The sequence below is a fragment of the Lampetra planeri genome, chromosome 17, assembly GCF_965212315.1.
Source record: "Lampetra planeri chromosome 17, kcLamPlan1.2.h2, whole genome shotgun sequence".
NCBI lineage: Eukaryota > Metazoa > Chordata > Hyperoartia > Petromyzontiformes > Petromyzontidae > Lampetra > Lampetra planeri.
In genome coordinates, this window is record NC_136123.1 from 3,381,994 (window position 1) to 3,526,172 (window position 144,179).

Consider the following 144,179-nt stretch of genomic DNA (forward strand, 5'->3'; position numbering starts at 1 on the left):
AACATGTTTTTATCATGGTGATACAGATTGTTGGGAGTGGTGCAGTGGTTGGCACACTGCGCTGTGAACCTGGCGACTTGAGTTTGATTGCTGGCCACGGTTAACATAAATGGCTAAGAGTGATATCTCGACTGATCCCTGAAGGACCTCCAATTCCCGTCGTCCCACGCTCACCTCAAGTTTTCAAGTTTTATTTATTAGGTATAGCCCTGTGAGCCATTCGGCTCTTGAATTGGGTGCAACCGCAACAAACAAATAAGTATAACCCGTAAAAACAAAGTTTTTCTCTATAAATCCTTTATATGCGTGGCAGCGAACTTAATATAAAGGATTTAAAAATATATTCGCCTGTGGAGGACGCGGGGATCGATCCCGCGACCTTTGGCATGGGAAGCGAGGGTGTTACCAACTGCGCTACTCCGCCACGGCCTGTGGAGGGGTTACGCTCTGGGCTCTTATACTGTGACGTTCAGCCAAAGCCATGAATGAGTTCTATTTGAATATATGTAAAATATTTTTTTTTGCCTAAAAAGTGTAAAATTTTGGGAATTTTTTTTCACGAACATTAATTGTCTAGCACAACGAGTCTGTGTGGAAAATGTCAGCTCGATTGGATCACGGGAAGTGGGTTAAAAAACGACCGAAAGATTTGCACGGTCGTAAGCAAGCAAGCACGCAAGCAAGCACGCAAGCAAGCAAGCACGCACGCACGCAAGCAAGCAAGTGAACTTAATATAAAGGATTTAAAAAACAAAAACATGAACAAGAAAACATCTTAAAGTGACTATGTGCAAACAGAAAATCCAAGAAAAGACAGCAAAATATTGCATAAAAAGCACCGTACACCAACGCTGTGTGCAAAAATCCCAGTGGGATGCAAGTCAAACAACAACCACAAGACAACTTAGATTAAGGCCATCAGTCTAACTCTGTACTACAACAAACAAACATGGCCAAACCGAAAAACTTTTCAAAAATCACCAATATAAAGCCATAAAAGCAATGAAACAGTAATATGAAGCATGGTCAAACAACCTCCATGACTCACGCTGCTTGGTCAATCCAGCAGTGGATTGTCAAAAGGGCCGCATATTTTTTAATGCACAGCTTGATTCCACTGTTTCAGTGCTGTGAAATAACTCCATGCCAAAGATGTCTGCGTTGTATAAACGCTGGCGATGGTGATTACATTTTCTGGTTGCTAAAGTATGCAAGCCATGAAATACCAAAAAGTTTGTGTAAAACTGAACTTTAATCAACATTGATTTGAGCATAGATGTTTGCCTTCAAAATATGTGTTCTGTTTGCAGATCAAGGCAGTAAATACAAGACTCGTATTTTTTATCTAGATGCATTAATCTCGTACTTGTATATGCAAGCAGTCATTGTGTTCAAGCGCATGGTCCATCTGTTCATGTGTATCAGCTGTCTTCAGAAGTGACACATTTGTAACACGTGTTGGGATCGTCAACTTGTAGAGGCTTGAGGGCCATAATGTTACCTGGACCCACGCTGTGCGATGTGCTCTGGGAGACTGTTTGTGAAGATGCCAAGAATTCCACTTCTCCAAAGTTGTGTTCAACCCTCCCTCATGGGCATGCAAAGAGAAAGCCACAAGCTGAGAAGTGTACAACGATGCACAGAGATGTACGTGCTCTTCTTGTTGCGCATTTACTAGCAACGCCGATCACAACATGGACCTGTTTACAGGCATCGTTGACTTAAAAAAGTAAGTGTACTTGGGCAGAAACATTGCATCAACGGATGATAGCCGGCTGGTTGAAACTTAGCAGTGTCAATCTTGATTTGAAGCTTTCGTGACTGCAGGAATCCATACTCTGGGTCTTTCGGTAAAGTCACGTGGGTATAAAAAATAATAGATCACGACGTGATGAGCAGTGGCAGCCAAAGGGTAGAGCATATTGTACCAGAGAGGGCATCCATGAATTAAAACTGCGAGCTAGTTGCATTTCAAGACCGAGAGAGATGGGAGACCTAATCCAGCAGTGGATACATCATGGCTGATGAGGGAATACATTTGCTGCAGTTCAGTGTGTCTACGTTAAACGACGTCGTATAGAAACGTCACATGACATGCATGGCAGGGCTGTGTTCTGGTATGAACTCTTCCCGACTGGCTGTGACCAAGCCGTACCGGTTCTAGACCAGGGGGCCGTTTGCGAGCCGAATGACCTCGTTATCTGCCGTGTTGATCTCGTGTCCAGCGGCCTCATGAGCTGCTGTCGGCAAAGTGACCTGCTCAATTGCACATTGATGTCACTGCTTTTGTAAAGGCTAGTATTTTTGTTGTCAAAAACAGGACGTAGATTGTTCCCTCGGGAATTAAAAGTGCGGCATTAAAAACACGGCACTTGTGTTTAAGAATGTTTCCAGGTATACAATGTTGGTGTGGGGGGTAAAAAGGTTATGCTAATCCTTTTTCAATTCTGCAAAAAAAAAACGTTTTCGCGTAAATGAATTCTTATTGTTACATATTAATGAACGTAGGAAAATTCTCAGTTTAGGTTTGCGAATTGAGTGTTTAACTTCTTTCGCACCGTACGTAGCCAGCCGGGAACTGCTTGTTGCGTGGCTCAGTGTTGTGCACACTCCTTCAAACCCAGCTACCCGGGGTTCAATTCCCGGCCATAGCTAAAGGAGACGCAGCTTAAAAGTGGTTACAGTGTCGACCAGTGGCATCTTAATCTCAGGAGTTGCCCTCACCCCGCTGTGCATGTAATCCATGCGGAAAGGTGTCGCTCAAACGCAGCCCTTGCTCGTCACAAGGGAGCTCAACAGGAATGAAACGCTACCACCACCGTAAGATGACCCAAGTGATTACTGACTCCCGATGCAAGAGAGGTCATTGTCCTTGGCGACGGGACTGCATTATGATGCTCAATTCATCCATGCAACAGGTTTTTTGGGTTTGGAGGAAACTGGAGGAATTCTCCACAAATCTGGCCATCGCCTGATGAGGCTAGTTGTAATTACTGGCGAAACGTCGTACTCTGTAAATGTTGTGGCTTGGCTCTCCAACACACCGGTGATGCTTTACTCGTAACGAATTGGCACGTTCTGTTTACGTGACGAACCTTACTAGTTGGTTGTGGCGGGTGTAATGACATTTCGTGATCTAACCACACCTGTACTATGGGTGATATTGGTCGCGAAAGCCTGCATGTTAAGCTTAAGTCGGTTATATTTCCGATGTGAACTTGAGCATCCTCATAGGTTGGCACAGGTGCGAAGACAACTGGAGAGACCGTGGCGGCTCTGTTCGTGGTTTATGCCGTGTGCCGTTTAGGCGCCGTTTTTAGGGTCACTAAGGTCATCGTTAACAGCACTTGCCTCAACAGACCCATGTAGGTTACATGGTGGGGGGGAGTGTGGGTGTTTTTGTTGTTGTGCCACTGATTTAATTCTGCCCTCGGATTACCGAGCCGGCGTTGCCGAGGCTCTGGGGTCAAAGTCGGGCAGCTTGCGCGTGGATTGAAACCGGCCTCTCGAGTGTCGTGAGTTTATGGTCTCATCAGTCCCGTCGCCAATGACTGTGCACGCACACACACAAAAAAATGACATTAGCTTCGGTTTTTTCCCCACTTAATTCGGTGTTAATCCATCTCTCAAGAATTAAAAGCTTCAGTTTGACATGGGTTATTCGCAGGGAATGTAAAAGGGTGTGTGAGACTCTGTTCTTTCTTTACATTGCTCACCGAATCTTGAATTGTCAATTTATTCCGTGTCACGATGGTTACGGCTCAACCGAATGTCAATGGAATGGGAAAAATAATCTCGTCGGTGTAGGCGAGTGTGACGGTCTGCCTTCGATTCGATTCGCAGATTATAATTTTGTTTTGCCAAAGTGACGAATGTTAGTGTGCTTCTCGTTGGCTGCTGCAGGCTTTACCTGGGCCGTTCGCAACGTGTACAAATCAATGTTCACATGGACCATTCGATACGCGTATCGGGAGTCCCAAGAATCGATTTTAATTGATGCACTTGGCCATGCCTGGGAATGGCTGACGAGTGCGCCGACAAGCATGGCGAGGTGCCTCGAGCTTACTCCTGAGCCACAGGAAGGGGGGTACACGTGGATTAGAGATCATACACAGTCCAGTTATTGACTTATACTGCTAGGAACCTCCTGGTTACACCAGCCCACAGGGGATGATTGTGTCCGTCCGTCGTGCATCAAAAATGGGAGCAGAGGGGCTGGGTGCGGAGGGTGGGGCTGGGTGGGGCTGGGTAGGGGGTGGGAGGGTGGGGCTGGGTGGGGAGGGGAGGGTGGTGCTGGGTGGGGAGGGTGAGGAGGGGCTGGGTGGGGAGGGGCTGGGTGGGGAGGGTGGGGCTGGGTGGGGGGTGGGAGGGGTGGGGCTGGGTGGGGAGGGGCTGGTCACCCCATGGTGCCCTTATAAAACTCAACGTTTAACCTACTCACGCCGGCTGGTGCCCGCCCTCAGTCGGGCATATTTGCGGAATACACCACGCCGCCGTTGACCCTGGCCATTAACCGAGCAACCCAACGTTCCTACCAGCTCCCTTCGCAAGAATGTGTTTTACCAGGTAAGGCCCACCTGGCTATATAGCTCTTTTTCAGAAGCGACCTGGAAACACAATAGCTCAACGAAGTGGTGGAGCATATGTACATTTCAACGCATGATTATAATGTGAAGGGAAAACCCGAAGGACCCGGTTATAAAGCCATGCGACCACGGGGAGAGAAACAAACAAATTCCAAATATACAACAGGCGTCGGGATGGAACCCCACGACCTGTATACCAGGCGAGGTAGTCGACATCTCGCTTCCGTGGGTTTGAGCAGCACAATCACTGGAAGAGGTGGTCTTAGACAACGTCCAACGTGCAGGAGCTGAACAGATTGTTTTTTTTTCATCGTGAGGCATGAGAGATGACGATCGTTAAGCAGTGGATAGATCACGGCTGTGAAGATGAACCTGGGAATAATGTCGTTCATCGCAGAGGTTGTAGCACTCGCACTAACCACACTTGTGTCTCCAGGTTTCAACTCGCAAAGCATAAACCCATCGGGCAAACCTTTCGAACAAAAACTTTCACTGAATCGCGCACTTTCAGATGCCCTTCTGCGGCCGTCTGGAACGCTCTTTCGATATTAGGAAGCCACAGGAGCTATGCAATTTTTTTTTATCACTTCGATTGAAAATAATTTATTTCAAACTGCGTTTTGTGCTTCGTTTGTCCTTCCCCCTCCACAGCTTTTAGCGCGGTTGGCTCTTATCATCGCGAAATAAGTGCAACATACATACGAGGCAAGATCACCCAGACACGTTGCAGCTTCGCTGCGTTTTATTTTTCGTGTGTTTTTTTATGCATTTCTCACAAGCAACATGATGCAGCGGTTTTCATCACATTTAATTCTGCCGAGAAAACAACAACGCACAAAATAAGGGCAGGTGGATCACTCGCGTGTACGTGGACACCGCGGGTTTACAATGGGGTGGTCCTTTAAAGCAACGGTAACATGACAAACTTGTACGTAATTCTAAAACATTTCAACAAGGCAAAAAACATTCCCCCCCCCCTCCGTTACAATTTTTTTTGCATAAATAACGTGATTTCAACTCGTGTGACGTTAGGCTTGGTGAAGTCATATAGAGTAACTTAAATTTTTATTTAAAGCTTTCGTGACTGCAGGGATTCATATTCTTGGTTCTTTCGGTAAAGTCACGTAGAAGGGAAATAATAAAATAATAAAAATATTACATAAAAATTCTCACGACGTTTCGACTGCAACACAAGCAATCATCATCAGGTATGAAATCCACGGCAAGAAAATTTTCTGCAACACAAGCAATCATCATCAGGTGTGAAATCCACAGCAAGAAAAATCATCATCAGGTGTGAAATCCACAGCAAGAACATGTTCTTGCTGTGGATTTCACACCTGATGATGATTGCTTGTGTTGCAGTCGAAACGTCGTGAGAATTTTGTATTGTTTTATATTTATATTACTTTATTATTTCCCTTCTACGTGACTTTACCGAAAGAACCAAATATAAAGTAACTTGTTCTCGAAACGTTGAACCGTCCGGTTGTGTATGAACCAACCCCACATTAATTCAGTGCCGTGATTTATTGAATACAACTGATGTCTCGTGCGGGGATCTTGGCTGGCTTTTTCAAATTTAGAAATTACGTTGGGCCAACATTGGCTCAGTGGTTCCAACCTCATGCCAACGTTGGCACCAAAGTTGACTTGTCGAGTTGTGGGGGGGGGGGATTTTGTCCATCTGCGCTTGCCTTCAATGCTGTAAAGCATAAACCTACCAGTACTGGCAATCTAAAAGCCACGCTGTGCCTTGCTAAACGGTGCAGCGTGTTTTCCAACAGCTTGCATTGGCACATTTCCCCAAGACGCGTGTTCCGCTAGCCCATCTGTTTTATATTTTCTACGCAGAGTTGAAGCCAAAACAAACTAAGCATACACCTATAAATGTCTCTCTTTGTCTGCACCATCATTTTAAAGCTCTCCGTGAACAAAGCCCCCGTGTGGTGGTGCGTGCGACAAGATGTGGGGGAGCTTCTTGCGACGATGATACACGTGTGGCCATCTCGGCAGGACTCGATTGGCATTGGCGCTGTACTGAAAAATCCCACTGCTCTGAAAGACACTGCTGTGATGGGGAAAACAATAACTACTTAATTTTGGAATCCAGAATATTAACTACCCATAACATAAACAAATTCTGATGTTGAAGAGGCTCCCAGCGCGTGCAATGGAACATTGTGCTGGAGGACACGAGGCACAACCGGAAAATACACAGCTATAATTCACAATCGTTTGTTAATCTGCTGATGGATGAAGGCCTCCCAATCCTGTCACGCATGTTTTTTTTTACCATACTTCACCACAATGGTCAGTGCAGGTTGGCAAAGAAGGGGGAGGGAGGTGCATCTAGGATTGGTTCAGATATCTCTCGCCACTGATGTTAGCCCGTGAGCAGATATCAAACTCAGGTAAGCCGGGTTCATAGCACAATGCGTTGTGCCCACACACCATCTGTGCAACTCTACTGCTAGACGAGAGCTTTCCTGCGCTGGTGCAGATCGTTTTACCATACTTCACGCTGGAATACACTCACGATTGCGGTCGGGGCTGCTGCTGATTTAAGTTATTTTTTGGGGCGCGGGATGAATCGCCGATCATGCAGATATCGGCCAACCGCAAAAGGTAGGCGGTTCACGTAACGTGATCCTAGCCAATTTGGATTTACTCGATCAATGATTCGCTTGGTGATTAAACCCCTCGATTATTCTGTCATTCATAGCCTCGATTCTGTGTGAGCTCATTCAAAAAGGCAATGGTTATTCTGACGTCAGTTTTTTTTAAGTATAACTAAATTTTGAGAATGTATGCTGAACTTATTTCGCACCGTACGCAGCCAACCATGCTAAAGTACGTGCGTGTGTACGCAAGATAATTTGCATTCCGATATCAGATTCCCCCCACCGGTCCCGTCGCCCCTCTATCGATAATTCATACTCCAGAGGGCCCTCCCTGGCAGTAGAATGTCAGCGCGTTGGGTTGGTTGTGGGGCCCTCACTGGCAGTAGAATGTCAGCACGTTGGGTTGGTTGTGGGGCCCTCACTGGCAGTAGAATGTCAGCACGTTGGGTTGGTTGTCGGGCCCTCACTGGCAGTAGAATGTCAGCACGTTGGGTTGGTTGTCGGGCCCTCACTGGCAGTAGAATGTCATCACGTTGGGTTGGTTGTTGGGCCCTCACTGACAGTAGAATGTCAGCGCGTTGGGTTGGTTGTGGGGCCCTCACTGGCAGTAGAATGTCATCACGTTGGGTTGGTTGTTGGGCCCTCACTGGCAGAAGAATGTCAGCACGTTGGGTTGGTTGTGGGGCCCTCACTGGCAATAGAATGTCAGCACGTTGGGTTGGTTGTGGGGCCCTCACTGGCAGTAGAATGTCAGCACGTTGGGTTGGTTGTGGGGCCCTCACTGGCAGTAGAATGTCATCACGTTGGGTTGGTTGTGGGGCCCTCACTGGCAGTAGAATGTCAGCACGTTGGGTTGGTTGTGGGGCCCTCACTGGCAGTAGAATGTCAGCACGTTGGGTTGGTTGTGGGGCCCTCACTGGCAGTAGAATGTCAGCACGTTTGATTGGTTGTGGGGCCCTCACTGGCAGTAGAATGTCAGCACGTTGGGTTGGTTGTGGGGCCCTCACTGGCAGTAGAATGTCAGCACGTTGGGTTGGTTGTGGGGCCCTCACTGGCAGTAGAATGTCAGCGCGTTGGGTTTGTTGTGGGGCCCTCACTGGCAGTAGAATGTCAGCGCGTTGAGTTGGTTGTGGGGCCCTCACTGGCAGTAGAATGTCATCACGTTGGGTTGGTTGTGGGGCCCTCACTGGCAGTAGAATGTCATCACGTTGGGTTGGTTGTGGGGCCCTCACTGGCAGTAGAATGTCAGCACGTTGGGTTGGTTGTGGGGCCCTCACTGGCAGTAGAATGTCAGCGCGTTGGGTTGGTTGTGGGGCCCTCACTGACAGTAGAATGTCATCACGTTGGGTTGGTTGTTGGGCCCTCACTGACAGTAGAATGTCAGCACGTTGGGTTGGTTGTGGGGCCCTCACTGGCAGTAGAATGTCATCACATTGGGTTGGTTGTGGGGCCCTCACTGGCAGTAGAATGTCAGCACGTTGGGTTGGTTGTTGGGCCCTCACTGACAGTAGAATGTCAGCGCGTTGGGTTGGTTGTTGGGCCCTCACTGGCAGAAGAATGTCAGCACGTTGGGTTGGTTGTGGGGCCCTCACTGGCAGTAGAATGTCATCACGTTGGGTTGGTTGTTGGGCCCTCACTGACAGTAGAATGTCAGCACGTTGGGTTGGTTGTGGGGCCCTCACTGGCAGTAGAATGTCAGCACGTTGGGTTGGTTGTGGGGCCCTCACTGGCAGTAGAATGTCAGCGCTTTGGGTTGGTTGTGGGGCCCTCACTGGCAGTAGAATGTCAGCACGTTGGGTTGGTTGTTGGGCCCTCACTGGCAGTAGAATGTCATCACGTTGCGTTGGTTGTGGGGCCCTCACTGACAGTAGAATGTCAGCACGTTGGGTTGGTTGTGGGGCCCTCACTGGCAGTAGAATGTCAGCACGTTGGGTTGGTTGTCGGGCGCTCACTGGCAGTAGAATGTCAGCACGTTGGGTTGGTTGTTGGGCCCTCACTGGCAGTAGAATGTCAGCGCGTTGGGTTGGTTGTTGGGCCCTCACTGGCAGAAGAATGTCAGCACGTTGGGTTGGTTGTGGGGCCCTCACTGGCAGTAGAATGTCACCACGTTGGGTTGGTTGTGGGGCCCTCACTGGCAGTAGAATGTCAGCACGTTGGGTTGGTTGTGGGGCCCTCACCGGCAGTAGAATGTCACCACGTTGGGTTGGTTGTGGGGCCCTCACTGGCAGTAGAATGTCATCACGTTGGGTTGGTTGTGGGGCCCTCACTGGCAGTAGAATGTCATCACGTTGGGTTGGTTGTGGGGCCCTCACTGGCAGTAGAATGTCAGCACGTTGGGTTGGTTGTGGGGCCCTCACTGGCAGTAGAATGTCATCACGTTGGGTTGGTTGTGGGGCCCTCACTGGCAGTAGAATGTCACCACGTTGGGTTGGTTGTGGGGCCCTCACCGGCAGTAGAATGTCACCACGTTGGGTTGGTTGTGGGGCCCTCACTGGCAGTAGAATGTCATCACGTTGGGTTGGTTGTGGGGCCCTCACTGGCAGTAGAATGTCACCACGTTGGGTTGGTTGTGGGGCCCTCACTGGCAGTAGAATGTCAGCACGTTGGGTTGGTTGTGGGGCCCTCACTGGCAGTAGAATGTCATCACGTTGGGTTGGTTGTTGGGCCCTCACTGACAGTAGAATGTCAGCGCGTTGGGTTGGTTGTTGGGCCCTCACTGACAGTAGAATGTCAGCGCGTTGGGTTGGTTGTTGGGCCCTCACTGGCAGTAGAATGTCATCACGTTGGGTTGGTTGTTGGGCCCTCACTGACAGTAGAATGTCAGCGCGTTGGGTTGGTTGTTGGGCCCTCACTGGCAGAAGAATGTCAGCACGTTGGGTTGGTTGTGGGGCCCTCACTGGCAGTAGAATGTCAGCACGTTGGGTTGGTTGTGGGGCCCTCACTGGCAGTAGAATGTCAGCACGTTGGGTTGGTTGTGGGGCCCTCACTGGCAGTAGAATGTCATCACGTTGGGTTGGTTGTGGGGCCCTCACTGGCAGTAGAATGTCAGCACGTTGGGTTGGTTGTGGGGCCCTCACTGGCAGTAGAATGTCAGCACGTTTGATTGGTTGTGGGGCCCTCACTGGCAGTAGAATGTCAGCACGTTGGGTTGGTTGTTGGGCCCTCACTGACAGTAGAATGTCAGCGCGTTGGGTTGGTTGTTGGGCCCTCACTGGCAGTAGAATGTCAGCACGTTGGGTTGGTTGTTGGGCCCTCACTGACAGTAGAATGTCAGTGCGTTGGGTTGGTTGTTGGGCCCTCACTGACAGTAGAATGTCAGTGCGTTGGGTTGGTTGTTGGGCCCTCACTGACAGTAGAATGTCAGCACGTTGGGTTGGTTGTTGGGCCCTCACTGACAGTAGAATGTCAGTGCGTTGGGTTGGTTGTGGGGCCCTCACGGACAGAAGAATGTCAGATCGTTGGGTTGGTTGTTGGGCCCTCACTGACAGTAGAATGTCAGCACGTTGGGTTGGTTGTTGGGCCCTCACTGGCAGTAGAATGTCAGCACGTTTGATTGGTTGTGGGGCCCTCACTGGCAGTAGAATGTCAGCACGTTGGGTTGGTTGTTGGGCCCTCACTGACAGTAGAATGTCAGCGCGTTGGGTTGGTTGTTGGGCCCTCACTGGCAGTAGAATGTCAGCACGTTTGATTGGTTGTGGGGCCCTCACTGGCAGTAGAATGTCAGCACGTTGGGTTGGTTGTTGGGCCCTCACTGACAGTAGAATGTCAGCGCGTTGGGTTGGTTGTTGGGCCCTCACTGGCAGTAGAATGTCAGCACGTTGGGTTGGTTGTTGGGCCCTCACTGACAGTAGAATGTCAGTGCGTTGGGTTGGTTGTGGGGCCCTCACTGACAGTAGAATGTCAGCACGTTTGATTGGTTGTGGGGCCCTCACTGACAGTAGAATGTCAGCACGTTGGGTTGGTTGTGGGGCCCTCACTGACAGTAGAATGTCAGCACGTTGGGTTGGTTGTGGGGCCCTCACTGACAGTAGAATGTCAGATCGTTGGGTTGGTTGTTGGGCCCTCACTGGCAGTAGAATGTCAGCGCGTTGGGTTGGTTGTTGGGCCCTCACTGGCAGTAGAATGTCAGCACGTTGGGTTGGTTGTTGGGCCCTCACTGACAGTAGAATGTCAGTGCGTTGGGTTGGTTGTTGGGCCCTCACTGACAGTAGAATGTCAGCACGTTTGATTGGTTGCCGCGCACGAGCAGCACGGGCGCCCGCAGGTCCTGGGAAAGAGCGTCGAGCCACGCCATGTAGAGCGCGCTGGGACACGAATCCTTGCGCCCCACGGGCATGCTGCTGCTCACAGCGCAAGAGAGACACAAACGACAAGGAAAAATAAGCCCCCCACCCAAGCGATTTACGGGGAGGTGAAGAGGCGAGCCCTCCCGGTAAAAGACACTGACGAAACTTTCTCCCTGTTTTACAGAAGGCTTCAAAAACAGGTTGTTACAGAGTGGTCCAGATGCGAGCCCCCCCCAGCAAAAGACACGGACAAAACTCCCCCCCCCCTCTGTATATATGAGCCTTGGTAACAGATTGTCTGCGGCAAGCGTGTTGCAGGGTGGTCCAGACGTGAGCCCCCCCAACCCCCCAAACTCAGAATCAGAACATTTGTACTGGAGGAGAAATTCGATGAGCTATGAAGTTATTTTTCACAGATGTCCAGTGGGGGCACGGGGTCAGAACGTTAGAACAACAAACAGTACAACAACACGATAAGAGTGCAAAGTATCTGTTCGGTAAGCAAATCGCTGAAAAGTAACATTTTAAAACTAAACTTTTTTTAATCTAACCAGATAAGGCCCACTGAGCTATTAGCTTATTTTTCAGAAGGGACTTTGCCACAGATGTTAAGCCCAACGAATTGGCTCATCACGTGGAAATTTATAGCAGCAAAACAATCTTAAGTAGTCTAAACGCATGCATCTATTAATTAATGGATCCCTTTGCTTAACTAATTTCTCTTTTCGCACCAAATTGGTGTGCAAATTTTTGTTAAATTAATGAGGATTAAACGGGGATCACGACATCTGGGCCACCCAGTGGAGTACACACCACGCCAGGCACCAGGTCGTCGTTTCAAGGTCGAGTCTACCTAGGGGAGGGCCCCCAGGACTGGTTGCGACATTCGTCTTATATTCTTGCTCTGCCGCCTGCCGCTTTCAGCGGGCCCTCTCCGCAGTGTGCTTTGTGACACTTCACGTGGCCTCAACGTGCACATAGCCTGGCACAAGCGTCGTGGTGACGTCACCGCCACTTAGTGGCGCATGGCGGTTGTTGTTGTGACACGTGCCCGTTCCACCTCGGCACGTGATTTTTCGGTTTGCGCATAGTCACTTTAAGATGTTTTCTTGTTCATGTTTTTATTTGTTGCGGTTGCACCCGATTCAAGAGCCGAATGGCTCACAGGGCTATACCAAATAAATGAAACTGAAATTAAACTGATTTCTTCATCGCGGCGAGGATTCCCCACAATAGCCTCTCTCAGCTGGGTCAAGAGGCCGCGCGCGTTTCTCCATCTCAAAAACAATTGTCCCATGCCACTGGAAAGCGACCTGCCGTGAGTTTATGGCTCCCTACTGAGCGGTCAAGTGGGGTTGAGGTGTGGGGGGGGGGTGCGGAGAGAGAAAGAGAGAGACCCAGAAATCGTGGTGGCCACTCACACGACGACGAGCGCAGAGTCCCGGGAGTAATCCAGCAGAATCTCATTGAGCCGGATCTGGCGAGACGTCTGTCAACAAACACACACGCGTTCAAAGACAAAGATACCCCCCCCCCGGACAGCCTCAACAGCCTGTTGGGGCAAGTGCTGTCACGCGAGCACCTGGGTGGGTGGCCAGCACCACGCCCGACCGCCTTTGTCTCCCTAGTGGCGACGTTTACACACCGCACCAGGTACTCATTTGAGGCCGAGTCGACCTAGGTGAGGCCCAGGACCTGTTCAGGTCACTGGTGTTGGCCGTGGGCGGTAAACGAACTCAGGTAGCCGAGTTTGTAGCGCAGCGCGCTAACCGCTACACGTGCACACACACACCAACACACTTGCTTTATGGCCACGCTGATGATGCCCGGCTCCAGGACTGTGATTTAAGTTCAAACCGTCGAATGCCCTGGATGCTGCTACGACCTCCACACACACAAGGAAGTTATTCGTAAATCAGTTCACTGATGTGATCACGGAATTTTTGGGGGTTTTTTTTTACTTCTGCTTCTTCCACTCTGAGCTTAATTTCTCTCTGAATATTGTTCACGAGCCTATAGCCCCCGTCCAAGGACGGGCGTATTGCAGTAAATCTGAAACATTCAAGCGAAAGCAGACCGCGAAGTCCTATGCATTGCATCCATTCGTGTGCATTTTGTAAGGCCGCGGTGACACAGACTTATTTCATTTAAAGGTTATAATCCCTTGTTCATCATGACGTCCTTTTTACTTTGATGTCTCAATAGCGTCACGGAGATCGCGTGACGTGAGGGTTCTGCCTTTGTAGTGAGGGTTGTGAGTTGACGCTGAGGAGGGGGGGGGGAGGCGCCTCGCCCCCCCCCCCCCCCATGTGGAGTGACGTCACCCACGCATGATTATTCATGAGGGGGGCTGGTCGACGTGGAGTGACGTCACGCGCGTTACACACTGACATAGTAAATGTAGTAAATGTTTGCTGGTAGACTGGAGTTGGCACGTGACGAGTAGTAGTAGCAGCGACGGCCGTAGCGAGGGATATACTGGATGCGGTTTGCTGGGTGCAGAAATACTTTATTGGGTTGCTGAGCCGGAGAGACCCGGCCTATACGAAGCCCTGCTCCGTCCGGCTCGTTCTCAGGGGTTCATGGCAGATCGGAGCCGTAAGTGTTCAACGTTAATGGAAAGTGATTGGTGGATGAGTTATAGCTAAAAAACAAAGTCATATTTTATTGATCACAGAGAGATGATAGGATGATAGGCCGAGTTGACCTCCAGCCAGGCTTTGACCTCCTAACCTTCCTATTGGGAGTCAAGTTCTCAACCAACATTGCCAACGTGCTGGAGATGAGGGATTCGGAATTAGGAGATTTACTCTCGGGGTCAGAGGTCATGGATGGAGGATGCCGAGCGTACCTTGGTGCGGTGACGCTGGATCTCCTCGTCAGAAATCTTCCAGGGGCAGTTCTTCCTCATCTCCTCCAAGGCCAGCTCATCCAGGAAGCCGTCGTTGAGGCGATACGGGGCTACGGTGTCCTCGAAGCGTTTCTGGCTGCGCGGCACGAGTGTTATCGTCGTCATCCATCCATTCATTCATCCGATCATCAGTCATCATGAATAAGTCCTTATCGTCATTTGTCATCAGTAGTCATTCATCATGATCATCATCGTCATCAAACATCCATCAATCGTGATCGTCATTTATCACCAACATCAATCAACCACCACCACCATCATCATCACCATACAAATACCGAAGTGAAATTCAGGGAAAGAAAACGTAACGGTTAGAACGACGACCTTCATAGTTTTTTCTACCCATCTGGACAGTTACAACATTTTTGGGTGACCGATTGCCTCGGTGGCACAGCCATCGAGTGTGTAGGCGGTGCAACTGCCCCTGGCCCCATGGACCAGATGGGCCCAGGTGATGCGCTATGAAGAGGCGGGGGGGGGGCGGTGGGAGCGGGGGGGGGGGGGGGGAATTGGACAGGAGTCCCCCTTCGCGACATCACTGCATTGGCAAAATAATTATAATTATTTAATACTGATATACCCAGTCTGTCAATGTAGATTTTGAACAATATACGTGCCGATGTTGTCAATATCTCGAGAGTTTTGCTCATTGGGGGGGTCTCGCAGTTTTTCCCTTTGTGTGATCTGGCAACATGGCTGTTTGCGTGTATGAATGTTGAACTTCTTTCGTACCGTACATAGCCAACCGTGCTCAATCGGAGGTGTGTGTGGGGAGCGGTAGTGTCGTGGTTAGTGTACTGCGCTACGAACACAGCGACCCGTGTTTGATTCCCGCTCACGGCCACCAATGCCAGCGATGATTATCTGAACCGGTCCTGGGCCTTGGTGCGGTGTGTAAACATCGCCACTGGGGAGACAAAAAAGCGGCCGGGCGTGGTGCTGATCACCCACCCCCTCGTGTGCCATGCCGGCCTTCATAGGTGCTCGCTAACGGTCTGTAAAGGCTACATCGGGGGATCTATCTCTTTGTAGTGAATGCATCTGCGATCGCTGGGCACTGCTCACTGTTCTGGCCGGGGTCGCTGGTTGATGTCGAGAAGGACGTGCACTTCGTGGAAGTTGAGCCGGAACTGGTTCAGCAGTTGGACCATGCTACAACAGGGACACGCGGGCACAGAGAGAGAGAGACATGGGGAGAGACGCACCAACAACACAGAGAAAATGAGCATCACTAGCTGAAAATACTGTAATAATGGTTTAGAAAAATTACCCATTTATAATCCACTATTGTTGTATGTTGAACTTCTTTCGTACCGTGCATAACCACCAGTGCTAATCGGAAGTGTGGGACTAAACACAAAAAAACGAAACTATTGGATAAAGGCCTTTGCATACTGTAGCGTCATGGGGCGGGGGGGGGGGCGGTGGTTGTTTGACCATACTTCACCACACTGCTCAGTGAGGTTGGCCAAGGCGGGGAGCACAGGTGTCAGAGCATCGAAAGTCAGTGCAGCAAATTGGGATTTTTTTCATGCGCTCCAAATCTGCCGACACCCCCCGTAGCCTCCCGGCGGCCCACGCCACCTCTGCCGCATGCACCGTGACCCGACCACAGCAGCGTTCGCCTCCTGCCCTGCGAGGCTTGGCGAGGTTGGATGCATTCCGGTGGATTTGGTCATCGTCTCCACATAGCCCAGCGGAAGGAGCAGGCGGGCTACTTGCCGGGATTTCTAGCAGCCGGATAAGGACCGGTGCTCGAGCTTGCGCGACGTAAGAGTCTCCGCTCGAGGTCAAACCGAGCGAAGGAAATTGAGCGTCCGGTCGTGGTGCCGTCGCCGGGAACCCACACGCGGCGCTCCTCCTCCACGCGGCTGATCTGGCCTCCGATGAAGACCCGCAGCTTGCAGTTCCGCCACCTCTTCTTCCTCGTCAGCAGGTACGGGATGAGGAGGGACAGTCCTGCAGCCCGTCGAGCAGAGCGCACGGTCAAACTCTCCGGCGACACCTATGCCGCCGGCAACCGTTGGTGCAGGGTGATCCACCACCGATCAGTTCACCGCCTTTATTGGGTGAAGGCGCAGCCTTTGCAACTGCTGGCAGAAGGACCTCCCGCTAAACACAGCTCTAAAGATCCATAATACAGGTTTTTGTTGGGGTTAGATCAGGTAAATATATAAATGTGTCGTTAAACCCGCCACCACCCGACACAGCCAATTAGTAAGGTTTGTCACGTAAACAGAACGTGCCAGTTCGTTACTAGTACAGCACACCGGTGTGTCGGAGAGAAAAGCCACAACATTTACAATCTGAGTACGACGTTTCGTATTGGTGAAACGAGCTTGATGAAGCTATCTCGTGAAACATCCTTTGTGTCGCCGCGTCTCTCTCTCTCTCTCGCGGGGATGCTGCGGATCGCGGATCGCCCTGCGCCGGTACCTCCGTCGTCGAAGAGCCAGTAGATGTCGACGTACTTCTTCCCCTGAGAGCCCTGGAAGCTGCTGGGCGTTTGGGCGTCTGTGATTGCGGCCTCTGGATCGGCTGTTCCCATGGACACAGCAACGGGGGGGAGGGGGGGGGGCGTTAATGGGGTGCGGCGGGCAGACTGCAAAGAGGGTTCATTTTTTCGGTTGAATTTTTTTCTACGTCACCAGGTAATGCCCACTGAGCTATGTAGCTCTTTTTTTCAGAAGCGACCTGGCCACAAATGATAGCTCGCCAAAGTGGCTTATCGCGTGGAAATTTAAGGCAGCCAGATACTCTCAAACGCCCGTTTCTACACGTGGAGGAAAAATAAACCGGAGGACCCGGAGAAAACTCCACGCGACCACGGGGAGATAGACACGCAAACTCCAAATATACAACAGGCTTCAGGGTCGGAATCGAACCCACGATCTCCTGTACACCAGGCGAGGTAGTTAACATCTCCTAGCCACTGCAGCACCCATCAATTCGCTCACGTTTGATGGTGGCTCACCCGGCTGCCCCGATTTGGTCGCGAGATCTCAGTGCCTTGCTGTTCATAGCTCGGGGTTGGGTTCACGACCGGGTGAGCGCTCATCATCCTGATTGTGATCGGTCATGATCAATTCACTGCTGGATGAAGGTCTCCGCAAGTCATTGCTGAGCGGCGATAAGGTGACATTTGTGGAAAGGGATCGAAATTTGATTAGAACTGTGGACGCCACAGTTCTAATGAGCTTCACTCGCTGTGCATAAATTGCAATGTGAATTCCTACGACACCCAAACATCGTCATGATCATCGTCGTTATGTTTTTCGTAAAACGATGCATTGATTCACTAATATCGATTCTGAAGCTCATGAAACATGGTTATAATTGCATGTGTTTTTAGATGTGTATATGCTGTATCCAATGGGGTCCATGTCACCCCTCCACTGCGATGCGAGATTATAAATAACATCGAATCAATCTTGACCGTGAATTTCGACAATTCATTGCCTCTTCCTGGAGGTTGTATAAATCCAACCCTAAAAGCATCGTCATCATCATCATCGGCAACAATCACGATCGTTATTGCCGAATTATTATTATTGCTGAACAAATACGGCTACTTTTTTTTCTCTTTTCGGCCACATGAGCGTCGAGCGACATCTCAAGCGGTCCCGAGGCGCCCTCTTCCCCGAGCCGCGCACTGGCCGGCGAAGCACGGCTGAAGGTCCGAGCGCAGCGTGTGCATTGACTGGAGAGCGTGCGACCACAACGACGGTGCCTTCTGGGTGGCCGCGAGTCTCGTGAGTGCGAGCCGCCACGCCACCTGCGCCGCTGCCGTCCCCGTTGGTGTGCGAGTGTCCGTTTTCCGTCCCATTAAACGCCGGGTTGACTGCACGCACGCACAGAGGACAAAGAATCCTTGCATCCCTCCAAATGGCTTCCGCAGAAGAGTCCCGGCGGCCCGATTCACCAGGGGGGGAGGGGGGCGGAACCGAAGGTGTTATGATATCTCTAACGCTGCCCTTAAATGTCAACGGACAAGGTTAGGGCCACAGCCGCACCGTGTGGCTCTAACCGTGAAAAACGAGTCGGCGAGCACAAACACGGGCTTGGCAAGAGCCGCAGAGGTTCTCCCCACCAAAACAGGCCGAGTCGTCGGCGCTAAGCACCTTGAAAGGCGCTGGGGGGCGTCAATTTTACGCCGGCCCTCGATGCCGGCAGGACACGTGGTGGGGCGGTGGGGGGGTGGCCGAGTTGCATCGTCGCGGCGGGGGGGCAGACCGCTGGGGTGCGTCGCGAAGGAGAGGCAGGAAGGGAGAACGTGGAGCCGTCGACAAGAGGATTTCGTGGGTCTCACCTCGCGCCTGCGCGGATTGGGACACGTCCAGTCCCTCCTTCAGCCTCAGGATGCAAACCCCGAAGTTTAAGTCGAAGGCGTCACTGCGGAACACAGGGAGAGGGGATGGGCAGGGGGGGGGAAGAGCCGCTTTGACGCAGCGGGAAAACGTGGACCCGATCCCCTCTCTCCGAGCGGTGACAAACGCGCACGGGGCGTTGCGTGTTCGTGGCACCTACTGGACTATGTTGATGTAATCCTCCATCTGCTGAGGGTGCTTGGAGCTCCAGTTCTTCTTGAAGCCCATCACCAGGACGTCCGGCTTGAACTTTCCAAGTCCGGCGGCCTGCCGCGCCAGCCACGAGGATATTTCACTCATGGGGGGGGGGGGGGGGGCACGGGGGAGGGGGCAATAGCCCACCCAAACTGGACGCCTTTATTCATTTATTTTTAGTAGTTTCCAAATAAGATTAGAAATACATTTCCTTATTGATGAGGGACAAAGCGAACCCCTGCCCCCCGCAAACTACAGAAGACGATTTCACTGCAAATTGAGCGAGATTCCGTCACAATTGCCAACATTTTGACGTCTACGAAATCCATGACTTTGTAAGACATCATCATCATCATCGCCACTCTTCCCCGCACTCCCCCCATTTTGGTATCATAGCCACTAGAAGTGAGAATGCAAGCGAGACGCGAGAGGCTTCTGGCTTTCCGAACGAACACATCACATAAGGTCGCACTCGTCACGCGCAAACTGCTCGCCACAAATGAACCACAGCACCTTGCTGATTTCATCAAGGAGCATACATCATCACCCAAACTCCGGACATCCTCGCAGCAGCCTTTGGCTAGCCATCGAACAAAGACGGTCACTGCATGGCGTGCTTCTGCGGCCGTCTGGAACGCTCTTGCGTTCGATATTAGGAAACCACTGACGCTATGCACTTTTATATAATCTATATAGAAAACTCATTTCGTGAGAACTGATTTTTGTGTTGAGTTTGTTGTCCTTCCCCTGCACCTCCGATGAGCATGGTTGACTACGTACGGTGCGAAAGAAGTTCAACATACATATACAGGATCCTTCAAAAAAATGTTAATACTTGTATGGGACTATCGTTATTAATGGAAAAAGAACGGATAATACACTGTAACATGATAACAAATGCGATGTTAATAGCTTCAAAAAGTCAAAGTCTCCCACTTGTTCGCCTTCATTGTCAACGCGTGCCTGGAATCTTCTCCAGGTGGTCTCCAGAGCCCAGAGGCACATTTCTTGTGATGTTGCAAATTACCAGAAAACAAATTATGCACCCTGTATATAAAACATATATAACATACACTTTGCAATGGGGAAAAGTGGCGGACTGCTCCAAACCCCAGCCCAACCGCTGACCCGAACAGCTCCACCTTTGGTTCACTTTTGGAACAGATTCGGATATTCGCGAAATAATCATTTATCGGCACATTCCCTCCGAAAAAGTGGCAAAATCGTTGACAAGCGTTAACACGCGCATTGAGGCAAACGAGGGGACGACATGCCCCAGGCTATGCATCGTGTTTGTCTGTCTGTGAAGGGACGCAAGTGGCCTTGCGCTTGCACAGCATGCGTCACCACACAGGATGGTGACCCGTGGTCAAGACTTATAATGGGAGTGGCAGCCTAAGGAGGGAGCGTGCCCAAGTGTATGTATGTTGAACTTCTTTCGCACCATACGTAGCCAACCGTGCTAATCGGGGGTGCAGGGGAAGGACAACAAGCTAAACACAAAAAGTTTTCAATCTAGATGATGATTTAAAAGTAAATAGCTCCCAGTGGCTCCCTAATATCGGAAGGAAGAGCGTTCCAGACGGCCGCAGAAGCGCATCTGATGCGGTACGGAGAAGGATCGACAAAATCGGTGCAGGAAACTCGATGGACCGTTGCGTCGCGCCACCGTGGGAGACGTCGACGGCTTGCGGGGGGACGCCTTCGTCCGGCAGTGGACAGATCACGGACAACGATGAAGTGAGCCCTCGGGGTTTAGAGCACTCGCCCGGTGGGGTGCAGTCGCTCGTACCTGCAACATCATCTGCGTGCCGGTGCGCAGGTTGCTGGTGGCCACGGTGTGGTAGAAGGCGTGCATCTTGCGCTTGGCCATCCACCGCACCTGGCCCTCCACGCTCGCCTCCTTCTGCTTTAGGCCGCCGTGACCCTGTGGGGGTCAGCGGCGGTGCAGCGAGGTTATGTACGTGCGTGCGTCGAGCGGTTATGTACGTGCGTGTGTCGAGCGGTTATGTACGTGCGTGCGTCGAGCTTCTTCGCACCGTACGCAGCTGACCGTGCCGATCGGAGGCGCGGTTCGCTACGAACCGGGCCGACCCCCCCGAGTTCGATTACCGCTCGCGGCCACCAACACCGGTGACGATTATCTGAACCGGTCCTGGGTCTCGCCGAGGCCCACTCGGCCTCAAATGAGTACCTGGTGCGGTGTGTAAAACGTCGCCACTGGGGAGACAAAGGCGGCCGGGCGTGTTGCTGGCCACCCACCCCCCTCGTGTGCCGTGCCGGCCTTGATAGGTGCTCGCTAACAGCACTTGCCCCGACAGTCTGTTAAGGCTACACGGGGAATCTTTGTCTTTGTAGCGGAGTGTGGGGACGCGGATCCGGGCCGTGCTACTGATCCGCTTGCTCTCCCGCTGCCGAGCCACCTCGGGAGCTGTCCGTGTGCACGCGGCACACGGGAGGGGGGGGGGCCTTTTCGTCACTCCACTGCTGGATGAGGGCCTCCCCCACACCACCGGGGGGTCATGTGGTTTTATTTTACCGCGCTGGTCGGTGCAGTTTCGCGACGGCGGGAAGAATATATAACAATATTTACTATTTTATTTGACCAGGTAAGGCCCACCGAGCTATGTAGCTCTTTCTCAAACGCGACCTGGCCACAAATGATAGCTCAACGAAGTTGCTTACCACGTGGACATTTATAGCAGCCAAATACTCTGAACTTGTGATGTTGATTCTAAATGCGGAGGGAAAAACCGTAGGATCCGGATAAAAATCCACGCGATCACCAGGAGAGAGAGAGAGAGAGAGACACGCAAACTCCAAATATACAACAAGCGTCAAGGATCGGGATCGGGATCGAACCCACGACCTCCTGTATATCAGGCGATGTGGTTAACATCTCGCCACCGTGGCGCCTTACATAGTACTGCACACGTTGCCACACAGTTCAGTGCTGTACTCCATAACGCGGCGTTCTTCACTCATTTTCAGAGGGTCACTTTCGCCGATCAAACATCGTCAGTGTGCAAGGGCCGCCACGTCAATTTGAAACCATTGGGAGTTTGACAGCAGCAGCACGATAATGGCGGGGGGCTGTTTTCACCATTTGTGCATTTCGATTTAAAGCTTTCGTGACTGCGGGGATTCATCTTCTTGTTCTTTCGGTAAAGTCACGTAGAAGGGAAATAATAAAATAATAAAAAGAAAACATCATAAAATAATTCTCACGACGTTTCGGCCACAACGCAAACAGCCGTCCTCAGGTGAAGACCAGGTCTGTCGGGGAGACGTCGTGAGAATTATTTTATTATGTTTTATTTTTATTATTTTATTATTTCCCTTCTACGAGACTTTACCGAAAGAACCAAGAAGATGACATTTGTGCATTGTCAGGGGGTCGCAGCAAAGGCCACCATGGGTCGCCAGTGACCCGCGGGGCCTTGCAATGAAGAACGCCGCTCTCTAGCGATTTATTTCGCTGCTACTGCCCTCCGCTGGCCGCCACGGTAGCCCTGCAAAGCAGCCTATAACACCTGCCTTTGTCTGCGCAGTTGCTCGATTGATTATTTAAATGCTCGCACAGCTGACGGCCCCGCGCACGCTCACCGACACCACGTTCCCGCACAGCATGAGGCTGTGCTTCTTCGTGAAGGTCCCGACGAAGTCCACGAGGGCCGGCCGCGAGTTGGGGGGCCCGGTCAGCACCAGACACTGCGGCCTGCGGCAAGGGCAGAGAATCGTGCATCAGCCAGTCTCTATCTGCTGCTGTTGCTGCTGCTGCTGGACAGGCGTAGAGGCCCAGTGGCGTGCGGTGGCTTCAGGCCTGGTAGGTGGCGACACGCAAGTGGCGTCCAGGGTTGTCCCTTCGCAATGCAAGGGGGTTGCGGGGGATGATTCCACCGTACTTCACCACGTTGGCCGGTGCGAGTTGATTTTGCCGCAGAAATTATTTCCCAAGCGGCTTTTTTTTGTTGTATTGAGACCAAAGGCAGACGTTGTGCAGTTCGCGAAAGACCACGAGACGAGGAGAGGGTCGATTGCAAAAAGTAATTGATGGCTCCACTACGACCCCCATAGTTAAGGGACTGATGATGAGGATGATGGCTCTATATGACTCTATAGACGATAAGAGAAGATAATACGATGGTGATTTGGACGCTCAGTGTATCCCACCACGGCTGTTCTAACCCAACCCCAGCACGAACACCCCCCGAACAACGTACCGGTAGTTCTTGATGTGTTCCTCCACCTGGTTGAGGCCCACGGTGTAAGACAGCGCCATGTTGTAGGATCCGGCCTGGACCGACGAGCCCCAGTTCACGGCTGCCGGGAGGAGACAGCGGCGGTGGGAAACTGCACATCAGCTAACCCCGATGGAAACATACCGCTTATAACACAAGCCAAGCGCATCACAACAGCACCGATTCCATCAAAAAAGGAGTGATGCTTGAATCATCTTCTTACGTCGTTCATTTAAATTCCTCATTCGTACGGTGAGTTCTCTCATTTTTAACTCTGCGAATATTTCGTTTGGGGATGTTTCGATGATTATGTGATGGTCTATAGACCCACAAGGCTGGGGAATGAAAACACAACTGGGAGTATTTGAGAGGTGGCTGGGTTTGGGTTCAGAGGTCAGAGCAATGAGCCGACGCTGCTGAGATCCCGCAAATCAGGCAAGCACCTCTGAATAAATAGGCGGCTGTGATGAAACGAAGCGTTGATAGTCTCAGTCACCGCCACTTAGTGGCTTGTGCCAGGCTATGTGCACGTTGAGGCCACGTGAAGTGTCGAACGCTCCCACCGACAGGAGGCCACGGGGCAGACCCAGGTGCCCCGGGTCGACTGACTGAGATGACTACTGGCCGATGCACCACCTGTGCCTCCTACAGTTGGCCCCGCTACGCACGCACACACACGCAAACAAACGCGCGCAGATTGCCCGCGCCGCCACGGTCCCCGCTCACCTGGCTTCTTGTAGATGACGTAGGCCAGGAGGAAGATGACAATCCCCACGACGATGAGCGCGGCCCACCAGGTGAGCAGGAACATGATGACGATGGAGATGATGGCGCCGAACAGCGATGCCCACTTGCTGTAGTAGCGGAACGACGGGCGCCAGCCTGGCGACAGAAATCACTCGCGCTCACGGCACGCAACAAGCACTCGTCGCAAAGTGACCCCGCGGCACCTTTGTGTTGCGTTGCGCATCTCACCGGGAGAGTTGGTGATGGAGGCGTGGAAGCAGGAGAAGTTGATGAGTGCGTATGAGGCCAGGAAGAAGTTGGAGATGATGGGGGCGATCGTGTTTAGCTCGGCTGTATGGGACACCCCCCGGCGGGCAGCGAACAGGGTGAGACGGGACACAATGTCACGCGAGCTCCGGCCATCCTCGCAGTAGCAGCAGCAGCAGCAACAGCAGTAGCAGCAGCGGCTTTTGGCTGGCCCCATCGAACAAAGACGGGTCGCCGCGTCGCGCGCTTTCAAATGCCCTTCTGCGGCCGTCTGGAACGCTCTTCCGATAGTAGGAAGCAACTGGAGCTATGGCACTTTTAAATCTCGATTAAAAACTCATTTCTTTAGAACTGCTGTTTGTGTTTAGTTTGTTGTCCTTCCCCCGCACCTCAGATTTGCACTGTTGGCTACGTACGGTGCGAAAGAAGTTCAACATACATGCATACATCAACAGTCCTGATAACCTCATGAATGCAGGTTTGCACTGCAGTATGCGGTAGCAGATGCGTTCTAAGAAAAGGGTGCACAAAGCGGAACTGCGCAAGACAGCTGCCTGCTAAATAGCGCACGCAGCACGCACGCACACACAGCACACACACACAGCACACACACACACAGCACACACACAGCACACACACACAGCACGCACACACAGCACGCACACACAGCACACACACACAGCACGCACACACAGCACGCACACACAGCACGCACACACAGCACACACAGCACACATACACAGCACACACACACGGCACGCACGCACAGCACACACGCAATTTTCTCCCACGTCTGACCGCATGTAGAGTGAGTTAAAACCGCGTAGAGCAACATTTGGGTAGAAATATGTGAGGCGAATAGAGTAAGCGAAATCGCACAAACCGAACGAACCCGCGTAGAGCGAGGGACACCTGTGCCGTGCGCCCGGGGTATTGCCACCATGACTCGATCATCAACATGTCATTGCACACTGGAGGTGGGATTGTTCAGGGCTCCGACACAGTTGGTGACGCGACACAAATCTAATCTCATTGCCTCCGACCATTTGCACATTTGCAAATATTCCTCTCAGCGCTCGTTTGTGCCCGCAGGTTTTTTTTGGGATCTATTTGACCATTCTAGATTTGAAGCTTTCGTGACTGCAAGGATTCATATTCTTAGGTTTTTTTCGGTAAAATCACGTAGGTAAAAAATGTAAATTAATAAAAGTAAAAGGAAAAATAAATAAAGAAATATACCACGCCGTTTCGGAGGCAACACAGCTATCGTGCTGTGACGGTTCCACCTGAAGACGGAAGCTTGTGTTGCCTCCGAAACGTCGTGATTTTTATTTTTATTTAACTTTCATTAATTTTTATTAAAAAATTTTACCTACGTGACTTTACCGAAAAAACCTAAGAATATCTATTTGACCAGTTTTCTGTACGGCGAGTCCCTATTAGCAACAGCGCATCATGGTAAAATTAATTTGTATTGGATCATCTTTACCAGAGTTATCATGACCTCAAGTTACCCACCAGGCATTGCCGGATTATCCCAGTAGCCAAAGTAGCTACACATGTAGCTACGGGCCCCGCACTTCAAAGGGCCCCGCGCTAAATGCTTTCAAGCTATCAATTCCGGTTCAGCGATTCTGCACTTGCTCTATTACTATAGTACTATACCGCCTTCAACTTTTATGAACGACTTATCTGGTTGTATAGCAAATGAAACAATACAATTTCTTTACTATGCAAGTAAAACATTTACGTGTTTCAATATTTCTGTGTTTTTATTTGTTTATTTAGGGCCCCTTCATATCATAGGCTACAGGACCCGCACTAGCTTAATCCGGCACTGCCACCAGACAGACAGACGGACGGACAGTGCTAATGCGTGACCCCTTTCGACGCCGGTTGACGAGCCTTCGAAATAAACGCGAACGGTGTCTGCGGAGAGGAGGAATCACCGATGAGGATGAAGCCGACGGCGATGATGAAGGTGAGGATGTAGCCTGGGATGGGCTCGTTGTTCTTGCCGTAGCCACGGCCAAATATCCCAATGCCCGGGTAGAGTTGATCCTTGCACAGGCACTGCAAGTGAGGGGAGAGTGGGGGAGGGTGACATTGCCAACTATGAACCAACGGCACGGGCTCAGCTTCTGCAGCAGGGGAAACAAGTATAACTCGTAAAAACAAAGTTTTTCACTATAAATCCTTTATATGCGTGGCGGCTAGATTCCTCTCGTCCTCTGGCTTGAGATGGCTGCCACCTATGGGTCAGACGATTGCATTGCACCATTAAGCAATTGGTAATTAAATATAATATTTTTGTCCTAAAAAGTGTAAAATTTTTGAAAAAATTTTTCACGAACATTAATTGTCACGCACAACGAGCCTGTGTGCAAAATGTCAGCTCGATTGGATCACGGGAAGTGGGTTAGAAAACGGCCGAAAGATTTGCACGGTCGTAAGCAAGCAAGCAAGCGAACTTAATATAAAGGATTTTAAAAAAACGACCCGCGCCTCCAGACCCGCGCGTTGGCTTGGCCTCGCGCGTGGCCCTGGCTCGGCTCGGATGCGCCGATGGAACACGGGGCATCAACAGGTGCGCGTTGGCTGCCGACCGCCCATTTCCCGTTGCTCTTGCCTGGAACACTTTGGGAGCGCTGACGAGGCAGGCCAGCGCGGACGAGAGCGTCGCCCCGAATATCCCGGCTGTGATGAGCGGCGCGATCCCCGACACCAGGCCCATGGTCTGTGGGGCGCGCACGGGGTCCACACGCACGCGCACAAACAAAGATCCCCGTGTGACAGACTGTTGGGGCAGGTGCTGTTAGCGGCGAACAGCACCTATGAAGGCCGGCACGGCACACGAAAGGGGCTGCGTGGCCAGAACCTCGCCCGGCCGCCTTTGTCTCTACCCTAGTAGTTGATGATGACGCATCGCACCAGGTGCTCATTTGAGGCCGAGTCGACCTAGGGGAGGCCCGGGTCTGGTTCACATAAGGGGCACGTGAGCGGGGAATTGAACTCTGAGTAGCCGGGTTCGTAGCGCAGCGCGCGAACCCGCTACACTACCGCTCCCGACGAGCGCACATACACACGCGCGCGTGCAGGGAATTGCAGGGATGCACCTTTTACCTTTTACATGTTTTACTCCAAATCAATCAAGGCCAACGGGATGGGATACAAACGGCGACGACGCAGGTGGGAGAGTGAGTGTGCCCCAGGCTGCACCTGGCCGCTGGTCAGGGCCCCCCACCCCTCCCCCCCGCACCTGGTAGTTGTTGATGAGTCCGTAGGGGCAGCTCTGTGCGAGGGTGCACTCCGTGAAGTTCCAGCCGTGGTCGCAGCCGAGACCCACGCAGGGCACCGGGGGCACCCCCTCCGGCAGGGTGTCGTTCACGTTGCCCGACGCGTCGCGGATCACGCACGACGCTGCGCGAGGGGCAAAAAGAAAAAGAGACCACGCAAACTACTCTTAGGTTTTTTCGGTAAAGTCACGTAGGTAAAAAAATAATAAAATGTAAAGTTAATAATGGGAATAAAATAAAATAATAAATCACGACGTTTCGGAGGCAACACAAGTCTCCGTCATCAGGTGGGACCGTCACAGAGTATGAATCCTTGCAGTCACGAAAGCTTGATGCAGTAATTTTAGCTGTGACGGTCCCACCTGATGACGGAGACTTGTGTTGCCTCCGAAACGTCGTGATTTATTATTTTATTTTATTCCCATTATTAACTTTTAATTTTATTATTTTTTACCTACGTGACTTTACCGAAAAAACCTAAGAGTATGAATCCTTGCAGTCACGAAAGCTTCAAATCTAGAACCACACAAAGTGACGGTCGTTTCCTCTGTGCGTTGGCGCGTCTCTCTCCGTCTCTCTATCTCTCTCTCTGTGCCCGCGTGTCCCTGTTGTTGCATGGTCACACTGCTGAGCCAGTTGCGGCTCAACTTCCACGAGGTGCACGACCTTCTGGACATCAAACAGCGCCGCCCTCCCCCCGGCCAGAACAGTGAGCAGTGCCCAGCGATCGCAGATGCATTCACTACAAAGAGAAAGATCCCCCATGTAGCCTTTACAGACTGTTAGCGAGCAGCACCCATGAAGGCCAGCCTACCACGTCCACCCGGCCGCCATTGTCTCCCCAGTGGGCGATGTTTACGCAGCGCACAAGGTTGTTATTTTAGGCTGAGTCGACCTAGGGGTTTGAGCGCAAGGGTCCGCTGAGTTTATGGCTCAACGGGACGTAAATCTACCTGCGTTCATTTTTTTTGTTCTAGCGCCTTTACACCAAAAGATTGCCTCGGAACGTTTTACACAACAAGAAAAAAAATATATAGATTTAAAGAATAAGATATTATAAATAGATACATCAGAGAAACAAAAAACACACGAATAATTTTGAGAGCGATGTGATAAGCGAAATACACGAGGGAGCAGTATGGCTTACTGAGCTGTATGGCTCTTTTTCAAAACCCACGACCTCCTGTATACCAGGCGAGGTAGTTAACATCTCGCCACCGCGGTGACCCTGCACGTACGCGTGTTGAACTTCTTTCGCACCGTACGTAGCCAACCGTGCTAATCGGAGGTGCGGGGAAAGGACAACGAACTAAACACAAACAATTAGTGCCACGTTGTGGGGAAGCCAATGGTGCCAAAACGACGCCGTTCGGCCCCGTTCCCGATCGTTAAGTAACTCGCATTTACAGGTGAAGAGAGTTGACGTGGCGGTCAACAGCTTGTGGGGAAGAAGAAAGTGACGTGAACGAGATGAGACACCTGGAGACGAGGGGTACGCGCATTAGCGGTCACGTGTACAGATGCCCCCCGTGACGTCGTAACATAAGAAGGCATGTGCCTGCCAGCACATTCCATTTTTACACTAACCTTGCTGTGGAACAATGACACCGGTGTACGCGCGTGTGTGTGTGCGTGTGCGCATCTCACCGATGGTTGCGGATATGACCAGGTAGGAGATGGTCGTCCAGAAGATGGACAGCATGGTCCCCTTGGGGATGGCGATGTTGGGCTCCTTAAAAGCCACAATCGGGGTTCAACGTCACATACCTGTCAACGCCGATGACCCCCCCCAAACCTTCTGTAGCCATACAGATTGTTAGGGTGAAGTTCCGTTAGCGATCACACACCTGTAAAACCCTGACCAGTGCCTACCTTATTGCAGACAAATTCAGACCTTATTGGTCACCCCGTGCCCTCTCTTGCCCGCATTGAAACTGCAGTACGCCGTGTAGACCTCACAACTCTATTTCCCTGTGCAAGAATACGGCTAAAGCGTATGGGTTGACAAGAATGGAGTAACACCAGTTGCCAATTACAACCACGGCCACAACTTCAAGCTGCAGAACAGTCTAAATTCTAATTGAGAGGCGAATGTGAAGTAATAATTAGAAATATTTATTTCAGTCGGAGACTTAGTCGAGTCAACGCCAATCCGGGACTGTCCTCGGGTCTTAGTCTGTGAATTTAATTGAGTTGCTGAACTAAACAATTTTACTAACCATGTAAAGCCCACTATGAGCTCTTTTTCAGAGGTGACACGTGATGATATGCTCACAGAAGTAGCTGATATCATCATCAAGATTTATATATTAAATCAAACACAACTGTCGGCAGTTGCAGAACATGCTTGCCAACAAGGACACTCAATTAATTTTGATAACTTGAAAGTGTCGTGTGAAACTAATTACTACTGGCCAAGACTAATTCGAGAATCCATTGAAACAGAGAAATATCAATAATTTTAACCGCCCTGACAGCTACAGGCTTAGTGCGGCCTGGAAGCGTATTATGAAGCAATACATCTTACAATTACAATTCCTTATAGAGTAAACACATACTAATGAACTGATTGCTAATCTATTATATGATTACAATACCCCCCCTCCTCCGCCTCTGATCTCTGCACCTGATGGGTTCAGTGCATCTCTGTTTGAGACTGGAAGCACGTGGCTTGCTTCACTATTCTGGCAAATCGCCCGATGATGCTGGATGTAATTACCAGCGAAACGTCACGGGACAACTCAAATTGTAAATGTTGTGGATTTACTCTCCAACACGCCGGTGGGCTGAAGCAGTAACTAATTGGCGTTTTGTTTACGTGAGAAATCCGGTACTAATTGGCTATGTCGGGTGTTGGAGGGCGACGATAACATCTATACTTACGCGATCTAACCCAAAAAAGCCTTTATTATCCCCGAGACTCGTTGACTACAGCGGTGAAACATTCGACTCAAATCCCTTTGGTCATAAAATCTTGGTGTGAGAGTGGCGTGCAATTCCGTCCGTCCGTCCGTCGTGTTCTTATGTGCATCTGCGCGTTCATGCATCCGTGCGTCCGTACATTTGTGCGTTCACACTTCCATGCGTTCTTGTGTGCATCTGTGCGTTCATTCATCCGTGCGTCCGTACATTTGTGCGTTCACACTTCCATGCGTTCTTGTGTGCATCTGTGCGTTCATTCATCCGTGCGTCCGTACATTTGTGCGTTCACACTTCCATGCGTTCTTGTGTGCATCTGTGCGTTCATTCATCCGTGCGTCCGTACATTTGTGCGTTCAGACTTCCATGCGTTCTTGTGTGCATCTGCGCGTTCATGCATCCGTGCGTCCGTACATTTGTGCGTTCACACTTCCATGCGTTCTTGTGTGCATCTGTGCGTTCATTCATCCGTGCGTCCATACATTTGTGCGTTCACACTTCCATGCGTTCTTGTGTGCATCTGTGCGTTCATTCATCCGTGCGTCCGTACATTTGTGCGTTCACACTTCCATGCGTCCTTGTGTGCATCTGTGCGTTCATGCATCCGTGCATCCATACATTTGTGCGTTCACACTTCCATGCGTTCTTGTGTGCATCTGCGCGTTCATGCATCCGTGCATCCATACATTTGTGCGTTCACACTTCCATGCGTTCTTGTGTGCATCTGCGCGTTCATGCATCCGTGCGTCCGTACATTTGCGCGTCCGTGCGTTCGTCCGTGCGCGTGTTATCGAGCGCGGCGCGCCGGAGTCCCGCCGAGACGGATCTCACCCTGAGGTCGCCGGAGATGTTTGCCCCCGCCAGGATCCCCGTGGCCGAGGGGAAGAAGATGGAGAACATGCCGAAGAAGGTGCCCTGCTCGCCCCTCCAGGCAGGCCCAATGTTCTGCGCAAAGATGTCGGCTGCGGAAGGGGCAGAAGGCGAACCGCGGTGGCGTGAGATACGCAGCGAAAAAAGATTCGGATGTCGTGCTCTTTGGTTCTTTCGGTAGGTAGAAAATGAATAGATCACGACGTTTCGATCGCAACACAAGCAACCGCATCAGGTGAGAGAGAGAGAAAACTTTCTCTCTCTCTCACCTGAAGATGGGGAGAAAGCTTTCTCTCTCTGACCTGAAGATGTTCCCCTGGAAATCCCTATTCTTTGGTTCTTTCGGTAAAGTCACGTAGATAGAAAATGAATAGATCACGACGTTTCGATCGCAACACGAGCGGCCGTCATCAGGTGAGACAAACGCAGCAGGAGAACTGCTGACGTAGGATGTCGTTGCGTGCTTTTGTTGTCGCTGCTGATGCTGCTGCTGATGCTGCTGATGCTGCTGCTGCTGATGCACTCACGCACCGCCATGGATAACGGGGCGACCAACTGGCTAAACGGAACAGTGGTTGTCACGAATACAGAGAATCTCTACAAAAATAAAACTCCAATTGCATTTGTTTTTGGTCGCGAGGTTGCCGAGTCCACGGACTCACCGAGCCCACGGACTCACCGAGTCCACGGACTCACCGAGTCCACGGACTCACCGAGTCCACGGACTCACCGAGGTCTCGGAGCTAGCGGCGGCGTCACCGATTTACGAGAGGGCCCAGCTGCCACGTGTCCTTGCGTGTTCACCGATGGGTCTAATCAATTTGTATTTGTTTTGGACAATGCGGTAACCCGCTCACACGAAACATCTGGCTTGCGATAAAGAGCTGGGAAGATATTGGTTAATAATTTGGAGAGAGAGAGAGAGAGAAAAAAAAACTATGGAACGATGTGATTCACTACAGCGAGTCGCTCCTGAATGCAGGGATGCGTTAGTATGCCAACGTTGTGGTCAATGGTAGCACCTCGAGTGACTACACGGCTGACATTAACCCACTGGATACGACAAACACCAAACATTAATTCCTAATACACAGCTATTAGGCGAATCATTCCACCCCTAACCAGTACTAACGCTTCGTGATTGAGCCACCGGTAATTTGACCATTTGACATTGGCCCTGCCGTGCAATGTTACATTTTATTGTGATTCATTGAGTGGCGCGCGCGCGCGTGTGAGAGCGTGTGTGCTGAAGGTTACAAATTACATCTGTAGTTGTAGAACCCCTTGGACTGCTTCTCCTTGGTGGAGGGAATGACGGTGCCCACCAGGTAGTTTGCGAAGGAAATCATGATCACGATGAAGAACACCACCTGGGCCTGCAGAGACGAGAGGCGCAGGTGTTAGCGGGTTCACCATCTCTTCTCCCCGCCCAGAATATATTTTTCTGCACCCGGCACACCGCATCGAGTATCCCTCCTGATGTGGCTGTGGCGACACCGCTCGTCACGTGCCACCCAACGCAGCATTCTACCGGCGACCCGCAAAAAACTTCGGCGAGAAATGAAGCCCCCCCCCCCCCACCTCCGGTCGCACCTCGAATGAGACGTGATCCATCAGAAATCGACTGGTACTTATGAGCACAATACTCGATAAGGAAGTGATAACGACGACGGTGATGATGATGCTGATGGTGAAGAGGAGGAGGAGGAGGTAGATGCCAGTGATAGGAGGAGAGGCTTCACACACTCGTCACCTTGGCCTCCCACTCCATGCCGGCGAGCGAGATGCCCAGCAGGATGGTGACGGTGATGACGCCGATGATGCGGATGTCGTTGGTCGGGTCCACCATGGTGCTGCCCGTCTCCTGCGTGAGACATCCGCTCGGCGTTTACCGTGACCCCGGCTACGTGCGGTGCGAAAGAAGTTCAACGCACTGGCCCTGGATGTTGACAACTTGCTGAACCCTCCTGCCGACAGAGCCTCGGGTGCAACAAGGAACAGCTGCTCGTGATGATGAATGATTAATACATTAAATAATAATAATATCATCTAAATGCTTCAGCCGCACCGAACCTCACAAAAATAATATTCAGGGCCTACTTTGGCTCCTCCCACCCTCAACCAGTATATATACAAGGACTGTTTTCTTGGAATTTCTCTCACTTGATACAGCTATCGTGCTGTGACGGTTCCACCTGAAGACGGAAGCTTGTGTTGCCTCCGAAACGTCGTGATTTTTATTTTATTTTTATTTTACTTTTATTAATTTTAATTTTTTACCTACGTGACTTTACCGAAAAAACCTAAGTATATCATCTAAGTTTAACACGTAGCAGGCTTTCGCGACCAATATGATTCATAATAAAGGTTTTTGGGTTAGATTGCGTAAGTGTAAATGTTGTGTCGTAACCCTCCACCACCCGACACAGCCAATTCGTTACTATTTCAGCCCACCGGTGCGTTGGAGAGTAAATCCACAACATTTACAATTTATGAAAAAATATAATCTCATTTTATAGTCATGGAGCGCCTTGACTGGAGGCGCTTAACGTAGTTTTAAAACGCGTTGACAGAACGCTGCAGATGGCAGGTGGGGGCATGCGAAGATTGAGTGGTGACCGCGATCGTGGATGTGCTTGGCGATCATGAAGAAGCCGGGTGAGGAGTGGAGGGGTGAGGAGTGGAGGGGTGAGGAGTGGAGGGGTGAGGAGTGGAGGGGTGAGGAGTGCAGGGGTGAGGAGTGGAGGGGTGAGGAGTGGAGGGGTGAGGAGTGGAGGGGTGAGGAGTGGAGGGGTGAGGAGTGGAGGGGTGAGGAGTGGAGGGGTGAGGAGTGGAGGGGCGAGGAGTGGAGGGGTGAGGAGTGGAGGGGTGAGGAGTGGAGGGGTGAGGAGTGGAGGGGTGAGGAGTGGAGGGGTGAGGAGTGGAGGGGTGAGGAGTGGAGGGGTGAGGAGTGGAGGGGTGAGGAGTGGAGGGGTGAGGGGTGGAGGGGTGAGGAGTGGAGGGGTGAGGAGTGGAGGGGTGAGGAGTGGAGGGGGGTGAGGAGTGGAGGGATGAGGAGTGGAGGGGTGAAGAGTGGAGGGGGGTGAGGAGTGGAGGGATGAGGAGTGGAGGGGTGAAGAGTGGAGGGGTGAGGAGTGGAGGGGTGAGGAGTGGAGGGGTGAGGAGTGGAGGGGTGAGGAGTGGAGGGGTGAGGAGTGGAGGGGTGAGGAGTGGAGGGGTGAGGAGTGGAGGGGTGAGGAGTGGAGGGGTGAGGAGTGGAGGTGGGGCCATGGGGAAGAGGTTGGGGCTTGAGGAGAGGAACGAAAGGAGGTTAAGGGGCACCGTTGAGTCTGGGTTGATCACGTAGGTAAAACAATAAAAAAATAATAGAAATAATAATATAAATAGAATAATCATCATTTCTATTATTTATTATTATTATTATTTTTATTTTTTACCTACGTGACTTTACCGAATTAACCTAAGAGTATGAATCATTGCAGTCACGAAAGCTTCAAAAGTCTGGGTTGAGTTTGTGACGAGGTGGGTTGAGTTTGTGACGAGGTGAGTTTGTGACGAGGTGAGTTTGTGACGAGGTGTTGGTGCCGCACTCACGATGAGGAGGTCCCGCACCGTCTCGGCGAAGCCCACCGTGTGCATGGCCACGGCGACCGCGTTGGCGAAGGCGAAGATGAGGCCGATGGAGCCGCCCAGCTCGGGGCCCAGGCTGCGCGAGATGAGGAAGTAGGTGCCGCCTGCACACACACACACGCACACATACATACACACACACACATACACACACACATACATGCACACACACACACATACACACATACATGCACACATGTACACACATACACACACGCACATACACACATACATACACACACACATACACACACATACACACACACACACAAGCACACACACACACATACACACACACATACACACACACATACATGCACACACACACATACACACATATACACACATACACACACGCTCATACACACACACATACACACACAGATACACACATATACACACACACATACACACACACATACACACACACATACACACATATACACACACACATACACACATATACACACACACACGCACACACATACACACACACGCGCATACACACACACACACGCACATATACACGCGCACATACATACACACACACGCACATACACACACACACGCGCATACACACACACATACACACACACGCGCATACACACACATACATACACACATACATGCACACACATACATGCACAAACATACACACATACACACACACACCCACACACACACACACGCGCATACACACACACACGCACACACGTACACACATACACACACATACACACACACGCGCGTGCACACACATACACACACGCACATACACACACATACACACACACGCGCGTGCACACACATACACACACGCACATACACACACATACACACACACGCACATACACACACACACATACACACACATACACACACACACATACATGCACACACATACACACATACACACGCACACACACACACGCACAAACACACACATACACACACACGCGCATACACACACACACATACACACATACATGCACACACATACACACATACACACACACACGCACACACACACGCACACACATACACACACACACGCACACACATACACACATACACACACACGCACATACACACACGCACACATACACACACGCGCGCACGCACACACATACACACATACACACACACGCACATACACACACGCACACATACACACACACGCGCACGCACACACATACACACATACACACACACATACACACACACGCACATACACACACGCACACATACACACACGCGCATACACACACATACACACACACGCGCACGCACATATACACACACGCACGCACACACATACGCACACACGCGCGTGCACGCACACACATACGCACACACGCGTGCACACATACACACACGCACATACACACACGCGCACGCAAATACACACACGCTCACACACACACACTCACGCACACACATATATACACACGCACGCATACACGCGCACACACACATACACACACGCACGCACACGCGCACACACGCGCACACGCACACACATACACACACACGTGCTAATCGGAGGTGCGGGAAACATCTCGAGCTGACGGGAGGGAAAAGAGGAGCGAGAAGAGGATATCGATGATGACGATGTCGACGATGACGATGTAGACGATGACGATGTCGATGATGACGATGTAGATGATGACGATGTCGATGATGACGATGATGTAGACGATGTCGATGTCGACGATGACGATGTCTATTATGACGATGTAGACGATGACGATGTAGACGATGTCGATGTCGACGATGACGATGTAGACGATGACGATGTCGATGATGACGATGTAGACGATGACGATGTAGATGATGACGATGTCGATGATGACTATGTAGACGATGACGATGTCGATGATGACGATGATGTAGACGATGTCGATGTAGACGATGACGATGTCGACGATGACGATGTCTATTATGACGACAACAAGAACGACGACGACGATGGTTGTGGGCACGTGTCTCACCCGACTTGACCTTCCCATTGGTGGAGATGGCGGAGATGGAGAGTCCCGTGATGCTCGTCACGGTCACGGACATGAGGATGATGAGCCACGTGAGCGCTAAACACGCGCGCCAGACACACAAAGGCAAAGGTCCCCCGTGTAGCCTCGACAGACTGTTGGGGCAAGTGCTGTTAGCGAGCAGCTGCACCTATGAAGGCCGGCACGGCACACTAGTGGGGTGGGTGGCCAACACCACGCCCGGCCGCCTTTGTCTCCCTAGTGACGATTTTACACATCGCACCAAGTACTCACTTGAGGCTGAGTCGACCTAGGGGAGGCCCAGGACCGGTTTAGATAATCGTCACTACACCACCGCTCCCACCACGTGCACGCATTAAAATACGTGAAGGTTGACGTGCTGCGTGTAACGGGCGCATAAACACTCCCAGGTACTTTAAAAAATGTCAGGTTGTTGTTGCTTTACACTCGTGATCTCACCCCCTGTATTTAGAACAATAATAAATGCCCTCAATTAAGGAAGCCTCACACAGTTCTATGACTCCTGACAGAGCATCTTAAGCGTCAGCGAGTCTTAAAGACACGTTTTGCAATCGGATCCTGCATTGGTATGTTTTTTGACAAACATTTATTTTTGACTATTTTTATTTCACCAGGTAAGGGCCCACTGAGATTTTTGGCTTTTTTTTCAGAAGCCACCTGGCCACAAATGATAGCTCAACGAAGTGGATTATTACGTGGACATTTGCAGCAGTCAAACACTCTAAACGCGTGTTTCTAAATGTGGAGGGAAAAACCGGAGGACCCAAAGAAAAATCCACGCGACCACGGGGAGAGAGAAACGCAAACTCCAAATACACAGCAGCAGGCGTCAAGGTCTGGATCGAACCCATGACCTCCTGCATACCAGACGAGGGAGTGTCTGGACAAAGCTCTTTGCTTGCGAGGGGATAACACTCAAAAGCACCGCACAGATGGATTCCACAATCCATTGCTGTACTTTCATCTCCTGGCCAATTTGCAATCGGCTCGTATTCTCAGGTAGTCTCATATCAAATGCCACGAACTAAACGCGTAACTGTTCAATGTATTCGATCCAAGGCATCGAGGAAATTCCACGACGTGTCTCGCTAAATATATTCCGGCTTAACTGCCTTGTCTAACCCGAGAAGCAGTGCCGCATTAAGCTAGTGCGGGGCCTGTAGCATATGTTATAAAGGGGCCCTAAATAAAAAAAAACACGTAAATATAAAAACACAAATTTTTTACTTGCATAGAAAAGTAATTGTGTTTTTTTTATTTGCGATACAGCCAGATAATACGACAAATCGCTAACGTTAAACACCCAGTCGTTCGTAAAAGTTGAAGGCGGTATAGTACTATAGTAATAGAGCAAGTGCAGAATCACTGAACCGGAATTGATAGCTTGAAAGCATTTAGCGCGGGGCCCTTGAAAGTGCGGGGCCCGTAACATATGTAGCTACTACATATGTAGCTATTGTGCTACTAGGATAATCTGACACGTGAATCCAAATCAGTTCACACGGTGCAGGCGATGAGGCGAGCTCTTACAGATCAACTTCATCAGGGCGTGCGTGCGCGTGTCTCTGGCCTTAACGTGCACATAGCCTGGCACGGGCGCCGTGGTTACGTTGTTGAGTCACTTCAATTCAAGTTATTTGGAATCACCCCGTGAGCCGAGAAGCTCTTAGATCGAGTTCCAGAAACAACAACAACAACAAAATAATTAACCCGTAAAAACAAAGTTTTTCACTATAAATCCTTTATATGCGTGGCGGCTAGAGTCCTCTCGTCCTCTGGCTTGAGATGGCTGCCACCTATGGGTCAGATGATTTCCTGCCACCATTAAGCAATTGGTAATTAAATATAAAAAAAAAATCCTAAAAAGTGTACAATTTTGTCAAAAAAAATTTTCACGAAAATAAATTGTCACGCACAACGAGTCTGTGTGCAAAATGTCAGCTCGATTGGATCACGGGAAGTGGGTAAAAAAAACGACCGAAAGATTTGCACGGTCGTAAGCGCGCAAGCAAGTGAACTTAATATAAAGGATTTTAAAACACCGTTTGACGAGGTGATCGCTCACAGCGATTCTTCCCAGGCAGTCTGCGTTAAAGGCCACGTGGGGGGGAGGGGGGGGGGGCATCTCTGTCGTTGTGTCCCGTGCGTCGTGAGATGCCTTACCGATGCCGGCCTGCGCCGTAATCCAGGGCAGCCGGAGATAGAGAATGACTCCCCAGATGTTGAGCATGCATCGGATCTGCAAGCGCACGTGGCGATGACGCTTCGTTAGCCCGCTGCTGCGCAAGACAATGCATGTTGCCGACACAGGCTGGCGGGGGCAAGTGCTGATGATGATCACCTCGTAAAGGCCGATTATTGTCGCGTGGCCGGGTACACACCCGGCCGCCTTTGTCTCCCCGGCGCTCGTGTTTACGCACCGCGCCGTGTGATAGATGGTTCACATCTATCACTCGCCGCTGATGGTTGTCAGCCTTGGGGCTGGGACATTGAACAACGCTCACAGCCAACACCGGTGACGACTATCTCAATCGGTCATGGGCCTCCCCTAGGTCGACTCAGCCTCAAATGAGCATCTTGTGCGGTGTGTAAACATCGCCACCGGGGAGACAAACGCGGCCGGGGCGTGGTGCTGGCCACCCACCTCCTCGTGAGCCGTCCCGTCCTTCATAGGTGCTGCTCGCTAACAGCACTTGCCCCAACAGTCTATTAAGGCTATACGGGGGATATGTGTCTTTTTTGGTGGTTGTTGTGCTGTTGGTGGTTGTGGTGGTGGCGTTTGTAGTTGCAGTGGTGGTTTTGCTGTTTGTGGTTGTGTTGGTGGTGGTGCTTGTGGTTGTGTTGGTGGTTGTGGTGGTGGTTGTGGTGGTGCTGTTTGTGGTGGTGTTTGTGTTGGTTGTGGTGGTGGCGTTTGTGGTGGTGGTGGTTGTGGTGGTGGCGTTTGTGGTGGTGGTTGTGGTGGTGGTGTTTGTGTTGCTGGTCGTAAATCCCAACAACGTGGGAGCCTCACCATGACGCCCTTGACCCAGCCGAAGCGAATGAGCTCGGGCTCCGGTGCCGTTTCATCGGCGTCCCCGTCATCTCCCCCAGCGGCTCCCTGCTCGGGGGACTCCAGCGGTGACGGCGGCAGCTGTGTGGGGGGCGGGGCAGGGGGGGCAGGGGGGGCAGGGGGGGCAGGGGGGGCATGACCCCCTCTCTCTTGAGACCAACGCTGCCACCTGAGTTGTCGATGCACCCCGGGCCATCTCAGCCGCTCATTCCAGGGTTCAAACCCACGTGGCTGTGTCAGCCATGTGCGTATTCGGCACAGCAGTCAAACAGCGAGGCATCGCACATCTCCCGTTGACAGCCCTGGGCCAGGAGTGGAAAGTCCACGTTCCTATGGGCGGGGGCGAGAATTCGCATAGGACAAGCACGGTACACCCCCCCCCCCCTCCCATTGAACAAATAAAACTGAACAAGAGCTAAAGGGTGCACGAGAAACAGACAAAAAAGAATAATAATAATCAGAGCACGTGGTTATATTGAAGGGATCCGATGAGCTCTACTGCTCTTTTTCACAGACGTCCAAACACATGGGTCAGAAACATAAATGGGAATCACGGATCAAAGTGACTCTTACGGGAGGTACGAGGGCTTGGGTAGGACACTGTGAAAATCTCAACTGCCAGTGGGCAAGACCGGTGGATGTAATGGCAGCCAAAGGAGAGAACGCGCAGGCGAGAGGACGATCACAGCGGAGAGACAGCGATGAGATGAGCTCGCGTGTAAGAGAGCGCGTCTCGCGATGCTTCGTGGCATCGCGAGACGGCGAGGGATGGCTACGGAGTGTGTGGGTGGGTAGCCATTCATCTCTCATCATCTATCAGATGTCGAGTGAACGCGAAAAAAAATAATCATTTATGAATCGTGATGGTTGTTGGTCGTGAAAAACCGACGCGTAAATTTTGCACAGTTTGGTTTAAAAGACGTGAGCCGGGAATTAACTGTAGAAGTGACACTTTGGGAGTTTTGTCCGCGTGGGTTTGGAGTTCCAAAGCGCACACCCGTGCCGTGGCAGGGTGCGCATTTTACTCGGATCTGGCGCGGGGAGTTTCCGTAGCAGCTACACACAGACAGACACACAGACAACACTGCCGCCTGAACATTCGCAGTAGGATCGCCCTGTATATTCACGATAAATCATCGTTAAATCGGAGACCTGGGGGGCAAGGCACGTTTTTATACATTTTCCCGAATAATATTTGTATATTTCAACAACAACACGCGCAATTAACGCAGAGAGCCCTAAAAAACTAAACAATTTATTTTTACAATTTACCAGGTAAGGACTACTGAGCTATGTAGCTCTTTTTCAGAAGCAACATGGCCACAAATGATAGCTCGACGAAGTGGTTTATCATGTTGAAATTTATAGCAGCCAAATACTCTAAACGCGTGATGTTGATTCTAAATGTGGAGGGAAAAGCCGGAGGACCCGGAGAAAAATCCACGCGACCACCGGGAGCAAGACTCAGCAAACCACAAATATACAGCGGGGGTCAGGGTCAGGATCGAACCCACAAACCTCCTGTACACCAGGCGAGGTAATTAACACCGTGGCACCCCAGCAGCTGTGATCTCGGGGTAAAATTTATGAAACAGCACGACAAAGATGGAGTGGAGATAGGAGAAGAGAGAAAGAGGAGAGGGGGAGAGGGGGGAGGGAAGAAGAATAACAAGAATACGGATGGTGGAAAAATGTCAGATGAGGAACGACTCAACGACGGGACATCAGGTCGTCCCCGCACGCCCCATGAGCGATCCGTGTGGAAGAGGGGGGCACCCCCCCCCCCCGGGACTGACGGACGTACGCGCACCTTCACGGGAGCTTCGTGCAGCTCGGCCAAAGAGGGCCGCACTTGCTGGGCCCTCTCCCCCGGCACCACCGTGTTGCAGTAGAAGTCGATGCGTGGCACCGCGTCCAGCGTGTCGTGCCCCCACGTCTTCTGGTAGTAGGTGTCGCTCACGGTGTCGTAGCCCGTCAGCTCCAGGTCGCCTCGGGCGCGACCCTCCCCGGCGTCGTCGGTGTCGTCTTCGCCTCCTCCTCCTCCCAGCGAGGAGAGGCGGCTCACTCTGAAGCGGGTCGGCTGAGCCGCCTGGCCATCGTTCTCGTACAGGGAGTCTGCCATGGGTCCCGACACCTCGAATCGCCCGCGTCTGACGCCGAGCATGGGCGGCAGTGGAGCCCGAGGGTGACACGGCCGGCAGGAGGAGCCACGAGTGGTGCGGCTTGAGATAGATGTGTGTGTGTATTGAACTTCTTTCGCACCGTACGTAGCCAACCGCGCTAATCGGAGCCACCTGCGATGCTGACACGGTCAGCTGCAGGTACCCCCCGTGGTGGGGGTTCGAACTCGCGAGCGCACAGCCAAAGCTCCCTGCGCCCGTAATTGTTGTAACCTCGGGTTTTTATAAACCGCAGGGCGTGCGCTCGATTGACCACCGCTAATTCGTCTCGCTCCCGGAGATCTTTACGATCGGTTTATGCGAGCGTGGGTGATGACCCTGAAGTCTGGTTCATGCCAGCAGCGGACGGAGATGGGCCTCTCGTTAGCGAGGCGCGCCTCGGGGCAGCGAACGAGAATCGGCATCAGCTGATGACTGAAAAAAAATTAACCCGTAAAAACAAAGTTTTTCACCATAAATCCTTTATATGCGTGGCGGCTGGAGCCCTCTCGTCCTCTGGCTTGAGATGGCTGCCACCTATGGGTCAGATGATTGCCTGTCACCATTAAGCAATTAGTAATAAAATATTTAAAAAAAATTCCTAAAAAGTGTAAAGTTATGGAATTTTTTTTCACGAAAATAAATTGTCACGCACAACGAGTCTGTGTGCAAAATGTCAGCTCGATTGGATCACGGGAAGTGGGTTAAAAAACGACCGAAAGATTTGCACGGTCGTAAGCGCGCAAGCAAGCAAGCAAGTGAACTTAATATAAATGATTTTAAAAAAACGTACCCAGAGCTCATTCGAGTTGAAGTAGTTTTCTTTGCGTAAAAATAAAAAATAAAAGAAAACCCCCCCAAAACACAACGCACATTAAGCGTGGACTGGAATTCCCGAGAAGGCAATGGAGCAGAGGGAGAGATCATCTCTCGTCAATCTCAGCGCACGGTCATTTTGCTGCGATGGAGGGTCAGGCCAGTTTGCTCAAGCCCGAAAGAATGTCATTCATGTTCTTATTCATTTACTACCTACTTGTAGCCTCGGGAGTTGTTTTTTGTTTTGTTTAATGAATTTGTTGTGAAGGCTAATGCTTGCTTTCCGGTCTCGCAAGTTCGTGTAAAGAACCAACGATGGCTTGACGTGTATTTGCCAGAGAAGAAATTGTTGCCATTATGATTGATAATAATGTAGGGGGCGTTATGTCAATTCTGTAACTATAACCCTCCGCAAGCTGACATAGCCAATCAAATCAAGCCGTCACGTGGGAAAATATGCCGGTTGATTTTTTTTGTTCAGTAAAGTTGGAACGTTGAAAATCGAGCTAAACGTTTCCGTCTGCATCGCCCACGCATTCAATCACAACCGATGCTGCCATCGTTGAGACAGCAATATGCTTAGTGCCATTCATTTGCAGGGTCAATGGACATTAAATGACAATCTTAATTTGGAGCTTTCTTGACTGCAGGAATTACTCTTTGGTTCTTTCGGTAAAGTCACGTATAAAGATAAAATAATAAATTAAATAATAGCATACGACGTTATAAATGAAATAGCAACAAAAATCTAATAGTTTTCTGTTAGATTTTTGTTGCTATTTCATTTATACCTGATGATGATTGCTTGTGTTGCAATCGAAACGTCGTATGCTATTATTTAATTTATTATTTTATCATTAAATGACAACCCATACACTTTGGGAATCGCATCACGAATTGAAGATGAGGATTACTGAAGTGGTGCCAACCACAGATGCCATCGTGGCCGGAGCCTTTGATCTCAGCACACCTCGCCAAAAGTTTTTTACCCCAGAAACATGACCAACATTAAGGATTTTACTTTAACAAACATTCTACGCATTTCGATTTAAAGCTTTCGCGACTGCAGGGATTCATATTCTTGGTTCTTTCGGTAAAAAAATTCTTGCTGTGGTTTTCACACCCGATGATAATTGCTTGTGTTGCAATCGAAACGTCGTGAGAATTTTATTGTTTTATTTTTATTATTTCCCTTCCCGAAAGAACCAAGAATATGAATTCCAAGCATTGTTTAACACGGAGTAGTCGCCTTTCGCGACCAATATTCTCCATAATAGAGCTTTTTGGGTTTGATCGCGTGAAATATAAATGTGTCGCTAAACCCGTCACCAACCGACACAGCCAATTAACAAGGTTTGAAATGTAAACAAAACATGCCAATTCGTGAACTAGTTCAGTACACCGTTGTGTTGGAGAGTAAATCCACACACGGGTGTGCTGAACAATTGGAATTCCACGTATCTTAACGATGCATTGTTTGGTTTTAAATATCCATTCTCGTTAACTGCTGTTGGTTCATACATTATGAACGACAGCCATCTGTAATAGTACTGTTGAATCCATTCGGCCGCATCTAATTAATCTGTGTTATTACGTGCTTGAGTATTTGGGCTTATCAATTACCACACAACAACAAAAAAACCCGATCGTATTATTTATTATTTGGTGTTTGCAAGTACAAATATCAGTTTGTCCGTCCGTAAGGCTTCGCAATCTTACTCTCTGTGGCAAGCGTGGGTGGGACATTGCTGCCTCCTACTGTGTGGGTGTCTCTCTCAGTGGTAGCTCTGTGACGATCGCTTCTGCGGGCCGTTCTCGAACACAACGGGGCCGCGCTGCTTATACAAGAGACGACTTTGACATGACGCCGATGGCGCAGTGCGGACACAAATGTGGCAAATTCGCCAAAAAAAAACAAACGTTAATCATCTGCTGTTGCTTATGCAGATAACGATGATGCTGATGAAAGGCATGCCCTTTGAAGTATTCATTTTCATGCGTATGAACGTTTTATTTGGGCCGCTAACCTAGGTCCTACGTTAAGAGATGATTCATGTTGTAATATAACGTAGAGGATATTGATTTGCATGGCTTTCATCCTCAGTGAATGAGCCATGATGAGCATCTCTTCTGTTTGTCCGTGTCAAGTCTACCACGTGCGCCCTTAATTGAATCGTGTTTGTCAACAAGAGCCAACATCGGCATAACAGTTGTTCGGACATCAATGCAACGTGGGTTTTGTGTGCGTCCGTACAATTCAACAGCGAAAATCAAATGGACGAATCAACGCAGCGCATTAATCGGTGGGCTAATGAAGCTGGATGTTTCATCGTCAGCTTTGCTCAATTCACTGCTGGATGAAAGCGTCCCCAAGCCGAGAGCACCTCTCACGATCGTGCGCGCTGCAACGACGCACGCAACCTCCTGCACGCGACACGATGTCATCGCTGCAGTCGTGGGTGGGTGTCCTCTCTCTCGCGCGCGCGGTTCCGTCCCGTGGCTGACACTCCGTCGTCATGTATTTACGAGTGCAATTGCCCATCATATTACGGGTTGATAAAAGCCAATGATTGAATGTAAAAGAAAAAAATTAAGATTGTATTGAATTTATTAATAAAATAATTATATATATATCACATTTGGTGTAAATCGCTTTTAATAAAAACAAAAAATCATTTAAAATTGCATAAAAATCCACGTAGCCTGCCCAGTGTTACACACACTGCGCACAGAGTCATCTTCTTGGTTCTTTCGGTAAAGTCACGTATAATGGAAATAATAAAATAATAAAAATAAAACATAATAAAATATGAATCCCTGCAGTCACGAAAGCTTTAAATCGAAATTTAAAGCGCACAGAGTGTCAGGCGTTAGGCAGAGATCGCCACGACTCGATGTAAAATGACCATCTGCAACCATCCCTTGTAGCGACGTGTCCTGCCCACGTGCATTTTAATTAACAGCATGAGTTGTCATTAATGATGACTCCGCGTGTGTCCTCTAGATCCACGCGCGTCTCTCTTTCCACTCTCTGCCTAGGGACGACATTGCTTGCTCATTGCATTGCGAGTCGCTGCGAACAATCCTTTGCGTCTGTCAATGCACTCAACTGCTGAATGAAAACCTCCCCACGTCACGTCGGCCGTGGCGGTTTGGTTGACCATACTTCACCAGAATTGGTCAGTGCAGGTTGGTGAATAGGGGAAGGAGGTTGTCAGGTTCATTGCGCAGTGCGCTGACCGCTGTGCCACCGCTCCCCTCAATGAAATAACGTACAAGTATACCGCGCGTGTGTGTCTGTGTGTGTGTCTCTGTGTGTGTGTCTGTGTTTCTGTGTGTGTGTGTCTGTGTGTGTGTCTGTGTGTGTGTCTCTGTGTGTGTGTCTGTGTTTCTGTGTGTGTGTGTCTGTGTGTGTGTCTGTGTGTGTGTGTGTGTCTGTGTGTCTGTGTGTGTGTCTGTGTGTGTGTGTGTGTCTGTGGGGAGCGGTAGTGTAGCGGTTAGCGCGCTGCGCTACGAACCTGGCAACCCGGGTTCGATTCCCGCTCACGGCCAACACCAGCGACGATTATCTGAACCGGTCCTGGGCCTCCCCTCGGTCGACTCAGCCTCAAATGAGTAGCTGGTGCGGTGTGTAAACATCGCCACTGGGGAGACAAAGGCGGTCGGGCGTGGTGCTGGTCACCCACCCCCTTGTGTACCGTTCCGGCCTTCATAGGTGCTCGCAAACAGCACTTGCCTCTACAGTCTGTCAAGGCTATACGGGGGATCTTTGTCTTGTCTGGGAACGCTTGTCAGGATTTGGGTTTCCGAGAATCTGGACGGAGGGCGGAATGTACAACGACGCCACCGATTGACTCTCGTTGATGTAGGTAACATGAACCTTAAATAGTAATGCCCAATTAGGTATTTAATTCGGCGTTTCATAATACATTGGCGGGTGTAACAATTAGAGCTGTCAAAACCCCAGGATACATCGGGGAAAGAATAATATCTCACAATATTGGAAGGAGGTGAGCACTGTAAGAAGAGCACTGTCTTAAGCGGGTTGATTTTTAAGAAACTAACCAAAAAAAACAAGAGTCTTAATGTCTTGAGTAAGACTTACAGATCCCCCAGGACAGCTACTGCCTCAACAATCTGTTGATGGCGCGAACGGCAATTAGTGCAACCAGTTTTGGTGTTCAGTTTCTCTCAAGTTTAATAACATGTTAGTACAGCGTGGTCCAGATGTCTCGTGACCCCCAATTTATTGACCCATGAACACTTTTTTTTCCTTTGCATATAAATTTCTCTTTTAAATACACTTTACTTAAAAAATATATATAACATTTTTGTTTGATAATTTAATGGAGGTCACAAGACATCTGGACCACCCCGGAGAAAAAAATTGCTTCCCCGCGGCATTAGTAAGCACACACATCAATGGGCCGATCACTCGTTCATATGTCGAGGACCGCAGAGCTTGGTGCTGGGGAATTTGTCGCCGACTCACCACGTGGCTTCTGCTGCCACCTTCACGCCCGTCTGTGGTTCCTCCTCGCGCCTTCGGGATCGTAGTCTCTGTCTCAAGAGTGAGCGAATAGTTGAAATTAGTATCACGTGAAATGGCTAAAGAAGTCAAACTGGATTTACACGAATATTTGTTTAACTTTTATTTTTATTATTTTATTTGAGCTATATATAGCTGTTTTTCAGAAGCGATCTGGCCACAGATGATAGCTCAACGAAGTGGCTTATCACGTGGAAATGTATAGCAGCCGAATGCTCTAAACGCATGTTTCTAAATACGGAGGGAAAACCCGTATATTTGGAGAACACGCGAACTCCAAATATACAGCAGGCGTCAGGGTCGGGATCGAAACCACGGCCATCCTGTCTATCGGGCGAGGTAGTTAACGTCTCGCTACCGTGGCGCCCAGTATCTCAAGCACAGGACTCAACATTTGCGAATGCAGCACCATCTACAGTACGCGTGGCTCGTGGTGACGTCAGCCACACGCATTGAAGAAAATCCATGGCTTCCAAGATCCGACGCGTTCCAGCCTCAACCTTGGTCATTATTGACTTGTATACACGCATGCACACTGCACCGCACGCCGAGGGTTTGTTTACAGGTACGAGAGCTCTCAAAGGTGAAGTTTCGTCACACTCATTGCGGTATGCATTGTGCACCGACTACATTTCACGTGGATATTGGACTGGGCACGAGGAGTGTGAATGGGTTAGCAATGTTTATTTGAAGTGGGATGCGTGGTTTGTTGATCGAACGCTGTCCGATTGTCGAGAGTGGTACGACAAAGAAACGCATTGAGCATTCCAGTGAAAATCATAACTCGTAATCTGCAAACTTAATACGTCTTCGTGAATCTGTGCGTACAGCCCTTTGCCAATCCACCGTTGGACGAGGGCCTCCCTCCACACCACATGGATGATGGGTGTTTTTTTTTACCAAATCTCACCAAACGTCGCGATTAATTTTATATTATACCGACGTGACTTTACCGAAAGAACCAAAGCGTATGACCAGTGAAGCAGCTACTGGCTTAGTGCGGCCTGGAAGCGTATTATCAAATACATACAATTACAATTCCTTATAAGGGAAACAAATACCAATGAATAACAATTGAATGATTACCAATCTATAGAATTACAATACCCTCCCCCTCCTTGCCTCGAATCACTGCACCAGATTGAATTGAATTAAATGATGACGTCACCCTGATGCTGCTCTATTTAAGAACGGAAGAAACAGGAGAGCTTCACCATTCTTGCCCGATGAAGCTGATTGTAATTATCAGCGAAACGTCGGACTACTCAAATTTAAAAATGTCGTTGATTCTCTCTTCAGCACACCGGTGGGCTAAATAAGTCAATTAATTTGTCCTTTGTAAACGTGACACATTTTTTACTGTTTGGCCGTGTCGGGTGGTGGAGGGTTACGACACATTTATAAATAACGCGATCCGACCCAAAAACCTATATTATGATCAATGAAGGTTTGGTCAAGGCAAGGGCCAGAGGCTGGGAATTTAGTACAATAAAGAACCATTGAATTTGACGGACTGCTGCCCTCTGCTGCCCTCTGCAGCCCCCACAGCTTATCGTGGTGTCGTGAACGGTAGACGCTCACCCGAGCACTGTTAAGACTCAAGCTGCTTATGCTGCGGAGATTGAGATCCGCTCATCGTCTCGTCCATCTAAACTCTGGACACAGCTGTAACAGTCGAAACAAACCGTACGATTCAATGTTGGGGAAACTATTCGGTATTCCGTGTGGTTTTATCTGCACAAAGGTACAGCTGGAAGTGAACATTCCAGCATTTTTCTTCTTGGTTCTTTTGTTAAAGTCACGTAGAATGTAAATAATAAAAATAAAACATTATAAAATAATTCTCACAACGTTTCGGCCACAACGCAAGCTGCCGTCCTCAGGTGGAGAGCAGGTCTGTCGAGTAGACAGTCTGAATGGACATTCAGACTGTCTACTCGACAGACCTGCTCTCCACAATGGACATTCAGACTGTCTACTCGACATTCAGACTGTCTACTCGACAGACCTGCTCTCCACTTGAGGACGGCTGCTTGCGTTGTGGCCGAAACGTCGTGAGAATTATTTTATTGTTTTATTTTTATTATTTCCATTCTACGTGACTATACCGAAAGAACCAAGAAGATGCATCCCTGCAGTCACGAAAGCTTTAAATCAAAATTTTCAGCATTTTGTTACACTGCATTGTGGAAATAAATACGCTCCCTTCGCAAAAGAACGATGGATTTGCTTTCCGGAGCTACGAACGACTCCCTCGAGTCGACTTGCAGTGCGTCCATAATGTGACCACCAGGGGCTGTCTTCTTGGTTCTTTCGGTCAAGTTACGTAGAAGGGAAAAAAACATAATAAAATAACTCTCACGACGTTTCGGCCACAACGCAAGCAGCCGTCCTCAGGCTGCTTGCGTTGTGGCCAGGGGCTGCTCACTCACACTCCTTTTCGGGGCCACGTCCCACCCGTGCCCGCGTCTCATGCGTTGAGCTTCCAGCTCAAACCCCACGTTGAAGGACATTCTCTCTCCCCCCCCCCCCTTGCGCTCGAGGCTCTAAATGGGTTTGCTGCACTGCAACGTACACACCAGGAGTTGATTGGGCCACACACTCCTCCACCGCTGGTGCCTCCTACTCGGCCGAGCTCGCTCAAGGCTTGCGAAGCTGGGGTGAGAGAACCGGGATTTTGAGACTGCACGGCGCCCATTCTCTGGAATTCCCGGCCCTTTGGAGGTCGATGGAGAGAGACTTCTAAGCCCAGGCTGAATACTACCTGTTTAACACGGCCTCTCTATCGTTTGGGCGTCACGGTGGCGAGATGTTAACTACCTCGCCTGGTTTACAGGAGGTCGTGGCTTCGATCCAGGCTCTAACGCCTGCTGCTGAATATTTGGAGTTTGCGTGTTCTCCCCGTGGTCGCGTGGATTTTTCTCCACGTCCTCCGGTTTCCCCCCTCAACATTTAGAATCAACGTGCGTTGAGTATTTGGCTGCGAAACATTTTCACGTGATGGCAAGCCACTTCGTTGAGCTTATTATGTGGCCAGGACGCTGCTGAAAAAGAGCTGTACAAGCTCAGTGGGCTGTACCTGGTAAAATAAAAAAAAATGTTCGTGAGTTTTCCATCTCGTCCCGTTAAATTCTCACTTAGTTTCCTGCATGGTTCTCTGAGATTCATATTTAAGGACGACTCAATTCCAAATTATTATTTTAACTTTAATCACTTTCATAAGTAATTTGTCCCATAGATGACATCACACATCATTACCTCCGAAGCAACCATGGAATGAACTCAGTCAAATAAACACAGCATGGCATGATCATGGCAAGTTTAATATAATGCCCATACAGACTACCGACAGAAACTGCAGAAAGGAATACTGGACACAAACATAACTGCAAACATTTTGGTCCAGACCGACAGCTTACAGAAATAGTTTACAATATATGCAAGGACGTATAGTTAGTAATACAATACATCTGCTTGTTAATATAAAAACTTAAATAGCAAAGCGTCTTCACCATGCCATGCAATCAATCATATATACACATCGGCCAGACGGCTCAAATTCACATTTGCAAGCCATCCGCTTGTACCTACACACATGCAGGCACACACACTCTCTCGCCAACCCCCATATATAGCCAGAAGCTTGCTTTGTTATAGATATAAAAAACTCGCGTATTTACAATGTCAAAGGGCGTGTTTACAAGTTACAATATTCGCGAATATAGAAACCGGCAGCACGCGTGCACGCTGGAGCATCGGTCGGCTGCCACACATTCAACCGCTCTCTGTGAAACAGAGGGCACATTTTTTTTTAGGTGGGTGAACAAAATGAAGTATACAATATAAGACAACATGACAAAAATATACAAGTTCCAAATAAAATAATAATAAATTGGACACTCGGGTGTTAGATTCGTGAATTCAGTCGGGTTCCAGCCGAAATTTGCTTCGTTCACGAATCGCACCGTTGGTCAAAACCTAGCGAGCACCACAAAGGATAAACCATATTTCACACTGGCACGTTTAGACACCGCGATGCTTTGCACCACTTTGCCGATCATCTTGACTTGATCAGTTTAGCAATGGGAAGCACCCCCCCCCCGCCTCTCAGATTGGATTACTGTTGTCCCAAGTGCTGTTGCTCAAAGGCTACTAACGCCCCACTCGGAAAAAAAACTCCTCCACGCTTAAGATGAAGGAATCCTTCATATTCTTAGGCCCAACATATCCATGGTGATACCCACAATCCCAAGTCCACGCGCCACGTGTTTCTGGCCCAGCCGAAGACACATCCAGGTGCAGCCGATCAGTCCTGAAGTGAAACCTGAACGGAAGCTGTAATCATGCCAGGCCAGTTAATGGACCAACACATTGAATGAGCGTGGAGAGATGCAGTTCTATTTAATGTACTCCAGCGCCTCATGGATGATTTGCGAACATCTAGAAAATCATTCATAGATGTATGGATTGTTTATTTTTTGTGCTTAATTAAGACTGTCCACCTGGCCAGCCATTTGGTGTTTGCCATTTTAGATAACATGTACAAAAACAAAGGAAGTCAAATATCACTAGCCAGAACGTCAAATAATCACCGATTCAAAGCAAATATCTGTGACTGCTGTATGTCGTGGAGTGCTAGCATGAAGAGTATTTAAATATATAACCTGGTTATGACGAAGAACAATGATTGTTACGAATTCCCCACCGGTTATTCATGGCATGTTAATTCCACCTAAAACCTCTCACACAGGCTTACTAAGCAGCTGCATGTCAGCAGCTAGAATCAAACCTCAATTGAGATCCTTTATAAACATAACTACATGAGTTGACCTGTCCACTCATGCAACCTACAGCCACAGAACATAAGGACATCGAGCCTAGCTATCACGGCTCTGCCACTAGTATGTCTCCAAAAGTAGTTGGCCACATATACCCACATGTTCTATGTTTTCACGGATGAATGCTTTGTGTGCCCGCTCGAGGCACAGATCAATTCATTGATAGGAAATTGTCACAGCCCTGCCCAATGAATTTAAAACTGATGTCAGTCGACCATGGTATAATGTCCCACCGATGTAGAAAACCAGACTCCGTTGAGATGTGCTTTTATTTAAAACGCGGGGACTCACAATGATCAATTCATTATTATTATTATTCAGTACTTACAACAATAACGTTGGGTTAAATTATCGTGGGTTGTGCATACGATAGATATAGAATATCGGGAAACACGAAACAAACAAACACCTTGCAATAAAGTGATCCTATCCAAATTAAAGCGCTGATAGATAACCTTAACAAACACGCAGCTGTATGCAAAATGAATTCCACGCTTTTAACACGATTCGCCTATACAGCAGCAACATGCAGTTGGAGAGCCGTGCATTGTGTATAAAGCCTGTATCCACTGTCCAATCCGCATGCAGTTCGATTTTGTATGTTAAGCAAGATTCTAAAACAAGTGGCACTGCACCACAGCCCCTCACTCGCTGCTGCATGGCCCTACCGAGGGATGTCACAGGCCACTTATTAGCGTTTGGAATGAGGTCTGCGCTCATTAGTCTGGTGCTTATACGCTTTCAATGGCAACTCCCAGATATAAGGGCATTTCCACATTGTCTTCAAGATAAAACGGGATCGGGACTTAAAAAAAAACAACAAAAAATGTTTCTCGAAAATAGGCAGCGCTTTTGATAATACGTGTTTTCAAATGGGGTGACCTTACAGAGTAAAAGTGAGGTAAAAATTCGAATTACAAAACCCTGTCTGTGGTCAAAGGGCTGAGTCTAATGAACATCGTGTTCAGAGCAAACATTAAAAATGGTGAACAGAAGTCTAAAGAGCAACTTTTCTCATATCTTTACCATGCACAGCAACAAAAAAAACCCACAAAAAAAAACAATATTCTTTAAAACCACCGTCCTGAATTTCATATCTGACAACATGGCCCTCAATCCCTGAGAAGCCCTAAAATATGTACACTATCATCAACTTGAATTCATATCATCAGACTACAAATAATAATACTCAACAAACAAACAGGAGGTACGATCGCTCGCGCATGTCACAGCTGCACCAGGTGCATTATTAAAAATAAAAAAAGTCTTATTTTATGAATAATGCAGACTGTTTACCAGCATGCTTTGTTAATTATATGTACATCGCTGAGTTATGGCTTTGATGCGACCACTTATCTGGCAAGAACACTGCACTGCAAAATGCGAAGCCTTCAGAATGAAAAATCCAGCAATTGGCGAGATGTGTTGGTGCAGAGGCTGCAATGGAGATCTCCTAACAGCGCAATGGCACTACAATCACACGTGTCGAAAAGAGCAGCCACTGCAGCTGCGTCGCTTGTACTTTGGCGAACGGGACGACCCTCAGTGCAAGAGCCCACAAAACAGGAATAACTTTTGGAGGCCATGTACCAAAAACTCACCGCCTGAGGCATCGGGCTGGTGCAATTCACGTTCTGTAACATTTTGTACAGCAAGTATGATCGAGATTATGAATTATGACCGACTGCACGATTTGGGCCAAGGTTGAGCCGAGAGTTTGCGTTACAATCGAGGAATCGGGGGTCATTGTCGGGTTTTTATTTGTCAATGTACAGCCCTTTAGCGATCCACTGCTGGATGATGGCCTCCCCACGCCAGGCGGTCAATCTGGCCTGGTGGAAGCTGGGAGCACAGAGACGTGGGAGCATAACGCACAATGGACTTTGCTGCATTGCCCTCTGTTGTCCAGCACACAGCCACCCCCCCCTGAACGCCCGTCATTCATGAGCGTCGGCCCATTCGAGCACTCGGTCCCGTTTAGTTTCCGTTAACCTGAAGAGATCGGGTGCATGCCGGGGCGATTTGGTCAGAGGAAATTTTTAGCATCATCATTATCTAAGTCATCGTCCAGTGCCAAATTCGAGCAGCAGAACCAACGCCAAGGAAGGATTTTTCATGACGGCGCGTGGTTGGCGAGCGAGAACGCGTGCACATGCGTGCGTGCACTAGTGGCGGCATATTTTTAACCGCGTAGGTCGTGAAAACGATGGCATTCTCCGGAACTGTGTCGTCGAGTAAAATACGACGATGCAATCCATCGGGCAGAGTTTGCTCTCTCGCCAACCCGTGCAGGTGAGCAACGGCTGCAATGCTGGGAAACGAGGAACATGTCCCTCTTGTGAAGAGAACTGTCGCAAAGTTGATGCTATCTAAAAAGTTAAAACAATAATAACAAAATACTCACCCCTATATGTCAACGTGAGTTTACAAACGTGAGAACCCCCCAAAAAAATAACAACACACAAGTCAACCTTTTGGCCGAGTTTCATGTCAATGTCCTTTCTCCCACAAAATAGATTATATGCGGTCTACATATATATTATAGACGATTAAATACATAAGCTCTACAACGGCGGACCGACAGAAGCACACACAGGAAAAATGACACTGTCGATAGATGGCAGCGTAGCCGTTTCTGAGAAAGTAAAAACGCTTATCGTGTTGTTATTATTAATAAGTGCCGACAACGATCCCCCTGATGAGGTAAGCGAGTGGCCCCCGGCTTGGCAGAGCCGTGTTTTAAATCTCTACGCTCTGCCATCCATCAACCGGCAGCGCTGCCACCAACACAGCCCCCCTGTGCACTGATTTACCCACTGTCGGAAAATTGGCCAACTGTTCTAAAAAGAGAAAGAAAAAAAACCCTGGCAGGCTAGGCTTGGGCACTATCGAGATAATGCTATAAGAAGCTTTATTTTTTATTCTATGTTTGGATCATGACGCTTGTCAAGGTTTGAGGACGGCTGTGATGTACGACAGGAGACTTCCCAGTCCAATGGTGACAAAAACTCAATTACAGGACATGTGTGTGTGTACGAGCTGTTTTAACATTGGTGTGCTTTAAAACATGGGAATAATAAAAGTTTACAACTTAATACAAAACCAAAGAAGCTTGCGAAAACGTACATTAATTTTAGCATGCTTTGTGCAAACATAATGCTTTAATACAAATGAAATTCCTTAAATGTATGCTTGGGAAAAAAAAAAAATCACCCTAAAGTAACAAAATTACCCCCCAAAAAAAGAGCTGGCTAGGTGTAAAATAAAAATAAACATTGCATATTTAAGCACTGTCAATTTATCAGGTGCGCACCTCACATTCTGACCTAATGCCTTTAGATACCAGTCTTTTCCAAACAAGTAAATGTGTAAATACTTTCAACGCATAATCAGTCTCCTCGAGCTCACATCATGCAGGAAATTCTGACGCTGCTATTTAACTTGAGCATCCGTAGATACGAGGTCCTCGAATATTCACTTTAAACGTGCGAGTAAATAGCTAGCGTCAAAGCACAATGCTTATACGTAGTCTGCTTAAAAGGCATTTGAACCCATTTGCGAGAAGTTTACAGATGTATAGTAACTCTTGCAGTTGCAAAGTGACAGTCATAAATACATTGTGGCTGTAAGCAGAAATGATTTTTGTGTTTAACACTGGTACAGGAAACAGTGGAAATGGTCAGTCGGGTTCTCAACTATAAATATTTTTTTCCTAAAATATAACTTATTTGTATCCATTTTTCACTGTGACTTACGACACCTGTAGTGCTGAAAATGTATGATGGTAGTTTCAAAGTTTTACAGTTGTGGGTTTCCTCCTGCTCACTATTGGCCAGAAACTGCATCCTTTGACCTTTCCTGAAGGAATCTTCCAGTGTTCATCCACATGCAACCGAAGCAAGGGGAAAACATCTCCTGCCCACGAGAAGCGACTTTGTATCAAACCAGCTCAACTCTAAAACTCTGTGCGTTCAAGGCTTCCTCTCCGTAACTCAGCGTTCATATAAATCGAGTGCTCTTCCCTCTAAGCCCACGGTCTCCACAGAGCCCGCTGTGGTTCAACCCACGCTCTCCCCGTCACTCGGTCGGAACACGCGAGGGCCGCGAGCGTAAGGTCGGCGGGGCCGCGTCAAACGACCTGACAGCAGGTGACGTGGCTGAGCGCGGCGAGAAAGACCCCCTCTCCGGACCGGCCGGCGGCCCCCCCGACGGCGGAGCGCCCGCCAAGCGCGAGGCCTCTCTTGAGGCTCTCTCGGAGCTCGGCCGCCAGGCTCAACCTGGCTCCGGTCGCCACCGACGACGTCGTCCCGGTACCCGTGAGCCCCCCGCCGCGCAGCAGCAGGCAGCAGTCTCCGGACAGCAGCGAGCTCTCGCTGCTGCAGCGTCTCAAGTGGCTCGCCGGCAAGGGCGCCACGGCCCGCCATCCGGCGCACGACGACGACAGCGCCCCGTTCCGCACCAGGAGCTGGCGCCTCCTGTCCTGCCCGGCGTCCGAGCCCAACTTCCGGTTCGCGTTGGCGTCCGTGGCGACCGCGCCCTCGGCATCTTCTCTGTAACCGTCCTCGGTGACGCACACCGTGACGCTGGACGACCTCTCCCTTCGTTTGCCAATGTTGGGGGAACCCAAAGATTCCTTTGCATTTGTGGATGTTCTACTACCACCCGATGGGACGCCGCCTTTACCGCCGGCATTTTCAGTAGGGCAGCTAGGTTCTTGCCTGGACGGCGCTGACATGTCGGTAACGATGGTGCTAGACTGCGCCTCCTTGCTTGGTGCGGTGTCCGAAGCACTGCAGACAGAAATATCATCGCCAGCTGGACGCCCACAAGACTCCGTTTCCATGATGTCTGTGAGAGAAGTTTGTAATTTGATGCGATTGGAAGGGCTGCTGTTGGCAATGCCGATGTTTCCATATGAAATGTCATCGTGCGAAGCAGCATCGATTACCGGTCCCGATTTGTCACAGTCCATTGAAGACGGGTCGGCCCTTTCGAAAATGGCAGCAGTTGGATTCATATTGATGTCTGTAATTCCAGAGCGCTCGGCCTGTTCCTGTACGTGGTCATATAGCGTCGGCCAATTATCTTGCGCTAGAGCCTCCGTTACCTCCCCACCCTCGTGCACGGTCTCCAGGGAGGTCCGCGACACGGAGCGGCTGCACAGCGCACCCGGGGGCAGGGACACTCCTCCCGTGCCGTGGCTGCCCCTTTTCTGCTTACTGCCGCGAGCGGGTCGAGCGCAGTCCGAGGCCTCGCCGCCGCCAACGCCGCCGCTCCTGTCCGACACGCACACCTCCTGTACGCCCGTGCAGGACGCCACCCGGGGGGCGGAGCCACCGCCGCCGCCGGCCCCGCTACCGCTTCGTCCGCCGTTGGCGCCGCCGCCCCCCGGCTGAGTGCCGCCACCCTCGCCGCCTTGATTGCTTCCGCCCCCGCCTCCCCCGTGACTTGGCCTCTCTCCGGCACCTCCGCCGCCGCCGCCCCTGTCGCCTCCTCCTCCGCCGCCGCCGCCGCTCCCGCCCGGCGGCCCATCTTCGTGCTGGCCCTGCCCCGTCAGGCCGCTGCCGCCGCCGCCGTTGTTGTTGTCGTCGTCGCTCGTCTCGGAGCTGCTGCAGCCCTGCTGGTGCATGGGCTGAGGCCGGGCGGCGTGGCTGTCGGGCGACTGGCCGTGGGGCGGCGAGGGCCGGCCAGTCCCGGCCGTGCGCCGGCCACGCGGGTAGCGCTTGTGCGCAGTGCCCGGCGAGGCGAGGCTCATGCGCAGGCGGTTGAGCTGCGGAGCGAGCGCCGCGCCGACGCTGAGCTCATCCTCGGACTCGCAGCCCTCGCCCCCCTCCGCCTCCTCGCAGATCTGGTTGAGGAGCGGGGCGCTCTTGCGCGACGTGATGCGGGACATGAGCGACGGGCGCCGACGCAGCACCACCTGGGCATGCACAATAATCGCAGGGAACACAAACGATGAGCACAGTTGGCTATGTGCAGTGCGAAAGAAGTTCAACGTACATACATGCATCTGAGAGGTCAAACAAACTTCCAGGCGTCCAATTTAAACAAAAATAAAAAAAATACTGGGAACGTGAATTAACCAAATGTTTTATCCTCGCCAAATAGGCTTACTCAACATTTGTGCGATATCCTTTGCGGAATGCTAAACAAAAATGGGACTTAAAATATAATGACGTTAAGTCCATTCATTGAAGCAGGAACATAAATGAGAGTTATGTTTCGGAGAATTACACAGTCACGAGCAAATATGCACCTCAGTGTATATCAAAACAGGTATTAATGTACACAATCTGTCTAATGTGCCGCGAGGACGTGGGAGTGAACTGATGCCAGGCTCTCAATTCAAAAAGACCATTCAGAAGCCATCATCTACTTCACGGTTAGCAGATGAAAAAGCCACTCTTGCCCGCTATGCAAGCTTTGCATTCCTGGTCTACGATAAAACACTTTATCAAGGCCCTCCAAGAAACAAGAAATGCCTTGAATCAATTGGACTCTTATTAATATCAAGATGAGAACCTCTCTAATTACGGGAAAATGTTATTACAATTTAGTATGCCACAGGAAAGATCACAGGACACGTAGCTTGGCAAAAGACGCAGCACATCTAACTAAACTTTTTATTTTACCAGGTATGTCCCACTGAGCTATACAGCTCTTTTTCAGAAGCGAACTGGCCACAAATGATAGATGAATGAAGTGGCTTATCACAGGGAAATGTATTGCAGCCAAACACTATAAATGCATGGTTCTAAATGTAGAGGGGAAAAACTGTAGGGCCCAGAGAAAAATCCACACGACCTTAGGGAGAAAAGGCAAACTCCATATGTAGAAGCATCAATCGGGATTGAACTCACGACCTCCTGTATACCAGGCGAGGTATTTAACATCTCGCCACCATGATGTTTGGGAGCACTTGGGCTCTATAATGCGAGAGGAGATGAAAACGGTCACATGGGTTCAGGACCCATTTTTCTTCAAGCGTTTTGATAATAGGGGTTTTCCCCTTTTTTCTGGCAACAAAACTGAAACCTTTTTACAAGGAATCACGTGTGCATTAACCACAATACGGTCAAAATGCAAACAAAAAACATACTCTGATAATATATGCATTGCCCTTGAAACTGATTGGTCCACACCAGAGATGGCTTTCTTTGAAAAAAGGGGAAAAACCCTATTGGCAAAGGAGGTCGAATGATGTAGGCGTTTTGATAACTTTATTACATGGGTTCATGTAGTAATCCCGTTAAACGCCTGGTCATTACTCACATGTTTTGGATAGAGTGTTAATAGGTTTTAGGGCAAAACAGTATTGCGTTGCGTTTCACTTGTATTCATATTGTATCGAGTGTTCCATTTCTCTATTTAATACGTTGAACGTATTTGATTCTCCACCAGAATTTGCCATAATTTTGATTTCGTCTGTTATTAGAGAAACAAACATGTTATTTATCAATGCTGTTGTGAGATGTTGAAAAAAACAAGGTGTTTGTTTTAATTACATAGCCTTTCATGTGTAAGCTGGAGGAATTGTTTCAATTACATAATTTAGTCCCACTTAATTATAAGAGAAAGTGGTTCATAATACATTAGAAGCTCCGCTCACTTCAATATTGTCATTACAAGGTTACATATATATCATTAGAGCATAAATGCTTTGGAATTGCCAATCATTGTGTTCAGAAAAAAATCAATGGTCCTTTCCCACTCACTCCACTGTGCTTAGGTTAGTTGACCTCCGTACGACTCTTGTACTGAACATGCCACTCCAAATCAATCACCCTACACCTGTCACGCAGGTCGGTACGGTGCGTCCTATTTAATTAAGAACACTGCATTTTCTTTACAGAATGAGCGAGAGTACAATTAAAGGGTCGGTGTACAAGACCATCTCGCAAAACACTTCACAAAAAAGCCACGAGGCTGAATGAAAATGCACTGCTTACACTGGTGCACAACGGAGCAGTAGTCTTAACGAAATGGCTAACTTGTTTGCAGTGCAGTGTGATGGAAATCTCTTAAGGTTGAAAATGAATCATTCAGAAGCTGTCTTTGCGACAGCCATGTTCTTCACCTGAGGACGGCTGCTTGCGTTGTGGCCGAAACGTCGTGAGAAATGTATTTTATTATGTTTAATTTTTATTATTTTATTATTTCCCTTCTACGTGACTTTACTGAAAGAACCAAGAAGTTGTTCCACCGAGTTGTGATATGCAAAGGAGAATCTAGACAGGAAAAAAAACATTCAGTGTCGTTGATAAAATTTACACGGTAATCGTGGCGCAGTGGCGAGTGCACTGCGCTATGATCCCGGCAATGAAAATTTGTTTTCGGGCTTTGACGAACATCAGTTTGCCAGTGATATCTGAACTGCTCAAACTGCTCCACTTCAACCATCCTACGCTGACCAGCGTGGTGACGCGTGACCAATAAGACACGGGGATACCTACACCTAGCAGGGGATTGACAAAGGGCTGTTAATTATCAGAAATGAATTAAAATGTATAATATCTGGTGAGGTCATACCAGTGGATGGCTTGCCACCAGAAGGATGCAAGTTCAATTTCCTATCAGTCATTGACTCCGGAGTTGATAACACGAGTTTCACTTTGGGCAAATTCAACACACTCGGTATACCAATTTACTGAAAGAAAAAAAAAAACTCGTAAAAATGAATCAGCAAATCGGTAAACTTCAATTTGGGGATGCAGACTGTCACCAGCACAAAGAGACTCACTCTTATAGCCAATGATACAGGATCTGCAATCTTCTTGGTTCTTTCGGTAAAGTCACGTAGAAGGGAAGTAATAAAATAATGAAAATGAAACATAATAAAATAATATAATAATTCCCTTCTACGTGACTTTACCGAAAGAACCAAGAAGATGAATCCCTGCAGTTACGAAAGCTTTAAATCGAAAGGATCTGCAATGTCCACGCGTACATCAAGCGGTACACGCTTTGGCAATGCTTGACGTATACGACCCAACAAGCTGCAAACAACATGTGCAGCAGCTTCTTCTTTTGTATGGCTGCCGATGTAGACGCAGAGCAACAACAATAATTCACATTCAGGTAATTGGTTTTTTACCCTTTTATCTGGCAACAAAACTGACACCTTTTTTACGAGGAGTCATGTTTGTATAGACAACAATACCTGCAGTCATAATGCAAACAAAAAACATAACTCTGATAATGTATGCACTTTCCTTGAAGTTGATTGGTCCACACCCGAGACAGCTTTCCTTAGAGCCTAGTCTCACATGGGTTGGACCAGATGACGCCAAAAGGCGCACAACTCAAAGACAATGCACCATCAGAGTATGAGAGCTCGGGGTAAGCATTTACATCATGGGTACCAATTATCATGTTTTTTTACTGGCAAATGAGGTTCCAATGGTGTCACATTCAGGTAGTCAAGCCAGAGAACCATGTAAGGAGCAGCAGAGTGCATCGCTGTGATACCTGCGCAGCGACCGTGCGGGCTCACTTGCTCGGCGGTCACCGCAAAAATCACTTCCTCCGATAAAACACCCACCTGCACGGCCTGCTGCTGTTTCCTCTTCGCCTCCATCTTCTCCTCCTCCTCCTCGTCCTCCTCTTCGCCCTCTCCGACGGTGAACACCACGGACTTGCGCCCCCCCCCGCCGGTGCCACCAGGAGATGGGGCTGCCCGTGCCGGCGTCAAGGTTCCCATGGATGGCTGGGACGACCCATCGGCGGGAGAGCCCTGGGGGCCGGCCGATGTCCCGGGCCCAGACAGGTCGGTGATCTCCTGGGAGATGTTGATCCGCGCCGGCCACGATTGTCTGAGCAACCAGGGGATAAAACAATGATCGATTTAGGCAGAAATTTTACATGGGACGAGCAGAACCTGCTCTGACATATGGTCATTGGCAACAATAAAAACGGAACAAAAAAAACTGAAAAGTGCCCAAGAAGCGTGGACAGATGCTTGGAATTTCACACTGAGAGACAGACAGAGGAACACGTGGATGAGAAAACATGGGCGGGTTCATGACATCATTCAAACGATTAAGAAAACTGAGACTGGGCAGGACACATTGCTGGACGGGATGATGGACGAAAGTCAAGAAGCATATTGGAGCGGCAGCGAAGGAATGAACCGCGTTGCAGAGGGACGTCCGCCGGGGAGATGGAGTGGTGAAATCAGTTTGTGTGCAGGTGCTAGGTATATTATTACATTGTAGGATCGTGAGAGGTGGCGGGCTTGGGGAGGCCTTCATCCAGCAGTGGACTGACCATGGCTGACGATGATGATGATGAGCAGAAGCATTTATTTTCAGTCGTGATGTTCGCACGTTGCGATTGAAAAATGAATATCAGCAAAGCATTGCCATTAAGACAAATGATACTGCAGTTAATACCCAAAACTATTTACGAGCCAAACAGTAGTGGATGAGAAAATTATATTTTTTTCTTGCTGGTGCTGAAAACGAACAAAGGAATGCAGAGATATCAGCACTGGATTCTCACTCACATGGGAATTTTAAATCCAACTAATCCACCCAATGCTTTTAAAATATTTATTCCCTTGCTTCAACATATGGTGGCTCGTTTTAGCATAAAACGAGATTTGCTCACAGCCTGAAAGCTTTCATGATGGGCTAAACTAAGGGTGTGCTGGTTTGCACAGCATGTACATATTTGGCCATGTCTGGGCAAAGTCCAAATTCCAAATTACCCACAAATAAAATTGTGCTTCTCAGGTGCGGTCGTTTGCTGCTGGTTGACATGCCGGACCCCAAATTGGCCAGAGCAATTTTAAGAATGTTTGCAAAAGGAGACGCAACAAGTCACCAGTTACGAACGACTTTTGTTCTCACCCACATTATCGACAAGTATTCGCAGTAAATACCACTCATGTTGCTATGGACAGGAAGAGAAAGAGTACTACATACCTGAAGTGCGCTTTGGTGGCAGCGCTAGGGCTTCCAGAGCGAGGGCTCTGCATCTGCTTGTCCAGCTTGTCCTTGAGGATGCGTTCAGCGAGCAGGAAATACGTGGCCGTTATGTGATTGTATCGGTCTGCCTCCAGTGCCCTGCAAAATGACGATGTACAATAATGAACGAGAATATGAGGACAAAACATGAACATACACTGCAGGTGTACACACACGTACACATGAACAGCCCCCCCCTTGAGTGTGGGCCCTCCCCACACTGTAGAGGTCGTGGAGGATAGTTGACTAGACTTCACCATGCTGACCAGTACAGATTGATTAAAGTGGTGGGCATAGCATGGAAGCACAATACAACAAATAATTTAACCGCGCTGTTTTTGCTACTCTGAACACAGCACACCCTACCGGTCGCCTATGACGACTAGGCGTGCATTGTGGTCATTCGTCTAAGCACTATGCAGGCTCTATCCTGCATAGTTTCTGAGATCTGATGAGATCGGGAGTATTCTGGGCGAATTAGTCTGAGGCACAAACTGTGTTACTAACTATAGCACGAGTTATTTTTATGATTACAAACTGCGGTGTGAAAGAAACCTGCCCACGCTTTCCATAACTGAAAATGCTGTGGTCATAACACGGAAAAATTGATTCAGAATTTGCAAGCGAAGCAAAAAAATGCTTGGCCAAAATTGATGCCGAGTTTCAGGAAGTCCATTTTACTCGATGAAACCATAAACATTTGAATCTCCGGACAAAAAGAGCACGAATTATGGGTTGCAATCATAACATTGCCCCGATGCATTTTCGCACTGCACTGCGTGTTGTTCAGCATTATGTCTGACGTTTTGTTCCACGTGCTTGCAGCTACTTCAGGAACTGCAGAAACTCCCAGCACATGGCGCAAAACACCTCAGAGAGCCACACTGCACAACTGTGAAAGCCTATGCATTGGTGATGAGGATAATACTTTTCAGGGCCTTTTGTCAATCCGCTGTTGGATGAAGGGCTTCACACATTACTCCACCCCCAAGCAGTTGGGGAAGCGAGGAAGGCAGAAAACGAGAGTCAACGCATTTGCACGCATTGTACTACGAATGAAGGTTTACATTTCTGCTGCCTAGTTCTCTGATCACGTGTTTCCTGGTTGTACCACGGGGCGTTTTGGCATGACGTCTGGCGGTTTTTTCCTCCTGGCACGTAGAGCAAAATGCCGGACATTGTGCCGAACAGCACGCAGTACAACCCCCGAAGATACGTCAAACGGAGAGGTTAATTCGCTCGTCGCTCGCAGTCCTGAGGCCACGTACTCTACGATGGCGTCACGTTCGGCGATGCTGCCCAGCACCATGCGCTGCACGATGCCGTTGTGCTCGTCCTCCGACAGGCTCTTGTAGGAAATGAGCGGGGTGCTGCACTTGGCGGCAGGGGAGGGGTCCACGCCGCACAGCCATGGGTGGCCTTCCATCTCCTGCAGCGAGGCGCGGCGGCGTGGGTCGCGCTGCAGCATGCGAGCGATCAGGCTGACCGAGACGCGGGCATCACAGAGGGAAAACACGACAACGACGGCACGCAGTCTCAGTACGGCAGTGCGCACCATATATGTGTGGGCACATGGTTAAATGCACCGAGTTAAATGATCAAAACTAGAGTGTGTAGTAGGCGTGTGAAGACTTGGAGATTACTCTCACGATACACGCATCAAATTGTCTGTGAGGAAACCATTATTTTGAAATTATGCCAATGGTTTATTAATGTTATATTTAGGATAATGGGGCAAATGAGACAGAGTAAATGGAAAAATTAGACGATCGAGACAGTAAAGAGAAGACAAAGGAATACATTATTATAAGTTTTAAATAGAATTATGACCACCAAACCATGATGAATCACTGAACCACAAAGGGGCAGTTTGTGCCACGAGTTAGGCGACGCTCCATCTGTATGTGGCACCAGTATAGCTGTGCATGATACACGTGATGGGAATTCAACTGTGTACCCTCGTATATCGGGATTATTTGCCAGACAAGAGGTGTTGACCAATTCTTAGTTTGTTAGATTGATGTCAGATTATATATTTCTGTAAAGGTTTTAAATATATATATCTCTAAAACTACCAGCACTCACGAGCCCTACGAGAAATACTCAACCTAAATGGGTTCTCACCAAGTTATATTAGGTTCATGCATTTATGTAAATGTCTTGAAGTATTGATATATCCCTTCTCACCCATTTCTATCAATCGCACACAGTCATCCCGAACGTAATAATCATTTCTGCCTGCAAGTTTGCTTATTGATATACTGGTCTGGCTGGCTGCTTTGATAACCGATTCACCTGTCCTTCAAAAATACTTTGACAGCTTTCATTGCTCAGAAGCAAAAACTGCATTACAGCCGGGCTCATGTGACGACCCAGAGCCATTAGGACAGCACAGCTTGATGCATATTTTATACGGGATACGACAGTTACATAAAAATTACATTACACAGCAACTACATGGCAATATACGTTCGGCAAAACCTCTCTCTATGCATTAAAAAGGGTTGAGTTCTCAAGGCACTACGCCGAGACAAACACACTGTACCCATTGCTGCATCCACATAGCTGGGTCCAATGTGTACATTCCAGGGCAGCGCGTGTGTGGATGTGGCCCATTGTGCAATTGTGTGCACCTGTGTTTGGTCGAGACGGAGTTGTGCACGCTGAAATTTGTGCGATTGGGTGTGTGTTAACACTTTTTTTTATTTCATCATTGCCAATCACAGCTCAATTGTGTGCCACGGGTGTGAAGGTACAAGGTAAAAATAAACAAGCACCGGTCACTACTCACTCCTTGCACTCGCGGGAGATGTGCGCGGGGACCGTGTACTTGCAGTCCATGATCATGGTGAGCGTCTCGCTGTCGTTAGCTTCCTGGAATGGCGGGTGTCCACACACCAGCATGTACAGGATCACGCCGAGGCTCCAGATGTCTACACCGCACACAAAAACAGCAACAAAATTACACTTTACGCCGGCATCTAGCGTCGCGGTTGATTGCGAACGCGGCCGAGCACATTCGCACCAAGTTGATGGTTCGACGCCTGCCGCTGTGAATTGCTGGGTAGACGCACCGAAGCGTTGGCGGAAAGCTGACGATTAAAAACGCTTGGTGGAACTTGTTGTATGACAACTTCTTCTTAGCCAAAAGTCCCATTGTTTGCATGCGGTTCAGCTGCTCGGTATGAGGTGGCGCCATATTTTCGCACTCCAGAAAGAGTCCACTGGTGAACCGCGAATTCAAAATTTGGCTGGGAGCCATGCACTCTACGACAGCCGTAAACATCTTTGGAAAAAAAACTATGTAAAAGCACTCCATTAGGCGCAAACGCTGGGGGATAAAATTAGTGGGGCCACTCTTAGCGCTCCGACAAGAAAACCCAATGGAATACCTCAAGGCCTTATCAGTGGGGGGGGGGGGGGGGTGCTTCAAATATTTTCCCCGTGAGAAATTATGCACTATACTCATATGCAGGCCGATTAACTGGCCTCCATCCTTAATCTTTTCTGCAACACAACGATAAGAAAATTAACGTCCGAGCTGGTAAAGGGGCCAAAGAAGAATGGGGACACTGGCTGTGGGGATGTACTAAAGCACACCGTACATTTACATAACATTCTCCCCCACATTGAGTTATTGTTCAGTATCCCACTTGCTTAGTCAGACAATATCAAGGATAACACTAAAATACTTGATCATTAGGCCAAATTTATAGATCGTGTTTTTCTTTTTCCTCCGAGTGATATTCGCACAGTATTGTGCGTTGTTTTTGTTTTGTATCATTATCACGAGTCATTGTTTTAAACTGGCTGGGTTAACAGCATCAGTCTTGGTATGAGAGATCTTAGATAACACGCTTTTAAAAAACAATGACTGATGTAGTTTTGTTTTTCGACACAATTTGCAAACAAAACTATGGATATGAAATAAGTTCACAAAACAAAGTAAACAACTGTCCTTTCCTTTATTTTTTGGGCTAATGACCAAATCCTACATCCAATCCCATCAGATCTCAAAAACGAATACGATTGGATTGTGCTTGAAAGGGTGACCACCATGCACAAACAGTGCTGCAGGACTACACTGTGGGCAGCTAAGCACAGTGCAGCAAAATCAATTGTCATACTAAAGTCATCATACCAGTCACCGATGCTGCGACATACTAGGCAAGTCACCGATGCTGCGGCAGACTATACCCGTACATTGACATGCTAATCTCTCACAATACAATAGCCACTTCCACAGCCTCCAGGAGACCATCTCTAGCCCTGCCCTCTTACCCTGATGCTGCACTGCACCCATCTCAGGCCTACATAAGACGTTGTTTCAGTAGCTTTCTCTCTCTCTCCATCACCTGAAGACGGTCGCTTGTGTTGCGTTCGAAACGTCGCGATCTATTAATTTTCTATCTACGTGACTTTACCGGAAAGAACCAAAGAGTATGTCATACGAAACTTCTACGGCTCACAGACTTTACCAACCTGCACTGACCAACGTCATGAAGTCTACTCAAATAACCCCGAAGGACCTGCACAACAGTGTGGTGAAGCCCTTAACAAGTAGTCAATTGACAAAAGAGCCATGAAGGTGGTCTACATCAGCTGGGCCCTGCCGGCTTGGAAGTGGCAGTGTCACAGATGTGCGGAAGAAAGGGACGGGCAGACGGACGCGGCACGCGCACAAACTTGCTTGGGCCACCAAGACGCACCCTCCCAGCATTCCTGATGCCTGACTGATCATCATCAATCAATGACTGCGGGTATGTTTCTGTATGCCCAACGGAATAATTACGAAATGCCATTTAACGGCTACTTGAGTTTCACAACTTGCACCGAATCCAATAAGCCACGACTGGACATGCAAAATTCAGACAGCAGTGGTCACAGTGTGAAGACGAATTGACCAGTGTGAACATGTTCGACCATTTGAGACAGATTGTTGTAAAGTAGACTTGGAAGGATTTTGGAGGACCATGCCATTTCATTTTCAATGGCAGCTCACCGTTTGCTGGGTTTTACAAAAATTTACAAAACATAAAATGTACATCATCGTGAGTCATGGTAAATTCACTGCTGGACAAAGGGCTCCCCAAGCCACCACCATGCCTCATGTATGTTGTATGTTTGTTAAACTTATTTCGCATTGTACGTAGCCAACCGTGCAATCCACCGAGGACCTGTGTTAATGTCATCGCTCCATGTCCTTGGTTGACACCCTCTTGGATGAGTTCCTTGTGTCAGCTGCCACTGTCATTACTATTGACCATTGGCCATCATCCCTACAAGCGACGTGTTCTTCACAAGCCCACTTCATTTTCTCAAGTCAACACGATGCTTTCAACTATTTTCTTTTTTAAATCCTTTATATTAAGTTTGCTTGCTTGCTTGCGTGCGTGCTTGCTTGCTTACGACCGTGCAAATCTTTCGGTCGTTTTTTAACCCACTTCCCGTGATCCAATCGAGCTGACATTTTCCACACAGACTCGTTGTGCGAGACAATTAATGTTCGTGAAAAAAAAATTCCCAAAATTTTACACTGTTTAGGGAAAACGAATTAAATATTTAATTACCAATTGCTTAATACTGGCAGACAATCATCTGACCCATAGGTGGCAGCCATCTCAAGCCAGAGGACGAGAAGACTCTAGCCGCCACGCATATAAAGGATTTATAGTGAAAAACTTTGTTTTTACGGGTTTACTTGTTACACAATAAATTATACCGAGGACAAACACATGTTGGGAAAGCATCACAGACTCCACGCGTATGACGGTTTCGTTGTTCCATTTACAAGGCAATACAGGAAACAACGGATCTCACCTACAGATATTGCAATTCTCCTAGAGTAAGAGCTAGACTATTTAAGTAACAGCTCCATTGAGCTGTTACTTAACAAGTGGCTTAGTTACGTAGAAAATTATCTCCAAGCACGTAATAATAATTAGTTCTCTTTTTTTATGTTTTCTACCCTCAGGAAAAAAGTGGTGTAAACAGCCGGGGCAGAAACACGCAGGCAGGGCCCCACAGCATGCCGAGACGTGCCCCTGCGGGGATGAGCACCAAGCCGTGCGAACGTGCATGCCACCATGTCTCCTGTTGCATGCATGTGCTTGCTCCAACACACAAAGACAAAGATCCCCCATCTAGCCTTAACAGACTGTTGGGGGGGGAAGTGCTGTTAACGAGCACCTACGAAGGCCGGCACACGAGGTGGTGGGTGGCCATCACCACGCTCGACCCCCTTTGTCTCCCCAGTGGCGATGTTTATATAAATCGCACCAGGTACTCATTTGAGGCCGAGTCTAGCTATAGGAGGCCCTGGACCGGTTCAGATAATCGTCACTGGTGTCGGCCGTGAGCGGGAATCGAACTTGAGTTGCCGGGTTTGGAGTGCAGCGCGCTATCCGCTACACTACTGCTCCCCACAACATACACGCACGCGTGCACGCACACCACCCCAGGGCGGTCGCAATTGCCTGCTTACGTGTGCGTACGCAATTATGCAGGTCCATGGGAATGCGCTTGCGTGCGTAATTGTGTATGGTAAACAGACACGACATTTAATCATGCATTTCGTGAAAAAGAAACCCACAGCTGCCGAGCTTTTTAGGTACCACGCGTCCATAATAAGACTAAGTGGACAGCTCTAGTACTTTCCACAAGGATACGTCTAGTAAACAAACATTTATGGTTGATTCAAAACACCCAACATCCACATCAACAGTTCATTCTTATAGTCCTAAGTGTTCGTCTCTGCAGTCCTATTTGGCCAAAATGTACACACACGACAACGAGACCGATACTTCTCCCCCCCCCCCCCCCGCAGACAGTGATGATTCTTAGTTGTCATCGCTAAACAAATTCAATGACATTACTAAATATTTCACAAATTGTGATTTATAAAAAAGAACGCTTGTGCCAACAATTAATGGGGTACAAATCTTGGCAGTGGTAAGTTAATTCATCCGACTGGATGCGTCGGCCTTTTTAACACAAAACACAATTCAGTTTACTTTCAATACAGACTTGTTTAAAAAAAAGGCTCTACAATGCTGCATTTCAGCAAGCATCAATACCAGTCTATGAAAAACACAGTTCAAGAGCGATACATTGAGTCTCCAGCTCCCACCGAGGAGATACAATTCGCTCATATGCAGGAGTGACATGGATTGTGGCATTCCAGGACTGTGGGGAGTGCCAACAACATGTGGAGGCCCTCATCCAGCAGCAGATAGAACATCTCCAATCAGCACGGTTGGCTATGTACGGTGCGAAAGAAGGTCAACATACATACATGGCTGACGGTGATGACAGTGATAGCAACATCAACGTTTAGTAAATAATCAAGGAAGAAAAAGAGAGCCTCTCAATTGAGTTCTTGAAGAAGCTTCCAGCATGTGAAATGAAACGTCAGACATGCCAAACGGTACAAATCAGAGAGCTATACAGCGCAACTGTCAATGACTACGCAGTACTGTTAATGTAAAAAAATGCGCAATATTATTCTGGCAAGTGCCATTCATTTTACCCTGAAGCTGAGAGATCATTAGCCCTCTGCCTAAGACAAAGCGACGCGCTGTACAACGAGGAACGTACCCACGGCGGGCGCGTCGTACTCGTCGCCCAGCAGGATCTCGGGTGCCGAGTAGGCGAGCGAACCGCAGCTTGTCGCCAGCTTGGTGCCTGGCTGGAAGAGGTTGCTGAACCCGAAGTCGGTGAGCTTGACGAGGCCCTGCTTCTCGAAGAACACCACGTTTTCCGGCTTCAGGTCCCGGTGCACCACGTGCAGGCGGTGGCAGTACGAAATGGCGTGGACCACCTAACACACACACGTACACAGCCGGAATTATGTTTGAGCGATTTTCTTCTCTCCGTGGGTTCGTGAAGCGTCGAGATGCCGCTTTGCAGGTTTCACACCAGAAATCCATAGACCACGTCGTCGCAATACTCCAACACCACCCCCACCGGCACGCAATCCAATCTCAGTAAACCCTTGTTAAATCGATACATATGGAGCTCTGGCCTAGATGCATTATGTACAATGGTACTCCCCAGTGCCTCCTGCCACAATATAAAAAAATAAATCAAAATTTGTTTTCCAAACTCTTCACACACCATACGCATCGACACACCTGCATCAATTCTATCCGAAAGTTTGGATTTGTCTCGCAGACTAAGGGATTTATGCTGCAGTCCCTTTCTATTACTTCTCGATGTAGGTGTAGACGACATTTCTGAGAGGGGTGGTTTGCACAGTGCATAAACAAGGTAAAGTCCAAAGCGACCGGCCAACCACGCGCGCCGCCTCTAGACTGAGCCATTGTTTTGGTCGTCGCTCCACGTGCATGCTGAAAAATTGGACCATTCGGCACGGCAATTCAGCTCATGGCAAATTACTAATGGTTTATATACATGCCCAAAGCGCAGCCGTGTCGAATTATCCCCAATCACAAATGATCAAATATCAAAATAACGAGGTTTTACTGTACTTGCAGTATTCAAGGTTCTCCATGGAATCACCTGTGGTTACCTCTACCCGCACATCTCACTCTACTCCCTTCCACACTCTCTCTTAACTGCAGCAACAAAAGCATTCTGTGAAAGCCCCAGTCACTCCTTGAGGTCACTCATTCTCTTCTACTGTCCGCATGAACTTCCTTCCATATTCTATCCATGCCGTCATCTCCCTGATCCTATTCAGCAATTCAAGTCCAAGCTCAAGGCCCTTACCCTTTTTTTCCTCTGCATAGGATTGACTATCTATATGAAATCAATATATGCCCGCTCTTTTTGCGGAGTATTGAGATGTGGTTGTATTTATATTAGCACGGTTGGCTATATACGGTGCGAAGTTCAACATACATACACAGATGCTATAAAAATCTAGATCGTATTGCATTACCATGCTTAGATTTACAAATACTTATTTTTTTTCACCATGGGGTATATGTAGAATCCATAATGGCTACAGTGTTGCCATGAACAAAGCACATACAAAAATGTGAAATGGAAATAATTGATTCTTACATGCACATTTTGATGTTTGCTTCATAAGCATTTTAATACATTTTAATGGATCATCTGTTGCATTCATACTTGTTATAGCGGTGAAAGAGTGAGTGTATCCTACACAAAGTGCTGATTTCACCGCAGAAATACATTCTTCCTCCAATGAGGTGTGTTAAGCCTATCTATTGTAAATCTGATACACTCATGTGCAGTGTGCAGCGCAATTGTGGAGCACTATTTATTGAGCTGGCCTCATTGTATCTTCAAATAAAATGAATGTTTGCAAGATAACTCCGTAGCACGTAACTTAACATGTCATGCAGAACCTTGAGTAAGCTCCTCGATGCTACACAGAGCAAGACTCTACACAAGTCTTTCAATCCATTTGCCAGGAATTTTCAAGTAGGTACGCAGAGAGACTCCAGTTCCCCGAGGGAATTTTGGCAATAGGAATGAGAAATATGAATGAAAAGTGAAAATAATAAAATAATGAAACGAAAGAGAATGAATGAGAATATGGGAGGAAATGCATAAAGAGGGACCAAAGCTTTTAGCCAGATGGGGAAATAATGTGCGCAGCTGGGGGTATCACAACAAGCTCTGCAGTGTATGTAGGTCAGTGCTCAATTATTTTTTGCACCTTGTCGCACGACCCGTCGGCAACGTGCACATTCCCGGCCGCGAGCGTCAGTGAAGCGACGGCAAAAGTTCACGGGGTATTGGGGCGCTGAAAACGGGGCACGCACCTGGGCAAAGTACGTCTTGGCGAGCTCTTCCTGCAGGCCGCCTTCATGCCGCATGATGTAGTCGTAGAGGTCCCCGCCGTCGGCCAGCTCCAGGATGAGGTAGAGCTTCGTCTGAGTGTCGATGACCTCGTAGAGTCGCACCACATTGGGATGCTGCACCAGCTTCATGCACCGCACCTCCTGCTCAAAAAAGCACGCAAGTGAGGGGGGTCAGGCGAGTCGGTGACGCCCAGGTCGGCCGCTTAAGCAACCGATCTGCAAACAAACGCAACTTTTTGCAACAACAACAGTTAAATCACCCCAAATGTACCCAATCTCGTGGAATCTCCGATGTTAAACAGGGTTGACCGTGGTTTAGGCTGCAATGTGGCCAGATGGCACGAAAGCAAAAGGTTAAAGAATAAATGAGTGTGAAGCTTTGGAGTGTTACCCCCTTGTTTGTGTTGGGTTTTCTCTGTGTGTTAGTTTCTTCCCACATGTTAATCACCCATTATTGGATTGGTCAAATATCCCAACGTAGGAGCCTCCTGAAATGGCATTTGAATCTTCGTGAGCCTTTCCTACATAAATAAAGGGCATTATTCTTCTAAAAAGAGTGTAGCTTAATCGTTACTAGTGCATATAAGGGAGCCCCAGGTGCTGATCTGTCAACCTTTGCTCTTGTAATTCTTACCACCTGGGAGATAGTGGGTGTCAAATTGATAGATCACCAACTCACACAAGAGCCTAAACCTTAAAGGAATGACGATAATGTTCTCAATACAGCATCACACCAGCACAGTGTGTCGCAAGTAATGTTTTTAAAGCACACACTACCAGAGAGCCGACATATCTGGACTTTTACTTCATGTCAAAAACCCCTAGAACCCAAAAAAATCATAGCCAGCTCAAGCAACCAATCGCATCGACACAATTATCTTCACTATTAATCACGTTAAAGCACGCGACAGCAAGAGAACATTTGTGCGGTGACAACCTTAAAAAGATCCACAGAGCTTTGCAATTGGCATGACAGGCATACCTCTACTCTCTTTGTTGAGTGAGCTAATGAGATTTGCCTTGCTTCCTAAATGGCAACCACAGCTGGCACGAGGCTGAGGTCCCAGTTGCTAATAGTTTGCATCTAAAGCAACCGCGACCGGTACATATGCACAGCTCATTCATTTATTCAGCTGCTGCTATTTTTGCGATTTAATGGCCCAAAGAGTGTGTGTCGAAGCCAGATACAAATTGGTGAGAAGTACTGCATGAGCATCAAATGTTAACTTACAAACTGTTCCATGTTTTTACACAAATGGTGATAAATTACTTGATCTGCAAGTTGCCCTAACCCTTTTCATCAAACATCAACTTCTTAAGAGGAGAAACAAATACCAGCCCTTTATCAATTACACACATTCATCAAAATACAACCGAGCATGAATGTAAATATTAGGTTAAGTTAATTTTTCCGTGGCATATCTAAATGCGCTTTTCTTATTTAAAACGAGGAAGTTTATCTGTAATGCCCGTGTCTTTTGATCTTTGCATTTAGCGCAGAGAGCATGAAAAATGTACGCATTATTTATTTATTAGCCACACCAGATGTATGGCAGTGGATAACACAAGCTGGCTTGGTAGTGTAACAGCGGCACACTGTACTTTATCCCTTATTTATGCGGCATATATTTAAAGATATTAAGGGGACACATGGCATTATGTAAACAATTACCTGGACCTCTACAACCCTTTTTTATCTACTGCTGAATGAGGGCCTCCCCCATGCCTGTGCAATTTATGAGGGCTATTGACCATACTTCACCATGATGGTCAGTGCAGGTTGGTGAAGGTGGGGCACGTATATACTGAAGTAGAGAAATACACTACAACAGTGAATGTGTTAAACTTTCCTCTACTGCCCACCGCGTATCTTCGAAGTCCCCACAAACACCTGTATGTACATGGTGGTCACACATCCAAGCACTATCCAGGCTCAAATCTGCCAAAAGCGTCCGAGACCTGACAAGATCGGGCACATTCCAAGTGGTTTTGTCAGAGGCTGTTAAATGCATGGTCCTTAGATGTTAAAAAAACAACATCGGATCTGCCTATTCTAAAAAAACAAATCTAAAGAATGGAGGTTTCTCTATGACTCAACATCACACACTAAAGTACCCTTGAAGAGACAGATGTTTTTAAAATATCCATTAAAAATGCGGTTACTGTTGGGTCAAGGATCTTTATAGCAAAGCACTGTTGACCTTAAGCTTTCATAGGGGTGTCTTGTGTACACTGCACCACGTGATGCATAAGATAAATAACATCCATATATACAAATTTGCAGATTCTTTTTTCCATGTACCACTGCAATATTTATTTATACGTTTACTCATTTTTGGCTTTGGAATATACAATTGGACTCGGTAAAAAGGCACAGAAACCTTTTATGAATTATATTTTAATGAAATAAATATATTCCAATAGAATTTCTTAATATAAAAAAACGTAGTGCAAACACACGAGCAAATTACGATATTTCACTGAAAAAGCACTTAATGGCCATTTCTGTAGATTTAAAAATATTATAGCAATCAGTAAAATGGAAGTGAAATAAACATTGAAATTGTAATGCACCAGTTAGCTCAATTTAAACCGAAAGCTTTTACGGCATCTCCCAACTCTGCTCATGAAATATGTAATTTCAAATATGGCTGTACATTCCACAAGCATCGATGCCGAATACAACAATTGTTATCGCTAGAGGATATCAGGTAAAACCGGACAAGTCGGTGCACATACGTCAAGTGCACGAAGCTCACACCAATCCCCTCCAATATGTTGACTTAAAAAAAAGATTCCAATGGCTTTCAAAGCAGCCAAATAAGGACTGTGGCTCGCACCGGCCAACTTGGAGGGTGGCACGAGGCACAGTGAACATTTATCACCAAAACGAGCCACCATTAAGAATGTTCTGGGGGTCCCTTATGAATACAGCAGGGGGTGAGGTGGGGGGGCTAATAAGCTCCATTTCTTCAACCAATGTTTTCTTTTAAATATATTCCAATTTCGATGGGGATCATGTTAGGAGGTGAAATTATGATATTTTTTGGTGCCGTCAAAAGTGACCACGTTGAGACAATCGACAATCGGTTTGCCATACCCAAGAACCTAGCTTTAAATCATGGGTGGCTAACTGGATTCAAACCCAGGCTCTCAGCAGTGGAGGGCTCAGTACTTTGACATGGTCATCCCCAAGCCACCCTGCAACTTCAGTCCAAGTCATTTATTTATTACAGTGATTAGGATGTGGTTCTTTGGTGCCAAAACTCCGCAGGCATCCTTACATAATTCCGCTGAAAACACGACTACAGTATTCCACCGCTATTTCAATTCCACATCCATTATTCCAATTCCAGCCACACTGTACAACTGAAAAATGCATCAAGGAGCTCCATGCGAAATGCCACTGGGATTTTGTCCAGACAGACTATGCCGTGTAGAATCGACTTGACCATATTGCGCAAATGCACCCTTTTACCACCCTGTTGGAATCGTGGACCCATAGAGCCACGGTCCACAAATTAATTCACAAAAAATATACAAGGTGATCAAATGTATTTGTGAACCATTGGAATTGTCAAATAGACGCAGCTTAGATTAGCATAAGAAGAAGAATCCTAAATTGTATTCACTTTGTCTTTTTAATTATTGGCCAAATATCATCTCCTGGCAGCTTGGCAAACGCATCAAGTGCCAGCCCAGACCAATTTTTTTCTCAGCAAGCAAGGCTGGTAATTATTGTAGCGTTTAATAAACAATTCAGGACGGACGGTCTTCCAACACCAATTTAGTCGGATCATTATGTGGCCTAACCCTAGAATTATGAATCTCCGAAAATGTTCCAATACGGGTCTTAAAAAGACATGTAATTGTTAGCTGTTTGCACAACATTAAATGATCCATAAAATGTTTACTTTGCAGGAGGTGCCCCTCAGTAAATGCCATGGATTCTAACCACTACTGAAATCTGATGTCTGTCAAGAGCTGGGATAAATTCATGTTAAAATAGGAGCAGCGTTTCATGACCTTAATGAATGAAATTAGAGTTTTAAGCAAATACATAAATATGCAGACACACACACAAACAAGTGCAGTAGTCATTCATATTGTTTTGGTGTGTGGGAGTGTGTATTTTGGCAGTGTGAACCAACTTTTAATTACATTTAGAAACTTCCTTAAAAGTGACTTTGGTACGATGTGCCAAACAAATGCTAAATACGGCAGCCTAAATTTTGACATATAATACATGTATATAATATAATTAACAAAACTACAGGGGTGTGCATATCTTTTATTATAATAATTTTCAGCGTTTTACTAATTCTCAATTGAAGAAAACCCCTTGCCATGTGGGTCATCGGTGTTGTTTAATCATAACTTCACCACACTGGTTAATTCAGATTGGCGTAAGACCGGTTTCCGATTTCATTTGCCACTGCTGTTAGCCGTGGATGGGAATCAAACATGGGTCAGAGTACAGTGTGCTAATCACTGTCACCACTCCACACCCTGCATGCCTCTTATGGTTATAAAAATTTTTTTCCCAAAGGATGTTATTGTAAGTATCCAAACTAGGCAGGCCCATTGTTATAAAATCAGTCACATTTGGAGAAAAAAAAGCATCACCATTACTCATCTAGAGGTAATTAAAGTACTTCCACTGCATTTCACATATTATCCTTGTGTTCCAAATTATTTCAGCTTCACATTTTTGCAGCAACACATTTCATAATTTTCTGGCACATGTTGTGCTTTCAAACAGAGGGGTATGGGTCGGAGGGGACAATGTGTTCCATGTGCCAACGCGGGTGGGTGTCGGAACAAAACTTTAACGTACACGTCAATACGAATGAGATTCACGCACCATCTGTGGCCATGTATCAAATCATCACCACGACCATTAGCCCACCAAACTCGTTAGGTTGCCCGCAGTCAATGGGTGTCCTAATCAACCTCAACCAGATGTTCTTGTTTTGCAAATTCCTTTCATTGACAAGTGGACTTAATTTTTAGAAATGATTTCCAAATCTACTGAATGTCGTCAGTTTGCTATGTTGTAAAAGTACGACTACAATTATCATAGACATCTGAAATACAAGCTCCATCTGCCCATAGGGACAGAAATATGAAAAGATGTACATGTCTGAATACTCCTAAGCCCAAAGCGACTACCCAATCCACTTATCACATTAAATGTTTTACTATACCCTGAAGCATATATATAAAAACAGCCTTTATATTAATCCATTGCCGGATAACAGCCTCCCCCACGCCGTCCATGTCAGTCATGTGGGATATATGACCATACTTCACCACGATGGTCAATATCGGTTTATGAAGGCAGGACGCGTAGACATTGGAATGTAGTACACTACCAAATGGATTTTGCTGCATTTCCCTCTGCCGACTCCAACCTGTTGCGCTTATGAGATTTGGTGAATTGGGTGACGTGGTCATCAGCTTAAGCACACGTGGAGTAAATCTAAATCAGAGGCACGCACGTTCCTTTGGTGTAACGATGATAGAATATTACAATGTTTAGTGTGGGACAAAGGCACAAAACACGACCGTGAGTTTTGGCAACATAAGTCATGAGCAGATGGCGGAGTTTCCATGCCAGGTGTATACAGACACCTACAATTATGCATACCTACAGTACCTTTATGCCTACAAAGGGTATGGTTATGATAACAGTAATAACAGTCTGCTCATTCAAGAAAACTTCAGAGTATTCAAATGTTTTCTGTGTGGGTGTTTTTTGGAGAAGGCCCGTAATATGATGTTTGGTTAATTCACTTGAATTATTGCATTCTGGCTTGAATCTGGAATAACCATAGAAAACAGACACGTGCAAATGGGACAATACTCAATTAACCATATAAATAAGTTCAACACCTGCTTTCTATACTGCAATCCAATTGCCACAATGTAATGTTGCAGGTGGGTGAAGCACAATTAAAAATAACTGGGGACATTCATCATTAAACATTGCCTTCTAACAGAAAAATCCATAACAGCCTAAAGTTTTGGGGAAATGGTCTTTCCTCAAGAGGATAGAGATCAGACGCTGAGATACTGCTGCGTAAGGTTTCACAGCTGTGCTGTATAGCTCTCCGATGCGTTTCGCTCAACGTGCCCAGGAGCTTCCTTTACGGTTCCTCCACAGGCTCTCCCAGCACTTGGGAGAAAAATGTTGAATATCATGCCGGTACAACCCGAAAACACATCGGCGAGCTGAGGAGATTAGCGTAGTTGGGAGAAGGCACTTTAAAAGTGGATGTTATACACACAGAATAATGTGTCTGCACCAAGATCCACCAACTTTGCCTCCAAAGAAAGGGCTCGATCACAAGGCTTGTGACACGTTGCGTGGAGTGCTGCAGACTCACCTGGAAGAGGTGGCTGGTGGCCATGGGGTCCAACTTGCTCTTGTCGATGACCTTCACGGCCACCTTCTCGCCCGTGAAAACGTGGCGTGCCAACTTCACGACGGCAAAGTGCCCGCGTCCCAGCGTCTTCTCCAGGTCGTACAACCCGGCTATCTTGCCCGCCTCCATCGCGTGCAGCGTTGCAATCACTTTCAGTTTACGACGAGGTAGGCTCTCGCGCACTTTGGAACTCACAAAGGCTGTGCTCGGTCTCGTAGTGTTCAAAAAATGCAATGAAATTGTGTTTTTTTTTATCGCGTTGCTCAATATCAGAACACTGGAACAAATAGCCCTGAGAATAAACTGACCTACTGGGTAATAACTATGTAACAATTAGCAAGTCATTTACAATGCACTGTGAAGCAAAAAGACATATTTTAGACGCGAGGCGTGTTAAAGGTTTTTTGCGTGGGCAAGATGTGCGTAACTTCAACGAGGCACACTAATGATGTATTAACCTTCCCTGGAGAAGCCCAAGGCTGTTTTGAAGAATGACGTACGTGTAGGACATCTTGCTTGGAACTTCGGTAAATCAGTTGAGAAGCACCAAATACTTTCTACTTGAACCATCACGATCTCATTAAATTAACAAAGCAGCTGCTAGAGTCTGTCACTAAAATGAAACTAGTTAATGCCGGATGATAGAATGTGTTTTTTCTATGTATATCAACAATGTCTTCCTTCTTAAGTGATAACAACATCCTTCAACATGGTGTGTTGTAATTTTCCATCTTCACTTAAAAGTAATGTCCTTAAAAAACCGAGTCCATTGTTGTCATTACCTGTGAAAAAAGAACAAAATAATGCATGATCACATTTACAGTATTTAAAATATTCAACAAGTACCAACCGTGCTACTAAATGAGAAACAATTATATGTACTGGATGCATCATGCATTCAGTCACAACTGAGTACCAGGCATCATTCTGTTAAAACTACTTGGCTGCACTGAGTAAATAAAAGATGGAATTCAAAACAACAACTATGCATTGACTAAAGCGATACGTAACAAGGTAGGGCAGACCTGGCTGTTTAATCTGCACCGATCTGTAGCTTTGTCGTGCTGGCAGGGACGCTTATAAGATACACATCAATATGACAAGTGGATGAAAGCGGGGTGAGAGAAAACGCACGGTGGTATAAAAATGAAGTCGCAAATTGTGATGGATGGTTGTTGGAACGGTGGAGTGGCTGACTGTGGGTGGACAATGTAGGATTCTGTTTGCATAGTCATTCCGGCAGAGCGCAAATGCCAATCACAATCTTCATAGTAAAATAATTTTGGATAAAGTACAGTATTTTCCAGCACCTTAAACCTACCCAAAATATATCTTCCACATTAGATTCGGTAAATTTGCTGACAGTTTGAGAATGTGTCCATTGCTTGTAGCTTTCAAATAGATGTTATGTTACGCTCAAGATATGTTTATTTATCAGGAACAAATTACTTGTTGTAGAAATAGCTGTTTCCTGTCTTGTGAATTCATTTAGAAGAACTCAACAACGCGTTGGTGAATTGCGCAGAAAGTACTTAAATGCATGCAATGCATAATCACAGACGAGCTTATAAATATTTAGTGACTTTTAATGTCATATTATAAATATTTTATAATATGATGGTGTTTTGTCTATGGCAATTTAACCCATAATGTATCAAATATCATATCTCATGAGAAAAGCACGTTTGAGCGCCTATGTAGCACGAGGGTGGCCATACATGGGTAAGATCGGCTGCTGCTGCGTTATGTTGTGAACCAGAGGACAAAACAGTTAAAAATATTCATCTTCTTGGTTCTTTCGGTAAAGTCACGTAGAATGGAGATATTAAAATAATAAAAATAAAACATAATAAAATAATTCTCACGACGTTTCGGCCACAACTTTCTACGTGACTTTACCGAAAAAACCTAAGAAGATGATTCCTTGCAGTCACGAAAGCTTCAAATCTAGAATTAAGCAGCCGTCCCTCAGGTGAAGAACAGGTCTGTCAGAAAGACAGCGTCTGAATGAACACCACCAGGCTTGGCAGCGTATATTTAAGCTGGGTTGTGGCCGAAACGTCGTGAGAATTATTTTATCATGTTTTATTTTTTTTATTTTATTATCTCCATTCTACGTGACTTTACCGAAAGAATCAAGAAGATGAATCCCTGCAGTCACGAAAGCTTTAAATCGAAAGTTAAAACTATTGTTATATTCCACTAATGCCCCCCCCCGCCCAGAAATCACCAATCCACAAATAACAGGCAAGGTGGTCAGTTAGCAACCGTGTCCAACACGCCACGGGGATTGACAAATAGTATTACCATTATAATATCCAACTCATTTGATTACAGAAGGCTAAACAACCTGATTACTCTAATACGAGGCTGAAGTGGGTTAGCAGATAGTCAGCCCTATCTCCAACCCTAATCAGATACAGCCTCTTAGTGGAAGTAATGAGGCAATTTAGCCGCTTTCAGGAATGAGGCAGAAAGGGGAGCTAACGTCAGTCAAAAAAAATACATGTTCACCACCAACACATACCACGCATTATGGACTGCCAGGGGCATGTCAGTTAAGAGCTTATAGGAACAGTTTCTGAATGGCTTAATAATGCATTTTATTTATCCCAAGGACAGCAGAATAAGCCTCCCAATACCCTTTGTAATGTGATATCACCTAACATTGTTACAATAGCGCAGTTATACAATTTACAACCACAATATTTAGATATGGAACTTGAGTAACGATGTCAACACATAATGGGCGTGCTTTGTCATCAGTTATTATAGACACTTAAGTCTGTGGTTGTTAATTTGACAGGTTTAGCATTCTTAATTTTCTTATGAAAAGAAGACACCTTTGTGAGTCTAGTATGTGAAAATCTACCTGTCGAACCTTTGCAAACATGCCATATATATAATATGGGCACTGATCACCAACTCAAGCCACGTTATCAAACAGCCGCAGACTGGAGGAGCGAACAGTGAGAAACTAGCCATTATAGCAGCACGTGGCCAAGAAAATACACATGCATCACAGGTCACCTTGGTAAGCTGTGCACAAACAGGTGGTGGTTGTGATGTTTGTTACCTTGGTGGATGGCAATGGAAATCGTAAACGTAAAACGAGTGAATGGAACAATTACTCGAAATAGTAAGAAGCCAATTTCTAAATGTGGAAAGTTGCACGCACGGCATCATAAAAGTAGTTTTATAAATGCGCTAGGGCATAATACTCACCTGACAATTCTCTCTGGAGCTGATGGAAAAATACAGTACTTATTTATGGGATTCAACAAATATTCCAATAGGGCATCCCGCCTGGAAAACAAGTCTAGTCTTTTTTCCTGCCTAAATACAGTTTATTATGATCATATTTCAATATGTACAATTAAATTACAAGGGCTATCTTACTCGTATATCAATTGCTTGGCGAGTGTTCTTAATTCATTGACAGCTTAAATATACGCTCCAAGCCTGGGGTGGTTTCATTCAGACGCTGTCTTCCCGACAGACCTGTTCTTCACCTGAGGACGGCTGCTTGCGTTGTGGCCGAAACGTCGTGAGAATTATGTTTTATTTTTATTATTTTATTATTTCCCTTCTACGTGACTTTACCGAAAGACCCAAGAAGAAGGTGAGAGACTACTTAGTGGAATAAGTCAGAACAATAATCCATGACTTTGCCACTCTATATGTACTATACTGTAACCTGCAGCACACACATGGCCATCTCCAAGCCTCAAATGTCACTTTTGGCAGCCACTGCTGGCCCGGTTGACATTGGCTGAGAGGACACCAGATTTGCTTTTGCTTGACAGTTGTCACGATGAAGTTACAACGAGAAATTACAACTACATTGAACGCTGAATATGCCCGAATCCTAATACCCAATCACCCACCTCTGAAGAGGTTGCCCCGAAGTCGTCAGATCTTAAAAGATAGGAATGTTTTGAGCCTGGGAGCTTGTCGCGAGGCTGGTTAGGAGAGATGGCATACAAGAACGGATTCTTCAATCTATCGTATTGTTCCTGGTGGGGCTACTCCACACCGCTCATTACACAGGAGAAAAAATATCGTAGCCACACATCCTCTAATGTAGCAGGCATCTGTGAAATAGCCTTGAGTTTCAAGGAAGCTTTCCTTGGGTACAGAGACATTACATAACGCGGAGCAGAACGCTATAGAAAAACAAAGAAATCTTAACAGTAGCAACCACAGTCCATGACATCTTGAACGGGTGTATTATAGTCCGGCCGGTGTGTTTTGTTGTTGGTGTAGTTGTCTACTCGATTTTTGCTGGTGTTATCGGCACTGCCATCAAAATACTGCATTGCCTTCTATCACGCAGAGAAAGCGCATTGGGCGCTATCCATCATCACTACAGCCCAAGAATACACACAACTCCTTGTGTCAAGTCGTCTCTCGCCGAAAACCCCTGGATATCGCTAATTTCATTCGAACAAACACACGGGAGAATCATAAGAAGCGTCCGGGCAACATTCGCCGCTATTAACAGCCGCAATATTCTGCGGTTAAAAAACATTTTATCAAGTTTTACCGCTGCGGCCTAGCGCGCTCGACGCTCCCCTCGTGAGCCTACGCACTTTCCTGGCGCGCCCCGCTGATGTTGAGACGTGTGCCTCGGTATCGCGAACAGGCGGAGGACCGCGGGGTTGGCGGTGGTGATGATTGAGATTTGTGGTTTGACGTTCGTCGTGACGGTGGCAGTGTTTGTGGCGGCGCGATGGAGACGTCTCCACTGACCTGGCCGTGTCCGCATTGCGACGAGGGCGATGAGGAGACGACAAGAACGACGCTGCGAACGCCACTTCGCCGCTCAACGTTAAGAGCCCGGGATCCGGATCGCTGGGAGTTTAAACGTAAGAGGCGGGAACCGGATCCAGTCAGCATGCCCCTTGAGTGGCGGGGTGGCCCCCCATGCTAGATGTGAAGCTTTCGTGACTGCAAGGATTTCATACTCTTAGGGTTTTTTCGGTAAAGTCACGTAGGTAAAAAAATGAAAAATAAATTATAAAAATTATAGAAACAATAATAGAAATAAAATATTATTTTTATTATATTTTTCGGTAAAGTCGCGTAGGAAAAAAATAAAAAAACAGCAATAATAATAGATATAAAATAATATTTTTATTATTTTATTTCTAATATTATTTTTATTAATTTATTTATATTTTTATTTCCATTCTTTTTATTATTTAGTATTTATTTTTTTACCTACGTGACTTTACCGAAAATTCCACTGTTGACAACGAGAAACATTTTTGTTGATGTTGAAATTCGTACCCGAGGAAATTCGATTAGACCTCCTCCATCCAGCAGTGGATTTGGTCGCGGCTGGAATTGCTGATGCTGATGATGGGCCGGAGCAGAAATTGGCACCGTTCATGTTGATTTCTGTTGTTGTTCAGTCGTACCAAGGTAACGACAGGGCTATAGGGCGAATAACAGATCAATGTTTGATATCCCACTCATGTCAAAGAGTGTGGTTATTTGGCTGCATAATTTAATTGGGACAACCAACGTGATGTTTGACACATCGGGTGGTATGAGCAAGTGAAATCACTGCTCTGGGCACATTGGACTATGATGATTGATGATGATGGATTTAGGCAACATAACTGGTGTTCATTTAAACTGGCGACGGTTTATGCGATTAATAATAACACATACTGTAATTAGTTTAAATGAAAGACCATTCATATTTAATTAGCGTAATTTTGTAAAAAAAAAATATAACTGAAAAACTGTATTAACTCATTCTTCATTCCTGTAATAAATTTAAACAAGATACAAAATGAATCACTGTTATACAATACATAAACATACAATAAATTAATCATGTTAAATTTGGGGTGTGTGCTTTATTTGGCTCATTACATTTCTAATAATTAAACATTTTAGTTTGGTTGTTTTAAATGCTCATTTTTATTTACTATGGAGTGTAGCTGCTTTAACCATCACCTGTTTCCTTTAAAGCAGTGTTCGACGCATGTGTTGAGTTTTGGTTATTTTTGCTTGTGCACCACAGCCAGTGCGTTACTACCAAATAGTACATTAATCTCAGCAGCGTATTGTTCCCCTACTGTTGAAAAATACATCTGACAAAATGACTTCAGAGGTAGTCCTTTGACACAGGGTGGTGCTCTAATAGTTGTAGGCGACACAAGTAGAGGTGTTTTCGTCTCATTAAATAACAACGATGGGATTAGCGAGTCTCTAGGCTTTCTGGACCAAGGATTACATTTATTCCGCCGGCTTTGACTTCATGACTCTCATAATCAGAGTGGATATTGCATATTAAGAAAAATGTAATTCATTCATCAAGGAAAGCCTCACTGAGAGCCAATACTTTTTCATGATGGTCAGTCATTGGGATGTTTGGCCAATCCCATTAAGGGAGGACACTTGGCCACAAGGAGAAAGCCCATCGCGCAAATAAGGGATTAACACTCATCAAAGCTCTGCACACGCAGATTGATTAACCCGCTTGCTGTACTGCCATCGGCTGGTCACTTCACAGTCCAGCGAGTTGTACATTTTCTGAAAACGATGTGACCCAAAACCCCCCTCACCTCCAAATCGCTGGAGGCATGGACTGAATTTTGCGTTTGAAAATCACATTTTGTTGGTGGAAAATGTAACACCAGTGGCTGTTTTTCTTCCATGTTTTCCAATCCGGTGAGAGCTGGAGCCGCAGTACACGATAGACAAAAGCAGCTCATATCATTACTCATCCTGTGCTGCGCTTAACATATGTTTGAAGTTTGTCTCAGAGCGACTGTATTGTGCCCCACCCCCCCAGTGAGTTGTTTTTGTATGCCCCCCTTTAAACAAGGTCACACTGCAGGATTGCTTCTGTATAATGTGATGTCATTTCATTTAACCAGGTGGTGGTTCAGTAGCCAGTTTCATAAAATATCTCAAGTGGTAAATGTGCTTATCTTTTTGGTTCTTTCGGTAAAGTCAGGTAGAAGGAAAATAATAAAATAATAAAAATAAAACATAAAATAATTCTCACGACGTTTCGGCCACAACGCAAGCAGCCGTCCTCAGGTGAAGAACAGGTATGTTGGAAAGACAGCGTCTGAATGAAACACAACCAGGCTTGGAGCGTATATTTTATTATTTCCCTTCTACGTGACTTTACCGAAAGAACCAAGAAAATGAATCCCTGCAGTCACGAAAGCTTTAAATCGAAAAATGTGCTTAGTTTGCACTGATTTTTTGCAATCAACCACAAGTTAGAGGAAAGGGGGACCCTTTCCCTAAGTATGAAGCTTCGTTCGAGATCTTGAAGAGCAACCATGGCAATGTGCCATTGCCTGATTATCCACTGCAGTGACGTTACGGCTGTACTCTGGCGGCCTCTCCAGAATGTGACGTGAGCGTTTGTACAGGTAGTCCCCGAGTTACGACGATATTTCGATCTTACGATGGCGACAGCGATACGACAAAATTGCCATCAACAACCTAACATCGTTCAAGTGTGCAGACGACGGACAGAATCTTGACGAGTACAGGACAACATGATATGTTACGATACGTTCAATGCATGCTAAAAGTTTTTATAGCAGATAGGATTGTTTCCTGAAAATTTGTTCTATTAAATTGCAGTTCATATAGGTAGACTAAGAATTTAGCTTGTTTTTTTACTTTACATGTTACTGTACAATACAGTATTGTAATTAATAAATACATACAGTATATAGTTTATAGAGTACGGTACTGTAAATTGCTCTGTTTTGCTAAATTATCACCATTCTTTAAGACTCCTGGGTAGGCTGTGCCATCTTCGACTTACGATATTTTCGACTGACGATGGGGTCGTTGTAACGCATCCCCATCGTAAGTAGAGGACTACCTGTATTCGTTATGATTAAGGAAACTGCGATCTCACGTCGGACATCCTTTGACTTACTTTTTGTACACTTTGACCAAGTGAGGACCTGCTTACATAATATTCCGTTCTGTTTTTTTTATTTTTGCAATGAGACCTTGCGATTACGTACTGTGGATTTATAGGAATTGTGTATCAATCAACAAAGGTTGGACTATAAGGTTACATACCCTTAACAATGGACTATGGAAACTCTATGAGAATAGTTTCCTCACACTCTTTACAGCGTGAATAGAACGAACCTTTCTAATGTGAGTGGAGTTCTGAAATAAAATTGTATTGTCTGTTATTTTAGTAATTAAAATATTTAAACGAAGCCATAATTATTTAAAAATAAATTATCCAAAACCTCGCAAAGTAATTTTTATTGAGATACAAAAAATAAACACATTTCAGCATTCATTTTGAATGTGTTGATTTATTTTTATCGTGCTTATGCACCACTGCTGATGCAGTATCACAAAATAAATATCTTTTATCGAGTTACCACCATTATTTATTTTGCAAGGGAAACAATCCTGCCAGAAGTTAAACATAGTATTGCAATTTAGTCATAAAAACATGCAAGAACACGAAAACACATACAGCATATAACTAAAATAACAACACACAATGCATCGCAATGTACTTTCACCTGCTGAAACAAACTACACAGCGTGTTGGATCACATGATGGAAAATAATGCAATAAGGTCTCTCAATCCACAGTAGCCTGAGCGCAACGTTCGGGGCTGACCTTTCTGTCACACAATATACATCACACCGCAAGCAATATACATATGCAGGTACATGTACAGCCCTTTTGTCAGGACACTGCTGCATGAAGGTTGCTTGGCCAGCCTTCACGCTGTTCGTGAATGGGATTGCCCCGGGATTGGTGCAAGTAGAACTCGCCACTGATGTTATCTATGGCCTGGAGTTAAAATCAGTTGGCTCAGTTCGTAGTGCGGTAAGCTAACCACTGTGCAACCACTCCCGCTTTCCACACACAGTAGGGATGTGTGCCCGATTCTCGGATATATCCGAAAAATCTGAAAATCAGGCCTAGATATGACATTTAGGATCATACAAATTTTGATATGGAAATATGACATCACAGGAAATATGCCCCAAATGTTGCCAAGAAATATGGTGCCATGTGGCATCTGTTGATGATAATTTTGTTCGTGTGACAACATGTTAAATTGTTATTAAAGGAAAAGATCCAAAACCTAGATGATATGAAATTGTCTTTAACAATAAAAAAATCTGACATGCTTCATCTCAAACTCATCCCGAGTACAGTGCACAGTTAACACAATACATCGTGCTATGATTGGACCTACCATGCCAAATTCATGCAGTGGCTCATTTCCTCATACCTGTCAAGCCATGATTAAATATAGCAATACATCCTGCAGTCTACTTGTAGAAGGGGCAAAATAAATGCAAATTCACAAGTGAAATCATCATATACTATTTCACGAAATGACATGCAAATTGCTTCTTTAATTAAAGGCTGCATTGTTGAAATATAATGCACATGACATTCTGTAATTAGATATCATCAAATGCTATTATAAGACACACTGTCCCTGGGGCGTTAGTCCTTAAGAAAATTAATTTCCAATATTAAATTACTGCTGGCAGAGCTGTGACGCAGTGGATAGCGCACTGCATTATACACCTGGCTAACCAAATTTGATTCTGGACTTGCTTAACATCAGTGGTAAGTCACATCTGAACTTGAGTTATATATATATATAAAAAACCATGACCCACAGTATCAGGATCGTAATTTAGCCTGGAAGAATCTGATGAGATGTGAAGCTCTTTTTCACAAGTGTCCAGTATGAGGAGGCTTTGATCCAGCAGTTTTGAAAAATGGCTTGAGGAAACGTATTTCAAGGTCAAGAGGTCATCAAGGCCGATGCCGCTGATGCCACCACACCCAGCCGTCACTTCCTTCCTTGTGCTAGATCCCAAAGCTGTTGTAAAGTCAACATCCCTCTTCCACTATATACTATTTACATCTAAGCACAACTAAATGACAGTAAAATAACGTACATACCGTATCATAATAACGTTACGGTCATTATTTGGGTTCTGTATACTGCATCAGCCTTTGACCAAATCATCCAGAATTCAAACTGATCTCGTCAGATATCTCAAGCTAAGCAGGTTTTCGTCTGGTGGATAGTACTTGGATGGGTGTTCACCATACACAAACATAAAACACTGAACACACTCGGCAATTACATTACCTTAAAAGAAAAAAAAAACATGCACGAAGAAGAAGTCACAGCTCAAGTAGTCACAGTCACAGGGCTTGTGGGTCTATGTGGTGGGAAGCAAAGGGCAGTAGAGCAAATTCGATGTTTGTGCTAAACTTTCTCTACTCCTGTGTCTACGCAGTTCTCCAATTTCACCAAACCCCACGGTGGTCACAAAACCGCTCATAAACGAAACGGCGTTGGGGTTAATCCTCGTCCAGCAGTGGAATGAAAAAAAGGGTTGCAATGGGCATATATCAAAATAAGTTTAAGATAAAGATCTGGGTTGTGCTGTATCAGTGTGGGGAGCGGCGGCGCAGTGGTGAGCACGCTGTGCTACGAACCCGGTCACTCAAGTTCCATTCCGGCTCACGGCCATCAACACCAGTGACGATTATTTGAACCGGTGGTGGGCCTTCCCTAGGTCGACTCAGCCTCGAATGAGTATCTGGTGTAATGTGTAAACATAGCCACGAGGGAGACAAAGGCGTCGGGGCGTGGTGCTGACCACCCCCTTGTGTGCCGTGCCTGCCTTCATGGACATTCGTGAAAGAGCTTCATAGCTCATCGGATTCCTCCAGCACAAACAAATATGCTGACTCCGATGTGTGCTACTCGCTGACAGCACTTGCCTCAAACAGTCTGAAGACGGAAGCTTGTGTTGCCTCCGAAACGTCGTGATTTTTAATTTTTTACCTACGTGACTTTACCGAAAAAACCCAAGAATATAGTCTGTTAAGACTATAGTGGGAGAGGGGGGGGGGGGGTTCTGTGTCTTTGTCTTGCTGTGTCAGCGTGTGCGTTTGACAGGCAAACGGATCCTCGGGCAGAACTCATCTCGGCGGGGGGCCTTGACGTCACGCAGATGATGTTGTGTTTGTAAACCTCCGACGATGAACCACCTCGGGGGGGGGCTGTGGTTTGTCCCTGCGCTCCGCTCTCGCTGTACTTAAACTTAGCCGCACACGCGAGGGCAACGTTGCGACACACAGAGGGGAAGGGCGGATTGTTGGGCAGGCGCTCGTTTGGTAAGTCTTCGAGGAGGAGGAGGGAGGAGGGAGGAGGAGGAAGCGTGAAGCGGAAACGAAAATCAACAAACAATACGGGTGATCCGTACATAGATACCCCCATTGGTGGGACAAAGTCATTGTTATGCAAGTCCAAGTCGAGTCGCAAGTCATCAAATTCATGACTCGAGTCTGACTCGAGTCCAAGTCACATGACTCGAGTCCACATCTCATAGGTGGGACAAAGTCATTGTTATGCAAGTCCAAGTCGAGTCGCAAGTCATCAAATTCATGACTCGAGTCTGACTCGAGTCCAAGTCACATGACTCGAGTCCACATCTCAGAGGTGGGACAAAGTCATTGTTATGCAAGTCCAAGTCGAGTCGCAAGTCATCAAATTCATGACTCGAGTCTGACTCGAGTCCAAGTCACATGACTCGAGTCCACATCTCAGAGGTGGGACAAAGTCATTGTTATGCAAGTCCAAGTCGAGTCGCAAGTCATCAAATTCATGACTCGAGTCTGACTCGAGTCCAAGTCACATGACTCGAGTCCACACCTCTGGATACCCCCATTGGTTTATTATGGCCGCTGACTTTCTTCCCAACAGCGCCGATTGAATGGGCTATTGTGCAAGCGACGCCGTGAGCCCCGTGTGTTGGTAGAACGATGTTGCGTTAAATATCCCAAGTGTACGGACGGTGTTGAGATTGATTGGGAGGCTTGCAGAGGCGCTGGGATTGAAATAGCCGTTTTCTCGATGCAGCCAGCTCCCACTGTTGTTTTCATGGGGTTATCCATAAATGTGCAGGATTGATACAGTAGCTGGAAGTGATGATGCTCTGAAGGTCACCACATGACTAGCCCATTGAACAAAGGCGGTCACTGCATCGCGCGCTTCTGCGGCCGTCTGGAACGCTCTTCCTTCCGATGTTAGGAAGCCACTGGAGCTAGAGCGCTTTTAAATCGAGATTTAAAAGCTAATTTCTTTAGAACTGCGTTTTGTGTTTAGTTTGTTGTCCTTCCCCCGGTACCTCCGACGAGCACGGTTGTCTACGTATGGTGCGAAAGACGTTCAACATATATAAACCCAAAGAGACACGGATATACCAATAGAGACTCACGTTAAAAGTTCAACATACATCAAACTATTTGAGGTCCATTGAGCAGATGGAGCGATGACATCGGCCCTCGTGCGGGTGATAAGTAAATTGTTGCATTGCAGTCTCATGAGATGCAGTGTTTGGGGAGGCCTTAATTCAGCAGTGGATTTATCATGGCCTATTATGATAATCTATAAATGGCTTATCATGTATGTGGCATGTGTACTGAATTAATTTTGCATCTCCATAGGCAGTAGATACCACCTGGGGTCATGTTTTTGGAAAATACTGATGTTAGATTGAAACTCACTGATGCGTATGATGTATGTTATGCCACAACATATCGTTTCAAAACTTGCCAATTTGTTTCTAAATACAGGGACTCCTTTACTTACGAACGAGTTAGGTTCCAGAGGTCTGTTCGTAAGTCGATTTGTTCGTAAGTGCAAGTTTACTCCTGTCGATTCCAAACATATTGTACGGCATGCACACTAAACACGGGTAATGGCTTCAAAGGTTGTATAATCTCATGTAGATGCCACTGGTTCTTCACGTTCTGCAGATGTAGATGCCACCACCGCCATCTATTGCGCAGCGGTTGAATTTACGACGATCCGTCCGAACAGCCACTTGGACATACGGACAGGTTTGTTCGTATCTCCGAAAGTTCGTAAGTCAAATGTACGTAAGTCGAGGAGCCACTGTACTGAATTGTTGTATTGCGTTTATACTGCGTGTACCTTATGCAGAGACCTGGGGTTGGAGCGGTGGCACAGTGGTTAGCACACTGTAGCATGAAACTGAGGACCCGAGTTTAATTTGCAGCCGCTACTGACAACTTAATATCAGCATGATTTGAAGCTTTCATGACTGCAGGAATCCATACTCTTTGGTTCTTTTGGTAAAGTCACGTAGGTAGAAATAATGACGACTGCTTGTGTTGCGATCGAAACGTCGTGATTTGTTTGATTTTATTTCTAACTGCGTGGCTTTACCGAAAGAACCAAAGAGTATTAATATCAGCTGTTAGAGATATCTAAACCGATCCTGCCTCTCCCCCTTCACCGACCCGTCGAACCCAGTATGGTGAAGTATGGTTAAACAACTCCCAACACCAATACAAAGCGGGCTGTAAATCGTATAGTAGTAGTACTAATAATGTAATATTATGCTTTCTGTCGAGATTTCTTTGGCTCCAACCCTGGCAAATGGAATTCGTGAGAATGTTCAGTGATTAATTTATGGATACCTCATACATATTTCGGGTTAAATGAGAGACATCAACATTATAGTATTTCATAATAATTCATAATAAACATTATAGTATTTCAAAGCCTCTACATATATCTCCCACCAATCTCAATACTCATTAAAGGGTTTGATCACTTTCATGGTACACTTTGTCCCATCACTGTCGGTTTAATTTACTTACTGCATTCAATGATGTGTAAAGTCTAAGGTCATGAGAAACGTGGGTTATTAAAATCAATGGGACATTATATATAGGCGAATGGCTGACCCTGTACATAAGTACGTACTGCACTGTGACACTGTTATCTTAAGTCTATTTGTTGACTCGTTGTAGCGAGCAAAGGAGATCTTAATTCCGTGCCGGAGTAATAGGCCAAAAGCCAACATAAGCTTGGCTTAATGAATAATCCAGAACACACCCCCCCATCCATCCATCCCTCTCCCCGACGTGTATTTATTTGAACACGTATTATCGCGTATGGTATTTATTGCACGGCTGCTTACGTACGGGGCCACGGGGCAAAGGCTGTTGTTGTGAACATACTATCTCTGTTGCTACTACTACTGCTGATAATGTTGATTTCTTAAAAAAAAAAGCTATTTATGTTTCTCCGTTTCTAAAAATAGAGCTATGTGACCATGTGGCTCAGAACTCTGGGGGCTGACATTGCCGAAATCCCAGGTTAGAATCCAAGTGGTGGCACCCATGATTCACACGGGGTTATCTCACGTGGAGTGAGTTGATCGTCTCCGTCCGGTCACCAACTACTACTACGCGTGTGCAAACACGCAACGATAACATTTGATTTGGCTACATACCAGTTGGACTATGGTGTGATGAATATTACTCTGTGGCAGATAGGCTGGGTATATGATTTGGGTCTTTCGGTAAAGTCTACGTGACTTTACCGAAAGAACCAACGAGTATGGATTCCTGCAGTCACGAAAGCTTCAAATCAACATTACGGACATGAAGTTTCGATTGTTGGACAGGAAACAATCAAACGACGGTGTACTGTAATGCCAGAAATACATTTCTTCCTGCGGGGGGGGGGAGGGGGGGTAGGGGTACAGTGTGCTTTTGTTTCCTGGTGTATAGAAATGCACTGCAAAAAGAACAATGCAAATTAAAACAAATAGACATTTTTGACATTTAAGCGATTGTACTCAGGAGCAATGCACGTCACGGTCACGTGCTCCGGTACATCGTGTATGACGTAGCAACGGCGTCATCACGCGACGGTGAAAATGTGCGGCAATCCGCAGCACGTGCCACGTGTGTGCTTTTACTGCATCCAGTGAAGAGACTGAATGTCATGGTCAGCGTCCGTGACCTACGGACTGCGCCCAGCCGTCGCCTCGCACGGTGTCGCTTGCACGTCGACGGCCGATTTCATCGCTCCATCTCCACTGACCTCCGATTAGCACGGTTTTTGGCTACGTACGGTACGAAAGAGGTTCAACAGACATACGTGCATCTCCGCGGTGTTACAGCCTCTTTCTTTGCTGTGTTTATTAACGTTTGGCCGCCACTCAGTCGCTAGTCTCGACCACGTGTCCTGTCTAGATCCATCACTTAGGGGCCGTCCATAAATGACGTCACGCAATTTTGGACGATTTTTGACCCCCCCCCCCTCGTCACACGGCGTCACAAAAAGTCAGACCCCCCCTCAAATATGACGTCACAAAGCTCTGCCCCCCCCCCAAAAATAAACATGCTTTAAATCGCTTCAAACTATTGACATTGTAGTGCGTATTTAATGTGGCACTGCACTCTGATGTTGTAGGAGAAACATTTATTAAAAAGTCTATTTAATTAATTAGAACGTGTTGTCTATATTTATTTAAAGTTGCGCATTTTGACGTGACGTCACATTTCTCAAACCCCCCCCCCCCTCGTCACAAATGTCTAACCCCCACCCCCCCCCCTAGGTTAGGTGGTCAATGCAATGGGTCCCAACTGCAGGCCAATGTTCACTCTTCGAGGTGTTCCTTGTTCTTCTCTCGAAGTCCAATGCCACACATGCTACACCTCTCCACGCTTCTTGCGCACGTTCAAGCTATTGTTCCATTTCATTTGTTTCTGTTCCACACGTCACGGTCGTCACCAATTGCGACGTTGCAACGCGTTTCAGTCTCCCCTGGAGGTTGGCTGAATGTCTTCACGTGTTTGGTCGGGAGCTTCGTCTTCACGGCTTTATTGCCGGAGCACGGATTTGAATTGTCTTCAAGGTTGTAGTGGTGTATGGACTTCGCGTATGACGGACAACCCACCCCAGAATCCCACTGCTCAATAATCTTTCTCAATTCTAGATTTGAAGCTTTCGTGACTGCAAGGATTCATACTCTTAGTTCTTTCGGTAAAGTCACGTAGGTAAAAAATGAAATTAAAATGAATAAAAAAAAAACTATAAAAAATAAAACATTTTAATTTCATTTTTTACCTACGTGACTTTACCGAAATAACTAAGATTATGAATCTTTCTCAAGTCTGTGACAGAAAAGGTTGCCACTTTCCAGAAGTGTGAGGTCTTCCCCTTCTCACCTAAGGGGAGAGGTAATAATTGAGGTTTCAAGGGGGGCACCCTCATTGCCCCCCCCCCTTTCCACATCATCAACTACAATTTCACATTCAGGTGGGCAAACCGGGCAATCCGCCACTGCGTGAGGCCAACAATGTCCCAATGTATTTGCTCTCAATAACTACCTCCAGTTCAACAAGGTTTGACGAGTCTTCGGATACAGAACTCATCTCCTCCGCGATATTGGGCGCCAAAATATCACGGGTCCTAATATCCGTGGGGTTATCAGCGAGTTCACGGGTAACCCCACGCATAATAGGAATAGGGCCGCAGACGACAGGAGTTTTTCGGGGAACGTGGAGTCGTGGGTAATAATTCTAGATTTGAAGCTTTCGTGACTGCAAGGATTCATACTCTTAGGTTTTTTCGGTAAAGTCACGTAGGTAAAAATAAAAAATAATTAAAATAATAATAGAAATAAAATAATAATAAATCACGACGTTTCGGAGGCAACACAAGTCTCCGTCATCAGGTGGGACCGTCACAGCTAAATTTACTGTATCAAGTGAGGCAAAATCCAAGAGACAAGCTCTTAAATACAAGTTAAGGGGGAGGGGGGGGGGCTTATCTGAATGTGGTAGCCAGGGAATGGAACGGTGGGGGGGGGGGGCTAAAAGGGAATAATTGGTGGTAATAGAGCCACTGATGATAGTTCTCCTGTAGCTATTTGAACATTGCTACAAACTTGTGACCGGTCGCCCCCAGAATGACTGTATTGTCTCACTCTTAACTCTATCCACGTTTAGCGAAGGAAGAGCCGGCCCCCTCCCTCCGCCCCTTCCTCCACGTCCCACGAAAACGCACGCAAGAAAATCACGGCAAAGTTCATGACCTGTGGTTGGCGTGTGCAGGATGCCCGGTGCTCGGTCGCACACGCAAACCCCCGATACCATATAAGGGCGCCGAAGTCAACAGTACATCAAGAAAGTGTAAGCATTCCGACGGCTATTATATAAAACACGCACATGCCGTAAATCACTCAAGTGCCCTTCGTTTGGCGTGGCATAATCACACTAACAATCCGGGACAAGGCTACTCCATCAAGTCCATTTGTTAAGGGTGATTGCACACGATGCGAGTCAATATTAACGATGCAAGCGAAAATACTGCTTATCTCTCCGATTCTAAGTAGTGCACCCAATGGAAGTGTAGTCAAAATTTTTGAATTTTGTTTTTGATGAAGTCACACTTCAATAATATAGGAACTATTCTGAGACCCGTCTTTGTTCCCACTATTACACACTAATATAAAGCAAGGAACGTCATGCTTTTATCGTAAAAGTGCGGCTGCTTCTCGCACAATTAGAGGTACCCACTGATCTTCTGTCTAGTCAAATGGGATGAACTTACCGTAAAACTTTTGCAAATTCCACATCCTGCCAAGCACTGGTATGAAGTTTTAACAACTTGGACAATACAGCACATCTTATTAAGTACGACTGCTATTGTGGGTTGAGAGAGTAGACCATAACATTAGCGCGCATCTTCGATTAGCACGGTTGGCTACGTACGGTGTGAAAGAAGTTTAACATACAACATTGGCGTCACAGCGTTTAAAGTAAAGTGTTAAAAAAAAAGAAATGCAATAATACGTTCCGCAAAATTTCAGTTTCACAAAACCATTCTTCAAACTTCCAAAGCATTAGCATAACCACTTTATTAATCTTAACTACACATTCACAATAAAAAAAACAATAGAAACAAACATCATTAACGCACACTAGGGCACATTAATTACAGCAAACCAAAACGGAGGCTCATGAAGCATCGAGGATTTATCTGCAGCGCTTTCTTCGCGCGTACGGTCGGACGTGGACACTTGGCGACCAACGTGCACTGGGCACTGCTCCCATGGCACTTATGCGCACATCGGACAAAAAACACGCAACTGAACATTCGTAACGCCGCTGGGCTAGTGCGAATGGACACGAGCGTTTTGCTCAGCATCTCGCGAAACGTTTGACGGAACGTGACGGGAAGCAGTAGCAGCTCCAGGGTCAATCGTTAATGATCCAGCATCCCATTCTCACATTTTCAGATCAAAAATTGTTGCGGTGACATTCACCATTCCACCCGCCCCGCCATAAAACCACACCACCTGCGGGGCTACCGTGTGGGGGCTTCCATGAGAAGGCAAATAAACACGTTCCACCTAAAATATTTAGAATATTTATGAAACGTTGAAACAATTATTACTTTTACATGAACGACAAAAATCTTCGTTTTTTGGCTTATGTTTACCATTGAAGCTAATGTGCTAGTGATGAGGCATGATTCAGGTTTGGGGAAAACAATGCTGGCTGTCCTATACTTCCTCTTAACGCCTCGTTAATGTGGCTCAAGTGAACAGGACATACTACAATACAGTGTAACGACAGGGCTGTCGAAGCATTTTTTTTTGGTCTGTGGCACGCATGCGCAGTGATCGTTTTCCAAAGATGGACTTCGGTCGGGAGATGCCTTTTAAGTTTAACCAAAGAACCGTAAGCGAGCAAGATAACCGAGTAGTTTTGATCACAAGCCACAAAACTGAAAGTAGTGCGAGAATTATTCTCGGGTCTGGCGAGATGAAACAGCATCTGGCACGGGGAGAACTGAAACAACATCAGGGCGACGGGCTTCCGACTCGAAACTCACAGACCCCTCCGTACCTCGTTAAAACATCCGACCGCCGTAGCGCGGCCAACACAAAGGAGATAATTTTACAACCACCGCTGCATTCACATCATACTGCTCAAGCATATAAACCTCGTACGTTTTATCTAAAGCATGGCCAGTGAGCCGATCAGCAAAGTCGTCGAACGTATTTTTTCCGCCTCCGAACACTGGTGCCGGTGGCGCTTTCGCGCGACGTAACCTAATCTGGTCGACAGATGCGGTTTATCTGCACTGCAGCTCTGGATTAAGGTCATCTGTGTCCAATCAATCACGGGCAGCGGCAGACGGCGGGCTCGCTGCAGCCTGCAGCGTTGGAACCACGTTAGGTCCGGTGTCCCCACGCGGAGGACCTCCACGCACGCGTCCTCAGCACATGTTTGCTAAATAACGCTTGGCCGGCTTGATACGCTGGTTTTTTAATGTATTTTCCCTTTTCATGTGTTTTTTTTGTGTGTGTTCCCCCCCCCCTTCCATTAGTCGCACAGTGGGAGTTTGTTTTGTTCTCATTTTTCAATGCCAGCTCTCAGCGAAACACATTTTTCAAGCGACATATTCTTTTGTACGGGCACACGTGCACAAGCGAGCTACTGCAAATAACCATATTAATAAGGAAGTCAATTTGTTTTCAACAAATCACTTTTGTTCATATGCCATCGTATGCTTTGCCATACAAGTCTATTGCACAGGTGCAAAAATACAACTTCAACCACCAAACCTTCACAAAACACACAGTTGGAACGCACATAGTTGCGTCTGCATTTCAAATATTAACGCCTCCGGCCCCAGAGGGCTTTCCATACTGATAGATTACATGATTTAATGTAGGGGGTAGTCACGAGGCTGAAGGCAGTATCTTATTTGCCTCAGCTTCTTATTCGCTAGAGGCCAACTGTTAAATTCATCAGCAGTGGAGTCGGAGTGGTGTTGGAGGCTGATGGCCAGGACTGGCTATATCTCAAACCTGGCTTTGCCTCGGAGGAATTAAATTGTTTCGTCTTCTCAAACAATATTGAGCTGGGTTGGAAAATATTCCAACTTTTCCACTCTGATAAATTTAGTAATTTTGCCCTCTGCCATTTATTGCTTCAAAAACCCACAACGGTAGCAATACAGCACAAGGCTCGCGTTATTAAGAGGTAAAGGTCCACTCTGAATTCCACTAAAATTCATGGGTTTCGGTGGGTAAGTTAGGATGCATTCTTGTGCGAGAATTGATGTGTTCGTAAGACTCCCAAGTGTCGTTAACCTCAATGCTGCATAGTCAAATGAGTAAGCTATTGCAGCACGACTGTTTCCCAAATATTTATTTACACAATGCTTAAAGTGGTATGTGCCATCCTGATCTGAACACACGTGCCATAAGTCAGTGTCGCTAATTTTTACCGTGACCTCATCCCTTTTTGTTGCAATTACACATCCAAGAGTGACAGTTGTATAAATAATAAAATGTAAAAAAAAACGAAAGGGTTCCAATAACAGCGGAGCTCTCGGTGCACTTTGACAGCCTTGTAGAAGCAAGCTGGGGTCAATACTTAGGGCTTTAATGATTTCCACTAATGTGGGGTCAATGTGTCTTGGCCACTGTTAATGGGTTTAACGTGCACTGAGAGCGGAGTGGGAGAAGAGGCCATGCATTTGAAGGATCTATCTGTGCCTTTAATAGCAATTCCTTCTTATATAGCTCTACCGCAAAACAATAATGCAACGTGCAATGAAATGCATAAAAAAACAATCAACGCAGGAACATAAATAAATACATGTTATTTTTTTATTTTAACATGTAAGGACCACATTCTTGGTTCTTTCGGTAAAGTCACATAGAAGGGAGATAATAAAATAATATAAATATAAAACAATAAAAAAATAAAAATTCTCACGACGTTTCGACTGCAACACAAGCAATCCACAGCGATAAAATCTTGCTGTGGATTTCACACTTGATGATGATTGCTTGTGTTGCAGTCGAAACGTCGTGAGAATTTTTATTTTTTTATTGTTTTATATTTATATTCTTTTATTATTTCCCTTCTACGTGACTTTACCGAAAGAAACAAGAATATGAATCCCTGCAGTCACGAAAGCTTTAAATCAAAATGTAAGGACCACTGAGCTATATAGCTATTTTTCAGAAGCAACCTGGCCACAAATGATAGGTCAACGAAGTGGCTCATCATGTGGACATGTATAGCAGCCAAATGTTCAAAGCGCACGTTTCCAAATGTGCAGGGAAAAAACCGAAGGACCCAGAGAAAATTGCACGTGACCACGGGGAGAACATGCAAACTCCAAATATCCAGGCGTCAGGGTCGGGATTGAACCTACGATCTCCTGCATACCAGGCAAGAGAGTTAACATCTCACCACTGCGGCGCCCCATACTTCATGGGTGAAAACTACAACTTTTATAAATAATAACAATATTTAATGTATTCAGAATCAGAATGTCTATTTATCCTGGATGCGCTATGCAGTGATGAGTTTGGATAATAAATGGATGGAAGGCAAGCATGCATAAAACAGGTGTTGCAGATGCTGCGGGGCTGCGTCATGGGCTGTTGTACTGTAATATGCTCTCAAATTCTATGTTCCCACACTGACTTGTGAAGTGAAGTAAGATCAAATAACCCCCATGACCCAGCATGGTGTGGGTAGGTCGCCATCTAAAAGTGAATTGACAAAAAGATACAGCCTGGGAATAGCTTCCTTACGCCACTGCGGGCAGAAGGGACTTGGCTTAAAGGGAGCTCTGGGGAGCTCCCCCAGAGGATGTTTTGGCCTCGTCATCCACACTGGCCAGACGTTTTTGATACAGCTGGGAGTATACCACACACAACCTGCCAATCGACTGCGGTGTACCCATTTAGAAAGGCGGAAAGGCGCCGTACCGCGCACGTGCGATTATTCAGAAGAGCTGTTTACGAATTTTTATTTCCACGCAACGGTTTTCACGGGGGGTATATATGCACACGGACGCAAACACCCACGGACGCGTGTCACTCCCGCGCGAGCCCTCGCCGACGTGCGATGCCCGCCCGCGCGAAAAACTTGCGTCGTTTTCTTGGTTCTTTCGGTAAAGTCACGTAGAAGGAAAATAATAAAAATAAAACATAATAAAATAATTCTCACGACGTTTCGGCCACAACGCAAGCAGCCGTCTTCAGGCGGAGAACAGGTCTGCGTTGTGGCGGAAACGTCGTGAGAATTATTTTATTGTGTTTTATTTTTATTATTTTATTATTTTCCTTCTACGTGACTTTACCGAAAGAACCAAGAAGATGAATCCCTGCAGTCACGAAAGCTTTAAATCGAAACTTGCGTCGTTGCTCAGGCGTTGCAGACGAGGGCCTCCGCGAATGGTCCCTGCAGGGCCTCCCCGAGCAGGCACCGGACCCACACGTGGTAGGTGGCGTGCGGGCGAACGTGCTCCCGGAACGTGTGGTTGAGGACGGGCAGGATGTAGGGCGTGTACGTGTTCTCGCCCAGCTCCTGGATCCACACCTCGTAACGCACCTCGTGCTGCGGGGTTCGGCGAGTGTGGGAGCGGCAGAAATAACAGAGGGGTGGGGTGGGGGGGGATGGAGTCAGAGGCAGAGAGTACACAAAGGTCATGCAGATGAAAAACCGAAGACCACATCGCCCAGCATGTGCCCCGATCGCGTCAGGTGGCAGGATGTTAACAACCTCGCCTGGTGTGCAGGAGGCCGTAGGTTCGATCCCGACCCTGATGCATGTATATTTTGAGTTTGCATGTTCTCCGTGTGGTCGCGTGGATTTTTGCTGCCGGGACCCTCCGGTTTTTCCCTCCCCATTTAGAATCGTGCGTTTGAAGTATTTGGCTGCTTGAAATTTCCACGCGATAAGCCACTTTGTTGAGCCATCCATTTGTGGTCCAGGTCACTTCTGAAAAAGAAGCTAGATAGCTCAGTGGACCTTACCTTATGAGTACAAAGTTACATTTAGTTTTAGATTTGAAATCTTGAGCCCGGATAATGCTGGGATCGGTTGACCCTCGTGTGCGCACGGCTCGTTAAAGGCTGTGCTCCGTTGTGGGCACCAGAATTGTAGTTCAGAATAAAAGCCATTCTTATTGATTAATGATGTTATACTTTAGTGTACGCTTTATTTGCATTATTACTTGGCCATCCTTCACCACAATCGTCAATGTGGGATGGTGTCGGCAGGGAGCATAGACATAGGAGCATAGTAGTGCAGTACAACAATGGAATTTGCTGCACCTGCCACCTACAATGAAAGCAATAAAAAGGTAAAGGTGCAGGCCTTAACTGTCTCGTTCACGCCATTGCTGGTAGAAGGTCCTCCATCAGAGGGAACTATAGAAAGATGATATAGACAGTATTTGGCCTACTCTTCCACGCTGGCTAGATATTTTCAAAGAGGTGGGAGTACCCACACTTGACCCCCACATGTGACCTGTCACACCTGATGATGATTGCTTGTGTTGCAATCAAAACGTCGTGATTTATTTATTTCAAAATTTCTTTTTTTTCACCTACGTGACGTTACCGAAAGAACCAAAGAGTATGGATCCTTGCAGTCACGAAAACTTCAAATCTAGAATGCGACCTGTTGTTCGACTGTGCCGTACCTATACATACTGCCGAGTGGACAGGTGGGGGGGGATATTTCGTGAAGTTGCCTGTTGTTCCAGCAATGGACAAGTAACAAAACCTAATATCCATCCGTAACGTTCATTCTCATGAATCCAGTCAACCCGTGAAAATGCCCCTTTAAGATTGTACGAAAATAAATAAAAACCCTGCCCATTGTTTAAACTGCCGTACCGTGGGATCGAACACATCAGGTGATCTCTGGATCCAACCGATGCACAACAGCAACAGTGGTTCATCTTCTTGGTTCTTTCGGTAAAGTTACGTAGAAGGGAAATCATAAAATAATAAAACATAATAAAATAATTCTCACGACGTTTCGGCCACAACGCAAGCAGTCTTCACCTGAGAACGAGCTGCTTGCGTTGTGGCCGAAACGTCGTGAGAATTATTTTATTATGTTTCATTTTTATTATTTTATTATTTCCCTTCTACGTGACTTTACCGAAAGAACCAAGAAGATGAATCCCTGCAGTCACGAAAGCTTTAAATCGAAATAATAGTTGAGTATGGCTCCTTGGATGTTGGGTGCTATTTGTCGTTTCCTGCCCGTGATGGAAACTCCACATTCACAACAACGCACTTTATCGACCACGTGGCGACCCAACCACTAGCCCTCTTTGATTAAAGTCACGTAGAAGGGAAATAATAAAATATGTTTTATTTTTATTATTTCCCTTCTACGTGACTTTACCGAAAGAACCAAGAAGATGAATCCCTGCAGTCACGAAAGCTTTAAATCGAAAAGCAACAGTGGTCTTAAAATATCGTGGAGGAGAAGAAGGGAAAAAAAAACTCTGAGAAAGGGGAAATACCGAGGGCACTTTGAGAAAGGGCAGATTCCACGGTGGTTCCCACGACACGAGGAGGCCAGCTGCGGAGCTTGTGGCTGTCCCCTGGGAGCCGCCGTCCTGTCGGTTCACAGCCTCACAGCGAGCGGCCCTCACGCGGCCCGGGAACATGACGGGAACCGCGGGGGCATCGCTCGGGGAGGGAGGGCGGTCGCCCAGCGCAGCTCGTACCGTCGCCAGGAAGGACGGGATGTTGACACGTGTGTCCTGGACGGGACGACGGGATGCCGGTTTTAGGTAGGGAGCGTTCAACCGAGGAGGTGGTGACTGGTACGCACACGAGGAAATAACCCGACTCTCCACACATGTCGCACGTTAAAAACGTGTTTGTTAAAATGCAGGCAAGTGTTAACATTTTAAGGTGTTCGTGTATATGTGCGGCCATTTTGTCATTCCACTGCTGGATGAGAGCTTCCGCTTGCCATGCAGGTGTTTTTTTTTTATGACCATACTTCACCACACTCGTCAGTGTGGTTTGTGAAGGGAGGTGAGCATAGATGTGGGAGCATAAAAGAACCGTATAAATTGTTAGGTAACAAATTATATATTATTGTTTGGTAATTTCTGAGCTGTAAATTGCACAAATGTAGACGCTGATATTGAAATACGTTGACAACGTTATGAAGTGTGGAAACGTTGACAAATGGGTGGAATGGATAAATTTAGAATGCGAGCTGTATTTGTGATGGCAACTTAAGCTGTAGGCCAGTTGATGCTTCATCTTTAGCCAACATCACGTGGAGAGAATGACTTTAGAAACAGGCGAGCATGAATGATGCATGCCTCATTCAATAATCAATGAAAAGTAAAATGTATTCAAAGAATGCGTTTGTTGGGTTCCAAAATGTTAGTGGGAGACCAGAAACAAAACTGGATTTGCTCTAGTTGGGTCATATTGGCCTAATTCCTATGCACAGGCAATACATGTTTGCCTCGATGCAGCCCTTCCGCCAATTTAAAAACATCGCCACAAATCATACAGTTGTCACCACTTTGCAGCTTCATTCTCAGAGGCCAAAAAATAAATAACAGCCCGGTTTTCTGCTTTTGTGCACTTATGCAAGGGCACTACCATCTTTAATCAACGGCAGGTCTGCCATCTAGTGGCAACACGCAGAAGACAAAATATTGCACAGTAAGAAGGTCAAGCCCCATTCGCTGCAATTTTTCGTTCCCAAGACTGATTGGAAATGTTATATTCAAACACCCCCACAAATGACATGAGAGAAAATTGACATTTCCCGTGGCCACATAGAGAGCCACAGAACAGCTCTGGACAACGAAACACTCACTTGGTAGATGCGGTAGAGCCACTCGGGATTGCGGCAGCAGAGGTGAGGGGGCACCTCGGCACTGCGTTCGATGCGCTCCTGCTCGGCCGGGGGCAGGTGGGCGATGCCACCCTCATCCCACGACCGCTGCGGGTGCGCCACCGAGTCGGCGCGCCGCTCGTTTCTCCACGCCGCGTACACCAGGCCCATTCCCGGCAGGCCGCAGAGCGTACGGTACGGCGTGTAGTGCGTCGGATTCACGCCGTACGGGAAAATCTCGACAAGCGCTGCTCCCTGCGGCAAGAAAGCGGCGAGGGCGAGGTGGGAGCCGTGGACGCCCACGAGGGCGGACGCGCCGCTCAGAATTCGCACCAGCTCGGGGAAGGAGTGGGACTCCTCAGACACGACAAGCACACGCGTGGAAAACTCCTGTGCCAGGGCCACGATCAGCTCTGCTTCGTTCAGGATCAGCCGGTTCAGTGTCCGCCGGAACAGAACCACCGAGTGGTCGGTCACGGCATTGCCGGCAGGGTTGTTTTCTGCACTTGTACTCCTTTGCCCGTGGTCAGCGGTAGAACCGAGAGAGCTGGGGCTCGTCTCTGCTGGTTTCTCACCGGACGCAATGGTGCACTCAGTCTTGGAATTTTCGTCACAGTCACTGTCCTGAGAGCCTGAATTTGCGCTGTTTTGTTCGCTGAAGTTGAACTCTGGCACGGACACGTTCAGCCTCTCTCGGATGAAGTCAGCAAAGTGCCGGACCTCATTTCCCGATACCAGGAGATTGGGCTTAGGCCCCTGCGGTTGTGTGAAGCCATACTGGTACCAAGTCACCAGCTTACTGACACCCACGTACGCACGCGGAAAGCAAACTAATGGACCTAGCCTGGCAAGATCTTCTCTGAGCAGCGGGCGGCGGTCTGTGAGCAACATGTACAGGTCGAAGTGGGCACCCTCCGACCAGCCTTCAGAAAAGACCAGCCTGGCGTCATTGCCTAGCTCGCCAAATTGTCGCAGGGTGTAAAAAGCCGGGAGCAGATCGTCGTGAAGAACGTGCATGATGTTGCCTGGGTTGAAACGGTTGAAGATCAACGCCGGGTCGGACAGAAAGACGGGCTGTGGCAGGCCGCCCAGGGCTGACACGGGCATGTCGACGAAATTGAAGTACTGCGTGTTGTGATCGTCGACGGACGACAAATCCATGAGCGCCGGCTGGAATCGGCGGGCGCCGAGGCTGGGCAGCGACACCGAGCCGGGCCCGTGGAAAAACACGAACTCGTCGGCGTCCGACCAATAGCAGAGGCGCTGGAAGCGGCACAGGCGGTCGGTGTGAACCTTGCCGGTGCAGACGGCAGCGGTGCCGAGGGCGTGCAGCTCGTGGAGCGCGGCGGTGTAGTCGGCGGGCGACAGCAGCGGGCTGGCGCGAGCGGCTCGCAGCTCTTCCTCCGCCTGGCTGGCGCGCTCGTGCACGCGCACGTATTGCCAGAGCACGGCCGCCAGCACCGGCAGGAGCACGCCGTTGAGAAGCATTGGCACGTTCATGGTCGACGGGGATCCTTGCCGCTGCTGTTATCTACTTGGTATTGAGATGATGTCTACAGCGGCGACACAATGGGCGATGCTCATGGGCTTAAGTTCATGGAAGCCATGGCAGTAATTTTAAGATGTTTGTGATGATGGGATTATAACTGGAGCAGCTAAAGCGAGGGGAGTTCACCTTAGTGTTTGACAATATATTAAATTGTACTTGATGTGAACGAAATCGACCATTCCAGCTGCAAGCTGATAAATCATCTTCACAAACTGCTACAATATTTACAATATTAAAGTAATGTTGATGGAAAACAACCTTGCTAATGATGGCAGGATACTTGGATACTAAAAACTACTGCATAAGCAAAAGCGCCACGGTGTGTACATAGCTGAACATTTTTTTTGGCACGCACTCTTAGCAGTGACGGCGGTCAAGTTGACTTTAAAGTAACCTGCATTGGCGAGGGAGGTAGTAAATTGTCCAAAATGCCGTTCAACTCTGCACTCAACACACATTATTGGAGACAGAAACAAAATGCACATATTCAGAATGTTGTAACTTGGCGGTGATATAAAATAGTTTTACTAATGTATGTAAGTTAGGAAAAAAATGATTACCATCCGCTGTGTTAAAGCCGGGAACAGAAAATGAAGTAGATTTTTTCTATAACAACAGTATTGTATTTAATAACGTTTTCTGGTTAAAGTTGCAATGTTCTTTACATGTATACTAAGCCAAACGTCTTGCAATGGTGTTCATGCAAAAAAATAAAAACTATGAAACTGTTGAGCGTGCCAGAGAGGCATATTTTTCTGAATACACGAACAGACGTGTTCTCAAAACAAAATACACTACTCTTGAAAGATCGATGATAAACTGAATTCATAATGGGATTCTACCCATCTTAAAATCTCATCTCAAGTATTCCCTCTGCACTGGATAGTGGGTATACATTTCTAAAATATCAATACAGCCTATTGATTTTGGCAGTGTGAAAGCTTAAAGGTGGACAGATGAGACGTTTAAAATCCCCAACTCACGCTTTCACTTCTTGCTGATAATCGCTTTTAATCTGTCAATGACATCGAGCTGAGAAAGGATTTTGGAAGAACAGCCACACCTGGCGTCACATAGCTTACATTCCCCAGAGATTTCTGGATTTGTGAGCATCAAATGTGCGGAGAATTCCGTGCTAGCCTTTGTGAGGACACAGTTTTCAGTCTCTAAAAAAATAATGGAGAAAACCCCCCCCCCCCAACGCTTAATTAACTGTCCGTTACAAAATACATCAAACATTATGTGCAGTGTAATTTCAACCACGGAGACTGGCACATTAATCTGTAGAGCTTTGACACTTAAGATGCAATCATGTTTTTATGTATATATATATTTTAAATGGTCCATAGCTGGTGACAGGCAACAATAAGCAAAATATCGTGCAAAAAAACTGCATTCTGCATGCTACACAAAGGCTTTATTTGGCAAAGGTGGAGGAGTCATGAATCTGAGCAGAATATGTTTTCAGGTTTGCTGAGCACAGACCCTGAAGCTCAAAACACCGAGTGGCCGGTAGCAAAATATCACCGCTGAAGGTAGAATAGCTACGAGTAAAACACGTTTCCTGGAGCACGGTTTGAAGAACTCGGGTAAAGACATGGTGGGAGGGCATTCCAAAGCCGAACAGTGCGATGGATATCGCAAAAAAGAGAAGTGTTGTGACCTGCAGTGTTAGTGGGTTGAACATGGTATGGATGAGACGATTGTGGGAACAGCGGCCAGTGGCAGATTTGGAAGAGTGACAATGAGGTGACTGACTGCCAGCGAGCGAGTTGACTGCAGTGAATCAGCGAGTGCTCGATCATCAATCAACCTATGCTGCAAAGGGCCTACAGCTTCAGGGCAATTAATGAATTATGTATTATATGCACACCTACACAGCACAGTGTATATACTTTAATGAGGAGATCCACACTATCGTGTCTGCAGGGAATCTAAAAAGTATGGCCAATAAAATTAATGCTCTCATGCGCAACAAAGTATGCCTATACCACTGTGTGCAGTGAATTAATTTAATAACTATCTAGGGGCAAGCCAATCCAATCTAACGGGTAGCAGATTATATTTCCTTGGCAATTCTTTTAGGGATGCACTGTGGCATGAAAGGTTGTTACAGAAATTCCACGGAGCATGCAGGACAAGCTGTAATTGAGTAGAAGGACAGACGTGCCGATTGGTGTGATTTAGCGAAACGGTGGTGCAGGTACTACACAGCTCGCAGCATTCAGCTGCTCGGATGTATGCATTTATCAGCTTCAACCACAACCAGCGTGAGAATCGCACATCCAAAGCATCGCATTTTAGAAAACACTTGGCAGCATATCTGCTAAGCCATGCCAGTCTAACGAGCGATGAGCACATTATACAGCACAGTAAGTAAGTCAATGGGCTTGCGCAAAATACGGTACTTGAAGGGCTTGATGCCCAACCGACAAGACTGGTGACAAAATAGTAGCCGAGGGAGAGGAACGCACCCACGAGTACAACTACCACGGAGATGGTGGGTTTTTAGATCAGCACGCGTGGCTGCGATGAGGAATGCGGCATCACGGGACAATAAACAACGGTAACAGTATGGGGGGGGGGACACCTTCATCCAGCAGTGGATAGACAATAACAGACAGCTTTGATAATGATTAGAGCTGGAAAACTAGAGTTGATGAAGTCGATGTTATCGACCATGCCCCGCCGATTATCTCCCATCGGAAAGAGAGGTGAGACTCACCCCCACCCCCCACCTGCCTCCCCCAAATTATTGTCGCATTACCCAAGAGTCGAGCAATATAACCGATAATATAATCGGTAGCATAATCACAGACGTAAATCATCTGACATCCCAGCTCTGATCATGATATTAAGGGACAGTGCGTGCTATCAGGGTGGCCTTGTGGTATCGCCGTTTGCCGCTCGTCGCAGATGCTCACGGTTCTAATTCCTAGCGGCCACCCCGGTTAATACTGCGGTGGGTGCATTAATCAAAAAGTAAGAGTTAGGCCATTGTGTGCTGGAGTCTTGGTCCCAAATTTGAAAATGGAATATACATGGCAATTATCCCCCCTCCCTCCCTCCATCACCCTGAAAATTTACAATTGTAATAATAATCAGTTCATGTGACCTATGGGGGGGGGGGGGGGCGGCTTACAGTGCAGGATGACAGACCTCTCTGTTCCACGCGTGGTGAGTCAGGGGGCGCCACAGAGCTGTCGTTGATGTGTGCCGGGCCTCCTCTTGTCGTCACGGTGCTGCAATAACAAACATACAGCACAGAGAAGTGACAGAGACACACACCGTGTCAACTCACGCGGTTTGACCCCGTATTCTTGTACAGGGAAATTGAGTTTTCAGGTCCATACGGCGTACAGCCGTTTCAATACGGGCAAAACGTTACTTTGTCTATTTGTTTGTGTTTCTCCCTTGTGATGAGACTTCTTTGTAGGATGAACGTTGAGAATTTTAAGGGCATGGGGTGAGCAATAAGGTCCGCATTGGTCTGCGTTATATCAGGTAGAGAGCACTCATAAGGGGTTGACAGGGATGCGACCGGCAGCGATGAACACTTCCAGGGAACCCGTGGCCAGAGGTCGCAAACGGGTTTTGTTTCCTTACCCGTACCCATACCCGTACCCGGCCGCACCAGGGTCGCAAATGGGTACTCGTACCTGGCCGGGTACGGGTTACCCGTTCCCTACCCGTACCCTACCCGAAATGAGTGACAAACGGTTACTCACCAGTGACTCACGGCCTACCCGTACCCGTACCCGGCCGCACCAGGGTCGCAAACGGGTACCCGTACCCGGCTGGGTACAGGTAGCCGGGTATCGGGTAGCCGGGTATCGGGTAAGGTACGGGTATCGGGTACCCGATTGCGACCTCTGCCCGTGGCTCATAAAGGGCATCAAGGTGGCAGCAGCAGCAGCAGCCTTAGCCAAAGATCTCAGTTCACCAGTGTCAGATTCCTAACGGGACACCGATGCCAATGGTGGACACTGGCACCTCGGTGTGGAGACATTGGCACCGCAAATCAACGCCGAAAACTCAACACACTCGTCTGCAACACCGTCTTAAAATATAGACAGTTGTATTAAACAGGCGACGTTTCGGACACGTGCCCTTGTTCACAGCACAAGGCCTGCGTTGAACAAATGCACGGACGGTGCTGCAGTACGCGTGTCTTGCGAATACACAGATGCCCGACAGAGGCGAGCGTGTAACACTCTTTGCGGAGTTGTACAATGCACAGCCACTTTGTCAATCCACTGCTGGATGAAGCACCTTCTTCGTGTCGGTCATGGGTGGGCAATACGCGCATTGCGCTAACCACTGCGCCACCGCTCCTCCCCCATATACCGCAGGAGTGAGTAGCATCACATACAGGGGTACACTTCATCAGCCTGCAAACGAGCTCGAACATACACAACATACTCTTCAGGCTCAGTGACTTAACAAGCGTGTATATACATCGTATTTGAAAAATATTCATAGATAACTTTGAAAAAATCTACCTGCCGAAATGTGTAGGCGAATATGAGATTGCACCTGCAGCTCACAAGAGTTCATGGGTCAGTCAGTCAGTCAGTTGTTAGTCTGTTAGTCAGTCAGTCTGTTGTTAGTCAGTCTGTCAGTGAGTCAGTCTGTTAGTCAGTCAGTCTGTTAGTCAGTCTGTCAGTCAGTCTATTAGTTAGTCTGTTGTTAGTCAGTCAGTCTGTTAGTGAGTCAGTTGTTAGTCAGTCTGTTCGTCAGTCTGTTGTTAGTCAGTCAGTCTGTTGTTATTCAGTCTGTTCAGTCAGTCAGTCAGCTGTTAGTCAGTCTGTTCAGTCAGTATGTCAGTCAGTCTGTTTGTTAGTGAGTCTGTTTGTTAGTGAGTCAGTCTGTCAGTCAGTCTGTTAGTCAGTCTGTTTGTTAGTGAGTCAGTCTGTTAGTGAGTCAGTCAGTCTGTTGTTAGTCAGTCTGTTAGTCAGTCAGTCAGTCAGACTGTTCAGTCAGTCAGTCAGACTGTTCAGTCAGACTGTTCGTCAGTCTGTCTGTTAGTGAGTCAGTCTGTTCAGTCAGTCTGTTTGTTAGTCAGTCTGTCAAGTCCGTCTGACTGATGGTCCGTCACTCCGACTGTTCATCAATCCGTCCGTATGTGTCGTTCGTCGGTCAGTCCGTCCCACAATCAGGGATCTTCGGGGTACCAGGGTCCCGCAGCCTTGGGTCTCCGATAGTCTCTGGGTTCCCGCAGTCTCGGGGTCCTGCAGTCTCAGAGTCCCAGAGTCCCAGAGTCTCATGGACTCGGAGTCTCAGGGTCCCAGAGACTCACAGTCTCGGGGTCCTGCAGTCTCAGAGTCCCAGAGTCCCAGAGTCTCAGGGACTCGGAGTCTCAGGGTCCCAGAGACTCACAGTCTCGGGGTCCTGCAGTCTCAGAGTCCCAGAGTCTCAGGGACTCGGAGTCTCAGGGTCCCAGAGACTCACAGTCTCGGGGTCCTGCAGTCTCAGAGTCCCAGAGTCCCAGAGTCTCAGGGACTCGGAGTCTCAGGGTCCCAGAGACTCACAGTCTCGGGGTCCCGGTCCTTAGCGACGGACGGCGACGCGAGCAGGAGGATGAATGGAGGCGGGTGGGAGACTTTAGGGACCGCGGTGATTTTCTCAGTCGGCTTCATTCTCAAACGAAGGGCTTTGCAGGTGATGGGCAGCAGAGGGCAGTGCAGCGAAATTAAAATAGATGAGCTGGCCACCGTCTACTTACTAAATGTGTTGTTTTTTTAGGGGACAGATCGCGTTAATATATAAATGTGTCGTTTAACCCGCCACCACCCGACGCCGTCAATTATCGAGGTTTTTCGCGTCAACAGAACGTGACAATTCGTGACTATTTCAGCACACCGGTGCGTTGGAGAGCAAACCCACAGCATTTACAATTCGAGTACGACGTTTCGACGACGTCTCCTTTGCACGAGCTGGTCTTCTGGGGGGTGATGGGGGGGGGGGGCATTATTTTCGCCGATTTGGGTCAACAGAAACAAATTGGGACCTTTTTGCCAGTATCAAAGTGTAAAAAATAAGAATAAGAATAGGTTTTACCCTTTCTGGCAATATTGTGGGTTTTTGTTGTTGCCCGACAGGGTAAATAGGGTAAAACCTATTCTTAATTTTTTTTCAGAAACAAATTCTAGACCGGTTTTGACATTCAGCGTCTCATAAGCAGTCAAGCTGGCTTGAACCAATGTTCATATCTAACAGAGAGGGCCTCGCCGATGGATATCTGGTAGTTACACGGGCATTTGGTTAAAGCAACCCAGCGTGGACTAGCGCGGTGAAGTATGGTCAAACAACCACCCCATTACCCGAACGGTTTGGGGAGGCCCTAATTCAGCAGCGAGTGGACAAAAAGGCCGTACATGTTACACATAAGTAATGAAATATTCCACATTTTTTTCATTGACTGTGTCCTAAAGTAATTTATTAACAAACTCCACTAACATTTTAACTTTTTAGAAATTTCGTCTTCAAATGAGACGTGTATTTTTCAGAGTGATTACAAAGATTTGTAATTGACTTTTCCAAAACCCTTTAATGTTAATAAATGTGAAGTAAAATTCGATTTAAAGCTTTCGTGACTGCAGGGATTCATCTTCTTGGTTCTTTCAAATTTTCTTGCCGTGGTTTTCACACCTGATGATGATTGCTTGTGTTGCAATAGAAACGTCGTGAGAATTATATTGTTTTATTTTTTATTATATCCCTTCTACTTTACTTTACCGAAAGAACCAAGAATAAAAATATTAAGTACTTCGTTCAGGGACGAGAAGGTTCAGGGATTTGGTTCAGAGAAGAGAAATGTGATATAAATTTAGGACTGTGTCCTAAACTGAAGCAGGTGAGAAACAATCATTATTTTCAAAGTCTCATTCGCCAGGAATGCCTGGTCGATGGAGACGACATTTAGTCCTACAAACATTGTTGTGTGCAAGATTACCCATAGAGGTAATGGAGTGGTATCCAGATGATGGTAGTAATGATGATTCTCAAAGAGTGATCCTCAGTGGCAATTGTGGTCGACTGTAACAGCTCAGGAACTTGGCAGAAGGAAGGAAGGAATAGCTGGGTGTGGTCTCAACCACATTGAATTCTGATTTAAAGCTTTCGTGACTGCAGGGATTCATATTCTTGGTTCTTTCGGTAAAGTCACGTAGAAGGGAATTAATAAAATAATACAAATATGAAACAATAAAAATTTTCACGACGTGTCGACTGCAACACAAGCAATCATCCACAGCAAGAATTTTTTAAATTTTCTTTTTGTGGATTTCACACCTGATGATGATTGCTTGTGTTGCAGTCGAAACGTCGTGAGATTTTGTATTGTTTTATATCTTTATTATTTTATTATTTCCCTTCTACGTGACTTTACCGAAAGAACCAAGAATACACATTGAATTCGTTGACCTCTTGATCTTGTTATTATTATATCCCTCTAGCGACATAAAGCTACGGCGTGATTCATCCCAAAAGAGGTTGGCCATTTCACCCAGTTAGCGCACAGACACGACCTAAGGCCACGAGTTTACTGTCAATTGAATCTCGCATTTGACAAGTTAAACGTCCGGTATCATTTTGCTCCATGTAAGCAAACACATGCAGTGTAAAAAGTTGCCCACAAAAATATGACTCTACCGTTACTTCATTTATTATACAGGGTGCTTCAAAAAAATGTAACACTTATATGGAACGATCGTTTTTAATGGAAAAATAACAGATAATACACTATAACGTGATACAAATTGTATGTTAATAGTTTCAACAAGTCAAATATCTCCACTTGTTCGCCATAATTGTCAACAACATCCTTGCAATCGTCTCCAGCTGATCTCCAGAGCCCGGCGGCAGATTTCTCGTGGTATTGTTGCAAATTCTCAGAAGTGTTCTCATTTATTTTGGAAGTGCCCTGCAATGCTAGGTGAAAGGTCTCACGTTTTTTTTTCGTTGTTCACCGCATTAGTTTGCCACGGTTCCTTAACTGCCGGCTTTTTTATCCGTTCGAGGAAGGGTGTCATTTAATTTCCCAATGGACAAAGGCAGGGAGGTTGTGGATGCTGATATTAAATATCACAATATGCACAAGCAACGCTTACGTTAAACACGCTCTTTTTTGCTACACTTTTTTATATTTAGTGTCATCTTCTAGGTCTTGAACCTGTTGCAGTTTGGGTGTATTTCAATTACTCCACCACATTTGTGCGGTAAATGTGGACAAAAAATTCACACATGGACAACCTTGCCATTACCTACCTACCTGTCAAGCGATACGGTTTACCCCGTAATGTTGTACAGGTAGATACGGCGTACAGCTGTTTCAATACGGGCAAAACAATGTTTTTTGTCTATTTGTTTGTGTTTCTCCCTTGTGGTTGGACTGTAGGATGAACGTTGAGATTTATCAGGGCACGAGGTGACCAATACGGTCTGAATTGGTCTGTAATAAGGTAGGGCACTGATAAGGGGTTGACAGGTATGTATGTCCTTTTGCTACACTTTATATTGAATTAATAAACTCGTCGAAATCTCAAACCTATTGCAATTAGGGTTTATTTAAATGATTCCACACATTTGTGCGGTAATTGTGGACAAAAATGTACACATGACCAACCTTCATTCTAGATTTGAAGTTTTCGTGACTGCAAGGATCCATACTCTTTGGTTCTTTCGGTAAAGTCAGGTTGGTAAAAAATAAAAAAATAAAAAAATAGAAAATCGCACCTAGAAAATACATTTTCACAGCTGTGATTTTCACACCTAATGATGATTGCTTGTGTTGCAATCGAAACGTCGTGATTTAATTTACTTTTATTTTTTTTACCTACGTGACTTTACCGAAAGAACCAAACAATATGGCCAACCTTGCCATGATATAATCATTCTAATTAATAATACACATTAATAATGATGTATATTCTAGTTAATTCGCCCGCTTCGAGTAGATGACAGACACCCAAGAAGACGTAGTGAGGTAGTGGCATGCGTGGCTCCAGTGTGTCATTACATCGTGGAGCAAATTGATGGTCTCAGCCCGGTTTACCAATGAATGCTCAAACACAGGAATCAGGCAGCCTTTTGCTTTTCCGCTTGCGTTGATGTACATGCATTTTATTGCTGCGATATAGCAATTCGAATAATGGTGTGTTATTGGAGAGGCAATGGAGCTTCTTTGCAGGGAATTAAAAAGGTGTTGTTCTTCCTGTGGATAACAACACAATGATTTCAGAGGTATCTTCTTGGTTCTTTCGGTAAAGTCACGTAGAAGGGAAATAATACAATAATACAAATAAAACATAATAAAATACAATTCTCACGACGTTTCGGCCACAATGCAAGCAGCCGTCCTCATTTCAGACGCTGTCTTTCCGACAGACCTGCTCTTCACCTGAGGACGGCTGCTTGCGTTGTGGCTGAAACGTCGTGAGAATTGTATTTTATTATGTTTGATTTTTATTATTTTATTATTTCCCTTCTACGTGACTTTACCGAAAGAACCAAGAGGATGAATCCCTGCAGTCACGAAAGCTTTAAATCAAGATTTCAGAGGTAATTCAAAGACAGTGGTTCTTAACCTTTGCTGCAGCCCTTTGGCTCTCAATCGTAAAAAAAAAAATCGTAATGCATACACAGGGGTTTGATGAAACAATGTGGATGTACTTACGTGCCCGTGTTTAATTTTCATTTTCGATTATTCACATTCTAACTAAAATTATGGCATGTCTCGCACCCCCATAAAGGGCATCTCGCACCCGCAGGGGGTGCGTGAATCACCAAGTTAAGGACCACTGGTCTAAGATGTAGTTTTCTCGGGACATTCTCTCATACAGGGTGCTGCACTGCGAGCTGCAGAGTTCCAAACGGAAACGTCCATCTAAAGAAAATAATGCTGATACCACAATCGCAATATACTAACAATGAAAGCGCTGCCTCATTTCTGTTGTTATAATATTGTTACATTATTTCAATGACCAATGATAAAATCGCCTGGAATGCAGCTGATCAATTGTCAGATCCCAGAAGCTAAGCAGACTGGAGCCTGAATAGTTACTTGGCTGGGTGACAAGAATGCATTTTAAATAATAAGTGTTGTAAGTTGTTGTGGGCAGCAGAGGACAGTACAACACAACTCCCTTGTTGTTCTGGAGCGTTATGCCTCTTTGTCTTGCTCCACGTCTCTACAAACCAACGCTGACCAGCGTAGTGAAGTATGATCAAATAAACCCCATCACTGGCATGGTATTGGGCTACCCTCATCCAGCAGTGGATTAACAAATTGGCTGTACATGTAAACAACGACTCCCTAGTTAACATGGAAAGTTGGGCAAACGTTCATGGTCCCAACCGCATGCTAATGTTGACCCAAACGCCGCATGTTTAATGAGACATGGATACACTGACAGAATGTCAACCTCAAAACCCTCGTTTGCCACGTGTGACATTCCACTAGAACGTCACATGACATCAATGGAAAATGTATTCCCCTGTTTCTCTATAAAGGCGTAGGGAGCCTCGCAATGATACCCTTCAAACAGGCTCAAAAGACCCGGGCCGTTATTTTCACGCCCTCCCAAGTGGCCAGTGATTTCTCGCCGAGAGTAGATGGATGGCCGTGCGTATCTGTTTAAACATCCGTGTAATAGTCGCGTGTTTTTCCTGTGACGGCCGTGAGCGTAGTCCGATTCGCATCCAAGCTTGAGTGTGGGCTCTGCGGTGCCGCATCTAAACGTAAAAAATCATGCGGCAAAAAAAAAATGAACCTGATTCGTGTGGCCACGCTTCTCAATTGAATTAGAACATTTTACTGAGCTCGATTTGAGCATCATGTTGTTGCATTCCTTTGCATTGTCAATTTTACGGTTAAGTTACCAAGACGACAAATGCTATTTGTTCCCAAGACGTTACCGAAGAAGATGGAAGAAAGATTTTAGAAAATAACGTCCTATTTGGTATTCTCCAGAAAATGTTCCACTGCAATATTTACACAGGTAAAAGTGCAGCCCTGAAATGTATTGCTCACATCACTGCTGGCTAAAAAGCCTCCACTAGGGGAAGCTCAAGAGAGCCTCTTTGGGGAATATTTTGGCCTACTCTAATCGATTAATTGATGCATCGTTACAAGCCTAGTATATACTCTTAAGAAAGGTTCAGTGAGAGTGATAGTTTTTATTAGTCATGTAAACAATGGACATTCCTCGACTCGCAGATGTACAGTGCCAAACATTTTATTTCAAAGACGAAATTGAACAATAAAGTATTTTACAATCTTGAATGAGGAAAGTTCAAATATAAAGTGTTTTACAATGTTACAAAAAAACATTAGATGTTGAAATATAAGGAGACTTTAAGTAATCCACTTGACACATTTAAAGAATCCAAACCACTTTGCTTAAATGCAAACGTTGGGTTCAGTTACCGATGAAGGCAAAGGTTTTGACATCAACACTTCAAGTTCATTGCAACGCATCTTTTCACCATTATAACAGCCAGCGGCTCAAAATGTATGATAACCGTCCCCTATCCGTCAGCAATAACAAAAAGCAGCTATCTACAACTCTGACATCAACGTCCGTAGTCGGACATGCTGACAATGCTATGGAAGAATAACAGCTTCTCTGCAGTTTTGTTTTATTGTTGGAGAGAAGTGATGGATGTAAGAAGGTGAATTTTTTTTTTATGGATCATGAATTTGAGTTTCTGTGCAACGCCAATGTCTGCAACCCTTAACGATTACCCTTACACTCATCTATGCTGCCATTTCAATAGCCTCTTTGGCTCAAATACATTCTTATGCTCATGACACGTGCGACGAATTGTGCGCATCAGACTACACTGTTTACGATTCCTGAAAATTACAAACAAAACATTTGCGACCGTGATGTTTAGGCAAAGGGGTTTCAACAAAATTGTACAAAGGCCGAAAATACAAAAACAATCAATAAAAAGGAGATGATAAATCAAAACAATCCGTGACATTTCGCATGGGGCAGAAGCTATAGATTTTGATTTGTGTTGTACATGTTCAGGGCACTGACATTTCAGCAGGCGGCCAAATGTTGTTAATTTTCACAGCACAGCGGGGCATTTTTAGAATACCCAAGGTAACAATACAGCGTTGTCAATAACGCCATGGCAGGTAGAGTGGGAGGAAGGGACAATTTGTGCCGGCGATGCAATTGGGCCACAATTAAAAAAAACACAAGAGTAGCATCATACATCGATACGCTGAGGCTGTGCATGACATTCAGCATACAAAGGTTACGTCTTAATTGGATTGGAAGGAGCTATGTGATGGACACTTGTGAACCGCGCCGTATGAAAAAAGGGCAAACGGAAGTTACTGTGCTTCAAGCTAAATCGTAAATAGATATGTACTTACATTTTATATCAGCGGAAATTACATAAACAAGAGATACGCAACATAATTGCCTCCTGTCCTTTAAAAGCTCAAATGAAATTGAAAACGCGTAAAATATCATGTAAACAATTAACGTTATTCAACAATCAATGCCTCTTAGAAGTAATCGAATCATAAAAGTAGTTCAGATTTCCACGCTGCAGTGATAGTCATCGTTTCAGCATATATTTTAAGTGGATTTTTTCTCTCTCGTTGCCAAGCGAAATTTCCACAGCCTGGCGACCGACTGCCAACTTGCCCATGCTGCCCATTTAGCGAATGGAGACCCGCGTTGCATTTGGTGATCCTTGTAAAGCAACATGGCATCAACCGTCTGCCTGGTTCCTACTGTTTTACAGCTTAGTGGCTCAGTGTCAGAAGCAGGCGGCTCGCAAATTGGAACGCTATGAATTTTAAATCCTGGCTGGGGGGTGAATCTCAGCCCATCGTCCCTCTGGGTCAATGCAATAACCATAATCTTGTGGGGAAGTCACGGGCAGACTCGCCCCCACCACAAGGATGTGCAATTTCCATGATTGGCTCAGTATTGTTAACGGGCTAAAAAAGCACAGCCTCGTTGCTCAAAGTGAGCAGGAAACCACTTGACCATTTTCTTCAATATTTACACCATATACATCTCTCGCCTTTTCACCAATCGTCATTTTTTTGCAGGTCCTCCTGATGCCGCGGGCTTTGAACTTCTTTCGCACCGTACGTAGCCAACCGTGCTCATCGGACCGCCGCGTCCCGTGCCCTCCCCCACCACGTGCCACGCTGCTGGACGTCATGCGCTGGACGCGGTGGCGAGGCCGCGCTCGCGGATGTAGCGCAGCAGGATGCGCCCGCGGGCTTCTATCGCTACAACCAGGCGGCGCACCCCGGCCAGCCCCCCCTGGCTCTCCCAGAATACTTTGTCCAGGTGCAGCGAGTGTAGCAGCGCAGGGCCAAAGCAGGGAGACTCCAGCACTCGCACGGCCCATGCTGGAAACCTGGGTGGAACAAGAAGATGCGGGTTGTTGTGCGTGTGGTGCGTGTGGTGCGTGTGGTGCGTGTGTGCCAATGGTGCGTTGTGCCGATGATGTTTACGAAACGTGGACTACTTTGCGTGAACACCTCCACCAGTTTGAAACGTTCAGCCTGGCCTGCCTACGATCCATCCTGGCTTTAACCAGGCTGGATTGTGTGAGCTCACAAATCCTGTGAAAAAGCTGTACACAGTACCATCAGTGAGCTCCTCCAGCAGGCAAGGCTGCGTTCGCTGGGTCATGTAGCCCGCATGCCCAGTCACCGCATGCTGCCCAAGTAACTTCTGTTTTGCCGGATAGAGGGGGCTAAATGGGTGTGACACGGGCTAGATAAGAGATGGGTTGATGTAGTGTAGAGATGAGTGGACCTGCCGATGACTGGTACCAGCGGTGTCATGATCGGCCTCTGTGGAGGAGGCTCATGAAGGATACTTCTAGGAAGTGGAGGCAGTCACCCTCCAATAACGGAGGATGGAGAAGCGATACTCACAACAGCGAGCGGAGCGCCGGGCGTCTAAAGCGCAGCAGATTGACACAGTAGAGGGCACGGGTGGTGCATCTGCCAGTTATCCCATTCAGATGAACCATGGCACCTGGGTCTGTCCCATGATCTCCTGTCAGCGTTAAGTGGACATTTGACGTGGCCTCAAGTGCACCTAGCCTTACTCTTAGGTTTTTTTCGGTAATGTCACGTAGGTAAAATAATAATAATAAAATAAAATAATAATAAATGAAAATAACTAAATTAAATCACGACGCTTCGGAAGCAACACAAGCCTCCGTCATCAGGCTAACTGCTCCAGTAAAATTGCTAAAATTACTTATTATTATTGTTATTATTTTTTACCTACGTGACTTTACCGAAAAAACCTAAGAGTATGAATCCTTGCAGTCACCAAAGCTTCAAATCTATAATTAATGCACCAAGCCTAGCTGTTGTTGTTGATACGTTGGGTGGAGTGGTGGTGTGTAGTGGTTACCGCTGTACCACACTTAAGAGCCTGGCTACCCGTGTTAGAATTCTCTCTCACGGCCAACATCAGCGACGAATATTTAAACTGGCTCTGAGCCTCTACACTCGTCCGACTCGCTCTTAGACGAGTACCTGGACCCAGGTACGGCCGGGTACGGGTACGGGTAGGCCGTGAGTCACTGGTGAGCAACCGTTTGTCACTCATTTCGGGTAGGGAACGGGTACGGGTATGGAACGGGTACCCGTACCCGGCCCGGTACGGGTAAGGAATCAAACCCCGTTTGCGACCTCTGCAACACCCCTCCTTCACCCCACCTCGCATGCGCTGTTGCCGGCCTTTAAAGTTGTCCCCTAACAGCACAAGCTCCCAACAGTCCACGTAGCTACACCCTGTCCACCCCGATGCCCGCCAGTGTGTGTGTGTGCGCGCCACGGACGTACTGCGTGATCCCTTGCAGCATTCGGAAGTTGAGGTTGTCCTCCCCTTGGAAGGGACGACCAGCGTTGTCGATGAACACCAGGCGGCTGGGGTTCGACTGCCGCACCTGCACTCACATCATCCACACGCCGTCGACAGCAGAGGTCGCAACCGGGTACCCGATACCCGTACCCTACCCGATACCCGGCTACCCGTATCCAGCCAGGTACGGGTAGCCGTTTGCGACCCTGGTGCGGCCGGGTACGGGTAGACCGTGAGTCACTGGTGAGTCACCGTTTGTCACTCATTTCGGGTAGGGTACGGGTAAGGAATCAAAACCCGTTTGCGACCTCTGGTCGACAGCGGGGGGCGGGGGGGGGGCATTGTTTGCCACCCGGCGGAGGTGATGCCACCACGGGTGCTTGTGCCAGGCTAGGTGCACGCGCACACGCAGACACGTGCGCGTGCAAAGGCGAAGTTGCTCTTTTGTCGTCTATCGGGCGGTTGTGGCAAGCGCTGTTAAGGAGAGGTTATTGAATAGAGGCTGGCTCGACGCAGGAAGTGGCAGGAGAGTGGTGATGCTGGGCATCATCACATCCCCATACCGTGTCCACCCACGTGGTTCACCCCGTATTCCTGTACAGGGGAATTTAGTTTTCAGTTCCATACGGCGTAAATCCGTTTCAATACGGGAAAGACATTTAAAAAAAATGTGTTTGTGTTTATCCCTTGTGACGGATCTTTGCAGGATGAACGTTGGGATGTTTAAGGGGCACGGGGTGACCGATAATGTGTGAATTTGTCTGTAATAAGGTGATAACAAAAAAAAGGGGGTTGACAGGTACGCATCACCAGCCACCCGTGTCTGCCCGGTGCCGAGGGGCTTTGGCGATTTGCGCTCACCACCACGTGCACGAGCCGCTGGTGCTCCGGTCTGCTGCATTTGTCGATGAATCCCTGCTCCACGCACGAGTCCCTGGGGTCCGGGATGAAACCGCAGCAGCCGCGGTCCAGCCGGTCGTAAACCTGGAGGGAGAAACCGGGCTCTCACTCGTCGTGTTCGTGGTGCTTCCTCTGGTTTCCCTTCGTCGGCAACTCGCCGGGCTTCACGCCTTTTAAAAAAAAATCCTTTATAGTAAGTTCACTTGCTTGCTTGCTTGCGCGCTTACGACCGTGCAAATCTTTCGGTCGTTTTTTAACCCACTTCCCGTGATCCAATCGAGCTGACATTTTGCACACAGACTCGTTGTGCGTGACAATTTATTTTCGTGAAAAAATGTTTCCCCAAATTTTCCACTTTTTAGGAAAAAAAAAAAATTCCATATTTAATTTAAAATAACAATGTGATAAAAATGAAACTCTTACTCAAGAACAACAGAAATGAATAATAAAATAAAACCGATGCCACGCATATAAAGGATTTATAGTGAAAAACTTTGTTTTAGCGGGTTAATTTTTTACCGCTGAGCTGGGTATCATTCATTACGTTGAAGTGTAATTTACCGTGGACCATTGCAGATTGCGAACCTGTCGACGCTGCGGCCTCGTTCGCGTCAAAATTTGTAACAAAAATGTCTTAATTCGTCTGTTATTGAAATAGTGTAATTGGAACGAGAAAAAAAGATGGATTTAAGGACTCGGAAAGACTTTACTGCAGGGGTGGAGCGGTGACTCGGTGGTGAGCGCACTCCGCTATGAACCCGGTGACCTGAGTTTGCATTCTGGCCATGGCCAGCGACTGGACATATGTCATAAAGAGCTTCATGGTTCATCTTCTTGGTTCTTTCGGTAAAGTCACGTAGAAGGGAAATAATAAAATAATAAAAATAAAACATAATAAAATACAATTCTCACGACGTTTCGGCCACAACGCAAGCAGCCGTCCTCAGGTGAAGAACAGGGCTGCCGGACGCTGTCTTTCCGACAGACCTGTTCTTCACCTGAGAACGGCTACTTGCGTTGTGGCCGAAACGTCGTGAGAATTGTATTTTATAATATTTTTTATTTTTTATTTTATTATTTCCCTTCTACGTGACTTTACCGAAAGAACCAAGAAGATGAATCCCTGCAGTCACGAAAGCTTTACATCGAAATTTAGCTTCACGGCTCATCGGATTCCTCCAGTATAAATGCGTATTCTGATTCTGAACGTCATTGGCGAGCGGTATCTGAACCGGCTCCCTCCATCTCCTTCACTAACCTCCTTTAACAATGTTGGTGAAGTATGGCCAAACGACCCCCAATGACTGACATGCCATGGGATTTGTGGCCGTCATCATCCAGCAGTGGGTTGATAAAGGTCTGTGAATAGCTACTGCCCTGTTTTAGTCGTAAACTACATTGAATAGAAATAGTGACATCGAAGTCGATTTGTTGCTGAAAAACTATTTCACTATTTTTTTTTTATTTTACCAGGTAAGGTCCACTGAGCTATTCGCTCGTTTTCAGAAGCGACCTGGACATCACAAATTATAGCTCAACAAAGTGGCTCATCACGTGGACATTTCTAAAAGCCAAATAGTCTAAACGCATGACTTTGATTCTAAATGTGGAGGGTAAAACCGGAGGACCCGGAGAAAAATCCACGCGACCACGGGGAGAGAGACGTGAAAACTCCAAATATACAGGTGTCAGAGTCACGATCAAACCCACGACCTCCTGTGGACCTGGCGAGGTGGTTAACATCTCGCCACCGTGGCGCCCTCCACACGGCTTCTGTCCCACTTAAAGAAACATCACCACCACCAAGAAAAGGACTTTCTAATTCTGAGTGCCGATGGAGCATCGGATGAAGGGTGCACAGGGAGGCAGGCGGACACAAAGCAGCCAGAAAATAGGGCGCATACATCGTTAAAACATGAACAACACGAACAGGTAGCCAAAAGGGATTGTCTCTCCTTAAAAAAAACATTCCTGGCATAGACCCTGGTTCAGTTGGCATTAAATATGAACTCCTACACATGGCGCTGGCTTTCGCCTGGGTGTAAATTAAGAACTCACCCCCCCGCCCCCCAGACTGAAGTAAATGAAAGTGATTAAACAAAGACATTTACGCCGCAGTCCAAACGCGGCACGCTGCTGCTGCTGCTGGGTCCACGCTGATGGAAGACGTCTCCACGTGGGGCAACAAGCGGAGGGGGCGGGGCCTGGCAGTCGTCACGAGAACATCGAAGGGCCACCACGGCCAAAGTTGACTACAACCTCACGCGCGCGTGTGCGTGTGTGTGCTTGTGCGTGTGTGTGCGCGTGTATGTGCCTGTGTGCCTGTGTAGTGGGGAGCGGTAGTGTAGCGGTTAGCGCGCTGCGCTATGAACCTGGCGACCCGAGTTTGATTCCCGCTCACGGCCAACACCAGTGACGATTATCTGAACCGATCCCGATCCTCCCCTAGGTCGACTCAGCCTAAAATGAGTACCTAGTGCGATGTGTAAACATCGCCGCTAGGGAGACAAAGGCGGCCGGGCGTGGTGTTGGCCACCCACCCCCTCGTGTGCCGTGCCGGCCTTCATAGGTGCTCGCTAACAGCACTTGCCCCTACAGTCTGTTAAGGCTATACGGGGGATCTTTGTCTTTTGTGCCTGTGCGTGTGTGTGTGCGTGTGTGTGTGCATGTGTGTGTGCGTGTGTGTGTGCGTGTTATGTGCACGGCGCCCGAGTTCGATTCCCAGGTCACGGCCAACACCGGTGACGATTATCTGAACTGTTCCTGGGCCTCCCCTAGGTCGACTCAGCCTCAAATGAGTACTTGGTGCGATGTATAAACATCGCCACCGGGAAGACAAAGGCGGCCGGGCATGGTGTTGGCCACTCATGCCGTTCCGACCTTTATAGGTGCTACTCGTTAACAGCACTTGCCCCAACAGTATGTTAAGGCTATACGGGGGATCTTTGTCTTTTGTGCCTGTGCGTGTGTGTGTGCGTGTGCATGTGTGTGTGCGTGTGTGTGTGCGTGTTATGTGCACGGCGCCCGAGTTCGATTCCCAGGTCACGGCCAACACCGGTGACGATTATCTGAACTGTTCCTGGGCCTCCCCTAGGTCGACTCAGCCTCAAATGAGTACTTGGTGCGATGTATAAACATCGCCACCGGGAAGACAAAGGCGGCCGGGCATGGTGTTGGCCACTCATGCCGTTCCGACCTTTATAGGTGCTACTCGTTAACAGCACTTGCCCCAACAGTATGTTAAGGTTATACGGGGTGCAGGGGGTGGTGGGGGATCTTTGTCTTTGTGTCCTGAAAAATTACTCCCACAGGGATTTATGCACGAGGCGCGTGTAACGCAAAACACACTCGAAGACTTGTGGAGTTCTCAAAACGATGAAAACACCGAGGGGGGCTGATAGCGTCAGCTTGTTTGACGCAAGGGGATTTATTAGCCGCGCGCATGGCTGCCTAGTTCTTCTTCTTGAATGATTATTATTGTTATTATTATAGAGCAAAGGATTTAATGCGGCACAGATGTTACTAGATCCTGTAGAGGTTTCATGTATGTCAGACGTGCCAAAAAGCAAGCGAATATTAACGGCTTGTTTACAATTGGTGTTTCGCACGAGGAAGAATGCCATGTTGGAGGATGAGGCGATGCCTTACGTAAGGCTGAGATGGCTCAAAGTGAGGTCCGCTCCAGGTGCAAATGCTGAAGTCGGATGTGCAATGTGTGAATGTGGTCAAATCAGTAAGTTATGGGGGAAAGAAAACCATAGCGACAGGAAAACAGCGCAGGCAGGAAACCCGCGAATTGTTGAAGCCACACACAGAAACTAGTATCGAACACTCATCCGTTGTGCAAAAACCATCAGCGGCTCCTGAACAAGTGCCTTGTGCTCCTCTTGCCTTAGGCCCGTCCGTCTTGTGGGCTGCTTGAATGTAAACCTAGAGTTCCAGCCACTGTAAATACCAAGTAAGATGGCTCCTTGTGTTTAAATCGCACATTTATCATCATTCATTGACTTTCATGATCACTGCCTATGGGGTGATGTGTGGGTGACTTCTACCTCTTCCAAGACGTCTGGCCAACACGGAAGAGTCGGCAAACACATTCTCGTAGACGGGCCCTCGGGAGCTCCATTTACTGGAGGCCCTTCCGCCAGCAGTGGCGTGAGCAAGCACATGCAGGGCTGCACCTTTACCTTTTACCATTTTACTTGTACGCATGTATGTTGGACTTCTTTCGCGCCGTACGTAGCCAACCATGCTCATTGGACGCGCGATGGCGGGCACAACAAACTTAACACACACACACACACAAAAATCGGTTCTAAAAAAAGTACGAGTTTTCAATTCACTTGCACGAATCGCGCCTTTTATTTGATTCAATGTTTGCTCGTGTCTAACGAGCAGCAACCCTTTGCGTGTGCAGAAAACAGCAAGAGGCTCACAGCCAGGTCCTGCCCTGCTGCGTCTGGTTTCCGTGCGGTGTTGGCAGGTTATTTGGAGTTTGTGTATCTTTCCTTCTGCCCATGGTCGCGTGGATTTTTATCCGGGTCCTCTAGTTTTTTTCCCTCCACATTTGGCTGCTATAACTTTCCACGCGATAAGCCACTTCGTTGAGCTATCATCCGTGGCCAGGTCGCTTCTCAAAAATAGCTCTATAGCTCAGTGGGCATTGCCTGGAAAAATCAAATGTCAAAAATGTAAATGGTGAACTTCTTTTGCACCGTACGTAGCCAACCGTACTAATCGGAGGTGCACTGCAGCTTGTTGCAGATAATGACAGTGGCGACGTTCCCCAAAGCTGTCACAAAAACTCCGGGGCTTCTCCTTGTAAGACTCGTACTCGATTCATAACCTCGTTTTTACTTTGCACATGTTCTGTCGTATTGATTTTTCCAAGCGAGTAAGTTAAGATTTTTGTTGTTGTTACCAATTAAAATCTGTGTTAAATGCCAGAAAAGCTGTATTCGCTGGGGTTTTTTAAATTAAAATTCACGTTGCGCTCGCTTAAACTAACCTCGCCAGAGAGGCATTGCCACGCGACTTAACGCATCAAAAATAGCACTGCGGGTGCAAATGAGAAGGACGCGCTATATTTACCCGGGAGGGCGTCCGAAGGCTACAAGAGATGGTCACGGAAGAATGAGGAGAGAGGAGAGGCAGCGGATGAGAGGCAGCGAGAGGAGGAGGGAGCAGTGGGGGGGGGGGGAGAAACAACAGAGGAGGCGAGAGGGGGCATTGAATTTAAATGCCACAATGCGGCCACACGTTTTTCTTTCGTTTCACAGGGAGTTCGTGTCGGCCGCTCCCCTCGGCGGCTAATTGAAGTGGCTAACGGCCTTCCATGCGACCCGTGTCAAGTGCTGTGGTCTCGCGTGTGATGATGTCAACGCGCATTAAAAGCCCGAGGCCAACTCATTTCGCTCCACAGTTCCAATTGAGCCCTGGAGAGGCCCTATTAGACTTGGCATGGCAGGAGAGGGGGGCTGGCGGGGAAGAAAAAAAAAAGAACCCCCTAAAAGCCGGGGCCCCTTTTTTTTGTGCGTGAAAAAGATTGACCGAAGCAATCGTTGCAGGTCAGGCTACGTTCGCAGCGTGCCAGATCGAGCGCCGAGCCAGAGCGCCCCTGGCGAAAGAAAGCCACCTCACCTGCAAGAGGAAGTCAAACAGGGCCAATCTCCCCCACTCGGCCCGGCTCACTGGGGGGCAGGAGACACCCGCGGCTCTTGCGCCGCCGCCGTCAGCGCCGTCCTCCTTGCCGCGGCACTCCCCGCGAAGCACGGCCTGGTACTGCGGCCACGTGAGCCGAAAGGAGTTCTGGTCGTCTCCCTCTTCTGTGCGGGCAATAAAGACGCGCGCACGCGAAAGGAGCGAAGATTCGCGGCGCAGACTTTACGGGTGGACTGTTGGGGGCAAGCGCCCGTTAGCGAGCAACAAGAATAAAAAAAAACGCTCAACACGTTCGGATATAACGCTGCCATGAAAAGGAATTTTTTTCGTAAAAGTGCAGTGGTCCTTCTTCACAACGGATATGTGTTTGCTATGATGGCGAAAGGACATTGCAAAAAAACGTCACCTATTATATATATCTTGTCCCTTTGAGGGCAGTTGTTATTGGCAAAGATGTAAAGTTTCTTCTTCTTGGTTCTTTCGGTAAAGTCACGTAGAAGGGAAATAATAAAATGACAAAAATAAAACATAATTAAATAATTCTCACGACGTTTCGGCCACAACGCAAGCAGCCGTCCTCAGGTGAAGAACGTCGGAACGTCGTGAGAATTATTTAATTATGTTTTATTTTTATTATTTTATTATTTCCCTTCTACGTGACTTTACCGAAAGAACCAAGAACATGAATCCCTGCAGTCATGAAAGCTTTAAATCTAAATGTTAAGTTTCTGTTAAGGCCAGCGTTGCTACACATGGGGGTGGTCTGGCCAGTACCACGCCGGGCCGGCTTTGTCTCCCCAGTGCTGATGTTTTCACATGACGCTGGGTACTCACTCAAGGCGGAGTTGACTTTAGTGGGGGCCCAGGAAAGGTTTCGGACAGTGTTCTCCAGAGGTGTGGACGCGAGTCATGTGACTTGGACTCGAGTCAGACTCGAGTCATGAATTTGATGACTTGCGACTCGACTTGGACTTGCATAACAATGACTTTGTCCCACCTATGAGATGTGGACTCGAGTCATGTGACTTGGACTCGAGTCAGACTCGAGTCATGAATTTGATGACTTGCGACTCGACTTGGACTTGCATAACAATGACTTTGTCCCACCTATGAGATGTGGACTCGAGTCATGTGACTTGGACTCGAGTCAGACTCGAGTCATGAATTTGATGACTTGCGACTCGACTTGGACTTGCATAACAATGACTTTGTCCCACCTATGAGATGTGGACTCGAGTCATGTGACTTGGACTCGAGTCAGACTCGAGTCATGAATTTGATGACTTGCGACTCGACTTGGACTTGCATAACAATGACTTTGTCCCACCTATGAGATGTGGACTCGAGTCATGTGACTTGGACTCGAGTCAGACTCGAGTCATGAATTTGATGACTTGCGACTCGACTTGGACTTGCATAACAATGACTTTGTCCCACCTATGAGATGTGGACTCGAGTCATGTGACTTGGACTCGAGTCAGACTCGAGTCATGAATTTGATGACTTGCGACTCGACTTGGACTTGCATAACAATGACTTTGTCCCACCTCTGGTGTTCTCTATTGTCACGAGCTGAGGCCGAGAATCACACGGAGGTCACTGGGTTCCACAGAGCAGTGTGCTCAAATGTGGCTGTCATCTCTGCCGTACAATCTGTCGCCTTCGGTGCGACGCGCAGGCGACGCTACGAATGCCGTCAACTTTGTACCGGACGTTGTGGGAAAATGAATATCTCACGGCACCACCACGAGAATGGGGAGAACTACACGCATCGCCTTGAGTAGCGGTGTATTGTTATGACGCAACTGTCCATAAGCAGGACTTTTAACACTCCTCGTAGATGCACAGATTTCCCATCACAGAGAGCTTTAAAAAGACGATGATCCTGAGAAAAGCAGCAGTGGTGGCAACCCGAGCATTAAATTACTTTTGATTATCTGCACCACCACTACAACACTTTAAACACATTTTTCTTTAGAACTGCTTTTTGTGTTTAGTTTCGTTGTCCTTCCACCGCACCTCCGATTATCACGGTTGGGGCAAGCGCTGTTGGCGACCGCCTGGGAATGCCAATGATGTGCCCAAAGCCACGCCGAGCCCCCGAGATGTTTACGTAACGCGCGGGGTACTCATTTGAGGCTGAGTTAATTGACCTCGTGGAGATTCCAAGGCTGGTTCAGATTTTCGGTGAGCGGGAATCGAACGGAGGCCGCTGGGGAACGTGACGCGGTGCGTTAAACCGCTAGACCAGCGCTACCGCACAGACGCTCGCACGCACGGGCATGCACACTTGAGTCGTGGTGTATTGTTATGACGCGACTGACCAAAAGCAGGACTTTTAAAGACCCCCGTAGATGTACAGATTTCCCATCACAGCTAACCTTTCAACAAAAAAGAGGAGGATGATCCTGAGAAAAGCGTCAGTGGCGGAAAAACCCGAGCATTACATTACTTTGGATTATCTGTACCACCACGACAAACACTTTAAAACGAACTTCTTTAGAACGGCTTTTTGTGTGCAGTGTTGTTGTCCTCGCCCCGCACCTCCGATGAGCACGGTTGGCTACGTGCGGTGCGAAAAAAGTTCAACACACACACGTACATACACGCATGCATTCTGTTGTGACCATTATTGTCGTTGAGCGTTCCGAGCAAAGCAGCACCCACCGTTGGCGCCGTCGCTGAGACGCAGGATGTCCGGCACCCACCAGATGAGTGGTCGCGCCGTGCCGTTCGTGAACCTGTACGGCAGCAGCCAGCTGTCCAGCCTCCGCGACACGGCCGGCGGCGCGCGGCCCAGCCCCAGCACGCGGTCCAGGTGGAAGGCCAGCACCTCGTACGAGTCGCCCGTGCGCTTGGCCAGCGCGCACGCACCCTCGGCGCAATAGTCGCGTCCCGCCTCGACGGGCGGCAGGGGCCCGTCGGACGCCGCCGACCCGCCCGCCGGTCCCAACGTGAGCCTCAGCACGGCCCCGTGGCCCGGCAGGGTCTCCTTGCGCCTCACGGCGCCGCCGGAGAGCAGGTTCAGGATCCGCAGATCTTCCCGGGAGAACCAGGGAGGCGGGGCGGGCGCGTCCGGGGGCACGCTGCCGTTCGCGCGGCCGCCGTCGCCGGACCCGTCGAAAGCGAGGCCCAGCGCGGCGCAGCGCCGCGGGTCAGGCACGGGCGCTGGGACGGAGCCCGTTTCAGCAGCAGCCTCGTTGGGAACGCGGGGCGCGTTTCTAGGTGCAAGGTGCTTTCCGGGTCCTTTGAGCGGCGGATCGGGTTCACTCTCGACGTGGAAGAAGCCGAATCTCCCCGCCAGCCACTTTCCCCCGAGCTCTCCCAGCCAGCCGCCCTGCCCCTTGATGAGCTCCACAAGGTTGGGCTCCTCCCGCGCCTCGTTTGCCCCGTCAACTCGCCCCGCGCGCCGCTCGCGGCTCGCCGCGGCGTCTCGCCCGCCGACGACGGCGTCTCCTGCCGCGCTTCTCTCAGCCGCCTTCGCCTCGTCCCTCCGCGCCGCGTCCAACGCCCCGGGGGGGTCGACCGCCAGCCACTCGTCGCTGCTGTCGTCGCCGAAGCGCTGGCGGCCTCCTCTCACCGCCCGCGCTCGCGGTCCGTCGTGGGTCCGGCCCGGCCGCCGCTCCGTCAGCACCTCGGCGTGGCCTCCTCCTCCTCGGCGGCGCGCGGCCCCCGCGCCCAGCGCGACGCCCCCTCGGTGCCGCGGCCGCTGGGCCCGGGGCTTGCCGCCGGGCAGCGACGCGATGATGTTGACGAGGACGAGCGCGGTGAGGACGCAGGCGAGGCAGAGCAGGCGCCGCCGTCGCTTCAGGCGCATTCTCGGGAGCCGCCGGGGTGCCTCGCGTCACGGGGCCCTGCGCGCGCGCACACGCGCGGGAAGTTCACGGACGCACGCGGCGATCCCCGTCGCGGCCGTGCAGGCCGTCGGAGCAGAGGGCTGCTGGCGACCGCCCGTGAATGCCAATGCACGGCGCACAAAGCGGGTTGCGATGCGTGCCAAAGCCACGCCGAGCCGCCAAGATGGTTACGTAACGTGCGGGGTACCCGTTTGAGGCTGAGTTAATTGACCTCGTGGAGATTCCAAGGCTGGTTCAGATTTTCGGTGAGCGGGAATCGAACGGTGGTCGCTGGGGAACGTGGCGGGGTGCGTTCAACCGCTAGACCAGCACTACCGCACAGATGCACGCACGGCCATGCGCGCACACACACACGCGCATACAGTACGCGTGCGTGACATTCGCAGGGTTCGGCGTGTGAGCGTGAAAATGTGTGGATCTCACAGGCAAAAAAGAACCCAGCAAGCTGGCAGCTGCTCTCTCAGAGTGTATTCAGGAGGGACATCACCCCCAACCCATAGTGGCTTTTTATCTTGTACATTTTGACATTTCACAGTTCAGTTGAAGGCAGCTGGCAGTGCGCAGATCAAATATGGTGTGAGGGTGTTGTAAGCCAGGGTTGTGTAAATGAAACTTTCTTCTGGAAACTGACAAAAACAGATGTTTTAGATAAGCTAGGATAACATTAGTGTGCAATTACACGGCACGTGTTTCTTCGTGTGCAATGGTATGAATTCAATATCGTCATATAAACAGCATCCATCATGGGTGAGTTTTAGTGTCCGAGCTTTGGTTAACATTAGGGGTACAAATTCAAGAATCTTTGCCATATTTAAACAAAAACCTGACATTCAGAATGTACAGCCCATTGAACATCCACTGGTGGATGAAGGCCTCTTTGCACTGGAGGTTTTTGAGTGGACTTCACCACACTGACCAGTGTAGGTTGGTAATGTAGGGTTGCCTCGGACTGGTAACATAAGAATAGTTTAGTTTTATTTGTATATTTAAAAAAAAAGTAATTTGTTTACCTTTCCAATACTTTGCACTGCAATCGTGTTTGTTGTATTGTTTGTTGTTGTAACGTTTTTACCCCCTCCCCCACTGGACATCTGTGAAAAAGAGCTTTATATCTCATCAGATTCCTCCACTATAATTAAATATTCTGATTCTCGTTTGCAGATCACGCATCACCGGTGTAAGTCATGGCTACCGGGAATTCAACTCAGGTGACCAAGTTCACAGCGCAGTGCGCTAACCAACGCTCCACCAGTACACCACATTATTTAGATAATTTTATAGTATTCACGCAGTAGCCATACACCATCAGAGTTTTAGAGTAAGATACAAATAGAAGAACAACAACAACTTCTTCTTGGTTCTTTCGGTAAAGTCACGTAGAAGGGAAGTAACAAAATAATAAAAATAGAACATAATAAAATATTTCTCACGACGTTTTATTTTATTACTTCCCTTCTACGTGACTTTACTGAAAGAACCAAGAAGATGAATCCCTGCAGTCACGAAAGCTTTAAATCGAAACAACAACAACCATCGTTCACCACTAAGTGCCATGCTAGGTGCACTTTGCACGTTGAGACAACGTGAAGTGTCGAAGGCCCTCTGGCAGGAGGTCACGGAACAGAACCAGGTGCCATGGGTTGACTGACCGGGATGGCTGGCAGATGCACCGTCTGTGCCCCCCATTGTGCAACTATCTGCGTTCTAGCTGTCTGGAGCCCCGCTCGTTGTTGTGAGCGTCTATGTACCCATACCGTGAACATATATGTACCTGCACAGTACGTAGATGCATAGACATAGACGTGGTTTATGGGAAGGACAATTAACATGACGAAGGTATGAATTGTAAATGGTCTCTAGCTTACGTGGACAGGACAAGGGAGATATTTTCCGTCTTTTCACTCTGAATATCTGCATGGGTCTGTCTGGTTCCATACCTACAGTGCTCAATGAGCTATTAGCAAAACATGAACACAGTAAACCCAAGAAGCTGCTCTCACGTCGGTGTGTCAGAGCCCAGTGAATCGAAGGGTACCGGTCACGTCCATGCTGACAGCACTGCCGAAAAGGTTTTGTAGGCCCGGGGCAATATTCCAAATGAGGCTCCCTCTGATCCCCCCCCCCCACCTTGGCTTTTTTTCTGAGCCCCCCCCCCCCCCCACTGGATCTGAGGCCCAGGGTAAATTGCCCCAGACGGCCTTGTCAACTCTCTACGGCCGAAGCTGTCTGCGACTGTGAATCCCACGGAATCAGGCACACACTTTAGCAAGGTCACGGACGGCTCCCACCTAAAGCCCTTCGGTAATTAGTCCATCATGTCAAAGTGGTTTTCTGATGAAGTGGTTGTAGGGCAGCGCTTATATCCTATTTGCAGGTCTGAGCCAGTGGTGACCATTCCACATTCATATGGCAGAGAAAAGTACTCTATGAAAAGAGAAAAATAACTCAACACACTCATCATTCGACGCTAAATGATCGAATTAGCCTGATCACAATTTGGTTTTGAAAATTTCGAATCTGAATGAATTGAAAATCAGTGGGAAGCACCACGAACTCAGAAAACACTTCGACACATTTACCATCAAGTGCTGCAGCTGTGGCTCACACTTTGTTTTTAAGCAACATTTTTGGCCAAGCAAGAAGCGACGGGGGAACTTTGCGTGAGACCCATAGTGGTTCGGCATGTGACAACAACGACAACAACAACGAAAACATTATTACAAGGTGTACGTTGTTAACGACAAGCCATAATGTCCAGACATGTATTCAAACGATGAAAACAAAACGGCTGTTACTTACGTATGGAACAATACACTCCGAGCACTCGCGCACGCACCGTCAAAGCAAGCCAGAGAAGCGTTTTGCGCACGTGCAGTGGCACGGCTAAGTACCACCATTGAGCGGAGTTGAGATCACTTAACCCTCTTCCTAAAAGTTCACGACGTGACAGACGCAGGAGAGTTGCCTCTGACTCTTTCAGTCTACTCGGGTTTCAGGGCTGTGGACTTTGTCCTCACTTAAGGCCCCTCAGTGCCACATCCACGGAACCATGGACTTTTGCGTCTAGAAGGGTGCTGTTTTCGGGGGTGGACGTAACCAACGCTGGTATGTGTGTACGTAAGTTTGGTGGACTTCTTTCGCACCGTACGTGGACAACCGTGTTAATCGGAGGTGCGGTGGTGAGGACTGAATGGATATTTTGGATCCCCCCTCCCCAACTTTTGATTTATAAGCTCCGCTTGAGATATAATCAAGGGTATGGACTTGTAATGTGAGCACAAATGTCAGATAATGCAGAAAAAGTATAGTCAAAAGACACACTTGGAGTTAGATGACAGAAGCGAGATACTACAGACAAGATGAGAATAAGAGAGACTAATTAGCTGCTTTTAATATTACAGTACTTCGCTTTGTAATAGAGGTAATCTAAATATCAGCTCGATTTGAATTTGAGCCGATATTTGGTTCACCACAAAAATTTTTTCATGAATCCAGGAACCCCACTTGAGCCACTCGGGGTCCCTGAGCATTTGCTTGGTTCGCTTGAGCCTCGTGTCGTCGCTGGATATCGCTAAGATAAACAAGCACACTCTGTGCGATGACTGCATCTCGTGTGTAGCAACAACGCTTCGCAGCCACGCTGCCCAACAGCTTTACCGGCGGGAGCCGTAGAACTTAAACGGTCAAGGCCACGGTTTTGTCTCGATCGTTTTTTGTTTTTGTTGCAAAATTCACGGCCGTTGTGCGTGGATAAGAGGCTGGATTCATGGAAAAGTCACGGACTAAGGTGGGAGCGGTGCCAGACCTAAACATTCCCTTAATTATTTTCATTAAAAATTTTTATATCGGAACTGATTAAAAAGAATCCAAATATGTGGAGCATTGGGTTTGCATCGGGAAGGCCCATCCTGCCCTCCTCCCCCCTGGCCCATGGCTGGCGTTCAGTATTTTTCAGGCCATTCCGCACGGCATTATGTTTTTTTTTGCAAAGGAAAAAAATGTGATTTCTGCATTCACTTACCAATATTTCGATGATTTTTGTAATTCAGCTTCGCGATTTCCTGTGCCTGCCACGGCCCTCGTGGCGAAATCGCAGCCTCTGTTGCGGTGCCATAAATGCTGCACGACACCCTGATAGCCGCCCGGACAGCGCGTTCCTTCTGCACCCACCTGCTGATTTGCAGCGAGTTTCTGCTGCTGTTGGGGAGGCTGAGAAGTCACGTGCTGCGGGTCCACTCCTCCGGGAGGTGTGAAGAGATAAGCGGGCAGTGGAGAGAGCTGTGGAGAGACAGAGAAGAGAGTGGTTCATCTTCTTGGTTCTTTCGGTAAAGTCACGTAGAATGGAAATAATAAAATAATAAAAATAAAACATCATAAAATAATTCTCACGACGTTTCGGCCACAACGCAAGCAGCCGTCCTCAGGTGAAGAACAGGTCTGTCTGACTTTACCGAAAGAACCAAGAAGATGAATCCCTGCAGTCACGAAAGCTTTAAATCGAAATTTAAGAGAGTGGTTGTCATGGTGGGCGTGTGGGGAGCGGTAGTGCAGTGGTTAACGCACCGCGCCATGAACCCGGTAACCCGAGTTCTGTCCTGGGCCTCCCATTAGATTGACTCAGCGTCAAATGAGCACCCGGTGTGGTATCACTTCTGGGTAGCTGCCAGGTATGTTGTTGCCCACCCACCACTTCGTCTGCTGCGCGGACCTTGATAGGCTACACAGTTTCGATTTAAAGCTTTCGTGACTGCAGGGATTCATCTTCTTGGTTCTTTCGGTAAAGTCACGTAGAAGGGAAGTAATAAAATAATAAAAATATAATATAATAATATTATATTATTATATTATTTTATTATGTTTCATTTTTATTACTTTATTATTTCCATTCTACGTGACTTTACCGAAAGAACCAAGAAGAAGTCTACACAGTGCCACGGACAATCCTGGACTCACCCACGTGGCATCTGCTTCATCCATTCCGAGTTTCCAAGAAGTTCATCGTCTATCACAAGCAAACGTTTCGAGTTCATTCCCTGACCGATTCATAATGCTCATAATAACTGTAATGATGATGAAAACCGATTCGCCCGTATAATGTTTCCGCCGACACTGTCACTGCTGCCGCTCTTGCTACTGCTGCCGATTATGACAACGGTGGTGATAACAGCGACGGCGGCGACGATGGTGATGATCTAAGGACCGCCCCTGTCCTTCATCCGCACGTGCGCGCAGTCGTTGCCGAACTTTGAAAGGCATCGGCGTTGTGCGTGCGGCAAGGCAAACGCATCGCTGTGGTTAAGAGTCGCGGTGTTACAGGGGCGGGGGGTGGGGGGGGAGACCGATTGGAACGCGTTCTGGAAAACTCATCGGGCCCATGTGGCACGGGAAGTGGGGTGAGGGGGTGAGGGGGTAGGGGAAGGGATGCGTTGGGGGTTCGGGGTGAGCGGAGCTAGTCGAGGAGTGCGGGGGGGGGGTGATTTTTTTTCTTTGCTGGGCGGCATGCTTCTTCACCACTCCAATCTGACCCGTTTGTGATGCCCGCGATAAATTGGGGGGGGGGGGGTGGCTATGCCGCCGACGATGATGATCCAAGCTGTCTGATGTCTTTTCTGGTCGTGCCCACGAGCTATTTTCGAATGATGCCCGAAGTTTCGTTCCTCGTGCATTTAAATTCACTTATCTTCTTGGTTCTTTCGGTAAAGTCACGTAGAAGGGAAATAATAAAATAATAAAAAGAAAACATAAAAAATAATATAGTATTTTTTATTATTTTATTATTTCCCTTCTACGTGACTTTACCGAAAGAACCAAGAAGATGAATCCCTGCAGTCACGAAAGTTTTACATCGAAATTTAAATTCACTTAATTTACCAGGTCAGGCCCACTGAACTGCGTAGCTCTTTATCAGAAGCGACATGGTCACATGATGAAGTGGCTTATCATGCTGGAATGTATAGCAGCCAAATACTCTAAATGCATCATTCTAAATGGGAAAACGGGCCCAGAAAAAAAATCCACGCGACCACAGGGAGACCACGCAAACTCAAAATATACAGCGGGCGTCAGGGTCGGGATCGAACCAGCGACCTCCTGTGTACCAGGCGAGGTAGTTAACATCTCCTAGCCACCGTGATGATGATGATGAGAGAGAGAGACACGCAAACTTTAAATATACAGCAGCAGGCGTCAGGGTCGGGATCGAACCCACGACCTCATGTGTACCAGGCGAGGTAGTTAACATCTCCTAGCCACCGTGATGATGATGAGAGAGAGAGAGACACGCAAACTTTAAATATACAGCAGCAGGCGTCAGGGTCGGGATCGAACCCACGACCTAATGTGTACCAGGCGAGGTAGTTAACATCTCCTAGCCACCGTCATGATGATGAGAGAGAGAGACACGCAAACTTTAAATATACAGCAGCAGGCGTCAGGGTCGGGATGGAACCCGCGACCTTCTGTGTACCAGGCGAGGTAGTTAACATCTTGTCACCGTGGCACCCTCCTGGGAACTTCTTCGGCGACTGAATTCAGTTCGCAGATGAATATCCAAAGATGGTGGCCGTGAACTCAACGACTGAAGAAAATTCAGTTCCTGGATAAGCTCCCAGCGCGTGAAGAGAAATGTCGGACAACACGCGGTACAACCCGAGAACGCATCGGAGAGCTTCACAGGCCAACCGTGAATTCCCACGCAGTAGCATGTTTGTGAGGATGATAATAACAGTAAATGTATGTGATCGTGACTAATTTAGCATCACTTGGTCACGTGGCTGTTGCCGTTTGATTGATGACGATCGTATTTCTGAACACTTTACAGACGCACACTGACACTGCAGAGCGCATATCGACGTCTCCGATGGAGACAGCCGCGGTGAAGTCATATTATTTTTCGAGTGGTTGTTGCTGTGTCATTTATTTTTTTAACTGTTGGACGACGACAAGCAAACAACATGCGCACACACCCCCCCTCCCTACCTGCGAAGGTGCATCTGCCAAGCTGCCATGCTTCAGTCGGTGGCCTCTCCTTGCAGCCGGACTCCGAGCGCCGAGCATCTTCCTCCAGAACCGCACGTCAAGGGCCGCACAAATTCTCGGGACGCCCGCGACCCGCTGGATGTGGCTTGCATGCCGACCCGCCAACCTCCTGCCAGATCTCCTTCCCAGCGACACACTCACAGCCTCCGCCTCCTACTCCTCCTCCTGCAGAGTCGTCCACGGATACCGCCTCTAAAATCCCAGATCATTAGGAGGCACGCGGTCGACGATTGCGTCCGGCGGCGCGTTTCCTCTGCGACGCGGCAGGTAGATCAGAAACACAGCTACCTGTGAAGACCTGACTCAAGGCGGCCAACGGAGCCCATAGGGGCGGCGGAGCGCTTATTAATCTGACCCCAGATCCGCAGAACCGCCGTAGGTCATCCAACGACCCTTGCGCCCGTCACCTCGGCGGCAAAAAAAACACCCGGAGAATTCGGCGCGCCCAGGGCGAAGCGAGGGGCATCGTCCGCTGAGCCCCCGTGCGAGAAATACGCCGCACCTCTGACATTGAGGCAAAAGCGAGCGGTGCTCGCGTGCGACGAAAGGTGCCGAGGCTTGTTGGGCGAGTTGTGGCGGCGGCTCTGGATGGGACAACAAAAAAATGCGTGCGTGGCCTCTTGCCAGAGGGGATGGGGTTGGTTTTGTGGTGTGTGGGGGGGGTGGAGGGTTTGGTGATGTGAGAGTTGTGGGGGATTGGGGTGGGGGGAGCGAGGGAGTGAGAGGGAGGAGGGAGAAGTCTTTGTTTTCCTAAGACTATTCCAGTGAAGCCAGCCCCTTCTCCCCTCATTCACCCCCCCCCGTCTCCCTCTACACATCTCCCGGATATTGACTGAAATGTGGGCAAAGGAAATTTCTCGGAAGTTCTACACTCGTCTGCCTCTGACTTAGTGCTCGCGATCAACATTTAATTGGCGATAATTCAAACCAAACGTGCAAATAAAAAAAATCAGAAATCGGCTAAACTTGTATGTACCACGTCATGTGTGTATCAGAATGCCGTGCCAAAATCGAGTTTCCCCCTCATATTCGAGAATGGTATTTGAAGCAAGCCCCATATTTTGATTTAAAGCTGTCGTGACTGCAGGGATTCATATTATTGGTTCTTTCGGTAAAGTCACGTAGAAGGGAAATAATAAAATAATAAAAATACTAAACAATAAAATTCTCACGACGTTTCGACTGCAACACAAGCAATCATCATTAGGTTTGAAATCCAGAGCATTGCTTGTGTTGCAGTCGAAACGTCGTGAGAATGTTTATTGTTTAATATTTTTATTATTTTATTATTTCCCTTCTACGTGACTTTACCGAAAGAACCAAGAATATGAAGCCCCAGATTGTTACGCATTGCACCGTTCGTTTCCCCTGCCAGCCTGGGGTTACTTATATCGCGGCGTCTATAGGCTGCCAAAACTCTGCCAGGATAACAAGAAACGCCACTCGTGCCAACGAACATTCTGATATCCACACTTTAAGCACACAGCGGAACAATGAGATAGTTCGGTGGGGGTGGCAGGGAGACCTGGGTGGGTGGTGGATAAGACAGTAACTAGACAGCTGGTGGGGTAATTAGGGTTGCTGGATTTCTGAAGTTCTCAGGATTTAAGCATTCTTTAAATAACAAAACAAGGTCACGAGACTTACGGTGAGGGCATTGTGAGGTCAACATTTCACACCTCATTCCAATAACCTCCAAGCGCTCAATCCTATGTTTTTTTCCGCACAGGCCAAACTATTTATGAAACAATTTGGGATGTATTTAATGAAGGTCAGCGGCACAGTGGTGCACACGCTGTGCTATCAACGTGGTAATGAGTGGAGATTGTTGAACACGGCTAACATCGGCGAGCGTGTCATATCTACTGGACATCTGTAAAAAATTAACCCGTAAAAACAAAGTTTTTCACTATAAATCCTTTATATGCGTGGCATCGGTTTTATTTTATTATTCATTTCTGTTTTTCTTGAGTAAGAGTTTCATTTTTATCACATTGGTATTTTAAATTAAATATGAAAACATTTTTTTCCTAAAAAGTGGAAAATGTAGGAAATTTTTTTCACGAAAATAAATTGTCACGCACAACGAGTCTGTGTGCAAAATGTCAGCTCGGTTGGATCACGGAAAGTGGGTTAAAAAACGACCGAAAGATTTGCACGGTCGTAAGCGCGCAAGCAAGCAAGTGAACTTAATATAAAGGATTAAAAAAAGAGCTTCATAGCTCATCGGATTCCTCCAATAGAAATAAATATTCTGATTCTGAACCGGTCCTGCCCCCCCTCTCTTCAGCAGCCCGCACTGACCAGTGTGGTGAAGTATGGTGAAATGACCCCCTAACGACCTGCACAGTGCGGGACTGTCTTCATCCAGCAGTGGATTGACAAAGGCCTGTGAATGATTCTATAGTACTGTATTATGCTTCCCTCGTGTCGGTAAAAAAAAATAGAGGAAGTTTGTTTCCAAAATATTTGTGCAATTGGTTAAATATGTCCGTCGGGTCTGGTGATGAATAAACCGCAGCAAGCCAGAGGGTTTAGGTGTGTCAGACAAGTGTCGTAAATAACTCTGAGCAAACGGGAAGATTTTAACTTTTTTTTTAAAGATGAAGTTCAGAAACATTCCCTACTTGGAAGAAAAAAAAACACAGACGCACAATCGTGCAGCTGGAGGCACACGTTGAGTGTGAAATCGACTCACTGTGCATGACGCAAGGCGATCATCGCATTCGCTGAACAGTTTAAAACTCAGCGAAATCTAAAACTATGAGCTGAACTATTTTTTTCTACTTGACCAGGTAAGGCCCACTGAGCTGTATAGCTCAACGAAGTGGCCTAACTTGTGGGAAATTAAAAAGAAAAACATCTGCAGATGAAATACACGTGACCAAGGAGAGAACACGGAAACTCAGAATACACAGACCTCCTGTATACTAGGCGAGGTAGTTAACATCGCGTCGCCGTGGTGGCCCCAAGCAACCTCAAAGTACACCTAGCCTGGCACGAGTGCTGTGCTGACGTTGCTGTCACCTAGTCGTGAACGGTTGTTGTTGTTGTTGTAGAATGTGTACTCTATATGTATACACTGTACCAGGTACTAATGTTTAAGTGTACACATCAGAACTGGGGAGACAAAGGAGTTGGTTGTGGTGTTGGCCACCCACCTCCTCGTGTACTCTGCCGGCCTTCATAGCTGCTCGCTCACAGCACTTGCCCCAACAGTTCGTTAAAGGCTACACGGGTGATCTTTGTCTGTGTGTGTGCGTGGGTCGGTTTGTGTTTATGTGACGTGGGAAATTTTGTCTCTGCGATTTTTCTGCAGCGCATATGTTCGTCGCTCTGGCACATAAATCCTCCAACTCCATTCCTTCCCACGATGTCTGACGTTTCGCTCCACGTGGCTGCGGAACGTTGGACGTCTCGCTGGACAACACGCGGCACAACCCCTAAGAGCGACGACACGTCAGGGAGCCATTGATCAGCTGATGCGTCAACGCCGAGATTATCCGTAGAAAAAAAAACCCACCACGCTCTACAATCGCTCCAAGCTCTCCACAGACGAATTCAACAACCCAATGCTGTCCTGCGCTCACCCCCCCCTACCACCACCACCCCCGCTCACTTCGCTGTCCACCAACGCAAATGTTAAATTTCGATTTAAAGCTTTCGTGACTGCAGGGATTCATCTTGTTGGTTCTTTCGGTAAAGTCACGTAGAAGGGAAATAATAAAATAATAAAAAGAAAACATAATAAAATAATTTTCACGACGTTTCGGCCACAACGCAAGCAGCCGTCCTCAGGTGAAGAACAGGTCTGTCGGAAAGACAGCGTCTGAATGTTTTATTTTCATTAGTTTATTATTTCCCTTCTACGTGACTTTACCGAAAGAACCAAGAAAACGCAAATGTTGTTTTGGCAAAATCCTACGTGAAGGCGCAGAACTGCGGCATGCATGTCCCGCCCCCCGGAGAGAACCCCAGCGAGGGCTTCTCTGGTGTCAGATGACCACGGCCAGGTCCCCTCTCCCACGATTCATTTCCTCCCCCCGTCCGCGTCTCTCCACCGCTGCCAAACGCGCGCTCTAGGCACTCGCGCAGAATGAACCAATACATTTAGACGCTGTCTCCCCGACAGACCTGGTCTTCACCTGAGGACGGCTGCTTGCGTTGTGGCCGAAACGTCGTGATAATTATTTTATTATGTTCTATTTTTATTATTTTATCACTTCCCTTCTACGTGACTTTACCGAAAGAACCAAGAAGATGAATCCCTGCAGTCACGAAAGCTTCAAATCGAAATTCAATACAAGTACATAATGCACCTCCTCCAAGTCGGTTAGCCGGCCTTTTGCGCGCACGCTGTCTGTTTGCGAGCACCCATTGAAGCGCGCGAGACAGCCTAAAACTCACACACACACGTACACAAGGTGGCCAACAACAAAGGCAAACTGAACGAGGTTGCAAGAAGTCAAACGACGGTGCATCCGAGCGGTGCGGAGGCCAGAGTCAGCAACGAGAAGTGTCGTAGATTTGAAGCTTTCGTGACTGCAAGGATTCATATTCTTAGGTTTTTCTGGTAAAGTCACGTAGGTAAAAAATTTAAATTAATAAAAGTAAAATAAAAATAAAATAAAAATCACGACGTTTCGGAAGCTTGTGTTGCTTCCGAAACGTCGTGATTTTTATTTAATTTTTTATTTTACTTTTATTAATTTTATTTTATTTTTATTTTACTTATATTCATTTTATTTTAAAATAAAAATCACGACGTTTCGGAAGCTTGTGTTGCTTCCGAAACGTCGTGATTTTTTTTATTTTATTTTTTATTTTACTTTTATTAATTTAATTTTTTTACCTACCTGACTTTACCGAAAAAACCTAAGAATATGAGAAGTGTCGTAACCGGCTCCAGCGGTGGTGGTCGAACACTCGGTGGGATGAGACGAGCTTGACACGACTCGTCGACACGGGGCGGAGGAATCCAGCAGCAACGACGCTGGTGGCGATTTAAGAGCGATAAGGTGGTGACTGACCGCCAGTGGCTGGAGTGAAATCGGCGAACGCTGCATCGTTACTCATCCTGACTACCCCGCGGATGTATCAACAGCGTTTCCACTCCGCAGCATGTGCGCTTTGGGGCCGTTCATAAATGACGTCACGCACCTAGGGTAGGGGGGGGGGTCAGACATTTGTGACGATGTGTTACGATGGGGGGG

At 47.5% G+C, this 144,179-nt stretch overlaps 4 protein-coding genes across 12 annotated transcripts; all 4 read right to left on the reverse strand.

Annotated features, from left to right (window-relative positions):
• Positions 1-11,252: 11,252 nt before the first annotated feature.
• On the reverse strand, positions 11,253-42,380 carry LOC144723273 (solute carrier family 12 member 3-like). 2 transcript variants are annotated; one of them, XM_078601873.1, is made up of 26 exons: positions 41,808-42,380; positions 39,959-40,078; positions 39,112-39,187; positions 36,910-37,005; positions 34,883-35,022; positions 33,042-33,152; positions 32,553-32,664; positions 31,250-31,380; positions 29,147-29,231; positions 27,463-27,623; positions 26,833-26,940; positions 26,153-26,276; positions 24,186-24,287; positions 23,937-24,092; positions 23,193-23,292; positions 22,576-22,687; positions 20,762-20,896; positions 18,935-19,041; positions 18,717-18,799; positions 18,183-18,248; positions 16,844-16,945; positions 16,255-16,366; positions 15,473-15,559; positions 14,348-14,483; positions 12,918-12,985; positions 11,254-11,550 (listed from the first exon to the last, which is right to left on the reverse strand). In XM_078601873.1, the coding sequence occupies exons 1-26, from the start codon at positions 42,159-42,161 to the stop codon at positions 11,409-11,411; spliced, it is 3,126 nt and encodes a 1,041-aa protein (XP_078457999.1). In that variant the 5' UTR covers positions 42,162-42,380; the 3' UTR covers positions 11,254-11,408. The 2 variants fall into 2 exon arrangements, with proteins under 2 accessions (XP_078458000.1, XP_078457999.1); XM_078601874.1 differs by lacking the exon at positions 26,833-26,940 and having other exon boundaries at positions 11,253-11,550.
• An 8,443-nt stretch (positions 42,381-50,823) lies between these two features.
• LOC144723271 (uncharacterized) lies at positions 50,824-84,419 on the reverse strand. Of its 2 annotated transcripts, XM_078601868.1 has the most exons (10): positions 84,301-84,407; positions 83,436-83,510; positions 79,510-80,330; positions 73,082-73,261; positions 70,923-71,145; positions 66,118-66,259; positions 64,595-64,807; positions 63,285-63,425; positions 61,901-62,171; positions 50,824-58,279 (listed from the first exon to the last, which is right to left on the reverse strand). In XM_078601868.1, the coding sequence occupies exons 3-10, from the start codon at positions 79,675-79,677 to the stop codon at positions 56,489-56,491; spliced, it is 3,129 nt and encodes a 1,042-aa protein (XP_078457994.1). In that variant the 5' UTR covers positions 79,678-80,330; positions 83,436-83,510; positions 84,301-84,407; the 3' UTR covers positions 50,824-56,488. The 2 variants fall into 2 exon arrangements, with proteins under 2 accessions (XP_078457994.1, XP_078457993.1); XM_078601867.1 differs by lacking the exon at positions 83,436-83,510 and having other exon boundaries at positions 84,301-84,419.
• Positions 84,420-97,287: 12,868 nt separating this feature from the next.
• POMGNT2 (protein O-linked mannose N-acetylglucosaminyltransferase 2 (beta 1,4-)) lies at positions 97,288-112,224 on the reverse strand. 4 transcript variants are annotated; one of them, XM_078601871.1, is made up of 6 exons: positions 111,146-112,224; positions 109,803-109,885; positions 107,038-107,084; positions 105,077-106,647; positions 103,749-103,991; positions 97,288-101,821 (listed from the first exon to the last, which is right to left on the reverse strand). In XM_078601871.1, exons 4-6 carry the CDS (start codon positions 106,592-106,594, stop codon positions 101,630-101,632), a joined length of 1,953 nt encoding a protein of 650 aa, XP_078457997.1. In that variant the 5' UTR covers positions 106,595-106,647; positions 107,038-107,084; positions 109,803-109,885; positions 111,146-112,224; the 3' UTR covers positions 97,288-101,629. The 4 variants fall into 4 exon arrangements, with proteins under 4 accessions (XP_078457997.1, XP_078457998.1, XP_078457995.1 ...); XM_078601872.1 differs by having other exon boundaries at positions 109,786-109,885; XM_078601869.1 differs by having other exon boundaries at positions 105,077-107,084; positions 111,818-112,224.
• Positions 112,225-117,864: 5,640 nt separating this feature from the next.
• Positions 117,865-139,549, reverse strand: GASK1A (golgi associated kinase 1A). 4 transcript variants are annotated; one of them, XM_078601876.1, is made up of 6 exons: positions 138,907-139,549; positions 136,099-136,206; positions 130,739-131,925; positions 122,372-122,494; positions 121,492-121,595; positions 117,865-120,041 (listed from the first exon to the last, which is right to left on the reverse strand). In XM_078601876.1, exons 3-6 carry the CDS (start codon positions 131,886-131,888, stop codon positions 119,634-119,636), a joined length of 1,785 nt encoding a protein of 594 aa, XP_078458002.1. In that variant the 5' UTR covers positions 131,889-131,925; positions 136,099-136,206; positions 138,907-139,549; the 3' UTR covers positions 117,865-119,633. The 4 variants fall into 4 exon arrangements, with proteins under 4 accessions (XP_078458002.1, XP_078458003.1, XP_078458004.1 ...); XM_078601877.1 differs by lacking the exon at positions 138,907-139,549 and adding an exon at positions 136,882-137,093; XM_078601878.1 differs by lacking the exons at positions 136,099-136,206; positions 138,907-139,549 and adding exons at positions 128,051-128,235; positions 134,728-134,943.
• Positions 139,550-144,179: the final 4,630 nt, after the last annotated feature.

What these genes read in the sequence shown, in the direction of transcription:
- LOC144723273 (XM_078601873.1), bottom strand. Translation starts at nt 42,161, where the DNA reads ATGCTCGGCGTCAGACGCGGGCGATTCGAGGTGTCGGGACCCATGGCA. An exon ending in ACATCTCCGGCGACCTCAGG is followed by an intron (nt 29,232 to 31,249) that starts GTGAGATCCGTC and finishes GTGGCTTTTAAG; the next exon opens with GAGCCCAACATCGCCATCCC. An exon ending in GACTCATCAACAACTACCAG is followed by an intron (nt 26,941 to 27,462) that starts GTGCGGGGGGGA and finishes CGCGCCCCACAG; the next exon opens with ACCATGGGCCTGGTGTCGGG.
- LOC144723271 (XM_078601867.1), bottom strand. Translation starts at nt 79,677, where the DNA reads ATGGAGGCGGGCAAGATAGCCGGGTTGTACGACCTGGAGAAGACGCTG. An exon ending in ATCTCCCGCGAGTGCAAGGA is followed by an intron (nt 64,808 to 66,117) that starts GTGAGTAGTGAC and finishes CGTCTCGGTCAG; the next exon opens with CCTGATCGCTCGCATGCTGC. An exon ending in GAACGTGACGCCATCGTAGA is followed by an intron (nt 63,426 to 64,594) that starts GTACGTGGCCTC and finishes GTCATTTTGCAG; the next exon opens with GGCACTGGAGGCAGACCGAT.
- POMGNT2 (XM_078601869.1), bottom strand. Translation starts at nt 106,594, where the DNA reads ATGAACGTGCCAATGCTTCTCAACGGCGTGCTCCTGCCGGTGCTGGCG. An exon ending in GGCTCTACCGCATCTACCAA is followed by an intron (nt 103,992 to 105,076) that starts GTGAGTGTTTCG and finishes CGTCCCGTCCAG; the next exon opens with GACACACGTGTCAACATCCC. An exon ending in CCTTTCTCAAAGTGCCCTCG is followed by an intron (nt 101,822 to 103,748) that starts GTATTTCCCCTT and finishes CGAACCCCGCAG; the next exon opens with CACGAGGTGCGTTACGAGGT.
- GASK1A (XM_078601876.1), bottom strand. Translation starts at nt 131,888, where the DNA reads ATGCGCCTGAAGCGACGGCGGCGCCTGCTCTGCCTCGCCTGCGTCCTC. An exon ending in TCTCAGCGACGGCGCCAACG is followed by an intron (nt 122,495 to 130,738) that starts GTGGGTGCTGCT and finishes TTCTCCCTCCAG; the next exon opens with GTTTACGACCGGCTGGACCG. An exon ending in ATGCTGCAAGGGATCACGCA is followed by an intron (nt 120,042 to 121,491) that starts GTACGTCCGTGG and finishes TGTTCCACCCAG; the next exon opens with GTTTCCAGCATGGGCCGTGC.